The sequence below is a fragment of the Manihot esculenta genome, chromosome 2, assembly GCF_001659605.2.
Source record: "Manihot esculenta cultivar AM560-2 chromosome 2, M.esculenta_v8, whole genome shotgun sequence".
In the NCBI taxonomy this organism is placed as follows: Eukaryota; Viridiplantae; Streptophyta; class Magnoliopsida; order Malpighiales; family Euphorbiaceae; genus Manihot; species Manihot esculenta.
In genome coordinates this window covers 11416377-11545010 of record NC_035162.2, presented here as the reverse complement: position 1 = coordinate 11545010, position 128634 = coordinate 11416377, and the positions used below count along the sequence as shown (strand labels likewise).

Genomic DNA, 128634 nt, shown 5'->3' with positions numbered 1-128634 from the left:
CTTATTTGACCCATGAAAAGTATAGAATTCGAACTTATTTCTTAATTATAAATTAATTATAAGCTTATTTTTGCAAAGTGGGAGGGGTAACATTTGTTATTTTCAATTACAATTAAAGAATTAAAAGTCCTCGGTTTTCCAATCCATCTTCCTTGAATTATGGGCTCACTTATTTCTCCAAAATGATATTTCCTAGCAAACACCCCCAATGATTAGTTGGTCAGCCTTAATCATCTTGATTTGCTTGCTGAAATTATAAAAAATTGACTAAGGAATTGTGGGCATCAAGGTTGAGAGGAAAATGTGGCATAAGTTTGGCAAAAAAGGTTAACTCTCAATTAATGTTTTACAAGAGTGTGTATGCTTTATAAGTTTTTACAGTAGCTGAAATTGAGAGTGATTATGCACAAAAATTTCTAAAAAATTTTATATACAGTAACTTTCTAGAAGAGTTGGAAAGCTTTCAGAAAATTTTGGCAGATTAGAGCAGTCGATCCTCATCTGGACGCTGGACTGGCCAATTCCAGAACCTTCTCATGCACAGAGAACTTGTCCGTCGAATCTTGTTTTGCCTGAAAGCTTTTAGCACGCGCTGGATTCGTCTGGAGCAATATGGGGCCTTCTCACGCAGACTGGCCCATGGTAGGTTGTGCGCTCTCTAATAGCTTCAAGAGATTTCCTATAGTTGTCCTGGGTAGGCCTGCGAGACGGGCCCGTTGAAACCTCATTTATGGCAGGAGCTCTTTTCTGCCCTAGCGCCATTTACCTGTAGGGCTGGGCAGTCTCTCTAACCCGTAGGCCTACCAATATGCTTAGCGGCCTGGTGACTGATCAAGGTGGGAAAGATCGGCCTGTTCTGTAGGGTGAGACTTTTGGTAGGTAACATTCTCCCCCACCCATTCCAGTGGCGTCCTTGTCACTTTGCTATTCTCATAAGTCGCAATTTGCTCCTTAAATTGCCAAAGCTCGTCCAATGGTTTCCAACTTGCTTCACTATCAGGCAATCCCTTCCACTTGATAAGCAACTCCCTTGTTAGTGCTCAATTGATATGCGTACCACTCGATCAGAGATGATAGCTTCTACCTCCTTGTCATACTGGACACGAACACCTCCTGATGCTCTTATGGATATGCTTCAGGCAAGATACTCCTTGTCCTCCAAAAAGGGATTCAACAAACTCACGTGGAAAGACATTGTGAATTTGGTAGTTGGCAAGCAAACCACCTTATATGCTTGCTTGCCAATCCTCTTGAGGATATGGTAGAGCCCTTTATATCTTCTCAATAAGCCCCTGATGGTGGCCCCTTAACATTTCCCAAGCATATATAGCTTGACCAACACCATGTCTCCTTCCTTAAACTCCAATGGTCTCCTTTTCTTGTCTGCCCATTTCTTCATGCGCTTGGCTGCCTTAGTCAAGTAGGTACGGGTTGATTCTTGTTGCTCCTCTTAGCCTTTGGCAAACTTGTAGGCTGCAGTGCTTTTACCTTTATAGCCCGTAGCAATGCTGGTTGGAGTGTTAGGCTGCTACCCCATAAGGACTTTGAAAGGACTCCTCCCTATTGACTCACTTCGTAGCAGATTGTAGGAGAATTGGGCAACATCAAGCAGTTTAGCCCAATCTTGCTAGTTGACACTCATATAATGTCTTAGATACAACTCCAGTAAGGCATTAACCCTTTCCGTCTGGCCATCTATTTGGGGATGCATCAAAGTAGAGAAATTCAACTCAGTCCCCATGAGTTTGAACAATTTAGTCCAGAACCTACCAGTGAAGCATGGATCTCTATCACTCAAGATTGTCTTTGGAAGTCCCTAGTACTTGACTACATGCTTGAGGAACGATTGGGCAGCTTGCTCAGTCATGTAGTCCTCCGGAGTTGGAATGAATACCCCATATTTTGAAAATTTGTCCACCACAACAAGGATCCCTTCGCACCCCTCCGAAGGTGGCAGCCCCACAATGAAGTCCATGGAGACACTTGCCCATGGCTTATCTGGTATGGGCAATGGCTCTATTAGTATTGGAGGTAGCTGGTTCTCTACCATGTCTTGTTAATAAATAAGGCAAGTATTCACATAAGTCTCCATGTCTTCCCTCATTTTTTGCCAGAATTAATTTTCCATGAGCAAGACAAAAGTGCGTTGAATAACTGGATGTCCAGCCAATTTGCTATCATGACATTCCCTCAGCAACTCTCTTTGAAGTTTGTTATAGAGTGGCACATATAACTTGTGTCCAGTAGTCTACAACAGGTCCCCCTTCAGCCAAAATCTCCTTGACTTATCCTCCTTGACTAGAGCAATGTAGCCTCGTGCTAAGGAGTCCCAATGTAGCCCTTGCTTGATCCTCTTCTGCAGATTACAACCACAAGATTTGCCTTGCCCGACTTATACTCCATGACATAATCAAACTTAGCAAGAAAGTCTTGCCATCGAGCTTGTTTAGGAGAGAACTTCTGCTGTGTCTGAAAGTAGCTAGTGGCCACATTATCAGTCTTGACCACGAACTTGCATCCCAGCAAGTAATGACGCCAAGTGCGAAGGCAATGCACAATGGCAGTCATCTCTTCCTCTTGCATCATATACCTCTTCTTGGTGTCATTAAGTTTCCTACTCTCAAAAGCAATAGGCCGACCCTCTTGCATAAGAAATCCACTGATGGCAAAATCTAAGGCATTAATATAAACTTTGAAAGGATTCCCACAATCAGGTAAGAACAGTAATGTCTGCTCCACAATTGCCTCCTTCAACCTTTCAAAGGCTTGCTGACACTTGCTAGACTAATCCCAACCTTTCCCTTTTTTCAACAAATCAGTGAGAGGGGCTGCAATTGAAGAATATCTCTTGATAAATCTCTGATAATAATTGCACAGCCCAAGGAAAGATATTAATTTTATGACTTTGGTGGGTGGTTCCCAATCTTGAATAGCCTGCACCTTGGAAGGATCCATGCATAGCTTATCATCACCCCTAGGAAAGTCACTTCCTCTTAGGCAAATGAGCACTTCTCCCTTTTAACACAAAGCTGGTTCTCCCTTAAAGTTTGAAACACTTGCCTCAAGAGTTCCAAGTGCTCCTCCAAGAACTATAGGTAACAATATCATCAAGGTACACTACTAAAAAATTGTAAAGGAATTGAGCAAGTACCTTGTTCATTAAGGTGTAGAATTTTGCCAGTGCGTTGGTGAGACCGAAAGGCACAACCAAGAACTTGTATGCCTCATAGCGAGTGACACGAGCTGTCTTGCCTCTGTCTCCTTCGGCTATGCGAACTTGATAGTACCCTGACCTCAAATCCAGCTTCAAAAATATCCTTGCTTTACCCAACTGATCAAACAAGTCATCTATAAGAGGAATAGGGTACTTGTTCTTGATTGTAATCTTGTTCAAAGCTCTATAGTCAATGCATAGTCGAAGTGACCCATCATGCTTCTTCTAAAATAGTACCGGAGCTCCATGTGGTGATTTGGAGGGCCTTATATAACCAGCATCTAGCAACTCTTTCAGTTGCCTCCTTAATTCTTCCAGCTCATGAGGTGACATGCAGTGGGGAGCAAAAGCTGGTGGCTTTGCCCTTAGTTTCAGCTCAATTGCATGGTCAACCTCCCTTCTTAGTGGGACCTTTTTAGGCAATTCTGCGGGCATGACATCCTTGAACTCTTGAAGCACCTTTTCAACAAGCTTGGGAACACAAGCTCCCCCACAATCTGCCCATCATCCTCCTTGAGGGAAGCCACAAACGTGGGCTCTTTCCTTTTGACGTCCTTGGACAATTGTAAGGTAGAAATAATATTCTTGTCCCCACTCTCCCTATTAATTGGGACAACACATGGTTGGCCATTTTGCATGATGCACATGGTATTTGCATAGGGGTCTAATAGTGCTTGCACCTCAGTAAAGAAATCTATTCCTAGATAGAACTTCTTATCGTTTAGAGGAGCAATAGTTGTGTCAATCGTACCTTGACATTGCCATAGCGAATCTGAGTTCCTCTTGCAATTCCACTGATCAGAAGGCTCTTGGCATTGACACCCTTGACAAAGCCAGCGTCTTGGCCATATAGACCATGTCAGGGCCAATGTCCACCAGGGCCTCCATTGGCTTACCGCAACTTTGGCTTCCACAAGCATTATGCCATGTTGTTGTCGTTTCACCTTGGCTTGGATGGCATTGAGCAGCTGCAAGGACGCCACTCTCCTTTCCTCTTGTGGTGCCTCATCTTAACCAGCAAGGCTGCCAACTTGCCACGCTTTGAGCACTCAAAAGCCCTATGAGGGCCGCTGCAAATGAAGCAAGCAATCTTGGCCCGAGGAGAATCCCCTTCCTTCTCATTTTGCCCTTGTCCTTCTGTTGCTTACTGTCACCTCCTTTGTTGTCCTTGAAGGACTTCGGCTTGTCCCCTCCATGCTTATTGCGATTAAATTTCTTCCCTTTGTCCTTGTTAGAGTCCTTCCTTTTGAACTATATCAAGGATTCAGCGGCTGTCATGGCAATGGAAAGGTCTTGCACCCCTCTTTGTTGAAGCTCCATTTTGGCCCAAGGGAAGAGACCATTAAGGAAGCAAAAGAGAGCATCCTTTTCCCCCATATCAGGTATCTCCAACATTATTTCAGAAAACTCCTTAACATACTCACGAATGTTACCTTCTTTATATTGGAGGCGTTGAAGCTTGGTGTGTGCCTCGCTCTCAGCATTTTTTGGATAAAACTGCTTCTTCAGCTTCTTGGTGAAGTCCTCCCACGTGTTGATGGTGCAAGTTCCTCTCTTGATGTCTTCACTCCTCCTCCACTAGACAATGGCAATGTCGCTCAAGTAGAGTGGGGCACTCTGAATCTTGGCAGCATCCTCCATGATGCCCACTGCTTCAAATTACCTCTCCACGTTCCACATAAAGTTGTCAATCTCCCTTGCATTCCTTACCCCACCATAGGCCTTCGGGTTGGGAGCATCGATTCTAGCAGTTGGAGTGCTTGTGCCAACCCCGCTGGCTAACGCTGCCTTGCACAAGGCTAACTCGATCTTCAGCCTATCCACCTTCTCATGGTAGGCAACCAATTCTACCTCAATGGCCTGGTCCCTCCTGGCCAAGGTATCAATTATTGTGTTCAAAGCTCCTTGCATCTCCTCCCTCAGCTCCTCATCCCCCTTGGACTCGAGCTCAATAATGTGGAGTTCCATGTCGTCGCTTTTATCCCTCTGCTCCGACAGGAAGGCTTTTATCCTTGCCAGCCTCTCTTTCAATGCAACAAGGATGTCTCGGGACTTTTTCCTTCGTCCCCCCCTCCTTCTGGGGTTGTGATCCGATGGTTGTCTCCATCCCACTGCTGCCAAACATGCTAACACATAGAACTAAACCTCAACGTATGTGAAGGAGATTGAAACAATGAGGCTCTGATACCACTTGTCATGGGCTCACTTATTTTCCCAAGTGTTTTTCTCTTGCAGCACTAGCAAACTCCCACAATGAGTAAGCTAGTCAGCCTTATCCCCCTTGATTGGCTAATTGAGATTGCAAGATATTGGCTAAGGAAACGTGGGTGTGAAGGTAGAGAGGAAAATGTGGCAATAGTTTGGTAAAGAAAGTTTACTAACTCTCAAAGTGTAACGACCCGAAAACCGGACCGCTACCGGCGCTAGGATCCAGATCGGCTTAAGGCCGCCAGGACCCGTAGCAAGCCTGACATAAACCTGAGCACCTGTCAAATCCCATACATGATCAGCAACATACATAAAAATTTGAACTTTTCTTTTTTTTTTTCCAAGCTCAACCTGTGCATGCACATAAACATATACATAACATAAACATAAACCCCACACTGGAGCTCTCATCAAATGCTCCAATGGGACATTTCATCATACACGAGCTTGGTGGAACAAAAACATTTTAAACATAGATTATGCTTACAAGAGGGATTATCATGCAAACTCGGTCAAGCACAACTTCTAAACCTCAATCTCATAATCAATATTTACATAACATAACTGTAATACCCGGCTAGACTCCGGTATCGGAATCCCTACCGTCCGGTGGGACCTCGGATGTCGGAAACCTCTAGAAGGGTAAAACCATGATTTTATGAAATGTTTTCATGTATTTTATGTTTTTAAGTAAGAAATCAAATGAGTTTTTACATGAAAAGTCTTTGGAGGAAAACCCAGGTTCGGCCGCCGAAAGTCAAGTTCGGCCGCCGAACATGCATGCGTTTTGGAGGCACGTTAGGCCCCCGAAAGCATGAGTGAGGGAAGTCAAGGTTCGGCCGCCGAACATTTGCATGGATGCGGAGGCACATTCGGCCCCCGAACGTGGTCTGGCCAGCCACTATAAAAGGGTCCCTTAGCCGAAAATGGGCGAGCTTTTTCTCCCCATTTCGGCCAAGGTGAGCATTCCGCCATCCTTCCCCAATCTTGAGTTTTTCCTTCCTTTTTCCCTGATCTTTACAAGTTTATAACTTTGTTTTTGAAGATCTTGGAGCTTAGAACGAGTTTTGGAGCTTGGAGACCAAAAGTTGGAACTTCTCCCATCTCCAAGTTTAGATCTCCTCAACCCTCGATCTTCAAGAGGTAAGAGCCGATCTTAAGCTCAATGTATGATTTAAACAAGTTTTATGAAGTTTTAAGGGGTAGAATGCATGTTAGGGTATATGTTAAACCTATGGGTTTTTGATGACTTTTTGAACAATGTAGCTTGATTGTGTGTGATTGAAGTGTTGTAGATGGGGTATATGCATGTTTGAGGCCCCTAGGAACTTGTATGCATGCTTTGGTTGAACAATATGCATGTTTGGAAGGTTTGGAGGCGAAATGTGCTAAGGGAGCCAAGTTTCTGCCCTTTGGCAGAAACCAGGTTCGGCAGCCGAAGGTACTTTCGGCCGCCGAACATGGCTGGGGAGGCAGGCCTTTCGGCTGCCGAAGTTGCCCCCGAAAAGAGACTTTCGTCTCTGTCTGGCACTTTCGGCCGCCGAAGGTGCCGCCGAACCTACCTGAGTTTCGTCTCTGTCCAGGACTTTCGGCCGCCGAAGGTGCCGCCGAAAGTGCCCTGTTCAGCCATTTCTTGCATGTTTTCATGTGATGTTTTCAGGATGTTTTAGGGGTTTTTTGGGGAGTATTTTAGAGTCATGTTCATGTATGTTTGGTGCCTCATTTGAGTCCACCTGTGTAGGTTCGGACCCGAGGAACCGAGACCCCCGGTTGTGAGATAGTCGTTCAGAGTTCGTTGTTAAAGCTTCAATTACCATGTGAGTGGAACAACCCCTTAAGCTTTAAAGTAAATGAATAAATGAATGAATCATAAAGCATTGCCCATGCATCATTATGCCATGCAATATTAGGTTGTTTGCATTAGAATTCACGAATATGTTGCATTGCATACTTTGTTGTTGATGTGGATGAATGTTGAATGATCCATTAGCCCTTGTATGTCATGATAGCCTATGTGAGTCCAGGTGTGCCTGCTACGGCTCTACGCCCCTGGCACTATGACAGATTATGGAAGTCCGGGTGTGCCTGCTACGGCTCTACGCCCCCAGCATGTATAAGTAAGAACGATAGGGGCTAAATGGTGACAAATTCATCCTTGTTGTGAAATGTTTGTGTTATGGCGCATACATGAAAGCATGAATAAGAAAAAAAGAAAGAAAAAGTTAAATGATAATAATAATAATAAAATGAATAATAATATACCTAAAAATGGAGGAATTAAAACAAATGTTTTTAGTTTCTGCTCACTGGGCTCTAGTAGCTCACCCCACTTCCTTTATCCCCAGAGTTGCAGGTACAGGATAGATCAAGAAGTCGGCTAGAGTGAAGTCAAGTCATGTATGTTGTAATAGATAGTAGTGGACATGAACATGATGTAATGAGTATTTATGACCATGTAATGTAACGAATGATTTGATGATGTATTGAGGATTATAGTAGTGCTTGACCTAGAGGTGTGTGAATCCCCATTATGTACAGAGTGTTTAATGAGTAATGATGTTAATGACCATGATTATCCAAGTTGATATGTATGATGATGATACCCCATTGGAGTATTTGATGAGGACTCCAGTGTGAGGTTTATGTATGATTTTGTGCATGCACAGGTTTTGCTTGGATAAGAGAAAAGAAAATTTTTACAGATCATGTATATGTTGTTATGTATGGGATTCCACAGGTTTACAGGAGGTATGTAGGCTTGCTACGGGTCCCGGCGGCCTTAAGCCGATCTGGATCCTAGCGCCGGTAACGGGTCGGATTTCCGGGTCGTTACAGAGTGGTATCAGAGCCCTAGGTTCATATGGTCGGACCTAGAGTGTCGGGCTCATAGATGTTCTAGAAGGTCAAGCACACTAGGAAAATCATGTCCACTAGGATGGGAGGTAGAGTCCTGTCTATATGATGATATGATATGCCATGATGATATGCATGTGCATAAATGCTATGATGTGATGCTATGTATGTGATGAGGGTTCATGTGTTTCCACATGAACCATATGATGCTAATGATTGCTTGTGCTGTTTTTCAGAAGATAGAATGAGAGGAACTCGTCGATCTGCACGATTGACTGGAGTGCCACCTCAGGACGAGGGCGCTGATGCCCGTCCTTCAGCATTGCCTAGGGCAATGTCCAGTAGGTCCAACAGAGATAGAGTAGCTAGAGACCCTAGAAGGTCTTTGGATCTGGGTAGAAGCAGATCAGTAAGGGGAACAGTGCAGGGAGGAATGTCTGAGGATATGGAAGTAGATCAGAGGAGGGATGGCAGTCTTGGTGTAAGCATACCGGAAGAGGGCATGGGAGAATCAGAAGGAGGCACTTAGGCCTCGAGTTATGTCCAGCCACATCACTACCCACCCTATTCACACCATCCAGGGTATTCGATGGGAGGTACATCGGATTACCCCAGTTTTAGCCCTTATCCTCCACATATGCCATACCCACCTTACTACCCACCATACTCTCAGTACCCCATGTACCCGCCTCCACCTCCCTATACCAGTACAGCAAACCCTACCCCAGGGGATGTTGTACCTCCACCACCACCAGTATCTACTGTCCCGGAAACACAAGTACCCAAACCTACCTCATCTAGAGGGAGCAAGGTCAAGATGACCGATTACATGAAGCTGGGTGCTCCCCAGTTTGAAACCGGTGATGATCCGTTCGTGTATTTGGAGCGGGTCAAGGCAATTACAGATGAGATAGGGGCCGATGACAGTAGAGCCATTCAGATGGCCGGGTTCACGCTTAAGTGCAAGAAGGCACGGGAGTGGTTCAAGAATTATGTGAACCCGAGAGTGGACAGCATGAATTGGGACGAGTTTTCAAACGAGTTTGCAGGATGGGCTTTCCCTGATAGTTCAAGGGAATTGAAGATGATAGAATTCGAGCAGTTGAGGCAAACTAATGACATGAGTGTAGACGAGTACACAGACAGGTTCCTGGAGTTGTTGCCATATGCTGGGCTGAATTTGGACACAGATCAAAAGAAGTCAAGGAGATATATTATGAGGCTGCACTCCAGGTATTCCTCTTTGGTACAGTCAGCAGAGAGAGAGAGTTTCCATGCCATAGTGGATATGGCTAGGAGAATGGAGGCTAGTGCTATCGTTGAGGGGAAGGTAAAACAGTCAGTGGCACAGTCTTCTGGTTCCAAGACCCCAGGTGGGGAAAGGGTAGACTCCTCTTCTCTAAGTGCAGCAGTTGCAGGCAGTAAGAAGTGGGACAGAGGCCACAGAAAATCTAAGAAGAATAAGTTCTGGAACAAGATCAAGTCAGGTCTGGGTTTAGGCAGTGGCTCAAGCTCTGGCGCAGAGGTTACAGCATGTATGAGATGTGGGAGACCACACAAGGGAGTATGTCTGGCAGGGACAAACACATGTTTCAGATGCGGACAGGCGGGTCATTTGGCTCGAGACTGTCCTAGAGGAGCCTTTACAGCACCGTCTCAGCAGACAACCTCCGGCAGTGTGGTGCAGCCAGTAGCTCCAGCCGCAACACAGGCCAGTGGCAGAGGCAGAGAGAGAGGGTCAGCCTCTTCATCAGCAGGATACAGAGGTGAAGGTCCATCAGCTCCGGCACGGATCTTCACTATGACTCAGCAGGAGGCCAACACATCCAACACCGTGGTGGCAGGTAATCTCATCATTGGTTGTTCTGATGTGTATGCCTTAATGGACCCGGGTGCATCTCATTCTTTTATTGCTCCGAGACTCGTGGAGAGGGTAGGATTGATGGTCTCTGGGTTAGAGTGTCCCCTATGGGTCAGTGGACCCAAGTGTGACCCGTCAGTGGCAGAGGCAGTCTGCCAATGTAGTCCAGTTTTCATAGAGGGAAGATGCCTTTCCGCCGACCTCGTGGTTCTAGATTTGACAGATTTTGACGTCATTCTAGGGATGGATTGGTTATCGACCCATGGTGCTACCTTGGACTGTAGAGACAAGGTAGTCAGATTCAGAGATCAGGATGGGTCAGAGGTCGTCTTCAGAGGAGACAAGAGGGGTACACCTAGAGGTCTGATCTCAGCTCTTCAGGCTCGTAGGTTGCTTAGGAGGGGATGTCAGGGGTTTCTAGCTCATGTGAGGGAGTTAGATAGTCATGTCAGAGAGCCCGCCTCAGTGCCTGTGGTGAGTGAGTTCTTAGATATTTTCCCAGAATAGCTGCCAGGGTTACCACCTACTAGGGAGATAGAGTTCGAGATTGAGTTAATGCCTGGTACCAGACCGATCTCTATCCCTCCCTACAGGATGGCACCAGCTGAATTGAAGGAACTGAAGGAACAGTTGCAAGAGCTGGTAGATAAGGGTTTCATCCGACCGAGTACTTCACCTTGGGGTGCTCCGGTTTTGTTTGTGAGGAAGAAGGATGGATCCCTTAGACTTTGTATCGACTACAGGCAGTTGAACAAGGTCACTACCAAGAACAAGTACCCTTTGCCGAGGATCGACGATCTATTCGACCAGCTAGCAGGAGCAGGTTGTTTCTCCAAAATAGATCTGAGATCAGGGTACCATCAGTTGAGGATAAGGAATGAAGATGTACCGAAAACAGCTTTCAGGACCAGGTATGGGCACTATGAGTTCCTTGTGATGCCGTTTGGGCTGACCAACGCCCCTGCAGCATTCATGGACCTCATGAACAGAGTATTCAGTCAGTATCTGGATCACTTCGTTATTGTCTTCATAGATGATATCCTAGTGTATTCCAGGAATGCAGAAGAGCATGCCCATCACCTGAGGACAGTTTTGCAGACCTTGAGAGAGCATGGCTTGTATGCCAAGTTCTCCAAGTGTGAGTTTTGGCTTAGGAGCATTTCATTCTTGGGGCACATTGTGTCAGAACAGGGTATTGAAGTAGACCCCAAAAAGGTAGAGGCTGTAGCTAACTGGCCTAGACCCACCACAGTGACCGAGATCAAGAGTTTTCTGGGTTTAGCAGGTTACTACAGGAGGTTCGTTCAGGACTTCTCAAAGATTGCTGCTCCTATGACCAAATTGACAAAGAAGAATCAGAAGTTCATATGGACCGATCAGTGTGAGGAAAGCTTTGAGGAGCTTAAGAGGAGGTTGACTTCAGCACCGGTGTTAGCTCTGCCAAAAAGTGATGATGACTTCTCAGTATATTGTGATGCGTCCCGTGTGGGACTGGGTTGTGTGCTAATGCAAAATGAGAGGGTGATCGCTTATGCTTCTAGGCAGCTGAAGAAGCATGAGCTGAATTACCCCACACATGACCTAGAGATGGCAGCAGTGATCTTTGCACTCAAGATGTGGAGGCATTACCTTTATGGGGTAAAGTGTGAGATCTTCACAGATCATAAGAGCCTGCAGTACATCCTGAGTCAGAGAGAACTGAACATGAGGCAGAGGAGATGGGTAGAGCTGTTGAGTGACTATGATTGCAAGATTCAGTACCATCCGGGTAAGGCGAATGTTGTGGCAGACGCCCTAAGCCGGAAATCACTCGGCAGTCTATCCCACATTTCAGCAGAGAGGAGGCCGGTGGTGAAGGAGTTCCACAGACTTATGAGTGAGGGATTACAGTTGGAGTTGTCTGGCACAGGTGCCTTAGTGGCTCAGATGAGAGTGACACCCGTGTTTCTGGAGCAGGTAGCTCAGAAACAGCATGAGGACCCAGAGTTGGTCAGGATAGCCAGAACGGTTCAGTCAGGCCAGAGTAATGAGTTCAAGTTTGATGATAAGGGGATCCTCCGCTACGGGAACAGATTATGTGTGCCAGATGACATTAGTCTGAAGGGAGATATTATGGGGGAAGCCCATAATACCAGGTATAGTGTTCACCCTGGAGCCACCAAGATGTATCAGGATCTGAAGAGAGTGTATTGGTGGCCAGCTATGAAGAAGGACGTGGCACTGTTCGTGTCAGCCTGCGATGTGTGTCAGAGGGTGAAACTAGAGCATCAGAAGCCGGCTGGAATGTTAAATCCACTACCGATTCCAGAGTGGAAATGGGAGAATATAGCTATGGACTTCGTAGTGGGGTTACCGGCGACGTCCAACAGATTGGACTCCATATGGGTGATTGTGGACAGACTCACCAAATCTGCTCACTTCATCCCTGTCAGGAGTGGTTACTCTGTGGACAAGTTGGCACAGGTGTACGTAGATGAAATTGTCAGACTGCATGGGGTCTCGGTATCTATAGTGTCAGATAGAGGGCCCCAGTTCACCTCCAGGTTTTGGCGGAGTCTGCAGAACGCTATGGGTACCAGATTAGACTTCAGTACTGCCTTCCACCCACAGACAGACGGACAGTCAGAAAGGACCATCCAGACAATAGAGGATATGCTCAGAATGTGTGTGCTAGATTTTGGCGGTTCTTGGAGGCAGCATCTACCTTTGGTGGAGTTTGCCTACAATAACAGCTATCATGCTAGCATAGGGATGGCTCCATATGAAGCTTTGTATGGGAGGAAGTGCAGATCACCTATCTGCTGGGAGGAGGTAGGAGAGAGGACTCTTGCGGGTCCGGAGTTAGTAGAGCTTACCAGCAGGGTGGTACCCATAATCAGAGAGAGGATCAAGACTGCTGCTAGTCGGCAGAAGAGTTATGCAGATATCCGCAGAAGACAGCTAGAGTTTCAGGAGGGGGATTTGGTTCTGCTCAAGGTGTCTCCTATGAAAGGAGTGGTTCGGTTCGGGAAGAAGGGTAAGTTAGCTCCACGGTACATCGGTCCTTTCGAGGTGCTTCAGAGGGTCGGTAATGTGTCGTACAAGCTAGACTTGCCTGCTTCGATGGAGAGAATCCATCCGGTTTTCCATGTTTCTCTGTTACGGAAGTACGTGTCAGATCCGAGCAAGGTTCTTAGTGAGCCTGATGTAGAGATCCAAGAGGATCTCACCTATGTAGAGCAGCCAGTGCGGATTCTTGACACCCAGATCAGAAAGCTGAGGAACAAGGAAATCCCGATGGTAAAGGTCCTTTGGAACCACCACAACTTAGAGGAATGCACCTGGGAGACCCGGGAGTCCATGCTCCAGCAATACCCCCATCTGTTTTGAGGTGAGTGTTAGTTGTTCTATATGTTGTATGTTATGATTGATGCCATGCTTTGTATGTTAGTTGAGGAACATTCGGGGATGAATGTTCTTAAGGGGGGGAGAATGTAATACCCGGCTAGACTCCGGTATCGGAATCCCTACCGTCCGGTGGGACCTCGGATGTCGGAAACCTCTAGAAGGGTAAAACCATGATTTTATGAAATGTTTTCATGTATTTTATGTTTTTAAGTAAGAAATCAAATGAGTTTTTACATGAAAAGTCTTTGGAGGAAAACCCAGGTTCGGCCGCCGAAAGTCAAGTTCGGCCGCCGAACATGCATGCGTTTTGGAGGCACGTTAGGCCCCCGAAAGCATGAGTGAGGGAAGTCAAGGTTCGGCCGCCGAACATTTGCATGGATGCGGAGGCACATTCGGCCCCCGAACGTGGTCTGGCCAGCCACTATAAAAGGGTCCCTTAGCCGAAAATGGGCGAGCTTTTTCTCCCCATTTCGGCCAAGGTGAGCATTCCGCCATCCTTCCCCAATCTTGAGTTTTTCCTTCCTTTTTCCCTGATCTTTACAAGTTTATAACTTTGTTTTTGAAGATCTTGGAGCTTAGAACGAGTTTTGGAGCTTGGAGACCAAAAGTTGGAACTTCTCCCATCTCCAAGTTTAGATCTCCTCAACCCTCGATCTTCAAGAGGTAAGAGCCGATCTTAAGCTCAATGTATGATTTAAACAAGTTTTATGAAGTTTTAAGGGGTAGAATGCATGTTAGGGTATATGTTAAACCTATGGGTTTTTGATGACTTTTTGAACAATGTAGCTTGATTGTGTGTGATTGAAGTGTTGTAGATGGGGTATATGCATGTTTGAGGCCCCTAGGAACTTGTATGCATGCTTTGGTTGAACAATATGCATGTTTGGAAGGTTTGGAGGCGAAATGTGCTAAGGGAGCCAAGTTTCTGCCCTTTGGCAGAAACCAGGTTCGGCAGCCGAAGGTACTTTCGGCCGCCGAACATGGCTGGGGAGGCAGGCCTTTCGGCTGCCGAAGTTGCCCCCGAAAAGAGACTTTCGTCTCTGTCTGGCACTTTCGGCCGCCGAAGGTGCCGCCGAACCTACCTGAGTTTCGTCTCTGTCCAGGACTTTCGGCCGCCGAAGGTGCCGCCGAAAGTGCCCTGTTCAGCCATTTCTTGCATGTTTTCATGTGATGTTTTCAGGATGTTTTAGGGGTTTTTTGGGGAGTATTTTAGAGTCATGTTCATGTATGTTTGGTGCCTCATTTGAGTCCACCTGTGTAGGTTCGGACCCGAGGAACCGAGACCCCCGGTTGTTAGATAGTCGTTCAGAGTTCGTTGTTAAAGCTTCAGTTACCATGTGAGTGGAACAACCCCTTAAGCTTTAAAGTAAATGAATAAATGAATGAATCATAAAGCATTGCCCATGCATCATTATGCCATGCAATATTAGGTTGTTTGCATTAGAATTCACGAATATGTTGCATTGCATACTTTGTTGTTGATGTGGATGAATGTTGAATGATCCATTAGCCCTTGTATGTCATGATAGCCTATGTGAGTCCAGGTGTGCCTGCTACGGCTCTACGCCCCTGGCACTATGACAGATTATGGAAGTCCGGGTGTGCCTGCTACGGCTCTACGCCCCCGGCATGTATAAGTAAGAACGATAGGGGCTAAATGGTGACAAATTCATCCTTGTTGTGAAATGTTTGTGTTATGGCGCATACATGAAAGCATGAATAAGAAAAAAAGAAAGAAAAAGTTAAATGATAATAATAATAATAAAATGAATAATAATATACCTAAAAATGGAGGAATTAAAACAAATGTTTTTAGTTTCTGCTCACTGGGCTCTAGTAGCTCACCCCACTTCCTTTATCCCCAGAGTTGCAGGTACAGGATAGATCAAGAAGTCGGCTAGAGTGAAGTCAAGTCATGTATGTTGTAATAGATAGTAGTGGACATGAACATGATGTAATGAGTATTTATGACCATGTAATGTAACGAATGATTTGATGATGTATTGAGGATTATAGTAGTGCTTGACCTAGAGGTGTGTGAATCCCCATTATGTACAGAGTGTTTAATGAGTAATGATGTTAATGACCATGATTATCCAAGTTGATATGTATGATGATGATACCCCATTGGAGTATTTGATGAGGACTCCAGTGTGAGGTTTATGTATGATTTTGTGCATGCACAGGTTTTGCTTGGATAAGAGAAAAGAAAATTTTTACAGATCATGTATATGTTGTTATGTATGGGATTCCACAGGTTTACAGGAGGTATGTAGGCTTGCTACGGGTCCCGGCGGCCTTAAGCCGATCTGGATCCTAGCGCCGGTAACGGGTCGGATTTCCGGGTCGTTACAATAACTATTCATAACTTTACATCATTATACAATTTGTCATGTCCACATTCTAACTATTACAACTCAAGACTTCATTCACCTTGACTTCTCTGTCTAGCCTGTACCTGCAACCCTGGGGGATTAGGGAAAAGGGGTGAGCTACTAGAGCCCAGTGAGCAGAATAATAAAACATTTAAATCATATGCTATAATGGAATGCAACACATCACAGACAAATCACATCATGGATGGTATTGTCACCAAGAGTCCTCTACATTCCAAAGTGCCAGGACGTAGAATGGGTCAACCAGTCTTTCTCTTAACATAGCATAACATAACATTCCAATGTGCCAGGGACGTAGAATGGGTACAACCTGGACTTCCGTACCATACCGTATCATATCACATCCCATCATATCGAGGACTAAGGATCATCCAATAACCATCCACATCATCATCAAATTATGCAATGCAACATATTTGTGAATTCTAATGCAAATAACCTAGAATATCACATATCATTCGTGATGCATGAACATGCTCAAATTTATATTGATTTGCTTTAAAACATAAGTGTTTATTCTACTCACCTCAACTAGCTCTGACAATGACTGAAGCAGCTGACTCACTGCTGGGGTCCTCGGTTCCTCGGGTCCGAACCTACACAGGTGGACTCAAATGAGGGACTAAACAACTAGAACATAACTCTAAAAACATCCCCCAAAAACCCTCTAAAACACCTCAAAACATCCATGCAAAAACATGCAAAGGAAGGCTGAACAGGGCACTTTTGGCGGCAGGTTCGGCGGCTGAAAGTCCCTCCAGAGCCGAAAGCCAGACAGGTTCGGTGGCACCTTCGGCGGCCGAAAGTGCCCTCCAGAGACGAAAGTCTCTTTTCGGGGGCAGGCTTCGGCAGCCGAAAGGCTGGCCTCCCAAGCAGGTTCGGCGGCCGAAAGTCCTTCGGCTGCCGAACCTGGTTTCTGCCAAAGGGCAAAAACTTGGCTCCTCATGCACCTTTGCCTTCCAAAACCAACCAAACATGCATTTTTCCTAATCTACAACATACATACTCAAGCATACTAGTTCCTAGGGGCTTCAAACTATCTTAAACCCCATCTACAACACATCAAACATCCACATTGTCCAAAAACATAACATAAACCCATAAACCTAACCATAAGCTAAACATGCATTCTACCCCATAGATCTACTTAAAACTTACTTAAAACATGCCATAAGCTCAAGATCGACCCTTACCTCTTGAAGATCGAGAGGAGAACGACCCTAGCTCGGAAAATGGGAGAGAGAGAGTTCCTTGAACCTCCAAGCTCCAAAACTTGCTCAAATACTCAAAATCTTTAAAACAAGGGTAAAACTAATGAAAATCGAGAAAGATTTGAAGGAAGGAACTCAAAACCGGCGAGGGATGGCGGAGAGCTCACCTTGGCCGAAAATGGGGAGAAAAGTTCGCCCGTTTTCGGCTAAGGGACCCCTTATAGGTGGCTGGCCAGGCCACGTTTGGGAGCCGAAAGTGCCTCCGCATGCATGCCATGTTCGGCGGCCGAACATAAGGTTCGGCGGCCGAACCTGGTTTCCCTCACTTATGCTTTCGGGGGCCTAAGGCACACCCGAAACGCATGCATGTTCGGCGGCCGAACTTGAGGTTCGGCGGCCGAACTTGAGGTTCGGCGGCCGAACCTGAGTTTTCCTCCAAGGTTGTTTTCATGCAAAAACTCATTTTCTTTCATGCTTAAAACATAAAACACATTAAAACATTTTATGAAAACATAGTTTTACCCTTCTAGAGGTCTCCGACACCCGAGATTCCACCGGACGGTAGGAATTCCGATACCGGAGTCTAGCCGGGTATTACACAAAGAATGCTTTATAAGAGTATGGGTGCTTTACAAATTTTTACAGTAGTTGAAAATGAGGGTGACTATCCCTATTTATAGGCGTAAGAGTTTCTAGAAAATTCTATGTACAATAACTGACTACAAGAGTTAGGAAGCTTCCAGAAAATTCTGGCAGATTACGGCAGTCAAACCTCACTTGAGCGCTGGACTGGCCAATTCCAAAACCTTCTCGTGCGCAGAGAACTTGCTCGTCGAATCTTGTTTTGCCTGGAAGCTTCTAGTGTGCGTTGGGTTCGTTTGGGGCAATTTGAGGCCTTATTGTACAAATTGGCCCATGATAGATTGCACGCTTTGGCAAATTTAAGAGATTTCCCGTAGTTGTCCTCCATGGGCTTGCGAGACGGGCCGTTGGAACCTTATTTGTGGCAAGAGTTCTTTCTTACCCTAGCGATATCTATCTACTGGGTTGAGCAATCTGTCTGGTCCGTAGGCCTACCAACATGCTTAGCAGCCTTATGGGTGATCAAGGTGCAAAAAATTAGCCGATTCTGCAGGGAGAGACCTTCAATAGGCGACACTTGGAAGTTGATTTTATGCAAAGGGTCAAAGAAGAAAGGCCTCGTGAATTATACTCACCAGCAATCAATAGATTCTATTTGTGAAATTGGCAGGTTGAGTGTTGTGATGAACAATGATCAGATTTCGGTATTCAGGTGCCATGAAATGGAAGGACATGAGACTCCAAAACAAGTTCCTTCAGTATCGCTTTTATATGATAAATGGCCAAAACAAAAAAGTTTATTCTCGAACTTCAGGCCTAGATACTATCGGCCATAAGAAAAATGTTAAAATCACATCCACCTTAGTGTCACCAATAATGTCCAATTCTCTTAATCTAACAAATTAAATAGCTCAGCAGATCTGAAGCTCGTCTTTGGTGGAAAATCAGTAATACTATTTGTATTTTTATATAATCCTTGTCTTAGCAAATATAATAAACAATTTAGTTGTTGAAGTGCCTAGTGCATGAATCAAGTCCCAACACGTACATCAATACCTCTAATATCCTAACAATATCATCCCAGGAAAGATTCGCAAGTGACGATATTCACAACGCTGCACTAAAAATTTTTATATTATAAACTAGCTTGCACTGTAAGTATGAGAGGATTTACAGAAGGGGATTGATACGCCATGTGGCTAAACAAGAATCACAAAGGAAATCACCCATGACAAGAAATCTGATGCTCATATAATCATTGAAACAAAACCTTAATAAAGTATGATTTTTTTTTTTATTCACTTTGCTCATAAATGGCACACGAAATCGTCACTTGTATCTATATCTTCATAATCGACATCAGCATCCAAGTCATCAAGATCCATGCTCCCTCCAAGAAAGTCGTCTACAGTCTTTGGCAGCTCAACAGGTTTTCTTGCCTCTTGTATTATAGACAGAACTTCTTCAATGCTTTGAGATGGGTTATTCACATCATTGCTTTGCCAGCTGCCTCGTTCCATCAGCTCTAAGGGCAAGTTCTTTAAGAACCATGGATGATTCTTAATTTCTGGAATGGTTATTCTCTGATAACAGAACAAGCATGGACATAGTAAAACAATCCACAGGAAGACAAACAAGGGACAAAACAGAAGAAAATTTGATTAAAGAAAAGAATTTATTAATTGTTCCTAAGGATTGTGTAGCAACATTTAGGCACGCCCTCTATCTTCCGGAAAACATAACAATTGTATTATCTTAATTTCTTTTTCTCTTCAATTTTAGTGGAAGCTGCTGATGCCTACGTACATTTCCTTCCATACCAAAGATCAAGTTACCTTTTCAGGATTTGCCACAAATAGTTGAGACAATAGGTGCCTGCACTCCCTAGAAACTCGAACATAATCTGGAATTGTGTAGTGGACGCTCAGTATTCTCTGCAATGAGGAAAAGTTATTCAACATGACTACCATAATAATAGTAGTTTAATAAGAACTCCTCAATTAAGTTATGCAGACCTTAAACAATTGCAACTAAATCTAAATTTAATCTGCTCATTGTTTTGCAATACCACTCACCCCAATTGTTTTTCTAAAGTTTTTGGGATCATCAGGATCTTCAAAGGGATATGCCCCAACTAGCATCACATACAGGGTAACGCCGCAGGACCAGACATCTGCAATCTATAATTGTCGAGGTTTAGCATGGTATAGATAGCTCTCAAGCACCCAAAAAGAAAGTGTATAATTGAAGGGAAAGAACGACGAGGATATTACCTTCCCATCATATTCCTTTTTCGACAGAATCTCAGGTGCAATGTAAGCTGGAGTTCCTACTGTAGATTTTGGTTGAGAATGAAACACAGATGACTACAAAATAACTCAAGATAATTAGTAACCAAGACTATATCAAACTTTAATATCAGAAGACCATCATTACCATTAGTAAAAGGCTTACTTTTGAATACCCAAAGTCGCATATCTTGACCCGTGGTGCTGCACTACCATCTAGGAGAGTATTTTCAAGCTTCAGATCTCTATGACAAATTTGCTGCAGCACAGAAATTCCTCGCATCAGGTTCTATTAAAGGTTACACAAGGAAGCGGCAGAATAGAAAGGTCAAGAAATTTGATGAGTGTACCATTGAATGACAGTAACTAACTCCTGATATCAATTGCTGAAAGAAAAACCTTGCCTGATTCAAATGCAAAACATCAATTGAACTTTCATGCTGACAAATTAAAATCAAATTGCATAAAGTAAAAAAGGCTGGGCATATACCCAATTGCTAGAAATTTTTTATTTATCATCAAATACGCAGAATTATGAGAGAGTTTTTCTGCTACACATCACCTCATCTTCACTAAATCTGCCAGCATTACATATCCTCTCAAAGAGTTCTCCTCCTGCAGCATACTCCATAACTATAGCTAGATGAGTAGGTGTTAACAGGACCTGCAATGCATCACAAATTATAGACTGTCCCGTTTCGTTAAAATTATCAACCCCCCAAATCCGTCTCTATTGAGCAAAACAGAGCCCTTGGCCAGTGCAGCAATAACAATCACAAGACAATAAAGGAGAATTAACACTTATAATTTAACCTCTTTGAATCTAACTATATTGGGATGCTTCAATGATCTGTGATTGATGATTTCCCTTTTCACGTGTTCATCAATCTGCAACCACAAAGGAACCAATGGAAGGCATTTAATCCCACAAAACCGGGTCCCAACACAAAAACACCCACCATGACAAAAGATGATTACCCAGATACTGTAGGAAAAGAAACAAAAGTAAACTAATTGAATTTCAATTTTTGCTCCACAAAAAAATGTGGATGAAACAGACCTTTAAGCCCCTCTCAATAAACTTAACAGCAAATAGCTCTTTAGTCCATCTATCTCTAACCAGCTTGGCGACCCCAAAATTCCCAAACCCAATATCTTTCACAATCTCATAACGCTCCATAATTGCAAGAAGAAAGTAGCAATATAGCGCAACAGCTAAAAGACCAGAATTTATGTCCAATCTCCAAATTCACTCTCTGTCTACAAACTTCTCTATTCTTGTTCCGAAAGACTTTCAAAAATAGAGCACAAAAGATTAGGTGACACTAACACGAGCTTCAAAGTTACAGAAAACACGCAGAGAGGAAAGCCTCTGCGTTTGACTGCAGTTACTTGAGACAGAGAGAGATAGAGGTGAGGCGTGTGAGAAATGACGAAGATTGGATTAGGTAAATGAATATAAAGACAAGACGAGGGAAGTGAAACTTCGGGGGCTGAAAATTTTCCACAGGCGGTGCGTAGTCTGTTTGGGAAGTGCATAAATTCCTTAACGGGATGAGGAAAGGAAAGATTTGGCGTAAGTCATAATCCAGAATTCGACATCACCGAAAGGACTATGAGGCACAGGGCTATACGCCCACGTGCTCTGTTAAAGTGGCCTGTCGCAATAATGGGGTCTTTGATCTTCGAGCTTCTCATATTACGTGGGGTTAAAATAAACTTTTTTTTTTTTGAAAAATTATTTTTTTACCATGCAATAGTAAAGTATTTTTAAAGTGCAGAGCGTATAATTACAAATGATCTATAAAAAACACAAAGTCCAATTTAAACATAAACACAGTCCAACTAAATTAATCAAACCAAACAAACTAACAATAAATCAATTTAAAAATTAAAATTAAAATCTAAAATTAAAATAACTGAATACACAAAGTCAAACAAGCAAAACTAGAAATCAACATTACCATTGCATTGTTGCATCACCAGCCCGCACAACCAAGAACGAACAGAAGCTAAAGAAGCCTAAATGGATATCAATCAGCATGAAACTACCATAACAACAAACGATAAAAAGCAAAGGAAACCAAATAACAAAAAGGTAGAGCAATAAAAGAGTATAAAACTTTTCTTTCATGAGCAACAATTGATACACCATAAAAAATAGAGCAATAAAATTCAACTCTCAGCATTTTGAGAAGTCTCGATGAAGATAGAGCAGAAGGCATAATCTGAGACCGAATCAATTCAGCGAATAGGGTATCTTGAGTGTTACCGAAATGGCCAATTGGAGCTATTTTGAGGAAAAGAAATCACTTGTAAAAGAAATCAACTCAAATATAGATGATAAGCAAACAACAAAAGCAAAGAAAAAAAAATTAAAAGAAGATAACTATATACAGCTTCACAAATAAGCACAGCCACCAAAACAACTACAACAAAAATTATCTACACTCTAACGCCGCAATAGAGCAGGAAAACCCTGTCGGATTGGAGGAAGAAAGCCTCTCTATCTAGTGGGGTGGGGGAGATAGACAGGCGACAATGACAAAGGGTCTAAAACCTTAAACCTCTATTTACAAGGAGGATTTTTAACTTAATTGAAGGTTTTCAAGATTTAAAAATTTTAAACTTGTATTTGTGAGAGAATTAGGGTTTTTAAAGTAAAGAACATCCAAAAGCCTTTAATTGAAGGTTTTCTCAAATACCTTAAAAACATTCATTTCTTTCCGAACAACAAAAAAGTATTAAGATTTAAACACCATGAAAAATCTTACCTTGTAAAACTATATTTTAGAATACATTCCTATATCTCTTCCCAATAAAGTGTAAAAGAAAAAGAAAATTTCTCACCTTCCAAAGAAGAGAGATGAAAAGTGTTAGAGAATGGAGTTGAAGAGTTTCCCTTGGCTGGTTTAGGATTTCAAGATTTTAAAATTTTCAACGTTGTGCTTTTAGCAAAATAATGTTGGAGGCTTTGCTATAATCCATCCCAATTATGGATAAAGGTTTCAAAAAGGTTATATTTTTTAATATCTTCTTTCTGGTTTGTTGCCTGGTAGAAGAGTTCTTCAAATTGGTACTCAAATAAATATAGAAGATGGTTAGAGTACTTCAATTTGGTCGGATCTATGAGTATATGGGTTAGGTAACTTCATATTACTTAGTCTTATATCTCGGTCAATGGGCATTGATAGGGCGGTAGATTTAATTGATCACAGGGATCATTATGAAGTGGTTATTCACTCATCAATAGGCTATAACTATTCTCTTTATTCTGTTAACCCCTATTGGTATGCATGACTCTCTTATTTTGCACTATGCATGTAATAATCAATACAATATATAATCCGGTTATAAGTAGCTCATGTGTAGCTCATATGCTCAACAACTGATATATGTGCCCTCCTCTACCTCTAATATACACCCGGATATGTGGAAGTGTATATGGTCTCTTCAAGTCCCTCCAAAATTGCAAATTTTCCTCTGGTGAGTTTTTCACGATGTGCTACCAGTCTCTGTTACTTTGGCTTGATGAGGCGTTTTGCAAGTTTCCAGATGCTTTATTTGTCAGTCTTCGTAAGAAACTTTGGAACACATGTTTGTGTAGTTTAGTTCATTGATCCTTATGGCTATAAACCTGACCCTGTGGACTTTGGAAAACTTTACCAAAAAGGGTTCAGATTGATATGAATGGCCATTTTGTTATGGACACTTACTACACTTATCTTATGGCATATCTAGAAAGAAAAAAATAAAGGCATTTGAGTTTGTACAGTCCGATTCTATTGCTACATTACATTGTATTTCTATTAATTTGAGACTATTTCAGTAGAGTGGTATTTTTGTAGATTCTCTCTCTCAGTCATATAGGTCTTATTTAGTTGTTACTTGGTGTCTTCCCCTATTGGATGCATCAAGTTTAACAGTGATGTGACATGAGTAGATTAGTTTTTTCTTGTTGCAATTGTTATTATAGCTAGAGATAGTACGAGCAGGATTGTATATGGTACTATTATGCGAGTATGATGTTTCTCTATTGTAGGGGTGACACCTGCTATTAGTGGCTATTAAAATGGTATATCTTGTGGGTTTTCAATGTATTACTTGTGAAACTAATTCTGTTATCGTGTATAATACTCTTTTCAATTTGTTGCCTACCATACCATGGGAAATTAAGGTTTCGATTATAGCTTTTTTTGATATTTGCTTTCGCATTTCAAATATTTTCTCTCAATAAATTTCTTATCAAATAAATACCGATACAAATATAAAAGTTAAATTTTATTTGAATAATTTATTATTATCGGATTTACAACAATATCAATTCACAGATTTACATTTTCATTTTTGTTATAATAACTTTACTGTAAATTAGCAGTTATGTAATTGATTTGCAATTTCTTGTTATAATAACTTTACTGCAATTAATAGCTATGTAATACAAATATTAATTTATAAAAAAAAATTATCTAAATCTTTAGCATTTGCTTGAAATTATTTAAAAAAAAGAAAAAGAAAAAACTGTGAATTAAAATATTGTTATTTTTCTCCTTTATTATATTTAAATTGAAAATAATTAAAAAAAATAAATTTGAAACAATAATAATATATAGCACTATTTAAATTGAAAATAATTAAAAAAATATATTTAAATCATAGATAATGGTTTGATATAAATAATAAATAGTGGTATTGGCACGTGCATTTTACTGATGTTTGAAGGTTCTTATTATTTTTTCTTAAAAAAACATTTTTTTTAATTTTACACGCTTTTGTTTACTTTTTTATACATATAAAAATATAACGGTCGACAAGCACTTATTTTATTTGATTTAATTTAATAATTAGTTTAAACATATTTATTGACGTCAGCATCGCACGTTTTATTCAACTACTATGATCAGAACAATGGAACGAGTCCAACCCCAGACAATAAAAGAAAATAGAAGTGATAGGAAAACCAAAATCTTCACCCACCGAAAAATAATAATTATAATTATATGAAAAGGAGTGGAGCCCATTAGATATTGCCATACGAAAATTGGTGGTCGCAGCCCAAAGTACGGGCCGATGCTGCCAAATTTGCCGCTTCCCTTACGGCAACGGCAAAAGCAGCGCACCGCTTCTACCCTTGCTGCCTATTCACCACAGCTTCTTCATTTTTCTAGTCGCTGGATAATATTACACCATCATTCTTTTTCTTTTTATTAATGAATTATTGAGTTTTTAATAAATTTATTAATTCATTTTTATTTTAAATAAAAACTCAATAAAAATTGTAATTTTTTAAATTTAACTATTAATTTTTATGTTAAAAATATTAAATATTTATACACTTCATTTATTATAATTTCAATTATACATATTATTTAATTTTATAATTTTAAATATTTATATTATTTTATCTTTTCAAGTTATAATTTTATTTATTTAAACAGAATAGCTAAAAGAGTTCGTAGATACTATACTTTAATATTTTTAAAATAGACACTAGTGAATTTACTGCATGACTTGACAATAACGTTTCTTTTTTATTCCGCTCTCATCAACAGCCATAGTCTTCTTTTTTTCTTTTTAGTTCAATTTTTTTAAAAAAATCAGTTTTGGATTTCTAATCGTTCATGCTTAACATTTGGAATCTAAAATATCAACATCTTTAATTTTTGAAAGGTGAAATGGATCCGAATTTAACCCAACTAATCAAACTAGAAATCTTTCATCAGTTTTTGACATAAAACAAGCAAAAATGTCAGACAAGATGTACAATACATATATACTAGCTATAGATGCTCTGAGTTTTTTATTCTCAAGGAAAGATCAAGTCTGGCCCAAGATACGATGCTCCTACTACAGCAAAGTCACCCGGAAGATCTCTCTCTTCTAGCACGCAATAACCTGGTTCATATAGAAGACGTTGGACGCCAACATATATAAGCAACAATCTCGCAAGTTACTACATGTAAACATAGTATTATAAATTTGTAATGCAATAGAACAATGAGCATTAGAATAACTTGAGTAGATTGGGGATTACCGGGAAGACCATGGATGGGGAATTCCGAGAAATAAGTGGAGGATCTCCCATGGTCTTCAGAGTAAGGAGGGGACAACACATCCAAGATAGCACACGGCGTCAACGCTGTGAAAGAATGAATGTTTCCTCCACTTTTTGGAAATAAGATGGATGGTTCACAGGGTGCACTTTGAATTCCATTTACGACGCTTCTTGCTAGTCCAACTGCATCCACAATATTTCTGCCATTACACCCACAGCATACATAACATGATCATCAAAGAAAACTAATACTAGATTTATTAGTTTGATCGCTTCAAATGAATATTTTGCCAAAATTACTTGTCCGGCTGCTGGAGTTTTCCACCTTCACCCAGTCATAGGCCTTGACATGCACAGATCCATACAGGACCTTGCTAAGTACTGTCATTCTGGGATGATCATGCAGGGGAAAATTTGCTCCAGCCGGAAAGCAGAATATCCCTATCTGTACAAGAATACCAAATTATTAAATGCACCTATAAAAGCTCAAGTTGATATACATCAATGAACAGATCGTAGACCTATAAATGAACTGATTAATTTAAATTCTACTCACAGAGAAATTGTCACATTCATGGATGTGAATGTAAGTGATTTCAGCTACTCCTTGCCCACAAATCAATTCCTTGATCCCTTCTGGGCTTGAAGATGGAGATCCAGGCAAGCTGAATTCATCAATACCCACATCAACAGCTTCAAATGTATCTGTAATTCAATATCATACTTTAACAGTGATCTATACAATAGTAAACGAAGCAGTATCATAAACAACCAGAAATAGTATATTATAATATACCTAAGAGATTTTTGAGAGACTGAAGTTGTAGAAAATTTGGTAACCCTTTTTGTGCAAATACATGGTTACAGGCATCGTACAATCTTTGCACTTTGGTGCCTTCCCTGTTCAGGTTCATTTTTGGCTGTAAAATAGAATCTGTCGTCTTTTTACAGTGAATCCCACTATAAATAAGATGATTACGAATATAGATAGAAAGGAGACGCAATTTTGATAAGTGGGTAATGGAAGTCACTTCAACTGAACCTGGGGGCTCATTCTTGACTTTTTTAATCTTACAGTGGGCTTGTTTGTTGTTATTAGATTTCTTGGAGGTGTAGATCACGGGAAACCTTGAAAGCAATTTAATAAGTTTGTATACACAACATTTTGCCCTGTGGTTTTTTAGCATAGAAAATATGAAAATTATTTTTAAATACGTATAATTTAATAGTAGAATATTAAAAGTAATGAAATAATATTTTTTTAATAAGTAATATTTTAAATTATTGTTTAACTTTTTAATTTTTAATTACAAATGAACTTTTATATAATTTAAAAGTAATGAAATAAAATATATTTTGTATATTATTTTAATTATTTTTTTAAAATATGCTACTTTTAAACTTTGCACAAATTAAAAATTAAAATAATTTATACATATTAAATTTAATTTTTTTCATAAATATGACTAATTTTAATTTTATAAAAATTAAAAAATTATTACACCTGAAATAATTGTAAAAAATAAAATAATATATATAGAGTAGATGTAAAAATATAGTTAATTTTTAATTTTTTAAAAATTAAAAAATAAAATAATTGAATTAAAATATTATATTTATAATAATAATAGAGATTTAAAAAATTTTAATTAATATTATATTCAAACTAAATATAAAAAGAAAATAAAGTTAGAATTTAAAATTTATAATTAAATTTTAAATGATTATTTATTAATTAATTAAATTTAGTAAAAAAATATAAATGAAATGAAATATATAAATCAATTCAACATAATCATTTAATTAAGTTTATTAATTTGAATTGAATTAAATTGGCTGGATGATTGAATCATCAACATTCCTAATTAAAATGAATCTGTTTCTATTTTTTTAATAGATTAAGCAAGGAAGAGGTATAATTCGAAAATTTTTTCAATTTAAAACTATATATATAACTAGATTTTAATGTAAAAACACATTATAAAACAAGTATTTCAATTTCTAATTGTTTTGTTTTTTTAATTTCCAAGTAATAAATGCATTCACTTTGGCTGTTATCTTGTCTGGTATGGAAGCAACTGATTGAGAAAAGATAAAAAAAAATCATGATTATGCTTGTGTGGTGATTTTGTGTGTAGATTAAAAACGACAGCAACTGTCTCCTGTTTTAAACAGGAAAGAGGCAATTTTATCCACAGATAATGCTTCGCCTTTTTAACTTTAAAATAATTCACCGACTACATCTCATACTATTTGTCACGGGCTTAATGATTCCAACCCCGAAAATCACTTAAGCCGTGCGACACTCAGCTCAGTCCGTCGAGCTAAGTCAGCCTAACCTCACAAACACGCAGCGGAAAGTAATTGAAGGGTTGTGAAGAGCTAAACCAGCTCTTGTGGGATGAAGGAAGCTAGACAAGCTAAATAAGCTAGAAGGGAAGAGAATTGGGGAAAATGGCTTTTATATTACACTTGGAAAAATTTACAAGGCAAGAATACAAGAAAGCTCACAAATGTACCACAAAGTGTGTACAAAGTGTCCCAAAGGCTATTTTGGTGTTGGAGGCTCCCACTCTTTCTCTCTTGAGTTTACATGTTGCCAATGGGGGTATTTATAGGCAAATGAGGGTGCTCAACCGACCTTAACTCGTGGTTGGTGTTTTTCCACGTGTCTGCCCCTGTTTGGGCGGTTTGGGAGCAATCTGGGACGTTCTGGAATTTTCTGGCAGATTCTGGCAATGAACCTCATTTTGGCGTGCCACGGGCCTGTGCGCTCCGCGCGCCCCGCGCCCCGCGCCCGCCTGCGCCTCTCTGCCCGCGCCTGGTAGCTTCCAGCAGCGCCTGGAGAATCCTCGAAGCTTCTGGAATTCTCGTGCGTCTTCCAGCCCGCGTGAACCTCGTTTCCCCGCGCGACCAACCAGCATCGTCCCCCTGCGCGCTCGGCCCGCCAGCCTCGCGCGGCCTGCCAGCGTGCCCGCTGAACCTCATCTGCGCCTGGACATCTCCGGATGCCCCTGGAACCTTCTCGAATGTTCCACCCCATTGAACCTCCTACCAACTGGCGATGCCCCCTGGCTTCCAGCACCTTCCCCCGTGCTGGGCTGGCCCAATTGCACCCCGTCGGGCCTGCCACTTGCCAGACTGCCTCCATAGCCTTCGCCAGCCCGTCTGGCCTGCTGGGCTCCACGCCTGGCCCAGTCCCCCAGCGAACCTCGCTTGCTAGCCCTCCTGGCCCGCAAGTCTGCCTGTTTTCCCCAACAGTGCCAGTCACCTCTGGCACCCACGGGCCCGTTCAACCTGTCTGCTGGCCAATCTGCCCCAGTTGGCATTTTTCCCCTGCAACCAGCAGCACAAGCCCGTTGAACCTCATTTGGACTGCCACACAGGCCCAAATGCAGAATTGGCTCTAACAACCCGTAAAGCCAATTTTCCTTCCAATTTTGGGGGTCCTTGGTCCTATCACCTTTGGACCGTGACATTCTCCCCCACTCATACCCGCGACGCCCTCGTCGCGTTTTCTTCGCTTGCCCAACACCACTTGAGCAAACTTCGGACCTCTTCGCATCTCCCTTGTGCGAAGTTGTGGAGGACCCCTCTGTATGTCCACCTACATACGAAGTGTTGCCTTCAGCCTTCTCCTCTAGTGCACTAGTAGCATTCCCCTTGTCCTTGTGGCTAGGTGACTTTGCCATCCCCTCGGCTTTGCACCTACTTTTGCTCCCCTTTGAGCGTCGTCGCCTACGCCTCCTTTGCTTCGGCGAAACCACTTCCCTCGGACTTTCAGCTACTTTGGACCCCTCGTCCATGGCACCATCCACCTTTTCCCTTGGTGGTAGCTCCCTCGGCAACTTCATACCCTTTTGGTCTCCACATTCCCCTTGGTCCTTCTTCAAACACGAAGATGAAGATGATGATGAAGATGATGATGATGAGGTACCCGCCTCCTCATCTTGCTCCTCCAAAGTTTCCACCCGTCCAAGTGTTCCACACACTTGTAAAGAACCCAAGTTTTCCATCCTTGGCTCCAATGGAGTCTCCTTGTTGCTTTGCTTCCTAGCAACAAGCTCACTCCTCCTTGGGCATTCACCATTTCGATGAGGACCTTTGCAACAATAACACCTTCGCAAAGATCTACTCTCCTTAGGGACTTCCTCCTTGCCTAGTAGAGGAATGGATGAAGTGGACTCACAATCCTTTTCTTCCCTCAAACTTTCCACCTCACCTTTCATCCTACTCAACTCCTCTACTAATTTCCCAAGTTCTCCCCTCAACAATACATTCTCTTCCTTAAGTGCGGCAATTTCACTAAGGAGGGAGGATGTCGAAGACTCACCTTCTTTGACCACCTTGTCGATGGCTTCATTTAGCGCCCCTTGCATCTCCTCGCGAACCTCGTCCATGCTAGACTCAAGTTCCTCAAGGTGGGACTCTATCTCCTCGAAGCGTAGATCATCATCGACAAGTCGCAATTGCACCCTTGCGAGCTCGACCTCAAAGTCCCCTAGCTCCGCTCTCCCTTGGCTAGGTTTCTTTGGCTCCAACTTCCTCCTTAGGTCGCCATGCTCCTTCCCTTTTGGAGCACCCAAGCCAACCATCCCAACTTCCTTTGTTGGGCTTGACATTTTTGGCAAAATTTGCTTCCTTCGATGAAAACCTCCTTTCTTCCAAAAAGGGTGGGGGAACCAAGTACTCCTCTTTACTTGGTTGCGGGTAAAATTCTGCTGCTTTTGGCTTCTCACAGAAAAACCTCACTGCACTACCCCTGTAGGCAGTTTTGAACCTCACTGGTTACTCCAGCACACAGATTTTCCTCCCCTGAAAATCTGCCACCAATGCCCAGAAATCACCCTCACAATTCTGGACAGGCTAACCTCGCTGGACTGTTCTTCTGCAGCCAAAAATCACCCTTGCCGAAACTGCTCAGCAACTTGCCCAGAAACTGGCAGAACAACCTCACTTCCTGCCAAACCAGCGCCCCAATAATTCTGGCAAACTCTTGCCCAGAATCAGCTGGAAATAACCTCACAAAGGCAAGCTGACCCTTACTGAAGCAGGAATACCAACCTCTGGTATCTCGGCAACAATTGCAGCAGTAATAAACCTCACTGTATGTTACCGCTGGCCAACCAGAACCAGGCGAAATTTGCCTCCAATGTGTAACGACCCCAAAAAAGGACCGTCACCGGCGCTAGGATTCAGGTCGGCTTAAGGCCGCCAGAACCCGTAGCAAGCCTGCTATACTCTCTGTGTACCTGTAAACCTCATACATGATCATACATTTTATGTGAAAATAAAACTCTTTTCTGAACCAAGGCTCAACCTGTGCATGCACTATCTCTGTACTCTGTACTCATGTACTCTGTACTCTGTATCCCTGACTAGAGCTTGCTCTAGATGGGTTAACTCATACCTGTTAAGCCTGGTTTTCACATACAGGAAAACATATATACATATACAGATCATGTACAACACAAACATCACTAGGTCAAGCTACAACTATTATATCTCGTTAATATTACATGTCCACTCTAAGCTATTACAGATCTCTTTACTTTTTTCTGTACTCTGCTGGACTGTCCCATCCTGTACACTGTACACTGAATACTGAACCTGCAAAACTGGGGTTAAGGGAGTGGGATGAGCTCTATAGCCCAGTGAGTAGAACAGTAAAACATCTCAGTAAAATATGATCTCATGGAATGCACCATATCACAGACAAGCCACATCAAGAGTAAACCTGTCACCACATAGTCCCAGTAACTCTGTGCCAGGGCGTAGAATCGAGCACCTGGTCTTCCTGTCATATATGTATATGTGTATATAACACCTGTGAACTTACCATTGCCAGGGCGTAGTCAAAGGCTCCTGGACTTTACTATATACCTGCCAGGGCGTAGTCAAAGGCTCCTGGTCTTTGCTATACGTGCCAGGGCGTAGTCAAAGGCTCCTGGTCTTCCTGTCTGTGACTATTGGATCATTCAGCATTTACTCACATCATCAAATATAATGCAATGCAACATATTCGTGAATACTAATGTAACAACCTATGGCATAAACATGATGCATGAGATATGCTAAAAGCAGTTTGTGGTTCAATTAAAAGTTATAAGTTTAATTCCACTCACCTCTGGCTAACTGAACTGACTGACTTTGCAGGTTCTGAATCTCTGGAGCAGTACTCACTGCTGCTCTCTCTGGTTCCTCTGGTCTGTACCTATACAGATGGACTCAAATGAGGGACCAAACAAGCTTATGACCAACTCTAATAAACTCCCCAAGAATCCCCTTACACTCACTCTACTAGCCATGTATCACATGTAAAAGAAAGCTGGACAGAACACTTTCGGCGGCAGGTTCGGCGGCCGAATGTCCTCTCCAGAGACGAAACTTAAGCATCTTCGGCGGCCGAATCTCTATGTTCGGCGGCCGAACCCTTTCGGGGGCAAGTTTCGGAGGCCACAAGGTACTCCAGAGACGAAAGTCTCTAACCTTCGGCGGCACCTTCGGCGGCCGAATCCCCCAAACAGAGCCGAACATGCACAACTCGCGGGGGCAAGCTATGGCAGCCTAAGCCACCATGCAAGAGGTTCGGCGGCCGAATGAACTTTCGGCTGCCGAACCTGAGTTCATCCAGAACTCAGTTTCAATGGCAAACCATCTCCCTCTTTCCTTCAACTTCTCAAACCATGCAAACTTCACCTCCTCAACATACATATACTCATGTATATGATCACAGGGGTCCAAAACTAGCTAATAACCCCAAATAACAAAACAAACATACATATAAACATGTAACCATGCATAATTCTTTAAAACTACCATTAATACCCTAAGCATGCATCTCCTTCCTTTATCCCCATAAACTCAGAAACATATACACATGTTCAAGTGCATCACTTACCTCCTGTAGCAAGAAGCTAAACACTCTGAACAAGGGAAAACGGATCACCACTTCTCACACTCTCAAACTCTCTCAAACTCACTTTTTGTTTCAAACCCTTCAAAACTTGGTGAATGAGCAAACTCCTGCATGAGCTGCTCAAAACACTTGCAAATGAGTCATAGAAGACGTGGCTAATTCATGGCAAGAATCTGAGGCCAACATCTGTCAAAAGCCATGACTCAGCTTGGCTGGCCAACTCATCGTCGGCTGCCCAATGACATGCAAGACCATGCAACATTCGGGGGCCGAACTTCCCTTCGGAAGCCAAACACTTTCGGCGGCCGAACTTACTTTCGGCGGCCGAACTTGGCTCAACTGCCTGAGGTCATTTCAACTCAAAACTCACTTCCCTTAACCTTAAAACATTTAAACACATCATAACCCTTAATAACACACAACTCCTACCCTTAGATAGAATCCCAACACCCCGGATTCCGCCAGATAATAGGAATTCCGGTGCCGGATTCTAGCCGGGTATTACATTCTCCCCTCCTTAAGAACATTCGTCCTCGGATGTTCCTAAAACACAAAACAAAACACAAGGAGGAAACTCACCTTAAAACAAATATGGATATTGCTGGAGCATAGACTCCCGCGTCTCCCATGTGCACTCTTCTAGGTTATGGTGGTTCCATAGAACTGTCACCATCGGAATTTCCTTGTTCCTTAGCTGTCTGATCTGCGTGTCCAGAATCCGCACTGGCTGCTCTATATAGGTGAGATCTGTGTGAATCTCCACCTCAGGCTCACTCAGAACCTGATTCGGATCTGACACAAACTGTCGTAGCATAGAAACATGAAATACCGGGTGAATCCTCTCCATAGAAACAGGTAAATCCAGCTTATACGACACATTTCCGATCCTCTGCAACACCTCAAAGGGTCCAATGTACCGTGGAGCTAATTTACCCTTCTTCCCAAAACGAACCACTCCTTTCATTGGAGACACTTTCAGCAATACCCAATTACCCTCTTGAAATTCTAACTGCTTCCTGCGAATGTCTGCATAACTTTTCTGTCTACTCTGAGCTGTTCTGATTCTCTCTCTGATCATGGGCACCATTCTACTGGTAATGTCTACTAACTCTGGCCCTGCAAGAGCTTTCTCTCCTACCTCTTCCCAGCAAACAGGGGATCTGCACTTCCTCCCATACAAAGCTTCATAAGGAGCCATCCCAATGCTAGCATGATGACTGTTATTGTAGGCAAACTCCACCAAAGGTAGATGCTGCCTCCAAGAACCGCCAAAGTCTAACACACATAGGCGAAGCATATCCTCTATGGTCTGGATGGTCCTTTCTGACTGTCCATCAGTCTGTGGGTGGAAAGCAGTACTAAAATCCAACCTCGTGCCCATCGCACTTTGCAGACTCCGCCAAAAACGGGAGGTAAACTGAGGTCCTCTGTCTGAAACTATAGACACTGGAACTCCATGTAATTTCACTATCTCATCCAGATAGACCTGTGCTAACTTATCCACAGAATAGTTACTCCGTACTGGAAGAAAATGAGCAGATTTCGTGAGTCTGTCCACAATCACCCATATCGAGTCTATCTTGGACGCTACTGGTAAACCCACTACAAAATCCATGGCTATGTTCTCCCATTTCCACTCTGGAATCGGTAATGGGTTCAGCATTCCGGCTGGTTTCTGATGTTCTAATTTCACCCTCTGACAAACCTCACAGGCTGTCACGAACTGCGCCACTTCTTTCTTCATGGCTGGCCACCAATAGATCCTTTTCAGATCCTGATACATCTTGGTAGCTCCTGGGTGAACACTATACCTCGCATTATGAGCTTCCCTCATAATGTCTTCCTTCACACTGCCCCTATCTGGTACACAAAGTCGACTTCCATAGCGAAGGATCCCTTTACTATCAAATTTGAACTCTGCATTGTTGCCTGACTGAACAGTCCTGGCAATTTTCATCAACTCAGGGTCCTCATGCTGTCTCTGAGCTATCTGCTCCAGAAACACAGGTGTCACTCTCATCTGTGCTATCAACGCACCTGTACCAGACAACTCTAACTGTAATCCCTCGTCAAAGAGCTTATAAAGTTCCATTACAACCGGTCTCCGCTCTGCTGCTATATGGGATAAACTGCCTAGTGACTTCCGGCTTAGGGCGTCTGCGACAACATTCGCCTTACCCGGATGATACTGGATCTTACAATCATAATCACTGAGCAATTCAACCCATCTTCGCTGCCTCAAATTCAGCTCTCTTTGACTTATGATGTACTGTAAACTCTTGTGATCAGTGAAGATCTCGCATTTAACCCCATAGAGGTAATGCCGCCATATCTTAAGTGCAAAGATAACTGCTGCCATTTCTAGGTCATGGGTAGGGTAATTCAACTCGTGCTTCTTCAACTGTCTAGAAGCATAAGCTATTACTCTATCATTCTGCATCAATACACAACCCAATCCCACTCGAGATGCATCACAGAATACTGTGAAGTCCTCATTACTCACAGGCAGAGCTAACACTGGTGCTGTGGTCAATCTCCTCTTGAGCTCCTCAAAGCTCTCTTCACACTGGTCTGACCAGATAAACTTCTGGTTCTTCTGAGTCAATTTGGTCATAGGAGCTGCTATCTTTGAGAAGTTCTGAACGAACCTCCTGTAGTAACCTGCCAGTCCCAGAAAGCTTTTAATCTCAGTTACTGTCGTAGGTCTGGGCCAGTTAGCTACAGCCTCTATCTTCTTGGGATCTACCTCAATACCCTCTGCTGATACTACATGTCCCAAGAAGGAAATGCTCCCCAACCAAAACTCACACTTCGAGAACTTGGCATACAAACCATGCTCTCTCAGTGTCTGCAAAACAATCCTCAGATGCTGGGCATGCTCCTCTGCATCTCTGGAATACACTAAGATATCATCGATAAACACAATGACAAAGTGATCCAGAAACTCACTAAATACTCTGTTCATGAGATCCATGAATGCTGCAGGGGCGTTAGTCAACCCGAACGGCATCACTAAGAACTCATAATGCCCATATCTGGTCCGAAAAGCTGTCTTAGGCACATCTGCCTCTCTGACTCTCAACTGATGATACCCAGATCTCAGATCTATTTTCGAGAAACAACCTGCTCCAGCTAGCTGGTCAAATAGATCATCAATCCGAGGTAAAGGATACCTATTCTTGATAGTGACCTTGTTCAACTGTCTGTAGTCGATACAAAGTCTGAGGGATCCATCCTTCTTTCTGACAAAGAGCACTGGAGCACCCCAAGGTGAGGTACTAGGGCGGATGAAACCCTTATCTACCAAGTCCTGCAACTGTTCTTTCAACTCTGTTAACTCAGCTGGCGCCATCCTGTAGGGAGGTATAGAGATAGGTCTGGTACCTGGCAATAATTCAATGTCAAACCCTATCTCCCTATCAGGTGGTAGTCCTAGTAAATCGTCTGGGAACACATCGAGAAACTCTCGGACTACTGGTACTGTGGCTGGTTCCCTAACCTGACTATCTAGCTCTCTCACATGAGCTAGAAACCCCTGACAACCCCTCCTAAGCAAACGACGAGCCTGAAGGGCTGAAATCATACCTCTGGGTGTACCTCTCCTGTCTCCTCTGAAGACATACTCTGACCCATCCTGGTCTCTGAGACTCACTAGCTTTTCTCGACAGTCCAACGTAGCACTATATGCAGATAGCCAATCCATCCCTAGAATGACATCAAAATCTGTCAAGTCTAGAACCACAAGGTCAGCTGGAAGGCATCTACCCTCTATAAACACTGGACTGAAACGACAGACTGACACTGCCACTGATGGGTCACATCTAGGTCCACTGACCCAGAGAGGATACTCTAACTCAGATCTGATCAAACCCAACCGCTCTATGGCTCTCGAAGCAATAAAGGAATGAGAAGCACCGGGGTCCATCAAAGCATACACATCTGAACACCCAATGATGAGATTACCTGACACCACTGTGTTCGACGTGTTAGCCTCCTCCTGTGTCACTGTGAAAATCCGTGCTGGGGCTACCGGATTTCCACCTCGGGAACCTGCTGCTGAAGTAGAGGCTACCCCTCTCCCTCTACCTCTGCCACTACTCTGAGGCATGACTGAAGCTACTGGCCGTACAACTGGCTGTACCACACTGCCTGAACTCATCTGCTGGGATGGTGCAAAAGTCATCTGCGGACAATCCCGAGCAATATGCCCTTCCTGTCCACATCGAAAACAAACTGTAGATCCCAACCGACAAACTCCGCCATGTGGTTTTCCGCATCGTCTGCAGACTGGAGCTGTGCCAGAGCTTGAGCCACTACCTATTCCCAGACCTGACTTGACTTTACTCCAGAACCCTTTCCTTGTTCCTCTCGCTCTCTCCCATCTTTTATTGCCTGTAGAACCTGAACTGGGGGCTTTAGAACCCGAAGCTTGTGCCCTTGACTGTTTCTGAATATTGGCACTAGCTTCCATCTTCCTGGCTGCATCTATAATAGAGTGAAAACTCTCCTTCTCAGCTGGAAGGATCAAAGAAGAATACCTGGGATGAAGTCTCATGGTATATCTCCTTGCTTTCTTCTGATCAGTATCATAGGCTTGACCCACGTACTGAAGCAGATCCAGGAACTTATCTGTAAATTCATCAACACTCATCTCATCTGTCTGTCGCAACTGTTCAAATTCAATTACTTTCATCTCCCTCGAACTATCAGGAAAAGCCCACCCTGCAAACTCATTGGCGAACTCTCCCCATGACATACTGTCCATTCTAGGCTCCACATAATTCTTAAACCATTCTCTGGCTTTCTTGCATTTTATTGTGAAACCTGCCATCTCAATGGCTCTCCTATCATCTGCTCCCAATTCACTGGTGATCATCCTAACTGCTCTGAGGTAATCAAATGGATCATCTCCCGTATTGTATTTCGGAGCATCCAATTTCAAGTACTCCGTCATTTGAACTTTACCTCTAGATGAGCTAGGTTCATGCCTGTCAACAACAGGGACTACTGGTTCTGGTGGTGGTACTGGTTCATTTGGCTCTAGGTGTGCTGCACTTGGGCGGGTAGGGGAAGATGGATACATAGGATATGGTGGATAGCAGTGAGGATATGGCATATATGGCATGTATGTAGGATATGGGTCAAAACGAGAGTATTCCGACATACCCTCCATCGGATACTCTGGCTCCTGAAACAAGGATGGATAACCATAATCTGAGGCCTGAACGCCTCCCTCGGAATCGCCCATACCTTCATCCATAGACGGATCAGTCTCCATAGCCTCCCTCCTTTCCTCTGATCTTCCTCCCCTAACTGTTCCTCTTCTGCTCTCGTCTACAGACCTTCTAGGGTCTATTGACATACCTTCCCTGCTAGATCTCTGAGACCTTGCCCTTGGCAATGCAGGAGGACGAGCAGCTGGTCTTTCACTCTCTGGTGGGACTCCAGTCAATCGAGCTGATCGACGAGTTCCTCGCATCTTTACTCTGGAAACACAACATATAACATACCACTTAGCACATAAACATCACATATCACTCATACACATGCAATACTCATGGCATATCATAGCAGATAGGACTCAAAACCCTATCCTAGTGGACATGATTTCCCTATTGTGCTTGACCACTTCTAACCTGTCTGAGCCCAACACTGTCTCTATAGGTCCGATCATGTGAACCTAGGGCTCTGATACCAATCTGTAACGACCCCAAAAAAGGACCGTCACCGGCGCTAGGATTCAGGTCGGCTTAAGGCCGCCAGAACCCGTAGCAAGCCTGCTATACTCTCTGTGTACCTGTAAACCTCATACATGATCATACATTTTATGTGAAAATAAAACTCTTTTCTGAACCAAGGCTCAACCTGTGCATGCACTATCTCTGTACTCTGTACTCATGTACTCTGTACTCTGTATCCCTGACTAGAGCTTGCTCTAGATGGGTTAACTCATACCTGTTAAGCCTGGTTTTCACATACAGGAAAACATATATACATATACAGATCATGTACAACACAAACATCACTAGGTCAAGCTACAACTATTATATCTCGTTAATATTACATGTCCACTCTAAGCTATTACAGATCTCTTTACTTTTTTCTGTACTCTGCTGGACTGTCCCATCCTGTACACTGTACACTGAATACTGAACCTGCAAAACTGGGGTTAAGGGAGTGGGATGAGCTCTATAGCCCAGTGAGTAGAACAGTAAAACATCTCAGTAAAATATGATCTCATGGAATGCACCATATCACAGACAAGCCACATCAAGAGTAAACCTGTCACCACATAGTCCCAGTAACTCTGTGCCAGGGCGTAGAATCGAGCACCTGGTCTTCCTGTCATATATGTATATGTGTATATAACACCTGTGAACTTACCATTGCCAGGGCGTAGTCAAAGGCTCCTGGACTTTACTATATACCTGCCAGGGCGTAGTCAAAGGCTCCTGGTCTTTGCTATACGTGCCAGGGCGTAGTCAAAGGCTCCTGGTCTTCCTGTCTGTGACTATTGGATCATTCAGCATTTACTCACATCATCAAATATAATGCAATGCAACATATTCGTGAATACTAATGTAACAACCTATGGCATAAACATGATGCATGAGATATGCTAAAAGCAGTTTGTGGTTCAATTAAAAGTTATAAGTTTAATTCCACTCACCTCTGGCTAACTGAACTGACTGACTTTGCAGGTTCTGAATCTCTGGAGCAGTACTCACTGCTGCTCTCTCTGGTTCCTCTGGTCTGTACCTATACAGATGGACTCAAATGAGGGACCAAACAAGCTTATGACCAACTCTAATAAACTCCCCAAGAATCCCCTTACACTCACTCTACTAGCCATGTATCACATGTAAAAGAAAGCTGGACAGAACACTTTCGGCGGCAGGTTCGGCGGCCGAATGTCCTCTCCAGAGACGAAACTTAAGCATCTTCGGCGGCCGAATCTCTATGTTCGGCGGCCGAACCCTTTCGGGGGCAAGTTTCGGAGGCCACAAGGTACTCCAGAGACGAAAGTCTCTAACCTTCGGCGGCACCTTCGGCGGCCGAATCCCCCAAATAGAGCCGAACATGCACAACTCGCGGGGGCAAGCTATGGCAGCCTAAGCCACCATGCAAGAGGTTCGGCGGCCGAATGAACTTTCGGCTGCCGAACCTGAGTTCATCCAGAACTCAGTTTCAATGGCAAACCATCTCCCTCTTTCCTTCAACTTCTCAAACCATGCAAACTTCACCTCCTCAACATACATATACTCATGTATATGATCACAGGGGTCCAAAACTAGCTAATAACCCCAAATAACAAAACAAACATACATATAAACATGTAACCATGCATAATTCTTTAAAACTACCATTAATACCCTAAGCATGCATCTCCTTCCTTTATCCCCATAAACTCAGAAACATATACACATGTTCAAGTGCATCACTTACCTCCTGTAGCAAGAAGCTAAACACTCTGAACAAGGGAAAACGGATCACCACTTCTCACACTCTCAAACTCTCTCAAACTCACTTTTTGTTTCAAACCCTTCAAAACTTGGTGAATGAGCAAACTCCTGCATGAGCTGCTCAAAACACTTGCAAATGAGTCATAGAAGACGTGGCTAATTCATGGCAAGAATCTGAGGCCAACATCTGTCAAAAGCCATGACTCAGCTTGGCTGGCCAACTCATCGTCGGCTGCCCAATGACATGCAAGACCATGCAACATTCGGGGGCCGAACTTCCCTTCGGAAGCCAAACACTTTCGGCGGCCGAACTTACTTTCGGCGGCCGAACTTGGCTCAACTGCCTGAGGTCATTTCAACTCAAAACTCACTTCCTTTAACCTTAAAACATTTAAACACATCATAACCCTTAATAACACACAACTCCTACCCTTAGATAGAATCCCAACACCCCGGATTCCGCCAGATAATAGGAATTCCGGTGCCGGATTCTAGCCGGGTATTACACAATGGCTCTGATACCACTTGTCACGGGCTTAATGATTCCAACCCCGAAAATCACTTAAGCCGTGCGGCACTCAGCTCAGTCCGTCGAGCTAAGTCAGCCTAACCTCACAAACACTCAGCGGAAAGTAATTGAAGGGTTGTGAAGAGCTAAACCAGCTCTTGTGGGATGAAGGAAGCTAGACAAGCTAAATAAGCTAGAAGGGAAGAGAATTGGGGAAAATGGCTTTTATATTACACTTGGGAAAATTTACAAGGCAAGAATACAAGAAAGCTCACAAATGTACCACAAAGTGTCCCAAAGGCTATTTTGGTGTTGGAGGCTCCCACTCTTTCTCTCTTGAGTTTACATGTTGCCTGTAACGACCCGGAAACCGGACCGCCACCGGCGCTAGGATCCAGATCGGCTTAAGGCCGCCGGGACCCGTAGCAAGCCAAACATACATACTATTACCTGGTCAAATCCCATACATGATTGAAACTTAACCATAAAAACATGTAAACTGAACATCTGTTGAACCCAAATCTGACCTGTGCATGTATCCTGACATGAAACATACATCATAAAATCATAAAACCTCCACTGGAGTCCTCATCATATACTCCAATGGGGTAACATTACATGCCTCAAGTTTGGTTCTCAACTCAACATATAACATAAACATAACCATGCATTAACAGGGACTAACCAGTCTATAGGGCCAAGCACAACTAATCCATAGACATAACTTTACTTAACATTACATTATCTTACATGAATTTATAATACATGTCCACTCTAACATACTAAACATCAACATAATCTAAGCTATTACAACATGCATATCTTAACCTTGACTTTACCCTGCAGCCTCTGGACTCTGACTTAAACCTGCAACACTGGGGTTAGGGGAAAGGGGTGAGCTAAAAAGCCCAGTGAGTAGAAACATAGAAAACAGTTCATTAATTACATGCTTTCATGAAATGCATCATAACACAGAGAAATCACATAATCTTGTCCGCCTCGGGGCTTATGCAATATTTATTCCCCACGGACCCTGGTTTCTGAGAGTCTGTCTTTTTGCATGCATCTTTCCTCTCAGAGGATGGACATGACATCAAAAATCCCTCTGTCGGTGCCCGGCTCCCCCATAGGAGCTCACAAAGGCCTGTAACATACATGACATGGTGTCTGGTCCACAGAGAGCTCACATGGACTTTCCTACATGTACTTGTCCGGCTCTCAAAGGACTAAGACAAGACTCGTGACAGATATGGGCTATTGAAGTCGCCTCGGTCCACCCTTCCTCAGCATCAACATGAAATAATGCAATGCGTCATATTCGTGAAACTAGTGCAATCAACCTACTACATATAATCATGATGCATGAACATGCTTTAGGCATTAGATTTTGTGCATAAAAGATTAGGTTTAGTTCTACTCACCTCCTGGCAGACGCCGACTGACTCTGCACCTGCTAGTACTAATGGCCTCCTCGGTCTCTCGGGTCCGATCCTACACAGGTGGACTCGAATGAGGTGCCAAACATACTCTAACAACTCATAAACATACCCCTCTAAACATCACTTAAACATGCATGGAAAACACCCAAGAAGCGGCTGGACAGGGCACTTTCGGCGGCACCTTCGGCGGCCGAAAGTCCCCTCCAGAGACGAAACTCGGGTAGGTTCGGCAGCAGGTTCGGCGGCCGAAACCCTAGGACAGAAACGAAAGTCCCTCCTTCGGGGGCACATTCGGCAGCCTAAAGACTGCCTCCCATGCAGGTTCGGCGGCCGAAACTCCTTTCGGCGGCCGAACCTGGTCCCCTCTGGACGACAGGTCCGATTCTGCCAAGCCAAAAACCAAACTCAAATATACCCAAATCCTCACATACTCTCTCCCAATCATGCATACTCACTCCCACAAGCATAAAGGAGCATAAACTAACATAAACTCCTCAACACAAACATCACATAACATACATTGGGTATAAAACCCACATAAACCTAAACATGCATATCTACCCATACTCAACCATCAAAAACTTCATAAAACTTCATGAAAACACTAGGGAAACAAGGATCTACACTTACCTCTTGAAGATCGAGGGTGGTGTGACCCCTAACTCGGAGGTATGGAGAATCCAAGCTCCAAAAGCTCCAAGCTCCCAAAACTCCTTGATCCAAGCTTAAAACTCTTCAAAACCAAGAATGAAACTCATAAAAACCATAGAAGATTGGAAGAAAACGTGAAATTGACCAAGGGAGGACATGAACACACCTGAGCTCGAGAATGGGGAGAAAACTCATCCATTTCCGATCTGAGGGCCCTTTATAGGTGGCCTGGTCGAAGACCTTCGGCAGCCTAACGTGCCCCCTAAACTCATGCATGTTCGGCGGCCGAACTTGACTTTCGGCGGCCGAACCTTGGCTCGTTTAAACAAGACTTTCGGAGGCCAAAGGCGCTCCCGAAGCCTTCCCATGTTCGGCGGCCGAACTTCACTTTCGGCGGCCGAACCTGGCAATTGCCTCCTTGGTCTTTTCTCTTCAAAACTCAATTCTTTTTCAATTAAAACCATTGAAATCATTATAAAAACATTTAGAAAATACATTTTACCCTTCTAGAGAGATCCAACACCCTAGATTCCGCCGGAGGGCAGGAATTCCGATGCCGGATTCTAGCCGGGTATTACATTGCCAATGGGGGTATTTATAGGCAAATGAGGGTGCTCAACCGACCTTAACTCGTGGTTGGTGTTTTTCCACGTGTCTGCCCCTGTTTGGGCGGTTTGGGAGCAATCTGGGATGTTCTGGAATTTTCTGGCAGATTCTGGCAATGAACCTCATTTTGGCGTGCCACGGGCCCGTGCGCTCCGCGCGCCCCGCGCCCGCCTGCGCCTCTCTGCCCGCGCCTGGCAGCTTCCAGCAGCGCCTGGAGAATCCTCGAAGCTTCTGGAATTCTCATGCGTCTTCCAGCCCGCGTGAACCTTGTTTCCCCGCGCGGCCAACCAGCATCGTCCCCCTGCGCGCGCGGCCTACCAGCGCGCCCCTTCTGCGCGCTCGGCCCGCCAGCCTCGCGCGGCCTGCCAGCGTGCCCGCTGAACCTCATCTGCGCCTGGACATCTCCGGATGCCCCTGAAACCTTCTCGAATGTTCCAGCCCCATTGAACCTCCTACCAACTGGCGATGCCCCCTGGCTTCCAGCACCTTCCCCCGTGCTGGGCTGGCCCAATTGCACCCCGTCGGGCCTGCCACTCGCTAGACTGCCTCCATTGCCTTCGCCAGCCCGTCTGGCCTGCTGGGCTCCACGCCTGGCCCAGTCCCCCAGCGAACCTCGCTTGTTAGCCCTCCTGGCCCGCAAGTCTGCCTGTTTTCCCCAACAGTGCCAGTCACCTCTGGCACCCACGGGCCCGTTCAACCTGTCTGCTGGCCAATCTGCCCCAGTTGGCATTTTTCCCCTGCAACCAGCAGCACAAGCCCGTTGAACCTCATTTGGGCTGCCACAGAGGCCCAAATGCAGAATTGGCTCTAACAACCCGTAAAGCCAATTTTCCTTCCAATTTTGGGGGTCCTTGGTCCTATCACCTTTGGACCGTGACATATTTCACGGGTTTTCACGGAACTGCTTGTCCAACACTGCATATCACCATTAGTCCCACTTCACAACCAAATTAAGATTGAGGAAAAATAATTATCCTAAAAAACAAAAGGGAAATTTATGAAAACCGTACGAAATCAGTTATTATTATTATTATTATTTTTGTATTGTGCAATTTGATCCCCTTGCATGGGTGGCCAAATTCGTAAAGCTTGACAAATATGGTTTCAGGCACTGTCACGTTTCAAGTGGGAACTGAAACGTGAAATGAAACCACATTCTAGAATTGGAGAACTTGACTTTGTGACCAAGCTGATTTCAGAGCCGCACTAACCGTTTATATTTACACACACGATCCGTCTATTTGGCAATGAAAAATAGGTCTCTTTGAATGTGTTAATTAATTATTGAGTTCTCTGATTATAACAGACTATAAGTTACTGAAATCTATAAGTCTTCAATAAATTTACGACAAATAATAGAATGCACAGTTTTTACGAATATTCGGCAATTTGATCACGTCGATTTTTGGGGAAAAAAAAGAGTTGCTTAACAGCGTCCAAGGCTCCAAGCTATGCGTTGCCAGTTGCCAGTTGCCAGTTGCCAGTTGCCAAGCTCAATTTTGCACCACGCTTAACATTCAGCTATTCAGTATTAAAATTTCAAGTTGAACAAGTCTGAATATTAACAAAAAGAATTTTCAATCAAACTTCATACCCAACTTGAAACTCTCACATTTTACTTATTAGTTTATTGCCAACTTCTTAATTTATTTATTTATATTTACAATATAGATATTAATCTAATATTAAATATGCAACTATTTAAAAATAAATAAATGTTGACTAATAATAATAATAATAACTTTTTTCCAATACTACCTTAAATTTAAAAACATAAAAATTCATATAGATTGTATATGCATAAATTCTCATGTATTTTTGACATCAGGACTTCTGTGACTATTTTCACCTTTGAGTGCATGAATAGTGGGGTTTATTTCATACATCTATCACTAATTTCCCTTAATTTCAATATCTTTTATAATTTTAATTTAAATATCATTTAAATTCATGTAACATACTATCATCAATTTACTAATTAACTCATTACAAATTTTACTTATTATTCTTAATTAGATTGGTGTACCATAAATTTTCAGTAAATTTTTTTTTTTGAAATAGGTAAATTTATATAAATAGACATTAAAAAATAAAAATAATAATTAAATTTATCAATTAAATTATAAAAAAATAATTAGTAAATTAACTTATCAACGTTTACCAAACTTTGAATATACCGACCGACCATTTAAAAATGAAATTCTATTGCTACCTTTTTATTTTTTTTTTCAGTGAGAATAAAATAAATGGAAATTTAAATTAAGTTTTAAAACCAAATTATTATAATTTATAATCTATTAAAACATCATATAAAGATTTCCAAAAAAAAGTTAAATTGAAAAATTTTTATTCTGTAAATAGTTGAGGATGATTTTTATATATTTGTATTGTACAAGTTTAGAGATTGGAAATGAAATTTAGATATAAATTAATTTTTAAAATTAATAATAATAGTTTATAAAAACTTTAATAATATTTTATTGACTTCAAAAAAAAATATTTTATTAAAATTTAAAAATATTTAGTCATATCACAATTACCTAAATAGTTTCGAGACGGATGGTGAAATTCAAATGAAATAAGTGCCAACCTTTTCGCTCAATCAATCCATTTCCCGTGTTTGCCACCTTGCCTTTTACCTGCCAGCCAAACAGCCATCCCCCCTGCCCCAACCGAATCTCTACCTTTTTCTAATCCAACGGTCCACGTTCCATCTTTCCAAAATCCCTCCATCTTCCTCCACGCAATCATAGCGTCCCCCTTCCCTCCACTATCCCCCCAAAATTAGCCCTACACTCTCTCAAAAATAACTCACTCCCTTCCCCTTCTCTCTCTCATTTTCAGAAACTAGATCTACAACTCCCTCTTTTTCTTTGCATCTTTCTTTCCTTCTTCGTCTTTCAACAATGGCGGTTGCACCTTCTCGAGAGGAGAGCATCTACCTGGCCAAGCTCGCTGAGCAGGCCGAGCGCTATGAGGAGATGGTTGAGTTCATGGAGAAGGTTTCCGCCTCCGTCGACAACGAGGAGCTTACTGTCGAGGAGCGGAACCTCCTCTCTGTTGCTTACAAGAATGTCATAGGAGCTCGACGCGCCTCCTGGCGTATTATTTCCTCCATCGAGCAGAAGGAGGAGAGCCGCGGCAATGAAGACCACGTTTCCATGATACGGGACTATAGGACCAAAATTGAGTCTGAGCTCTCCTCGATCTGCGACGGGATCTTGAAATTGCTCGACACGAGGTTGATTCCTTCTGCTTCTCCCGGGGATTCCAAGGTGTTTTACTTGAAGATGAAGGGAGATTACCATAGGTATCTCGCCGAGTTCAAGACTGGAGCTGACAGGAAAGAGGCTGCTGAAAGTACCCTCACTGCTTACAAATCTGCTCAGGTTTGTTCCTGGCGTCTCAATATGCTTAGCTCTGTGATTTCGTCATTCATATTTGTTAGTTTCCTAAACTCTGCGGATTCCTTTGTGTAAACACTTTGAGATCATCTTTTGGAAAAAATTTTCGGATTAGATTTCCATAATGGTTCCGGGGGGGGGGGGGGAGGAGCTAGAAAATTTCTCGGGACATGATATATAAATATTTATATACGTGTACTGCGTATAAGCGCTACTACACATAACACACTCATGTATGCATATAGGGTACAAAAATATCTAATATATAAAAATAAGGGAAATTAACTGACAAAACTCACTAATTTTTTTTCTTATTTTAAAAAATGTATTACCATCTCTTAAATATTTACTTTTAGTTATTTTTAAAAAATTTAAAATATAAAAGAGTGACGGAGTAATAAATTTTTTAAATTTAAACGATTAATTAATAAATTTTTTAAAATTATAAATACTAAATAATAAAATATTCAGCTAAAGTTACTGGTTATAAGACTTTTTAAAAAATTCAATACATCTAATTGATTAAACTAAACAGTAGTTTTTTTTAAAAAATAATACAACTTCAAAAAAAATATAAAATGTCAAACCATAAAAATTTATCAATTCAAAAAATTCTGAATCTCTAAAAATGTAAACATTATAAAATTATAGGTTCAATTATTAATTCATTATAACTTCATGATATAATTTTTTATTATTTAAAAAAAAACATATAAACTCTAAATAGCTCGATTATATAGTATAGTAGCATGAGACTAAAAAATAATAATAATTGAATTTAAATTGACATAAAATTAAAAATAAGTAAAAGAATAAAACAAATATATCTTATAAAACTAAATATATATTTAAGTTGATCAATCAATAATTTGTATGAGAGTTAACAAGGTCATTAATTTTATGTACTTGTAAATATATAATAAAATATTCTTTAATTTTCATGAAATAAAGGATCAAAAGCAAAATGGTAAGGAAATAAAAATAAAAAAGAATACATTTAACTTTAGATGATATGATAAGAAATATCAATTACTAAAATTCTAGTTCATACATTTAATTTGCAAATTAACTATAACGACCGAATAATGTTGATGTTTAAATTTAAATTATAATAAATAACTTATCAAAAGACCAATAGAAAGTTTGATGACGCCAATTCATGAAATAAAAATTTACTATATCTATTTTTTATTTTTTTTATAAATATTTAGAAATGCTAATAAACATTTTGTATCTTCTAAAATATTTTGAAAATATTTAGGGGGGCCAAAACTTGTACCAAGATAATGCAGCATAAATTATTAAAATTATTTATGGCAGGGCCATCCCTAGTCCTCCCCCCTTCAGCTACTGAACGGGTTGCATTCGGCTTGTATATTTTGTTTGCGTGCATTTGGTTTTTCCAGTTTTGTTAAGATTTGGAGAATACCAATGGTTGAGTCTCGCATTAAACTTCATGTTAAGTTTTATTGTTTTCTGTTTTCGGACTTCAATTTTGATCACTCAAATATCTATCACAGGTGCAATGTTGGTCTATCCTGGTTTTTGACTCTGTGCTTGAATGGGCTAATATTAGAATATCTTATCATGTATGTTCCATTTAATGCATGTTTTTTAATCTCAGGATATTGCAACTACGGAACTGGCTCCAACTCACCCAATACGTTTAGGGCTGGCTTTGAACTTTTCGGTGTTTTACTATGAAATTCTTAATTCTCCTGATCGTGCATGCAATCTTGCTAAACAGGTTTGTGAGTTGGATCGTGATCTTCAATATTTATCTTGCGTTTATGCTTGTCACCTAAGCAATGGTGAATATGTGTTTGCGCCTTGTTTGATTGAAGCTATAATCGTTACACCGTTTTGTTTAGTACTGAACTTCAAGTGTAAAGAAAAGCCGAGTCTTTGTCAGAATCCTAGGGCTTCATGCTTTTCTCATTTCCGCATTGAAAATACTCGGTCAATAATTAGTATTTTTGGCTTCTTAGATGGCAACGTTGGCCTTGGAAAATAATCCATTTTCAGTTACAAAATTCATATTACTTGAACAATTAACGTGTTGTGTGGCTTTTCGAGACTCATCTTGTCACAAAAATATAAGTTTACTTTATTTTCGTGAAGTTTAAAAGATACAGTTAATATATAATTGAAAGATATATAACATTTCCCTAATATATCCTCCACACATATTGTTACGGTTACTATTAAACAACTGCTGTTAAGTATTAGGTTATTCTTTTAACTAATGAATTTCATTTTTTCAATGTATATTCAATAGGGTATGTTAGTAACATAACAAATAAACTAACATGTCAAAAAAGAAAAGGGATCTAGTTTGCAATGAACGGGAAAAAAATAAGTTGATTTTTGCGGGGGCGTAGGAACAATAATTTTATGCTAATTATGCGGATTTACAGTGCTTTTCCCACCCTTTTTTAAATGCATCAGGCTTTTGATGAGGCAATTGCCGAGTTAGATACCCTGGGTGAGGAGTCATACAAGGATAGCACTTTAATCATGCAACTTCTCCGTGACAATCTCACTTTGTGGACCTCGGACATGCAGGTAATGGGTTTAGTTTTTGTTCTATTCTATGTTTTAACAAATTATTTCCATATAATTATTTTCTAACATCTCTTCTTTTCTTTTTTTATCTAAACAATAAATAGGATGAGGGGGCTGATGAGATTAAAGAAGCTCCTAAACCCTCTGAAGAACAGAAATGAGAATGCTTCACTGCACAATTTTAGGATTGAACTTCTCCGCTGTTCGTTTTTTATTAGGATAAAATGATTGTTGCTAATTTGCTTGCTAGAGTGAGATCTTAGGTATTCTTATGTGGGTTGTGTAGTGTGGGCACGCCAAGCTTCCTTTTTACCCCTATTTTTCTTTGGCTGTTTTTTAGTTTATTCTGTGTTTTTGTGCTCCTTATTTTTCTCGATGCCACTGCTAAGCCTTATATGTATTTTTGACTTTCAAGTCCTGCTTAGGGTAAAGATTGATTGAATGCCTAGATTCCCCAGGGAAAAAGTAATCGGTACACCTACATAAGCCTTGTATTGCACTATCATCATTATTTTCTGTTGATCCATGTGTTTTCTTTCAAATCTTTGCTTTGACTGTTTGTGCTAGGAGTGGAAACAGAAGAAATGTGTTTTTTTCCCTCCTCCTTTAGGTAGGATATCGCTTCTTAATTAGATTTGTGTTGAGTGTCTTATTATCTAATTCGTTCCTTATGAGGACTGACCCTTATTTGTGAAGTTATACGGGAATTAAAAGTGTATTTTGATAACATGAATCGAGTATTTCGATCTTTCTGGAAGAGGAAGTCTACTTTATTGAGTAAATTGAGTTCAGGATCAATACATTTAGTAATACGAGCATGGATAAAATGCTAATTAGAGGTAAAAAAAAAAAAAAAGAAATAAACAAAAGCAGGTCTAAGGCCCATAACGGCACAGAATTTTAGCAAAAGGAACCAAGCCCACTATGCCTCTGGAGCAGCAAGATAAGCTGTGGAGCATCAGAACTCCAGAAAACCATGTCCGCTGCAAGCTTCATTAGCCTACCAGCAAAGATTACAGCTACTTGGGAGCAAATATCCATGAGTCTCAAAATAAACATTTTCAATTTCAATCCCTTGCCTTACAGTATCAAGGGGAAGCAAGCAAAAGATTTGGAGATGGAGGAGGAAAACATCACTCAATGGAGCCAAAGATTCGCTAAAGACCTATGGAAGAGCAGGTAGTAGACATGGACATGGTCCAATTTGAATTGTGAACCGAACTGGTCAATTGGTTCTGGTTCATCAATCGGATCAGAACCTTCTAGGAGGAAGACCGCATATGGGACCCATTCTTTAAACCAAGTTTTGATCTGGTTCCGGTTAAATTTAAATTGAAATTCAAGTTCCGATCTGATTCCGGTTAAATTTAAATCGAAATTGAATCATCCAACTAGGGGAGGCCCTGTGATAAAGTTTCCACGTGGTGCCCATGGTTAGATATGGGGAGAGAGGGCCAGGCTCTGTGGGCTGTAGCTCGCGGCCTAGGTTGCTGTAGGTGGCAAACGGTTCAATTTTTTATCAATTTTTTATAGTTATTTTTTAAAATATTTTTTTTCCTATAAATATCTAAATTTTACCTCACTCAAAATTCTCTATTTAATTCTTAAAGCTCTCAATATTTTCCCCAATTTAAAATCATTTCAATTCTCTCAAATTATTTTAAGTTTTCTCAAATTATTCTATTTTCTCAAAAACTCTAATACTTCAATTTGATATTTTTTTTAATATGAAGTTTGAAAATTAATTAATAAGAATAGATAACAGTAAAGAAAAAATAACTAATTTTATCGATTAAGATATGTTCGATCTCTGTTTCAGACACTCTCCATAAATTGTTTGATAGTCACTTTTCTTTTACATATTTAATAAATACTGTAATGACAACTAAACTCTAAACATGCTAAAAAGATTGAGTCTAAGTTCAATTAGAACTCAAGGCGTGGCTCTATACTTTATGTAAACTTGAGCTTTATCTAGGCAAGTCGGAAAAACTCTCCGGGAGGATTCTAGGTCTAAATATCTATTAATTCACATGGAACAACAAATCATGTAACACACAGGATTGTATAGGAATGGCGCCGAATAGAATTAAATGGACTAAAGAAAAAGACGCAATATCTCCGAATGTATGGCCAACGTGAACATGATATGAATATACAAACGTAAGACGACGATTATACACTAGAAAAAATAAAAAAAGAAAGGAAAATAACGTAAGACGACGATTATACACTAGAAAAAATAAAAAAAGAAAGGAAAATAGGAAGGAAATCAAGGGAATAAACAAACCAAACTTACAACAGTATACTTTGAGTCTACAAACGCAAGACGACGATTATACGCCAGAAAGAATAAAAAAAGAAAGGGAAATAAGAAGGAAATCAAGGGAATAAACAAACCAAATTTACAATAGTATACTTTGAGTCTGACCCATTATTAAATTTCAGACATCACACTAGATTGCAATATATAAATATAAATGATAATGAATGATGAAGCACCAACACCAACAATAACAGTGGATCCAACAACGGAGTCAACTCAATTAAATAGTAGTTAAAGTCTAATAATTTTACGATTTACATTACCAAAATGTTCACTCAAAATAAAATTAAAATAAAATGTAATTATTGCAATCACCTTTTAAATTTCAAAGCAGAAATGGATATAAAATTTTTTAAGATATTTTCAAAATAAACATTTAGTGAAGCAAGTGGGATACAAGACATCCAAATAGAAATTTATTACTTTTATTTTTTGGAATAGATTTTCATCATTTACTTGTGATACAAATAATTGAAATATTTATAAAAAATGTGAAGTTTTACAAGTTTTTAACGATGCTATTGAAATTTTTTTTCATATTTATTCACCAACAATATATATCTTTTTAATTGAATTTGTTAATATTATGTCAACATTAATTAATATTTAGTTGATATTAAAAAATGATGAAATAAACTATTGTATTAAAATAATGAAAATAAAATGACTTAATTATTTTGGAGAAATTTCTAAATTTATCTTGGTGTTGCATTTTTGGATTTTAGAATTCAAATAGATGGAATTTGTAATTTATTAGTAAATTATTATAATGCTATTGATTTTAAATTCGAAACATCCAAAGTAGCAAATCAGATAAAACAAAATATTTTGGATTTCATACATATGATAGCAAAAACATCAATTGTACTCAGAGGATCTAATAATCTAACAATTTATTGGGGTATAGAGAGATTCATTATATTTAATGCAAAAACAAAAAAATAAAAGATTCAGTAGACTTACTGAAATTAATTTATATTTATGTACTAATTTTAAATTTAGTGACAATAGTGAGTTAAATTTTTGCATACTTAAAGTGGATAAATTAAAATTTTCAATTTTATCAAAAGTTGCAAAAGAATTATTAAAAGTTCTAGTATTACCAATAGAACAAAATGTTTAGTTTGGTTGGTTTGATACGAGATGAAAGGCATTCAAATCTTAGTGTTTCAGCATTTAAAGCACAATATTATTTAAATAATTGAATTAGAACCGATATTATGATTAATAATTTGAAAATAAACACTGAAAATGATTTCATGAGTCAAGGTATCGGCCCATTAAAAGGCAGAAATATATAATAAAAATCAAATATAATTATAATAATTTACCTTAATACTAAGAATACATAGACAATTTAATTATCACGTAAGTTCAAGCTCATTCTCCCTCTCTTTTATAAACTTGTAAATATTATTTTCATTTAAATGCAATGTTATTTTATTTATTTATTAAATTATATATGACATATATCACTTAATCAATAAAATTTAATATTTTTAGTTATTATTTAATTTTACCTAAATTTTAATATAAAATTATTAACTGAATTAAACGGTTTAAAATTTGAACTTAATCGGAACCGGAACCAGCCTACGGCAATGTCTAGCATGTAGGTCCATAATACAATGTAGTTTTCATGTAGCTACGTAACAGTTCGACTAGGGTTAATGCATTGGAAAAGTGCCAACATAGCCAACACTTCGTCGTGGCTGCGAGAAGGAAGCCTAAGCAAAATCTTCGGTATTTGATATTAGCACCTTGAGTGTGTTAGTTGGCCAAGGGAACAGTGCAGCTAAGGACTCCAAGATTGCTTAGTAATAACGCAAGACAGAATCTCTTTCGTAGCCAAACACCAATTCTACTCCCTCTAAGCACAATTGGACGATGAGAAATAGAGCCTAAGAATGCAGATCTCAGCAAAACACCCTCTCCAACAGAGCATAGAATCTACAGTGAAAACACAAAAAAATGTTACACCTAATCTGAACGGAAGGGCAAATCCCACATTCTAGGCCGGGAAGGACGCTCCTCCACTTGGAAGGATAAGGGAAACTACACTTAGGCAACAAAGAGAAGGGACTGAAATAAAAACCTAGAGAAAAGGGGGTTAATTAGCAGGCATTTTACAAGTTTGAATTTCTTTTGACAGTAGAGAGCTAAGCTTCTGCCATTGTTTGGTTGAACTTCTCAGGATGACATGTAAATCTCGAGATAATTACCAACATTGATTGCTGAAATGAGACTTCTGAAAATTTCTGTTGTCTGGATAGTGAGTTTTGCTTGGAGCCGCTTACCGTATGCATTAATGTAACTTTGCGTGATTTAGTTGGGAAAATTGTAGAATACAGCAGTGATTTAATTAGAGAATAATATTGGCCAATGCGCTTGCCAAAGAAGCATGAAAGAGTTGTAAACTAACAGCTTCTGATGTGACACTAAAATTCCTTCACCGTATTGTTTTGCTTTCCATCGATTAGATGTGTTTTTCAAATATAATGGTTATGGTTCCTCCTGTAGTTTACTCGAAACGAAAATCCTGGTATATTTCTCTGATCGCAGCCTTCTAAATTATTGAAAATAATAATAATAATAATAATAACCCTAACCATTTTTCTACTTCATTCTATTTTCTTTTACAGACTTGGTCTAGGAAAACACAAATATTGGCTTGGGTAAATATAATTTCAGACATTTTTAATAACAGAAAAATTTCAACTTTCATCCTTCTCTCTTGCCCATCAAAACATGAAGGTTGCTCCTCCACTACCGTTAGAGAGGAGAAAATGTTGTTGCCTCCACCTGTTAACAAGCCACCTTGGCCCACCGCTGATCACCCCGACCCCCAAAAGAAAATTTGAGGGAGAAAAACAGTGGGTAAGAGAAGGGGAGAAAGAGACTGTATTATGGAGGACCAGTGTAGCGTACAGCAGTATTCAGGTTAATGAAATAGCAAAGGGTAATATGAACAATGGGCAAAAATGTCAAGGGAAACAAATCAAGTATAAAAAATCAACTGAATAATTAGCATTCAACAATAACGTTGTGAAATGTGGGTTTGAAGAAAACAAATGAATCAAATGCTTAATTTAATTTAATATATATGTATATATATATATATGCATGCTGTGTGTCTAAGACTTCTAAAGTGTTGGTGACTCATATCATGAGCATCCAACCAAAGAACCAAAAACTATATTTGGGAGTTGAACGCAAATGGAAGATTCTTGTCATAGGGCAAAGATACTTCAATAACCAACCACAATGTACTATTGAAATGTCACCTCAAACCATATTTAGCAAAGCTTCTCAAAAAGGTGCAGTCCAGATTGCAACAATATTTAAAAGGGCAACGGAAGTGCGCATCTGCCATCTACATATCTCAGAAAGAATTTGCCAAAAGCATCATTTCCTGCAATTTTTGATTCGATATAGAAATTCCAGTAGTCAATCAATTTAACAGATCCAACCACTCCATTCAATGACGCTTCCAATAAACTCAGAAGAAATTACAGGTAATAAAAAAAATTCACTCCTATTATTTTGAAAAACAACTTCATCAAAGGCATGCTTCCAACTCTTGAATAAGCTTATACGTCGCCTTATGCTCAGAAGACCATTAAACTTTCATCTCAAAAGATCATATGAATTATGGCAGAACACCATCAATGAAAAATAGACATACTCAAATTAAGTGCTGCAAAGACTTCGCAACATCATAAACCCATTTGGACTGTAAATAATAACAAAGTTGGAAGTTATGCAAATTACTTTACTTAACAAAGCAATTGCCAGCAATCACCCAACAAAAAGTCCTCAAAGAATACGTGATTGGGATGAATTACCACAAAAACACAAATAGAAATGAGCTAGAGACTACAAAGACATTCTAAAATGTGAAAATTAATCACAGCATCACGGTCCAACAACAATTTTCAATAACCTCTAACCATCTTCCCCAATTATCAAATAAAAGCACACTGGGAAAGGGGGAAAACAAATACAGAGTTTGCCTGTTTCACCTGTTTTGACTTCAATTTACAGAAAAAACAACCTACGTTCTAAAGAACCAGTGTCAGATGCTTGTGCAATCTATCCGCTGGCAATCCAATTATCCCCTGTTCCCCGACTATGTACAGAAGAAATGGACTAATCCCTAGAGGTTCTAACCCTAAACGACGACATTTTGTAAAACAGAAAACACTTACCTGAAGAAGAAACTCTTAAAGAGCTCTCCATCTTGGGCTAGACAACGGCAATGTCGGAGATAGAGGAAACGAAGACGGTGAGAGCAACAGTCCCGATCGCGGCGAGTTCAAGCACCCAAATGGCAGCGGTGACGTTGGCAACTGGAACTGCGGCTGTGACACTAACATACCTGATGTCGGTGATGGAAGAATCCCCTGTTGCAGCGGTGCAAATTGCTGTTGACTCTGGTGCAGCTGCAGCTGCTGTGTAGGTGGATTATTCCAGCGAGGAGAAACCAGCGGCGCTAGCGGCGAGAACCCCGAAAACTGATTATTAGAATCGACAGAAGAGATCGAGTTCTGAAGGTAGCGCATGTAAGCAGAAACCGGCGACTCCGCCGCAGCGTGGACCGCCGGAAACGGCGGTAACGGTGAGAGAGGAGCTGACGGCCGTTGGATGAAACTGGTAGTCGCTGTGGCGATAGGCATGGAAGGGTTTACGGAGGCATCGCGAGGCGGTTGATGAGGAGGAGGGAAGGCGCTGCTTACCAACGGAGGCGGGCGGTTGCTAACATGAACGAGGGGAGGAGGACGGATACGCTGTAAGCGAGAGCTTGGAGGCTTAGGTGGTTGAATAGGAGGAGGAGTAGAGAACCTGTCGTGGGCAGGAGATCCGGTGAGTTTCTGGACAACGTCCCTGAAATCATTCTTGTTGATATTATAGACAGGTGGCTGATGCTGCTGCGCCTGCAGATTGTGCTGCTGTGAGACCTGCGATTGCTGTTGCGTTTGTGATTGAGAAGCATTAATATTAGTATTATCAAAGGTGGGATGATCAAAAGGAGGAGGTGGCGGCTTCTTGGTGATGATGGGTTTAGAGATCTTATGAGAAAGCTTATTGAGGTTTCTCAGGTACTGATCTCTGGAGCCACTAGTGCTTGTGGTGGTGATGATAGAATCACCTGAGGATTGACAGCTTTTATCCATTATAGAAACAAAAAAAACCCTCTCTCTCTCTCTCTCTCTACAGATCTAATATAATGATAAAACAGCAGACATGTCTGTGTGAGTGGGGATACATCTTCTCCTTCGTCTTCTCCTCCTCGTTGCTGTTGCTTGTGGGTCAGAGACAAAATAAACACAATTATTTTTTAGATTAAAGCTGCGGTCTGAAAGCTCTGCTGATGGTTACTTGATAATTTCTAGCAGAGGGGGGATGGAAAGAAGGAAGGTGTCTGTATCTGTTTGGTTGATTTTATTTTATTTTATTTTATTTTTTGAGTCGGGGCTAAAAAGAAGAAAAGGACATGACCCGTAAAAGAAGGCACTCAGCTCTCTCTAATCTTTATCTGTGTAATTATCCCTTGCTTATCTCCCCATCTCTAAAATGTTTTTGTCACTGTCCGAGTTTAAGTGCTGGTGTGTTTTGCGTCAGTTTATTTTCTTCATTTTTTTTTTTTCTGGTCAAATAACCGGTTAATGTTTACACTTCAGCAGGGACTATATTCGTTATGGTGAAATATTATCATTGTCATTGTTATTCTTAATGTCTTTTTTTTTCAAAAAAAACTTCTCTTTCTATCTTTTTTTTTTAAGTATCCAGTCCAATGGTGTAGATCACATCTTAATTATAGTCAGACTTTTGACTCATCCTATGGCTGAAAACTGTCCTTTTCCTCATGAACTTGGTAAACACGTTGTGTGGGCTGTAGAGAACTTCTTGCTTGAATTAGACTAATATATCATGTTCAATCAATAATTAATAATTTATTAAAATAATATTAAATTCTACTATAAAATATTTTTAATATGAAATCTACATATTTTTTAATTTTTAATTAATTAATTAATTAATTATATAAAATAATTTATAGAGGCAAATGCAAATAAAAAATTGTCTCTTGTACTTAATTCATTTCCCTAATTTTAATTTTCAGCCTTGAGAATGTAGTTGGCAAGGCAGTAACAAGTACATTTTTATTCAAATTTTCTGTGATGGTCAAACTTCCGTTACACTTGACTGTGAAAAGTAACCTCAAAATAATCAAAATTTGTGAAGCCAAAGCTGCCTCCTCACTTAGGTGGTGCTTATTTTCGCCTCTTTAGACTTTATAGCGTCAAGGCTGCAAAAGGGCCTGCATATTTCCTCCAATATGTTCCAACCCTTTCTCACCCTTTCATCAGTTTTATCTCATAAAAAAAAAAAATAAGTATTTTCCGCTGTTTATATCATTCAATAATTATATAAATATTTAATAAATAAAAGTATAAATTCATATTTCAATTTCAATTTCAATTTCAATCCATAATAATTTAAAAAATTAATTAAATTATATTGAATTAATTTTTTATTTTCAATACATCATGAAAATTAAAAAATAGCTTAGATGTGTTGGTAAATTATAGAACAAACTTGAATTGTTATATCTTCACTTTACGACTCATCTTTAAAATATGGGAAATAAGTTTCACATAATTATTAATAAAAGTGAGTCGGCTTTAAAATTAAGGTTGTACATAAATATGGGTCCTTGTTCGAATTTGAAAAATCTTATAAAAAAAATTAATTTTATAAGAGGCGAACGAGAATCAAATATATTTAATTATTTGGTTTTAATTTTAAATTTTTTTATTAATAATTATATTAAAATCATACCGTACCAAAAAAATTAATTATATATATAAATAACGTTAGTGATATTATGATTTTATTATAAAGTTTTAATAATATATTTATATCTTATATAGTTATAATATAGTTTTATAAATTATATATTTTTAAAAGAATTAAAATCTAAATGTTATAATATTAGATAATATAATCATGAAAACGTAAGTATAAATAAAATAATTATTTATGAATTACTTAAAATTTAATAAAAATTCAGTTTATTATGTGTGTATATATATATATATATATTTTTTTATTTCATATTTTTAATTATTTTTATAAATTACATTATTTATATAGTTCATATATGACTCTCTATACTATTGAATGATTAACGACAATATTATAAAATAATTATATATCTGGATTTGTTATTAAAGATTTTTAATAATACAGTTTAAATAATTTAATTAATTGATTAATTTATTCTATTCAAATAGATTTTATATACTCCCATATCTCATCATTTTCCTATTCATTTTTCTATTATTTATTTTTTATATTATGATTAATATATAAATTAACTATTATAATCTCATTTAATTTTTTTTATTTTCAATACAACCTCTCAAATATTTCTAAATATTTAATAAAATTTAATGTATTAAAAATAAATATAATTAAAAAGTTAATAAAAAAAAATAGTCTTTCTGAATATATATAAAAAATAAAATAAAATAATTATGAGATAGAGTAAATATATATGTATTTATTATTTCAAACCTAAATATATTAATTACTTTATAATTTTTCATTATATAAATATTTTAATATATGTTTACATATTAATTACACATATATTTTTAATTGAAATTATATAATTAATTACTAATAATATTTTTACTAAGAATTATGTATAATATATATTAATATTATTATTATTGTTTAAATGTTAATTTATTATTTTAATTATTATTATTATCTTGTAGTTATTTAATATTTTAAAATTTAAGCATAAGAATATTATAATTTTATTTAAAAAATTTAGATTTAAAATTGAAATTAAAACTAAAATCAAAGTTAAAAATCAAAATAAGATACATAATTGTACCAAAATTGTATATATTTGAAATTATATTAAAATTGTTTATATCAAAGACATATACTAAAATATATTTTTAAGTATGATTTTTAAAAATAAAGAATCAAAAGTTTGATTTTGATTTTTAGTAAAAAGTGTAGCAAAACTGAAATCGAATAACTCTATTTAAAATATAAGAAGTATGTTCTATATAATTAATAATAAAAAATAGCGGTTAGCTGTGTTTTAAATTTTTTTTGTCTAAAATAATAATATATATATATATACTGTACTCGGAGTTAATCATATATATATATTGTAGGCATACCAAACTTTAGATGAAAGTTGGTAATATCCAACACTATCCTTAGAAACAAGGGTGTAATAATTTATATAGTTTGATACGCAAGTGCATTACAGGAATTGAGATAACGAAATTAATGGCAGGTCCTATGATTTGAAAGATTGACAATGCTCTCAACTGGCGTGTTCATCTCGATAGGCCAGTTTTCTCTCGTTAAAGCAATTACCTGATTGGAATGTAGTGCAAATTCTAACAGCCTTAGCCAAACCTTTAGACTTTCATAGCTGATCATGTACAAATCGTTAGTTTATCATCCAAGAAAGCAACATCAAGTTCTGTTCGTCTGTTTGATGCCAAACCATGAAAACTCACGAAAAAAAAAAAGACCCAATTTTGAATATTCTTCGAATATCGATTGGTGCATTGTCTTGATTTCTTTTGTTTATCTTTGACTGCTTGTGGTTGGCGTGGATGTGAAGGGGAAAGTTAGATAATTGCTTTCCGAAAGGTGGGAAGCTAAGCTAATCTCTTCATGGGTCATTCATTTCTTGGATTAAGAGGGCTTTTCAATGGGCCTCAGAACTCTTTTTCTGGGAATATGTATCCCAAAGAAAATTGATACGTTGAGATACCCAAATGTGGCAGCTTCCATAAACTAATAATGAAAAAAAAAACCAATATAATCTTACGAAAAGTCCAAGAACAGCCCCAGATAGAAAATTTTACAAGCGCATATAAGAAAGCAAGATGCTGACTTTAATTCACGATAAAAAAAAAAAGTCTGTTGTTGGAACTGTTATTAATAAAATTATATATATATTTTAAATATCTTAATCCATTAGATTATTAAATTAATAAAACTGCTTTTTTCAATAGAGTAACATTTACATACATAAACATTCGAGTGGTTTCTACTAGAATTTTGCAGGCCCATTAAGATAAAATAATTTCTAGACCAGGCCCAGTTTTCTAGCCTTCTCAACATTCCAGAAACGCAGCGCCGAGACCAGCAGCTTCTCATTTCTTAAAAATTACACCGACATGTAGCTCTCATCAGAAACGTGGCTTCAGTGCGTGAACTCTTCGTGTTTCCGCTTTCTAGCAGTTTACTTACACAGTAACACAGTAAATATTCTTTGTCTTAACCTAGACTCGAACGCTGCCCTTTTCCTCTCCTCTCTTTCTTTCCGTTGGATTGGAGGCCGCGCTTCTGGAACCAGTTCGTCAGCTACCACATCATTCCCTTTCCTGCAATGGCGGAAGCTGCATCAACCGAAACTCCATCACTATCTGAGGTAATTTTTCTACCTTATATTCTCCAATAATTGGAAAATGTCACCGTTTCTCTTAATCGAATGATTTAACAGCTTAGATAGATCTGTGCAGCTTCGCTATTTTCTTTGTTTTTCTTCTGATTGGATTGTTTCGTTTCTTCGGTGTTTAGTTCAATGAGATCGTTGTGATGGTTGCAGAAAATTATTGGCGAATAAGGATTAAATCGACCTAATGATATATTGAACCCCCCCCCCCCCCCTCTTTTCTTTTTGTGGTTAGGTAAAAGTTATGAGAAACTGATGTCTTATAATAGCATTTCGGTGTGGTTTATTATGAGTTAAATTCCTCTATGATATTTGCCAGATTAATTTTGTCAAACCATTATTGTATAGAATGTAATTTCCATTGTCCTTTAAGATAAAAAGGAGAAAGGAATTATCGAGTGAGGAAGGTCTTAACCTAGGCTTGCAATACTTGCCTTTCAGTTTACTGAATTCTGAAGCTTAGATTGGAAGCTCAATTGCTGACCGAGCAAAAGTGGAAATTTCTAGACCCGATTTTGTGTAATAGTTAAATAAGAATATTGAGAATTGAAGTGGTACTTATGTTATGTAAATTATGATACAGCATCCGCTGAACTATGTTAGTATGTTCTAGTTGCTTAATCAAACTACTAAAAACAAAGATACAAATACTGTTTAACCAAATAATGACTTAGCCTTTAATATTCTGTGAGGCCCTTTCACCTTGATCTTGGTCGTACAAATCACAAATAAGTTTTAATACCTGATAGCCTGCTGAAATTCTGGTTAAATTTGTATTTCAACTGTGAAAATAACCCTTTTCCATTTCTTATTTACAATGGCTGGTCCCTTTGGACTTTTATGAGCGTTTCGACCTTCTGACCTTCTGGCCTTATTATCATATATGAATTGCTGATAGGACTTTTTATCTGATACTTTGAATACTTTGAAATGCAGCAATATTTACTGAAGAAGAAAGACGAGAATTCTGATGTAGGTTCAAAACCCCTGGAAGCAAAAGAAGAGGTGAAACCTGAAACTGCCATTTCTGAAGAGAAAGCGGAGGAAGCACCAATAGCTGCTTCTGAAGAAAAAGTGGAAGATACTACTGCTGCTGTTGCTGAAGAGAGCACTGAAATTAATCCAGCTGCCGAAAACAATAGTGACGATGCTTCTGCTGTGGAGACAGAAAGCAGTGAGACCGTTGAACAGCAAAACTCAGATGAACAAGAAGCTGCTGATGAGGCACCACAGATAAAGGTATGACCATTTAGTGAGATTCAAATGGCCTCTAGTTACACTGTATATCTGTCACTTCCATGTGATTCACTTGTGTTGGGGTCTTGGCATCCAGCTGGAGACAGCCCCAGCTGATTTCCGTTTCCCAACTACAAATCAGACAAGGCACTGTTTTACCAGATACATTGAATATCATCGGTATGTTAAATTTCTTTAATACTTTCTCTCTCTCTCTCTCTCTCTCTCTCTCTCTCTCTCTCTCTTCTCTCTCTCTCACACACACACACACACACATATGTTTTTTATATCCAACCTCGTATAAGTGCTTTTTTCTCTGAGATGTGATACTGATTCTTATGATCTTCTCCAGGTGCATAGCTGCCAAGGGGGAAGGTGCTCCAGAATGTGATAAATTTGCTAAATATTATCGTTCTCTTTGCCCCAGTGAGTGGGTATGTATTTTTAAGATTTTGATATCCTAGTAAATATGATATTTTTTGTTCTCAAGTAAGACATGAAGAAGTTCTTCGCCGTCATCATCAGCTTCTTCTTTTTGTCTTCTTTAATTTCGAAAGCTGTATCAGTGTTTTTACTTGCATGGTAATATATGCTAAGAGCTATTTGTTTCCTTTTCGATTATGGTTGGCTTACTGCTTGCCAACCAAGAAAAATAAATTGTTTTTGGTTGAAGCATGGCTTGGTGGTGGCGATGTCAGATCCAAATAGTAAAATTAGGATGTAATTAGCTCCTTCAGAGTAGGAAAATGAGAATGCTTATTAGTCTGAGGTTACATTCCCTGTTTGTTAGTTCGTGTGGTTTATAGGATTTGCTTTTCAAATGGTTGCCTGCAGTGAGTTTAATATTGCCGATGTGGGAGACCGGGGAAAAAGTTATTCTGCTTAACAACTTCTATCTGTATCTGAAAATATAGAAAGAATAGATGCCTTAGGACTAATGGTTTCTGACTGCTGATGATAATTGCAATGTTGTAGTTGGTGGATGTTTGAAATGGTAGGAAGACCAGATGAATAATCTACAATTGTTTGGCAAAAGAACTTTTTAAATGACAAGAAGTGGAATAGAAGAGGATAAAGAAAATTTTGGTGGCTCTTCTCAACTCTGCATGTGTCTTTATAGTCTTTGTTAACTCACTTATGTGACACTGCAATCTTTTGCATCTTATAGCTGCATCATCCCTCTTGTAGCAACTAGCAAGTTGATTATATGCAGCTTACTTGATCCTGGTCCCTGGTATAGAAGAGTTACTTATTCAAGCATTTTTTAACCAAAAAAAAAAAAGTTGCATCTCCAGCTACATAAGATAAAGACCTTCATAATTTTGTTAGCAGTCTCTGCATAAAATTCTCCATGCTAGTACTGAAAGTATCGGCTTTTCTTTGTGTTTATTATGTGTGAGAAAGGAAGGAGGTGTGGTGGGGTTAATTTTGTTGATATGTCTGACCAGATATTAGGTTAATTGTGCTTTAAAATGAAGGCACTGTCCCCTTTTATAGTTGTCCCATTGTATGGAACTGCAGGTCTCTTTTTTAAGCTTGAAGAATAATTGCATATTACTCTAATGTTAGTACATACTCGCATATTGATTTTTTGAGGATGTTTAGTCGGTTTTAGATGTCCCTAAAACTTCCATCTGTATCTGCTACAGCTTATATTAATTTTGTAATATTGAGCTGTGCATCATCGTTATACTGTGTTTTCCTGGCTTAGTGGTGATAACCTACTGGAGCTAAACTTTTTGGTTGGTTTGTGTTGAGCAGATAGAGAGATGGAACGAGCAAAGGGAGAATGGAACCTTTCCAGGCCCCCTGTAGATGGTTCTTGTTTGAAGAATCTTGTACTTTTTGTTTTCTCCTATATCCATGTTTCTACTACCGGATGAATTTCTTCTATGAGAAGTATATTCTTAGGGAATGCCCTATTTGATCAGGGAGTTAATAAGAAATTTTGGCTTGTCCATTAGAACTGCAGCTGGAGTCTGACTACAGAAAATGTTGCTGCAACGTGATCTTTTGGATGAAGCTTCATTCTCCCCTTAACTGTCATGTAGTGATTGTAGTTCATGGTTTGAACCAAACCAAACTGTTAAAAGAGTTACTTTCTACATAATAAAAGATATATTGCATCTTGATTACCCCAAGCTAAAAGGAGGGGGAGAAAGTGTTTGTTGAATGTCCAATTCCAGGATCTATGGGAGAGGACTTGCAACCGAGTTTTAGGTGTCGGCACAAGGTGAGTGTCTGCATCTGGATTGTGTTACCATTTATTAATTTAGAATGTGTTGATGCTATTTTGCTATTGTTAACATGCTGTCTGTGATCTTGGATTATGAATGAGTCTGAATTAGGCTTTCAGATGTGTTTATTTGATAAAAGCTGGATTCACAATTATCAGCCGTGCTCCACCCACATATTTAGCTGTATTCGGGTCGGGCCTGAAAGGGTTTGTTCCAACTTCCAAGGTTTCTTTTCCCTTGCACCTTCTTCCTAGGTGATGGACTAGAGGTATGAGGGAGCCTATCGCTAGGTTGGCAAGAATAGATGGTGAGTTTCCAACAAATTGTCTGTTCAGGGTAGGGCTGTGCAAACGGTTGGAAAAATTGAATTTCAGTTCAAATTAAATATCCAAGTTGACCAAATTATACATAGAATTAAACTGAACCTAAAATCAAGTCGATCAGTATCGATCTCCAAACAGGCATCCAAAGTAAACCAGAATCCTTTATTTTTTTTGAATCAAGAAGAAGATATCTTATTCAGCGTATAGTTGAACTTCACCCGATTCAAAACTTAGAATTGTAATCAACCAAAACCACAATCATGCAAAGCAAAGAGAAATTGTACAAGTTGCGGAATCTGTACGATGACGTTGGGATGTGTAAGGCCCAAATATATTTTTTCATATGAAAAATTTTCTCTTCTCCAAATTCTGACCACCTGAACTGAAACAATAGCAAAAGCAGAGGCAAAACAGCACACACACAACGTGGGCGTGTAGAGATGGCTATAATTCATGCTTCTCATCTTCTTCACGCTTCATTTTCGTAAAGCCATAGTCCAAAACTCTAACCCTAAATTCCCTATCCCTTCGATATAGCAATATGAACTATCTAACGCCTTCCACAAACAGAGTAGATAATAGAAGTGGTGAGTCAATTTTCCTGTGTTTTCTTCCTGGTTTCCTTCATTATCTTGGAGGCCAAAAGACGGATTTTTCTTTCTTTTCTTTTGTGGAAATTTAGTGGTGAAGCCGCAGTGGAAGGTTGCGATTGATTTCAAGTGGATAAGGGACAAGGAGGATGTGGTTGCTTTGAACATAAAGGACAGGAACTCCGATGCTAATTTGGAACTCCAAACATACACTTTTTAACTCTTCTTCCTTTCCATTTGCAATTTGAAACTTTCATGCTCTTTTTTTTTTTTCACCAGCTATGATATACATTTTCAACGACTAATTCTTCCGTCCCTCATTTTACCTTATGCTGCCCAGATTTTCGCACTCTTGAGCAATGAGATCCAGGGCAGCCTCACACCAAGTTTATGCGGAGGTGAGTTTTTGGCAAATATAAACTTATGCCCTTTCGGGATTAACCTATTGATCATAAAACTAAGATAGTTGAACAATTGAAATTTTTAAAAATTATAATAATCAAAAACAAATTTGTAGTTTACACCCATGACAACCTGTCAAAAAATCGCTATAATCGGTCCACTTGTTGCCGATTGGGAGAGACTGGGCAATCTGCTATGCGTTTGTCTAATTTATCAGGTTTTTACAACTATAATTCTCTTTCCCTTGGAATCAAATCCAGCAACTGAGGATATGCCTCACCATTCTTATAACAACCCTTTAGCAGCGAAATTTCACTTCTTCTTATGACTTTTACCACTGATAAGAATCAATAATACCACAAAAAAAAAAAAAAATCTCATTGGAATATGAAAAGCAAGCAGAACTTAACGGATACTGTGCACCAGCAAATATCAACACACAAAAGAACATGTAGACCTGCATCATTAACATAAGCACCAACAAGCCACGGTTCTTCCCTTTCACTAAAGCCTCGACAATTCTCTTTCCATTATCCCACTTGCTGAATGGGTCGACCGAGGTCCAAACCAATCAAATTACAAAAGAAATTCAGGACTTAATCCACGGGAATGTCAAAGTTGAAATCGGCAGGTGGATAACGACAAACTTAATACCACAACTTCGAAACCTGGCATCCACAAATACCAAACTCATAACCTCAGCGACCAAATGGATGAAGTGTAGTGCTTAAGCTTGACCTTCAAAAACGACGCTAGTTGCTTATTGTGGTTTGCGAGTCTAAACTATCAAGTTGCCTACGTTGATTGGCCTGCGACTATTTAATTGCTGCCATAAGTATTCAAGATTGGAGGTCCATTTAAAGATCTTCAAAGAGTGCAAATGATCGATCATGCAAAACTGAAGGCACGATGAACGACTATGTTTTATGCATACACAAGCGTCTGCAGAGTATAGAAGACGACAAAGCTAGAAAAGTATCGTCTCCTCCAACGTGCATAGGCCCCTTCTTCAAATTGGTCTCACCATTTGAAGGGGAGAAACAGGAGACAGAAATCGAAGAAGGTAGAAAAAGGAATTTGCATGTTAAAACAATTGAGGCAAAGTTTATGAGAAACCACGTTTATTGGGAAGTCCGAAGGAGCAATTGCCGCAACGATAGCCAAAAGACCAGCTACTTATAATTACGTACAAAGGTGGGGAGCTTTTGTAGATGACATGATTATCAAGGGAGAGATTTGAAGTAATTATTTCATTTTATTGCATTGAATGACTACGAATAGAATAAATACGTTAAAAATTGGAAGAAAAAAAAGATAGAGAGAGAAGAAGAAACGTCATTAGCAGCAACACTAAGGATCATAAACCTAGTGAGTGCCAATAAGAATCTCTTTTGCCAGTATGTCCAAGCACTTGCTAATAGAAGGGAAACACCTGCTTTCAGTTATTCCTCCCATCTTCCTGGCAGCCAACTCTGATATCATCTTCATCAACATCTCCATTTCATCACTCTTATCTAAACTCAAGATGTACAGAATCCGCATCCCTTATCTTGTAATGGCACAACCAGTTTGCATTGCAGAGCTTCTGCAGACACCCACTTGTGAAATCGTCAGTGTCCTGCCATCACAGGAGATTTTTTTTTTTCCCAAGGGAGTTTTTATTCTGCATACTGACTACTTGATCACAAGAGAAGTGTTCAGATTTGGTGATTGCCTCTGACACAAACAATCTGGCAAGGGATTTACATAAAAGGCTTCTTCAGAACGAAACCTATCCATGCCCTTTGTTCCCGAGATGGGACCTTTTCTCCTTCTTGGGGATCCTTGCCTGTGCAGCCAATATAGAAAAAGACGGAGTCAAATTTAGGATATTTGCAAGTCATCAAATTACTGCTTTTTCTTTTGAATTAAAGAAATAAAATGGAAATTCGATGCTTAAAAATTTTAGTGCAACAACTTTTTCTATCTAATATAACCTGAATAAATATGATAGTGGTACTTATTGAGCTAAGGAAGCTCTATCTAAGATAACCGTGAGGGTCTAGGAATTCAACAATTCAGTACTGAAGGTTAATTAAATAAATAAACAAACAAGAAGAAGAAAAAGAACAAGTGGTTCATTGAAAGGTAAGCATTGGACCAAGAATCTTGTCCAGCCAAAGGATAACATCCAGTCAACATCTAAAGACCCACATGCACACTGAAAAACAGATTGCCAATTGAATATGTAATAACTTACTTCAGGACCCAAAAAACATAGTTATTAAGTGCGCGATCCAAGCCCAAGGTTCACCAGACTCCAACCTTAACACATTAAGTGCATAGGCGTATGCCTTGTTCCAGGTGCAAGGCTCTAAGAATGAACACCCTTATTTCCACCTTCAGCAGGTACTTCCATTGACCAAAAAAAAAAACCTTAAAATTTGCCAATCTACCAGAATCTAATAAGAAGTTTTTGAACTAGGGATCACTGGTGATAACTGGTGGCTTTTAATAATTTAATCTCTCTTCTCATACATTGTTTTCAATATTCTCGTATTATGTTTGTCATCTTAACTTCTTTGTACTCCTTTATTTATAGTTTATTCGAAATTATCATTCTTAGGTGCTACTAACAATGCTATGTGAATCATTTATTATATATTGTGATATTACTTCTTTATTTTTTTAATAGAAAAAGACATTAGCATAATATTTAAGTCATATATTTATTAATTAGATGTCATATATGTCCAGTGAAAAGAAATATTAACATGTTACTTAGGTTCTCTTTTTCTTGGTTACCTAAATTTGCTTTTTTATTAAATTTTATTTTTTGTCCTTACTTCATTCAGACATGTCTATACCTTGCAACCTAGGCCCCATGACCCCTTCACGCCTTGGTGTTCCTTAAGCCTTTAGTGACTGTGAAAAAGTTTTCCTTTGTTCAAAATCAACACAATCAATTTGATAGATAAAGGAAATAAAGCCAACACTAACTTTTAACATGTGCAATTTTCTAACCGGAACTATTGATGGGCAAACTCTGTGTATTAACCAAAGAGCCAAAAGCTGAATCATGTTATAATTGTAACATGCACACTGGCCCAAAATGACATACCTTCTTTTGTGGATTTCAATTATCTTCCTTGATAAATTTTCACCTTCTTTCAGTTTTCCCCTTTCAATTTTGTCAAACAAAGGAACTAGTTGTTTCCTGATGGACAGACAGACAATGTTAAACAACAATTCAAATTGTTGTAATGCCAGGAAATAAACTCAACATAGAAAGGGAAAAGGAAGGAAGCACTCCTACCTATCCGGAGAAATTGTTTTTCTATGTCCAAAAAAACGACGGTGACCTTCCACTGCCCTTGCCATGTTTCCAGAATATGATGGAACAAACACATCACTTTCAATGGACACAATATAGTCAAGCGCAGCCATTTGAGATGCATGATTAGCAAATGGTTCCAGCTCCTCAACGGATGCCAATTTTTCCTGCAAAAAAAGAGGAGAGGATCTTAAATAACATGCCAGTCATCAAGCATAACCATTTCAGTGGAAAAGCGTATAACTAATAAAGGATAAATATAAGAGATGGCAAAGTATCAAAGAGTGTTATTTGGATGAACTAGAAAGCACACTGCACGGAAAATAATTATTTGAACACAAAAGAACAAGCAAATATATTAGTATTACATTTCTGCATACCTTACTCATTAAAATGGGATAGCGGGATAGAAGATCAGCCATCCGAGAATCACCTCCATATATCTCTCCTGCCGCAATGTATATGGGGGTGTTTGAGGGGTATCCAAGTGCAATTAGAAACATAGCAACCTCCTTTGGAGTTAGAGGGCAATAACCTTTGGATCTTTGCTCCCTAGAATCAATCTCCTTTACTTTCCAGTATGCAGTTTCTTCTCTGCAAGTAAGAGATAAAGTTACATATGCAATAAGCCTGAATACTGAATTCCCTATAACAAAACACAAGGCAAAAATATACCTGATCTTCTTTAACTCATCAGCTTCAGCACTAGATAGACCATGTGTGCATCCACTAAAGGCAAGCATGTCCTTTTCATATCGCAAATGTAATGCAATGTATGGACCATATGACCTCATTCTATCCACCAATATCTAAAACACAAATGTACCTAAAACTTCAATGGCAGTCATTGCACAAGCTTTCCAGAGTCAAATAAGCAAATAAGATTAGTTCTTTACTTTTCCGATTTCTTCAATTCGAGATGAAAATCGGAGGGCTTCATAACAAGCACGGCAACGCAGCTTCTGAATATCTGGAGGGAGATTGTTGTTAGCCAGGCGAGAGTCAGACTTAGCAGCTCGAATAACCTGCCAAAAAACAAGTGATCAATGATTTGTTTCAGTAATACCCTCGCAACCAGAAAGCAAAAGCAAATGAAGCATTTCAGCAAGTATAACCTGATATTCATCCCACAAGCTTGCTATCTCCCCTTGGTAGTAGCCCATACCAGACCAACTCCTAAAATGCTTAACTATTTTGGGAGCACTAGCCATTTCCTTGGGAAGCTTTTTTATGACTTTTACGTCATTGGCTAAAGCATTGATAAAATGGTCTTCGTTAAAAACATCCGAAAAGATGCTGCATATAAAACAAACAAAACAGACTATGGCATCATGAATCCCTGACGTGCATTGATAATGTAAAATTTCCATAAAATAACAATTACCTGGTGTCTTGCCAAAATGACCTTTTATCCAATTCCGGAATAACAAGAGTAGCATTTATTATTCGGGCAACAGCTACCATGTCACAAATCTGCAATTCAACAATGACACAGCTCTAATTCCCAGTCAGAAATAACAAAACATTATACAATTTAGTCTTTTTTAAAAAAAAAAAAATAAAAAAACTGAATACTAATAATTAAATTTCTCATGGCCATTTCGATGTTAGAAGATAACAAGAAAACCAAAGAAAGCAGAGAGAAGCATAAACTTGAATCAGTATCATGATGATTACAACTGAGTGATTCTCATTGTTAATAACAGATGATGCTGTATGAGACTCACTCAAAGATAACAGCACCTTTATCCAACAATTAGTGCATGCACTGAAAGAACATGGCAAAATTATAAGTTTGAATAGAAAAACAATTATCCCATAGAAGAATTAAGACTTAAATCTTTTTTATTTGATAAAACTGTAGCTAGCAAGGATACCAAAAAACATATAATTTCATGTGATCGGGAAAATAATACAGACCCCAGCTCGCATCTGGTTGAGCCCACCATTTGTATGAACAAGAAGGTAACCTTTTGACTCTCCAGAAACTGAAACAAAAGAGAATTGCGAAGTTTCAGTGTACAAAGATTCAGAAGGATGCAATAGAAAATTAAATTTACAACAGAACTTACATGTATAGTTAGAACTACGCTCTATACATGGCCAATAATCACGAGATGGTGGAGGCTTCCATAGCTTGGAATCCCAATTCACCTAGCACCATCCAACTGTCAAGTCTAAAGGAGTGAAAACATGAAAGATGCATGACTGCTCAAACATAAAGCTATATCTATGAGACTTTGTCCACAGGTCTCCATAACCATGTAATAAAATGGCAGTAACAGGTGAAAGGCAATAAGAATGGAAAATTATCCTTTGTCATCGGCATTGTGTTTGTTTTCTTAATTATCAAAAAGTATAATTTTTTACACTTTTACATTAAAACCAATTGAAAGATGAAAAAGTACAAGGATATAAAGACCTTATGAGAAGGAAGAGGTGGTTTGGACAAATGGGGCGGAGTTTGCTCACGGCTCCAGCTTTGTTCTTGCACAGAGCTCAATCTTGAGTATTTATTGACATGAGGCTGCTACAGAAATTGTCCAATGGGAAAAATTAAATTCAAAAAATGAAAAAGAAAAGATACATGTATATAATTGAACTTCCACACACAGGATAAAAGATCAGAAAATTTAACGGAAAATGTGAATAAGACGTAACAGGAAGAAATGAAATGAAATTTAATAAATTACAACATACGTAAAAGCCAATTATTCCTTCTTTCAATTAAAAGAATTTAACAATTTCATGCCTTGAAAATAAAAAGAAATGCATCAATAAACCACTAATCCGCAGAAGAAAAAAAAGATAAAAGATAAAATGCAGGTATAATGAATCAGTCAGCGGAAAGAATAAAATCACAGAAGTTTCTGAAGAAAAATAAAGAAGAAACCCTCATCGAAATTCTTCAGAGAACCCAAAAAAGAAAACAAAAGAAGAGCAAACACTTATGTGTACCTGAGTGGTAGTAGTGGGAAGCTTGTAAGGTTCAGGTAAGTCAGGAACTCTGGAGGAAGGGAATACCTGCACGTGTACAGAGAGCAGCGCCATCATCGTTATTGCGCAAATGGCGCACGTTAGCACCTTCCGCAAAACCACCACTACCCTCCATCTTCGCTTCTGCATTTTTCACTTTTCTCCACTTCTCCAAAAACAACACACTATAGAAGGTCTAAACAATGGCAGGCAGCCATCAAAGAAAGACAGGATCGCTGCAAAAGAAAAGAAGAAAGTTATCTATTCCTTCTCGCTCGGTGTTCTAGAGAGAGAGAGAGAGAGGGAGGGAAACGGTAAAGCAATTTGGTTTCTTGTTTTTGGAATTTCGCTAGCGTGCATCTTTAGCTTGGGTTTGGTTTCTTGATGGCATTTTGTTTAGCTAAACAACGGGATACACTTAATTAGCAAGAGGAGAGGGAAGAGATCGGGATGGAATTAGATTAAGGAATTGTTTGGATCAAACGATTTTATAAAATTTTGTGAAATTTAATTAAATTATAAATAATTTCTACATTTAATTAAAAAAACGAAATTCTATTTTATAAATTAAATTTAGAAACTAATTATGATTTAAATTAATGTCACGGCATCTAATGCAATAAAAAATTTTGGATTAGAATATGCACTATTTTTCACAAACACACGTCTTGTTCTCCTATTTTATTTATTAGGCAATTTTTATCTTGATCTAAAATATAAAATTATAGCCTTAATTATTTTTTACTTGAATTGTTTTATATAAATAAATATATTATTTATATAATCTTTTGATAACAACTGGGCTGACACCCATTTAGATTGAATCGGGACACACAAAAACAGATCAAATCTTAAAATTGAAATATTTGTAAGTGGCCTGTTCAGCAGCTTCGGCTCGGAATCCAGCTTGAATGATAAGTCGGGTCATTTGTAAGTTCGAATCCGATAAAAAGAAAGCCGATGACATGGAGAGAAATGAGCAGGCATTATCCATACGCACGCCGGAAAGAATTAAATGACCGCCTGACGTGAGACAGATGTTTAACACTTTCGTATGTTCGGGTCTGTATAACAGAAACAGTTATAAACAGGTGATAATGTAACTGTGAGACAGACAAAGAGAAAATGATAAAGGAAGAGGGCATCTCCCCGACTCAAGTTTACACACATATTAGAAATTCTATTTTCTAAATTTTAAAATATTACATTTTAAACTCCTAAATTCAAACTTAAAATATATTATTAATTCAAAAAAAAAACTTTAAATATATTATAATTTACTTTGTGTTATAAATATTGGTGGCGTTAATTATTCATTATTTAATCCATAATAGGATAATTGTATTGATAAAATATTCAGATATACGAATGCAAATGGAAAATAATAGATTTAGGCGAATGAGCTGTAATGGAGACAAATGTTATGCCGAGAGAAATTCCCATGAATATTATGAGATAAAAGCAGACGTTGGGGATGGGTAAGGGAAACAACATGTGTAAAGAGAAAGTGGGAGAAAGAGAGGGCAAGCCACGTGAAAAACAGAGATGAGGAATGTCAGGCGTTACGCGTTTGTTATATCCTATCATATTCATATATGCCAATTTCATTAGAAGGAAGGTCCAACTAGCCATATTTTGGATTCTGAAGTTAAATCGCTTCGCTGAAGAAGACAAAGCTGTTTCAGAAACTTGAATGGTAGTGTGGGTTGCTTCATTCTTTTCAACTATTTCCTTGAGTGTGTCGTGATAGACACACACACACACACCGCCTCTTTTGTTTGCTTTGCCCACTTCCAACTCCTTCAATACTTGCTGCCTCTGGAACCCACCACAACTCTCTCATATCACAATACCAATGTCTACTTGTCACTTGCTTTCCTATTTACAAATAATAATAATAATAATACACCAGAAACTTGAAACTCGTATGAAAATAAATTTAATAATTTTTAAATTAATTATTTATATATTTATTATATACACACTTTAATTTATTGACAACATGTTTTCCATTTTTTCCCCTCTCTTCGTTTTTTGGTACAAAATGAGAAAACGTTTTCATTTGAAGAATCAAAATAACAAATAAAAAATGTTGAACTACCTGATTTTGAGTTTCGTACGTGAAATATGTTTATATATATATATTTAAGATATTTTTTAAGTGGCAAAAGGTCCTTCGATGTCTTTTTACTTTATTATTATTATTTTTTGAGAGAGCAAACCATTGTGCTGAAGGAAAGAACAAAAGCAATGTGGATTGCAAGACAATCCAAGACATTTGACAGACAGCCTTCAGCTTGAGGCATCACAGATGAGAAGATTCCATGAATTATAATTACCTATTAAGGCCAACTTGTGCACATCTTGTTAAAAAAATAATTTAATTGCTAAATGTTAAAATATGAAGAGGAATACTTTAAATTTAATAATTAATTAAGCTATAGGACACTAGCTAAGGCTGTATTAGATAATAAATTTTAGTACAGTGTTTAATGTTTTAATTTTAATATCTAAAGGTTTAGAGAATATATCATAAAAAGTTAATGTCTCTAATTTTTAACTTAATAATTAACATTTATTAAAACAGTAATTTTGTCGAACAGGAGTAAGGCATTAATATTTTGATAAGCATGGAGGTACGCAGCCACTTCCATCGCAACAGTTAATAAAAGGAATTATATTTCGCCAAACAAAATAGTGCTACATTCTGTGGAGTGAAGTAGAAAGCTCACCCAATTCCAGACACTCAATAAAAATAAAAGGCAATAATAAGCAACAATTTCCAAAAAGTTGAAATCCGGAAAAGGAAAGAAAGCGGCATGCTGTCCTTCACTTATCCGTAGCCATGGATTTACAAAACAGTAAAATACAGGATGGTTAATTTGGATAATCTCTTTGATGCTGAATCTCAAAGGATCTGGATCCAATGATGTTTGAAGCTAATCTACTAGTTCGGCATGTGTGTCAATGCTCCGGACCAACGTTTCAAATCTTACTCCATAGTAAAGGAACTTATACGATCATATGGTAATTTTAGTATGGATGTTTCATTGGAAAAAGAAAAGTGGTCATCAAGAACCCAGGATTGCAACATGGGTGGTGGGGTAGGTTGATTTTCGTTTTCGCTGAAACTTCAACTTCGTACTCAAATTTTATCAGTATCATGGGCGAGTTTGTACATGATTCTTTTTCTGGGTTTCGAAGGGCTTTTGTCTGAACCGCCAACTGTAATATATGGGACACCAACTACAGTGACTCCAAACCACTATTAACAAAGCAATAGTACTGTACTGCTATCAGCCGAGCTTATCAGCAAAAGAATATACAAATCCTTCAAGAAATGTAAGCCCATATGTGAGAGAAAAAGAATGGGCCAACTCGGTTTTATCTCGCCCTACCTACAATGGGCTGAGCTATCATGCAAAAAAGACTAACCACACTGTGCCTCGAAGCCCATCTATGTCAAAGAGTACACTCGATTAGTAATAAGAAAACTATCATCTCCAAACAATCATTCATCTTATTGTATTACCCACTTTCAACTTCTTTATGTCTCTTCAGGACAAAGCATGAAATGGATGGAACTATATTTAAAATTATTTATCATCATCTACTAAAAAAATTCCCTTATCATACCCATAAATTAGGTGATGTTTTTTACAAGTAATTTGTATACGTGCATTGAACTGCATAATAGCATATCTGAACCCCTTAATTACTATAATAACAAAATAATCAGAAAAATTCAAATAGCTAGGAAGAAATCTTAGTTAATTATATTGGATAATTAAGTTTCATGATCAGAATTATTATGGGATTTATTTTATATATAGATTTTTTTTTTCTTTTTTTCATTTGAAAATTTAAGAAGAGGGCCATCCGTTGCTATGATGACTATATCAAAAGTCTGAATCAATACATTACGTGGAAAGTAGTTTTTGGTATAAAATATTGAAGAGGAAGTTGTTCTTCAAGAAGACTGTATACCATGTGTTCTAATGATGATCTAATAGGAACTTAATTAATTCCGTATATCTTGCTTTTTTTTTAAAAAAAAAAAAAAAAAAGCAATTCCAATTAAATCGTGAGGAAATTGCCGAGTATTTGTTCTCAGGTTTTTCAATTTAATTGTGCCAGCTTAACAGTTTTGAACTTTTTAGCCCATAGGAAGTTGCCCAGAACCTGGAACCGAGCTAACCAGTTGTCACACAAGTAGCCTTTTCAAATTTGACTGGGGACTCCAAAAAAGACATAATCAAGTAAACTCAGTTGAAGATTCAACTTGTGATCTCAAGAACTTTCTGGGATAGATCAGAATCAGAAACCTGTCTACCTAGCTAACCATACCATATTATGGCCCAAAATCTGTGACAGCTTAAATGCCAGCAAGTTTCCCTGCTGTTCACATATGGAATTTTTGTCTTCTCATTGCACAGAGACAAAACTTCAACTGCTTCTGTCAGAATATATAAAAAAAATAAGATGCTGTAATAAATAAAATAATACAGCAGTTGAAATAGAATTGCAGGAACTAGAATTTTTTTTTTCTCAATATACAGGATTAACACATGAATGTATAAAGAAAACCACAAGCTTCATCTTTTTGCTTTATAGTATCCTTTCATCTATCTTTTGCTTTGTTGTAAAACCCTAACAACAAATCTAATCTAATAAAAGCGAGGAAGAAAAAGTTAAAAAAGAAAAAAAGAATCAAGAAACTGCATCAAATTAATTAACCCTAGTGATGTTCATCGTCTTTCTCTCACGGTCCTAGAGCGTACCAAACCTTCCTCTATCCTCTTATTCTTCGGTCGTAGCAACTTGGACAAAAACCCACCTTTCTTCTTGTTATCATCACTGACCTTGTCTTTATTGCATCTGATTCTTGTAACAAAAACCATGGATCTGCTCTTAGTGAGCACATTCTTGCCACTTAACAAGAAAGATAAAGATCCCTTCCCTTCCATGCCATATCGATAACGATGCATTGGAGATGAAGGAGAAGAACAAGAAGAGGAGGAATACGAGGACAATGAAGAAGAAGAAGAAACGGAATCCACTGCTGTAGAAGAAGAGGTAGTACGTGAGCTACATGAAGTTGAAAGCTGAGAGAGCTTTTCACTCAAACAAATGGAGCAAACTCCAGGAGACTGCTTGTGTTTCGGGTGCTTCCTGCACCTGCCATCAGGCCTAGATCGAGACATGGTTTCCTTGGATCTCTTCAAGTATCCCATTTATGTTGTCATTGTATATTAGCAAGTGGTCATTGGGATATAAATAGGAAGAAGCTATATAAGGCCGTGTGTTTCCCATGATAGTTCATGGGAGGTTTCTTTGGGTCTTCGTCGTCTTTAATTTTTCCTTATTTGACGGTTTGTGAAGGAAATTGACGAGTTGGCTGTGAGGAATAAATGCACGGCTGTGATTGGACGTGGGTTTTGTGGGGTCCAGTGAGTCGGTGGCTGTGATGCGTTGCGTGGAGGAAGGTATAGAGTAGGGGAAAAAATAAAATAAAATTGAAACTAATGAATTCTGTGGGGGCGGCGTGGATGCTGTTCTTGGTCTTCATTTCTTACCGTGAACTAAAGAGGAAAATAAATATATTACTTAAAAAAAAAAAAGAAGAAGAAGAAATCAAAGCGGAAATGGCCCCCGTGTTTTTGGAAGGAAAATAGTCACATTATTATTTTATATAATTAAAATGGTAAAAAGCCTTCCCTGCGAAGCGGCTTTTACAAAGAGTGTTTGTCTTACCAATAAATTTCTGCCGCGTCACTCAACTTGGGAATTTTATTTTCCCCTACCCTCTCTCTTGTGCCGTGTCAACGGAAGACAATAGCAAAATGAAGGTTTGCTTATTTATATATACCAGTTTTATCGAGCCATTGTATGTTTTTATATTTGTCATAATAATTATAAAAAATATATATATATATATTATAAATTTAAATTATAATAAAAAAATTAAATATAAATAATGATAAAAATTTTAAAATTTGAATATATAATATTTTAATATTATCCTAATAATCTATATTTAATATCATTTTTCATAAATTTAATAAATTTATTTTTAAAATTCTTTAATATTTTATTATGATTTTTTAATAAATTAACCAATTAAAATAAAAGTGAGTCTTTCTTAATATAATATTAAATTATTGAATATATTTTTATCTCACAATATTAAGATTTTATAATTTAAAATTTCTAAAATATATTGAATTATTTAATTTTTATTAAAAATTAAAATAAAAATAAAATTAGTTATTTGTTTTTATAATAATATTTAAAAATTTTATAAGTCACAGTATATATAAATAAATTGAACACAAAATAGTGATAGAATATATATAATTATTTAATTATGTTAAAATATTATATAAAATACTTTAATATTTAGTTTTTATTATAATTATTATAATATATATGTTATAATATTATAAATGAAATAAAAATTAAATATAAAAAAAGTAAGTTTAATAAATATATTAGTTATGGAAAAAGTGATAAATAAAAGAGATATTTCTAATAAAGGGGAAGTGGCTCACAAATTATAAATATTTTATATATAAGGGTAATATATTTTATTTATTTAAATTAATTTGAAAATGGATATGGCTGGAGCCTGGAGGGAGCAGGAGTTCAACGAAAACAGCTTGAACTCGCTAAACAGAAAATGGCAGAGTGAGAACACAAACCCACATGAGCGTTAGGCTTTAATTTTGCGGAAATCTTTTTTCTTTTTCTACACCGATTTTCAGTAGTGAATGGAGATGCGGCTCTACAGCACAGCTGCTTTGCGACTAACACTTGCATGCCAGAAAAGGCAAAACCAAAGAAATGAAAAAAGAGAATTTAAACATGTTAATGAAATTTGGTCCAAACACCTACTATTTTGTCTACCGATCTTGGACAAGGCTTTTTATTAGTACGCGGAAACCCCTGCTCTGCTCTGCTCCTGTCCCCATATTCTCCATTCCTCTTCTATATTTAAGGCTTTTCTTTTCTGCTTATGGATATGGGCATCAATCTTTCACACTGTTAGTTATTTTTCGCATAAATTAAAAAGATATAATTAATAAATTGTTTATTGCCTTTTATAATATATTATCTTCTACAACTTGATGATATAATAACCCCTTGGAGGATGGAATTAAAGAGAGGCATGGGAAGATTAAAAATAATAATAAAAAAGAATTGAATGAATGTTTTGAAAAAAAGAAAAGGAAAAATGCGCCAGAACGATAACGAGGTACATCCAGCTATGCATGCACACTGCTATGTGTACGGCTCTCACAAACAAGTGATCGCACAGCAAATGAATCTGGCTGTCCCCACCGTCCCTTTTTTTTTTTTACAACCCAATGTTATTCAGTACACTAGGGGTTAGTGAAGTCCCTTTCCTCGTCAACTAAAGTGGTTTCGACTTCATCACATACCACTTCACAATTCATATGTATATATTATCAAATTGATGTAAGCGAATATACTTTTAAAATCGCTTGAAACAAAGGCTTAATCTCAACCTACACAAGCATGTCTACTTCAATGAAATATTTGTCATTGCTCCCTTACTAGTATTGCTTCAAAACGGAGGATGTGTAACTTTACCTTTCTGCCCCTCTCAATATATAAAAGTTGATTATAACTTACTCTTGACCATAAGTAAAAGACTTTTTGAATCACCACAAGAAAAAACCAAAAAACAAAAAGGGAAAAAGGACGTTGTAACCATTAAATTGAATCAAGCCAATCAGGCCAAAGTTTTGATTTCATAAAACGCAGATGGTAAATTCCGTTAAATAAATTTATAATTTCACTCTGTCCTGTTTTATGAACTATTCGCGATCAACATTATTTATCTTCAAAATTCAGCAAATTTGAGCAGACTGTTTTTGAAACATGCCCGCCGCTTCCAAAACAACCAACCCACAAAATAGGGGTTAGAATCCATTTGAATTGAATCAAGCCAAACAGATCAAGCTTTTGATATAACAAAAGACAAATAATTTATTCTTGTACGATTTTACCTTAATTTTTTATAAATAAAAATTCTAACTGCATCATATCTAATCGTACGTGATTAAATTCACCGACAGTGCCAATCAAACCATTTGAACTAGAAATAGGCCACAAAACCCAGTATGACGTCCGATTTGGTTTTCACATCACTGGCTTTGAGAGCTTTTTTTCATATCATGCAGATTTGAAAAAATTATTATCAAAACATGTACGATTCAAAAATATTTTCGAATTTTGTGTGTCAAAAGACTGAGTTCGACAATCATAGTGCCGAACAACCTTGTTCGACAGCATGGGTGCCAAACAAAGGGCAGTTCGGTAGTATGAATGTCGAACTGCGATATTTTCTTACAAACTGGATATGTTCGGCACTCAAAATGCCGAACATATCTGGGCCTCAGGCATGCAGTCATAGTCATGCACTCATGACTGTACGGCATGCAGTCATGCATGCACCATTAAAAGAAAAGTAATATGAAAAATAAAATATTTAAAATTATAAAATAATTAAAAAAATTATAATATAATTGATTTTAAATTATTATATTTTTTAAAAAATAAATATTTATTTATTTTTAAGATATAAGTTTATATAAAAATAAATTTAAATTTCTTTTAATTTAATTGTTTAATTGATGGGGATTTTAATTTTTAAAAACCTTTATTTTTTAATATCATATATACAAATATTAATTTATTAATTTTTTAAAAATTTAAGAATTAATTAATATATTTTTTAAAATTATAAAAATTACACACATCATTATTTCAAATTTCTTCATCAGGTACTAATTTATTTCTTCATCATGGCGTTAATTTATTTCTGTGGCAGGGATGGAAATTTACCTGTTTCTTTTATCCAATTATTTCTTCATCATGGCGTTAATTTATTTATGTGACAGGGATGGAAATTTACCTGTTTTTTTTATCCAGAAGTATCTGATGAAGAAATTTGAAATAATAATGTATGTAATTTTTATAATTTTAGAAAATGTATTAATTAATTCTTAAATTTGTAAAAAATTAATAAATTAATATTTATATATAAGATATTAAAAAATAAAGTTTTTTAAAAATTAAAATCCCCATCAATTAAACAATTAAATTATAAAAAAAATTAAATTTATTTTTATATAAACTTATATCTTAAAAATAAATAAATATTTATTTTTTAAAAAATATAATAATTTAAAATCAATCATATTATAATTTTTTTAATTATTTTATAATTTTAAATATTTTATTTTTTATATTACTTTTTTTAACGGTGCATGCAGTGCAGTCCTGCATGCATGACTGCATGACTCATGTGCAGTCATGGGGTCTGGATATGTTCGGCACTCAAAGTGCCGAACATGTCCAGTTCGACACTCATGCTGTCGAATTGTCCTTTGTTCGGCACCCATAATGTCGAACAAGATTGTTCGGCACTATGACTGTCGAACTTAGTCCTTTGACACACAGAATTCGAAAATAATTTTGAGTTCTGCATGTTTTGATAATAATTTTTTCAAATCTGCATGATATGAAAAAAAGCTCCTGGCTTTGACGGATTGGAGGAAGTATATGTGACATAGATTGAAAAGCTGCTCAGCCAACCATAAAATCACTGAACCTGCTTACAGAAAAGATCACACTGATTCAAATTTAAAAAAAAAATAAAATCACACCATTGCAACGTCCACCAAAAGCCAGCACAGAATCAATGCAAAGTTCAATATCACATGGTTTTCATTCTTATGGGGCTGAATGTGTATTGTAGAATTTGTCCTACTATATAGTTTAACAAATCAGAGTTGAAAAGGCAAGTATAATTTGTTAGTTTTAATAAGGAACGGACACCACTAAACTAAGTTCTCATTTCTTTCAGAGAGTACTTCATAATGCAATTATAGAAAACATCCAACTTAATTCCACATCAACAAAGTGGCAGCTGGACTATGAAACAAGAGATTGAATACTTCTTCTCATTCCATTTATTTTATTTGGCTGCTTCAGAAGCTTCAGTTGTTTTAACTTCTCTTGGACACTGAGAGACATAAGGCTTTAGCTGAAAGCAAAATAAGAAAATTCTGATTAGCAGAATGATAGAAGCTTACCAAAGAATTTGGTAGACCATGAAAAGAATGAAGAAATCATGGAAATGAGGAATAATTTTTTTAATTAAGTAATTTGAACATGAACTATGAATATTAACTATGTCCTCTCTTAGTTCTCATGATAACTTCATTATATAGCAGATATCCACAACACAATATTCTAGGAGGGGAGAGAGATGCTTGTGATGATAAATTTCTCCACTGAGATGATACACCACAGGAATTTAAAAAGAAGCATTACAAGCTAAACAACCAAATGGACAAAACATATATCATTCCATCATCCAAAACCAATAGTTCAGATGCACTCCAAGAAAAAACATATTCCCAAACAATGGCTCTCTAGGGTTTGGATGTGGGCTGGGTTTTGTTTGTATTGACCCTAAAGGCTTTTGTTGTGCATGCATTTATGTAGGCCTTGGGCCTTAACTTTTTAATCAATGTCAATTATCTACCGGCCAAAAAAAAACAGAGCTTCTGATACCCAGAGTAGTAGTAGCACAGCTTCCTCAATCAACAGCTTGCAAAAAATTATTGCTTAACCACTCCAGAACTTTAAAAAGAGACCAACAAACTTCAAAAACGAACCAATAAATTCCCTCGAACATATTAACAATGCCATTTGGATGTTGGATCCAAGTGCTATACATCAGTAACCTAGAAACAGAAAAGAGAGAAAGGTACAGGAAGAGTACCTTAAAGTCGGTCAAATCAGGGACTACATAGTTGGGCAATTTCTCAGGCACAATAACGTATCCACCTGCAACAATCAGTCTGATCAGAAAGTAGAAACAGAATACAGCTGATGAAATTGACCATGAAAAGCAGCATGCTGTCCTTCTGTTCGCTACTAAAAACCAATTTGAACTCCGAGGAGTTAGAAACAAACCTAAGTTTAGGTGTCATAAACTTCTATGGAACTTAAGGTTAGAAGTCCACTTGCTAATTCAAGAACCTTCTCTTAGTTTAACATTCAATCAAGCACCTGGTAAGCATAAAAATAACAGGGCTCTTTCTATGAAAAAAAATTATTAACAAAGATATTAGGCGAGCTTAATCTGACAATGCCCATTTCATACCATTAAAAGATCTCACCACGAGTAACAAGAATTCTCAATCAAATATAAGCGGAGATCATCAATTTATTATATAAAGACTTTGAAAAAAATGGGACCTTTGCGAGTGTGAAAACCGGTGGGCTTGCAGTTCTTCCCCTTGTAGTAATCGCGAGGAGCGCGTTTTGACGAGAGAATGTCCAATGACGATGTTCGCTTCCTCCGCATTGCTCTTCCTATCCCCATTATCAGTCCCAACGGCATTTTCGAGCAAAATAAGCTAATCTGTGGTGTTAAAAAAGTGAATAACAAAATCGTTGCAATGTTTAGCCATTTGTATCTGATAACAAAGAGATATAGAAAGATTTGACACGTTAAGATAGAAAGAAACTCACTGGATTGCAGGCTTTGGCGAATCAGCGAAGCAGAGTGAAACTCAGAGGGGTTTCTCCGCTTTGCAGGATAGTGAAAAGAGAAATGTGCCCACACTAGTTTGGGCCACAAGCCCAAGCCCAAGACCTTCATGTGAGCTGCCTTAATTGTTTATGGGCTTATTCCTCTGAGTTTCCGAAACGAAAAAATTTCTTAAATCTAAACCAATAAAAGCAAGTGGATACCTCTTTTATATATATAAGACTTATTTCTTCAATAGAATAATACTTTGTTTTTTTTTAAACCATGTAAAAGGATTGCATGGCAAATACAAGAGGCTATAGTAAAAATTCAAAGGCTTAAACCATACAAATCAACCCAAAATAAAACAAATCAATCCAACTACTCAATAGAAAACACAAACAAATCGAACCAAACAACCAAATAACTACTCCATACTGAACCAACACCGAGTCAATAAAGCAAACACCAAACAAAAGTTAAAACTCTCCTCCACCAAACAACAACCAATACAGAGCAAAGCAAAGCTCAATGATGATCAAAGAAGCATAAAGACAACTAAAAGAAAGACATGCAATAAGCACAAAGGAAAGAAGTTTTTGAGATTATTAGTAGTGACTAATAAATATGGGAGATACTATGAAACTACGTTAAACAACAACCAAAAGGAGCAGTAGCCATCCAACATATCAATGTGATATGAAAGTGGCAACATCACTTCAACAAAATCCATTCAAAAAATTGAAGTCGAATACCCTTAAATCAAATTCAACAAGCATATCTCCTCGGATGAGCTATAAAAATCTGAAAATACAACAATAAAATAAAAAGCCAAAAATAAGAAATCGTACAAAAATCCTCAATGAAAGAGAAAAGGAGATGGGGTGGTAAAATAGTTCACGAAATAAAATTCTTTATTTTTTTTTTCTCAATTTTTGCCCTTCTCTCTTCTTTCTTCTCTCTTCTCTCTTCTCTCTTCACTTTTTTTTTTAAGTTGTAGAAGAATACTTTGTTTCAATACTTAAATAAAACTTGAGGAATTAAGATTCTAATTTCTTAAAATGACAAAACAAAACAAAAGAAATAAAAAAAGAAAAAATTGTATAATTTCACACTAAATGAGTTTTGGCAAATAAATAAATGAGATATACAAATAAATTTTATCAAAGTCCAAGAGTTGTTCAAAATCTCTTGGTCTAAATTCTATAATCAAATGCAGCCTAAATAATGTTGAGTTTAAGCTATGTCTACATGTCTTTTAATAATCTTAGAAAATATTTAACAACATATTTTTATACATGTTGAGCGTATTTAAAAAAAACATTAGTAATTTTTTTTAATTAAAGAAAAAGTTAAATTATTTTTAAGAAAACGTCTCCTTATTTTGAAAAAACAAAATCATTTTCTTTATTTTAAAAATATTATTAACATTATTACATAAATTTATTAATATATATATATTTTTAATATTACAGTCAAACAATAATAAATAAGTTATTTTCTTAATATTTTTTTCACAGAACTTACTAGTTATTTTCTATAAATATAATAGATATAAATATATTGGTAGATTAAAAATTGTGAGCATATTTGTATGATTTAAGGGTTAAAATCACTAAAAATAGTCAAAATATATGTAAAATTATAATAAATTAAAATCAAGCTCAAATTTTTAAATAGTGAAATTAAATTAAAAAAATATTGATGAAGGTTTACAAAGTGTTATCTAAACTTAGTTCGAGAGGAGAGTGTTCCTCTCCTTTTATCCTTTTCTTTTGTCTGTCAGTGACGTGTAACGGTCTTACCGCTATTGGGCTACCTATTCCTGCCATTCTGATACGGTCATACGAGAATATCAGATATTCTGCTTCATGCGTAACGACCACTTAATTCTCCTCTGGCGCGCATGCGGAGGGTTCCACCAGATGGGTGGACTGGCCATCTTCCTTCTTCTGGGCTGGACTGGAAGATGAGATTAAGGTTGAACTTAGAGGAGGTCTGATTATTGGGCCGGAATAGGCAGGGCCGGCCTGATTGAAAAATTTAAATGGGGTCCGGTCTTAAGACTGAGCGGGCTGGACCTGACTCACGAGGAAAGCCTTTAGGTCATGGACTGTTATCGTGGGTCTGGCCTTAGACCGGGTTAGTGAAATTCAGCGGTCATCAAATAACAAGTTTTTACTATTTTATGATTTTATAATTTAAAGAAGTGAAGGTTGAGTGATAAAATAAAAATTGAAGTATTTAATTGTTATATGCCACCAGAATTGGGGTACTGAATTTTGATCTGAGTGTTTTTGGATATGGACAATCCATTCAGATAAGAACACTTGCATTATATCTTGTTATAAAACTACTCATTTACGTCATAAGGCTTAAACAAAGACGTACTAATCAATCCCAATCCTGAAGGGAGAAATGAAAGCACCCACGCAGGGGAAACTGGAAAGGGACGTGCGGCTTGTGGCTTTTTATCCACAAAACACTGTTGAGTCTGGTTTCGTTTGCCATAATTTTAAAAATAATGTTTAGTAGTGGAGAGAATAAATTATTATTTATAAAATTTGATTAATTATTATCTAAATATTTATTTAGCAGTAATAAAATTTGATGACCGTTGAGTCTCTACCTACTGGGAGCGATGTCAGATTTAAAGAGAATAATTCTGATTCAAAACTTATGAAATTTTTATTTGTTTGATTGGTTTTAGCATTTTAAGTCTCGACTCCAATAGACAGGATCGCAAGTTAAAGACCAATGAAAAATGATTCAATCCAGTGATGTAATATGAAAGAAAATGGTTGATCCAGTCACTTTACAATTCTGTTTATATCTTTATACTTACAAACGAAATGATAAAAACAGATGACACGAATAATAAAAATGAATAACAATCTAACGAAACAAGGACGAAGCTAATAAATAAAATAAAAAAGAATAAAAAGAAAGATTTTTTAAGATTACAACCTTATTATCTGGATATGAAAGCATCAAAATTATTAACCACTGTTACCACAGCTAATATTGTTGAATATAGCCTTTGTGAGTGGTGGTTGTGGGTGGTGTGACGGGTGCGTTAATCAAAGACTGCACCCCGACTTTGGCTAATAGGAGTGGGTGGGTTTCTGCTTTCTTCTTTCTACTTTCTAGGGATTGCCACACAACGTCATGGCAATCTAGCTAGCTAGATTCCATAGATCATTAACAGTCAAACATGGGTGACACAATGGTCCCTTTTCCTGACATGAAAACGACTTTGAGGAGCTAAATAGTCACAGCAGCTTTTTTCTGTCTTTTCCCACTTCGAAAACTACAGAAAACTGGAAAATGACTTCTTTCCTTTCTTCTTCCACACGTTGAAGCCTGCTAAATTGCTTCATTCAAGCAACATAAGCGGTTTTATTACTTTAATATTCTTGAAACACTATATTCGAATTCGTGTAATTGTTTTAAGCTTCAAGGAAAAAAAAAACTTGAGCTTTTCAACTGGTTGCCATTCTTGAATTACAGCATCAGTATGCTGTCAAGGATATGGTTGGTTTGGTTGGGGGGATGAAGGTGTCTACAATTTAGAGCAGAGCTTTGTCCTTTACAGAATCTAGACTCTTAGGCTGTGGTACCACTAAAAAAATAGCTCTTGGCAAAGTCTTGCGTCTTGCTATTGATTATTGTTAGCTACAGGTCAGGATCTACCATTTACCAACCACGTGGGTTGACAGATGATCATCAGAACACAAACACGTAAGGGAAATCAAACAAGAGGGAAGAAAAAAGATCAGAAGTTCACACAATTTAATTCAAATTTAAGTTTCCAGCTTAAACATCTCACCGATGTTCATGAAAATTCATCATCTAGGCTGGTTCACAAAGAACCCAACTTTGTGCTGCTATTGATATTCTAATTTTCCAGTTTTCATGTTACATGAATTATGTTAGGAGTGGTATGGATATGAATGAATAAATGCAGCCTTATTTTGTAATTTGCCTCTTTCTCTATCTATATGTGAAAACAAATTGGCCAGTTTCCCATGATTAAAAAAGTACAGGCATGAGAAAGAGAAAAATGGAAGAACACTCCCCTGGGTGGGGCATCATTCTTTGGCCACATCAAAGTGGAGGCTTATTTTTAGTCAATAGTCATGCAATAGCAACTTACAAAGTAAACTACTAGCTTCTTTATAATCCAATAGCAGCTAAGATCGCTGCTTAATATGGTATTGGTTCTTGACAGAAAGTTACTTAAATTGGTTACTGCTCATTATGATCTCTACACCAGTGGCAAATTGTGTTAACTTCACTGCTCCAGCCTTTTTTTGCAGTAAGGAAGCAAGAATGAAGTCCCAATCTACCATTTCTCCAAATACCAGTTTATTATATTTTTCATGTCCTAAACTAGAATTTACAGCTCAGGAAAGTGCCAGTGCAGGGTGGGAGCTTGATCAACTGAAAAGAAATTGCAGGATTCCTCTGTATTGAACAAATTTTGCTCTTCCAGTTTGACAACATGGGGTTGATATACTTGAAACCCATTGCCCAAAATGGTTCTTGATTCTGATAACTGAATCCAATTCATTAATGGGTGTGAAGATAAACCACTGATTTGGTCCTTGATGGTTGGGTTGGAATTTTCATTGTCACTGATTTCATGGCTCTGACTCTGCACTGAAATATTGTTCTCTGACACTGAAACAGGGCACTCTTCCTCTTTGACAGAGTTACTGCTGTCTGCATTTTCTTCCCTGAGCTTTGCTTTCAATTCCTTTAACTGAAATTCAAGCACCAAAACAGAAAAATATTAGGACCCAAAATCTTTAAATCAAATTATTTAGTGATCAAAACGACAATTCATTGGTTTTCAACCTGTAGAACTAGAGATTCGTTCTGTCTTTCAAGATTATCGTAGTTAAGCTTTAAATCTTCATAATTGGCTTTGAGGGCGACATATTCTTTCTCCAACTGTTTAGTCTTCCAACGGGCACGGCGGTTTTGGAACCAAATAGCTACTTGTCGTGGTTGGAGGCCTAACTCTTCTGCCAATCTCTGCTTTCTCTCTGGCTCAAGCTTGTTTTCCACCTCAAAAGTCTTCTCCAAGGCCTTGACTTGATCCAGGGTCAATCTTCTTTTCTTTTCAGCAGTATGTGTAGCATCTTCAGTGTAGTCTTCTTCCTCGAGGTTATCTAACATTGCCTGAAACTCTTTAGTGTATCCCTGGGTTTGGTTTTGAGTCTTCTCCTCTGGAATAACAGGATCATTGAAATAAAAGACGTTTATGAGGTTAATTATCATATGACCTCGCTTGAAAATAAAGATGTTTACCTTTGGAAGAAGAAGTAGAGACTAAAGCAGCTAATGAATCTGAGGAACTGAATCGCTTCATGGTTGAAACTTGAAATCAAGAAAGGACTTCAGCAAATATATATTGCACAAGGCTGGTTTAGTGTGGCAAATATTGAGCAGAATAGGAAAATGACTCGCCAAAGAAGTTAAAGCTTCTGGGTTTTTGCTCAATCTCTGAAGCCCACAAAAAGAAAAACAGAGAATCAAGTACACAGTAATCTGAAGTAAATTCTAGTAATCATAAGACTTTAATCTGAAGTAAATTCTAGTAATCATAAGACTTCCTCAAGCTAATCATTGTGTGATCATGCAAATCATTCTAGAGAGAGAAGAGAGAGTGAAGTCTCAGAGACAGTGAAGCAGCTTCACCAGGCAGGTAGCCACAGTTATATAATGTCATGCACTTGTAACTGTTCTGAGGCGAGGAGTTGATTGACGCAAAATCAATATTTTAATAATATTAAATGATTCTTATTTAGAATTTTTTAGTGATATCACGTCCTTCATAATCATTACACAGTCTAAGCCTCTTATTTATTTATTTTTTTTAACAAAAGGTAACTAAACCACATTTTTTTCTGAGAAGAATTGAAACATAAATTCAGTGAAGTAAAGTTGGAGACATACTTCAGAAAATGATATGTAATAAATTGAAATCTTTGGATTTATATACAGGTTAGTCTTTTAATCAAAGTGTTAGCACATCGGTCATCAGCACTTGAATGAACAAGCTAACAAGAACAAACAGGCCCACAAGCTTCAGCCTTCAGCAATGGATGTTAACCAGTCAAGCAAAGAGATTAAGCAACTCTTGCCTTTAATATACACTTAAGTTCATTCAACTGACAGTTCTAGCATCATTTTCTTTTCTTGTTAAACTGTCAATTGAATGAACTTAAAGTATCATTATTTAAGATTAGATCGTGCTGTTTAATTTGCATTCAGACGTGCTAGTTTTGGGTTGAAGTTAAAAAAATGAGGGTGTTCTGCTCAATTAAGTTGTGTCAAATGGGTCTGTGGTAGTAATTTTGAGGCTAAGAGAAGAGAAATCAAGTAGCACACAGCTGGCTTCCAATTCAAGCAATGAGAGGTCAACAATTGCAGCTTAATCAGGCAGTTGGTACTGGCTATCCCGGAAGAAAACCAAGACCACTCGAAAGATTGCAACTTGGGAAATTCCAGCAAGTGTTTCGAGGGCAAATTGCAATGTATAATCAGTCTGTTATGTGTATGTCTATCATTACTTCTTTTTCAAATTATAAAATGACTCTGAATTATACTGAAAAATCTTTACACGGATTTGAATATATACTCAATTAATGAAATAATATACTAATTAAAATCAAGATAGACCTCACGTTAAAATCTAAATTAATGATTTTTTATTGACTGATGTATATATATACGGAATATTTATAAAAAAATTTCTTTATGAATTAAATGCACCGAACGAATTCTCTAGATTTAGAAAGTAGGCCCATGTATTTTATGAAAGAGGGAGTACAAACTCAAGAGGTACTCAATAATTAATTCTTTTGAATTTTTAAATAAAAAAAAATTTTTTTTATCAAACAAGTGGAGCCTAAATGTTGAAATCTGCATGATGATTTTTTTCTCCTGTTTTAAGTAAAACGAGTGAGATTGTTGATAGGTTTCATGGGTTAATTATCCGATTATGAGGATTACAAATGGCAGAGGAAGACTTGCATACTCGAATGAGCTCTAATTTCCCTTAATGATGGTCAAAAAAGGTTAAGTTTATGAGGGGAGGGGAATTTCCACCGGAGCACCGACCTCTTGCTCCTTAGCAAGTAACAGGTAGTTCAGGATTCGACACCTGTGATGTACGCAATATATCGCCAGTCAAATCCACATGCTTCATATGAAGAAGGCCAGCCAACCAAGTCAAACTTTACTTTGAGGCTCTGGCCCCAATTTTCACGCTTCCTAATTCCCAAACTATACACAATCGTTTGTAAATTTTAGTTAAATTCAAGACAAGGCCATTATATGGAGATATTTTTTATGCTAGATTTTATTTTATTTTATTTTTAAAATAAGAATTAAAAAAGTGAAAAGTTTAACAAAATAAATTATATGCATTGTATTTTATTGAAGGAAAGCCAAAGTCCCTCTTTTTTTTAAAGGGACGAGACAAGACTTCTTGCAATAGTATTGAAGACATTTTTAAAAAACTCAAATCCATAAGAAAAGGCAGATGAGTGTCATTAAAGAGATTATTATTTTTAATTTGTTAGGAGAAAGAAAAGTAAAAGAAGTGTTTTAGTATAAATTTAATTTAGTATCAAACATAATATACTGCACTTATAGTTTTTTGTTTTTTTTTTAATCATCTTAAAATCTACAGTGGAAATAAAAGTTCTTATGGTGTATGGCATGGTTGCGTGGAAAGATGTAGATTTGGACATCTATCAATGGATTGGCAATTTTGGTACATGCTTCATTATAATATTTTGAAGAGCCGTCCAAAATATAGGTTGGAAAGTCGTAAAAAAGAATATTTTGTTGGATTTTGACGTCCACTTCAATCTAATCATATGAAGTAATTGAGGGTGAGCTTTGGAAGATAGGCTGGAATTCAGTGTCTCAAAAGGTTGAGCATCACATCGCTTAATTGTCCTGTTCTTGGACTTTCTTGGCCTACGCAGTCATATTCATTACTCTCGACTTTTTAATTTCCGCTTAATCATGCGGCTCTCTGGAACAGCTCCAGAAGTTAGGCATGTATGCATCTCAAATGCAAGTTCATCAAACAAATCTGTAACAAGCGATAAATATCTGTGAGAATACATTTTCAAAATACAATCTTAATTAGAATGAAACGAGCGAGAGTAAAAAAATGAAAGTCATTGGAATGTGCGTCAAAAAATCAATTATAAATGTTTAGACCTCCAAAGGTGGTAAAGTTTGTATCCGGGTAACAGTATACGAGATGAAATTATGCTGCCTTCTGATGTCTCCTATAAATTATATTTCTTCAATTGTGAGTCCTTTTTTGAGTCAAAATTTGTAGAAGCCTGTTTCTTGGCTGGCATCCTCTTTTTTCTAATTATAATCTTGGGGAGAAGTGAATGGAGCACAGCAGGATGAGATGTCAATTCCAGCAACCTCCATGGCATTGCAGACCCATTCAGGGATATCACCTTTGGGAAACTACAAGGCAATAACAAAATCTACAGTCAGGGTTTATGCACCACTACCACAGCATCATTGGTATCTTAAATCATTATTCTTTTCATGGTAACTTGCCCCAGACAAGCCACCACTTCTACTAACGCTGCTAAAGCCTATGTGGCAGCTTCAACAATTATGTGTAAGAAAAACTGATAAACCAAGTTACGGAAAGGTAGATATACTTGGTGAGAAAGCAGTTCATAAACTTGACTACACTTGGGTCATTCCATATTTGAATTTTGCGGAGTACATGAGAAATAGTGTCAAAGGCTCAAAACAACAAAATCAGCGAGTAGTTCAAAAACCACAGAAAATTATGAAAATATCATAGTTGTTTAGTTTAGCAATCAACTTTATCTAAATTAGTTTGATGGAGCCAGAAAGAGAAAACCATCAATTTTTCTGTACACCAATTTACAAATGATGGATTTAGAAAGAAAAACTATCAATTTTTCCACACAGCTAACAAATTTACAAGTGATGGATCTCCCTTTCCTTTCTAGTAGTTCATGGAACACACACACACCACACACACAATCACAAAAATAGTATTAAGTGCAAGAAGTACCATTTTCTGGAGGAAGTCACAGACAAACCTGCAATAAAGGAGTAATATTATAAGACGAGACAATCACAGAATTCAGAACTCAAACACATGGCACAATGACAACCATGAAATTTGAGGACGTAAGGACATAAACTTGATAGCTGTGGAAAACAAAAAGTAGGACAAGACACACGTACTCTGGAAATCTTCCCTCAATAATTGATGAGTGTAGATCTCTGCTAAGCTGCAAGTTTTCAAAAGTACTTTACTCTTGGTTATAAATAGAGTAAAATTCGGAAAGAACTATTATCTATTGTTTGTACCTTCATCATGTAATACAAATTGTGATATGACAGCAACTGTGATCCCATGGCATCTTTTGTAACAAGGCAATGGATGTATGCCCTTGTATAGTTCTTGCAGACCTGCATCGAGAAAACAGTTAATGCAAAGACACCGTAATAGCAATTTGTAAATTAATAGCTTAAGGAGACAACTCTGTTATTATCATACCATGCAACCACATGCAGGATCAATGGGGCGTGTATCATCAACCATTGCATTGTGTTTTAGCTTCAGCACTCCCTGCAGTATCCGATTTTCAATGAGCACATATATTGTATGAAAAATACAAAATCTGTTTGCATGAGCACTCGGTTGCAAAATGGAAAAAGAAAACCTTATAACAAATCCAATCATGATAAACATGAAAAAAAGTTAGTAATATGCAAGTGTTGATTAAGAAGCTGGAAGACATAAGGTTCCAAATTCCAAAACATTTAGAAAGCAAAAGTGAATTTATGTTAGCGAATTGAAAAACTGGTTCTTCAGAACTTGCAATCACCATACATGAGATTATAGATAGAAAGTAAGAAGGTACATAAGAATTTCAACCAATGACTATGGAAACCAAAGGGCATATACATTTAGTAATATTCAAATTAGCATTTATCGTAAAATGCAGAAAAGCAAATGTAGATGTATTCTTTAATCTGTTGAAACGTGTCTTTTTTGGCATTGAGGTTAAAACTCTTTTTCTTTTTTGGTTCCTTAACAAGCATCCTTTTAGATGCTAAAAACAGTTCAAAACCATTCTTCAGTTACTTGGAGCTTTTAGGACAAAGAAAGTCAAATCAACAAACATATGATAGTACCCTTCTCACCCACAATTACTACAGCTGAACTAAAGAAACCAGGCTACTAGTATAAACATCCAACAAGGACATGAAGTTCAGTACAATATACAGAAAATATAAATGATGGTTATAGGGAAAGTTCATCATTTATGTACTTTATAATAAGACCAAATAGGCAAGTTGAATTGAATAGCATCAAAACCAACACCACTTTGAGCATTTTGTATAAAAGTTGTCCAACTGTCAAAACATTCACATAGTATAGAAAATGTTAGTAGGCATCACAAACATGATAATACATGCATACAGGATATTGTGGTTTTTTTGTATGCATATAAGGTATGATGTAAGTCAGTAGTATGCCCCAGCAACTTAAAGCATTAAAATGTAATCTCTACAATGAACCAATCCAGTTTCACATATTTTAAAGAATTTGAAAAATAATCACCTCGGGTACAAGAGCTGTGCCAAAACGAGCAGTACGGGTAGGATACACACAGTCATACATGTCAGCACCTAAAGCACTGCAAACAACAATATCCAGAGGATAACCAACACCCTGAAATATAGTTGATTATTGTCAAAGTATTAGAAAGGAGAAGCGGTGGGTAATTTAATTATCCTACTAGTTTGAAGAATGCAGTTCAGAATGATATAATTCATGCTTACCATAACATATCGTGGTTTATCTTCAGGCAATGCAGCTGTACACTGAGCAACAACACGCCAAAATGAATCTTTATCTTCACCACCAGCAAGACCACCAATTGCATAGCTGCCACCAAAGGAAACTAAGTTAAGATGCCTGCTTGATCACTAATATACAATACTAGAAACAAATATAATTTTTCAGAAGTAAAATTGCTTGAATAGACACAAGGAAAAAAAATTATCTGGAATTGGCAACAACACACTCCGTGAGCATGAAATATTGGGAGACTGGAGGCAAGGTTCAAACAATAAACTCATTTTGGAAACTGGCAACTAAACATTTATAGCAGACAGCAAAAATTTGCTTAAAAAGGGCAGGCATGCATGTAAAGCCTTTTTTTTGTGGATGAATAATTTGAAGCATGACGGTAATCCTTAATTACGTTACCACAAAAGAGTGAATGAACATACCCAGGTAAATTCCGATCTACCAAGCCTCTGACGCATATATCCCTGATTATGATATAAAAATTCTAAGTCATAACAGCAACAAACAGATGAAAGGAATTAAATTCACAACACTCAACATGATGCTAAAAGATTACATGTTAAACTGAGTTCACCTTAAAACAGGATCCAAACCACCTTGAACAATACCAAATAAATTTTGTTCATTTGGTCTTTTGTGTGCTGCCAAAAGAACAGTGCAAAGGAAAAAAGAAATCCATCAAAACTATCAACAGTGAGACAAAAAGAAGAATGGACTAGATAAGAAAACTTGAAGCAACTAGGGAAAGTTAAATAAACTAATAAATATGCATCACTTAGAAGCCAATAGGCTTTAACTCAAAAGCTAAAAAGGTAGGATGGGGTTGATTAGGTCTTAGGTTCAACAATCTGGTACGACTTAACAAACTGAATAACCAATATATTCAACTTCAAAAAGGCTGCTTTTGATGTTGATCCACCATTTAGAGACTCTATGTCTGCTTAATTGGGAAGAAACTAGATAATAATTACTGAAGATATTCTGGATCTTTTGTTTTCTTATCAGTCAGATTTATTTTTGAAATGCTTCAGTAATTACAATTTCAGACAATTTGATTTATTTACTTGTGTTTTCGGTTTCTGTTTCCTTGGTCTTGTATCTGCTTTCAACTAGCCAAAAGAACTCAAAATGCTATGTAAAGTTATTCTAGTTTGATAAACCTAATCCACTTACAGGCTACAAAATTATATCATGATATTTTGGGTTTCAGTTGTAAATTATATCAATGCTTTTGTGTAAAATAGGATTGGCATTTGGCATTAGGAAAAATTACCTGCTATACATCTGTCTATCCATCGAAGTGTACGGTACATGGCCTCCTCAATCCTTGGACCTGTGATGGTAGTTTTCACTACATCATCAAGCGCCATAATAATATCTGCACCAATTCTATTCTGCGAAACTCATTACAAAAATGTGAAAGTGATTGGGATTTTGTATACAAGAAAAAGGATTTTAAAAATGGGAGCTTGAAGAATTCCAGACACTTCATTATAAAATTCTCAATATCCAGATGCACATGTGAAGTTAAAGAGGACAAAATACTCAGATACTGTATGATCCAATGCAACATGAAGCAAAAGATAGAATTGTATGTCAGTTGAATTTTTGGGGAAAGGGTGAGTAAATAGAACTTACTTGGATTTGAATTGACTCCTCAGGTGTTAGAAGCATTGGCTTTCCATCAACTGGTGACTGAGCTAAGAAAAGGAAGCCTTAGCTATATAGGAACAGTAAACTGATGCATAGTCCATTTCTTGGTTACGAAAGAGCTAAATCAAGCAAAATCATGATAGGGACTTTTAGAGAAGTAGCAAAGCAAAAAATGACATATATCACATGTGGAGAAGTACATAAGTGCATAAATACAATAGAGACAAACAACAACACTTAAACAGCACTCCTAAATAAAGAAATCATCACTCAATGTCCTTATTGATCAAAAGAAAGGGTTACATTTAGTTACAGAATAACAGAATAACAGTCCAAAAGGACAAGAAACATTAATATCGAAGGATCAACTCTTTTTAACCTCATACAGTCATGATCAAAATAAGCACCGATATACTGCATTTCTAATTTTGACTTTCTCAAATAAAGCATAGTAAAAATAGAAGCTGGCTGTTTAATTTCTCAAACAAAATTGTCAGTATCAAGTATCATCAAGCAACCATTATAGCTCAATACAACACTAAACCTCCTTATTTATTGATAACAAGGATCTTTAGAATAGCATACAGGATCATGATCCTGTACCAACTCAGAGAATCATTTAAATATATTTGCATCATCCTTCAATTCAGAAAGCAACTTTGATGTTGATGATAAGAAATACCTGAAATGTCACGCCCTTTTCTGTGATATCAGCTAAATGCAACAATGATACCTGAAATATTAAAATAACAAAATAAAATATAAAGGGTGAAAGGGAGGCCAAAGTGTGAGCTTTAAACTGTAAATACAATTTGTTGAAAAAAAAAACTACAATAGTAATAAAATGAGCATGAAGTGAAGTACTTTGACAAGAAATCAGTTATAGATTGACATGCTGGATTCTAAGCGAATACAGTGATACTACATATGAGGAGTGAACTGACAACCCACACAAATTAATAAAAAACTAAAATTGCAAAACTGTTATGATGTATTAGATGTAGTAGACAACCATCTGGAAGCCACCAGAATCTGTAAGCAGTGCTCTAGGCCAGTTCATAAATTTATGGAGACCACCTAACTCATCAATCAGCTCGGATGTAGGACGAAGTGCCAAATGATATGTATTCCCAAGGATTATTTGACAACCAATCTCCTCAAGCTGGTTAGTTGTCAAACCTTTAATTGTCCCTGTAACCAAGAATTCCAACAACGCTCTTATAAACGTTCCCAGATTAAAATGCATAAAGAATAGAAAATGTGCAATAACATGCACACTAAATTATATCTGAACTCTAACCTTGGGTGCCCACAGGCATAAACAAAGGAGTCTGGCACACGAAATGAGGGAGTGTCAGTTGAGCTGCACGAGCACGATTAAACCTCCCTAGAACCTAGAGAGAAGAGAGGATACAAAACCATGTGTGAGCAACCATCCACATCAATCATATGTCTGTTAAAATCACCCAATAGTTAACGAAACTATTTCTTCTCATTCTATTGCTTGGTAGCTGGAATTCATGCTTATCAACATAAATGCCAGAAACTTTTCACATTGTTTGTTCAATGATGCTGAGTCTGTGAAACTGATGTAAACTAAAAATTAAAACACACACACACAAACAAGTAATACCTCAAAACGAAGTGCCATCAACACAATTCTGCTTTATATTCCTCTACAATTCCACTTGCAATCTCCTATTAAATCATTGAAAAAACAAACATGATTAAGCACTCTGAAAATTGATTGACCATTAAAACGAAATGGCAGATTGACGTGACCTACTGTGGGAAGAAGCAGTTTTGAAGGAAGTACCAGAAGCTTACAGAGGGAAGATGGAGGAAGGGACGCTCTGAACGATGATAGAGAAGCAATGTCCTAGTATTATGCTACGGAAGGCAAAACCCAGTTTTCCCGCGGCGGCTGTGCCGGCACGCGGTCGTTATTTTGCTTCCTCTTTACCTAATGTTGGACCAAAGTCAGTAGCCGAGGGAGGGACAAGGGCTACGCTTGGGCCTTGGATTCGTCAAATATACGAGCATGAAAATGGTTTTTTTATTTAGATAATTTATTTTTTATTATTTGATTTTAATTTAAAAATAAAATATGTTAATATATATAAATATTTTAATAAAATTTTCGTGTGTATTTGATAAAATATTCGATTTGTTTATATTATATTCTATATTGGGACTTGATCATATAAAATAATTTTTTTTTGTCTTAATTCTTCCTAATTAGGAGAAAATATGTTGTCTAAATTTTATGAGCATTCCAATATTAAAAATTATAGAATTTTTTTATTATTTTCAATAAAATAAATAGAGGATTAATGTTTAATTGATTAATTAAATTTTTATTTTTACATATAATTTATAATATATTTATTATAATTTATATTAAACATATTATAGTTAATTGCTATTAAATAAACTGAAATGTTAATAATTTAAATTTTATATTTATCGATTAAAATTCAATTTATAATTCAATTTAAGTTAAATTTAATAATTTCGGCAAAAGAGAAAATTCCCATAGCACCATTTTATTTGAATTTAATTATAATTGCTCATCTTAAATTTGTTCTCTTGTATGAACAACTTTGTCTTCTCTTCCATTTAGTTTTCTCCTTCGTACTTTTAAAATTTAAAAATTACTTTATCGTGAAAGTTAAAATAAATAATTATTTTATAATTCTCATTTTAATTTTTATTGTTATACCTAATTATATATTTCCTCTATTTTATATTTTTGTTTACTTTATTTTTTTAATATATTAATAAAGATAATATTTTTATTAACATTTTAATTATATATAAAATTAAATAAAATTTAACACTAATCTTAAAATGAATAAAAAATGTTGTTGCAGCAGTTTTTTTCTGTTTACTGCTACCTTGGTTTCTGAAATTGGTAATTTTCTTAATAGTTGAATTGAAATTGGCATTTCCGTTTACTAGTTGTTTGATACATCTGCAGCAGAAGAATTAGTGAATCGTTCTATTGAAAGCAGTGTACTATTTCAAATTCACCTCGTAATAACACGATTGGCTTAAAGGAAATTGAAGGCTTCGAAGGATGTCTATGAAAGGTTTCTGTTAACGGTTTCGACTAATGTCAATCTAAGCTTTTTTATCTTAAAACTTTTGCAAATGAATTTGATTAATGGGTTACGAATGCTTCTAAATCAGCCATGAGAATGACAATGATATTCTCCCTCGAAGGAACGATAACGACGACGGAAGGTGAATCGCTCCTCGTCTTTCCTTCTTTTCAACTGACACTATTAAAAAACAGATGCATGCATGTAAATTCATGCAAAAAAATTCTAGTAATTTTTTTAGAATAAATAATAATAATAATATTACTATTAATAAACATAACGTGTAATAGTATGTAAAATTGAGATTTTAAAATGATAAAAATATCATGTACTTTAACTAGCATCAAATTATTCTGCATGTTTAATCGCTTTATTAAATTATTATATTTTTTTAAAGTAAAACTAAAAATGGACGAAAGATTTTTTTTTTTAAATTGTCATACATATATTTTTAATTTTAAATTTATTTTAATAAATAATATTATGATAAAATTTTGATGAACGAAAATAGTTTAATGGAGAAAGGGAATTATCATTTGCCGATTTGATCATCTTAACTTTCACTTGGCTCTTCACTATGGCATGATTGTCCAAAAATTTTGCGTGTTTCTCCTCTTCCTAATAAACTTTCTCTTCAGCGCAATGGGGAGGGAATTCGGTTAGGCCAACGGTGTTGCCGAGCATAGATAAGCGGAACAAGGAAAAGTTGGAGCTTTTCTGATAAATGTTTATCGTCCCGGTCTCCTACGAAACTATAACAAATCTCCTTAGCCATCATCGGAGTCCAAACAATCCTTCGCCCTTGGTTTTTCTGGAATATGCGATGGATACCCGATCGGAAAATGATGATTCGAAGCTCTGAAGGATTCGGCCAAAGGAAGAGGAATTCTAGCCTGTGACAGACAGCAAGGTGATCACTGAGTGAAGGCATACGTGTGGCAACCTTCAGCGGCAGCCAACTAGCGGAGAAGGCGACAACGGTTTTGACGGTTTGATCGCTATAGTTTATTTTGGATCTGTCGTTTTGATGCTATTAGAGTTTATTTTGGATCTGTAAGCTCCTTTTGCATTTTATCATGTTATCCTTCTTATACATTGGGGTTAAATGCAAATATTGGATAAGAAACTTCAACTAGAATCATGCATTTCCTAGTTTTCTTGTTCAGGGAACATATCACGTGAATTGCACCATGCAGCGGATTCCAGTGACAGTTGAGGAACAGCTTATTTTAAAATCAATTAAGGAGGAATGCCCATGGGAGAATCTCCCCAAAAGGCTTCAATCAACTATTACTTCTAGAGAGGAATGGCACAGAAGGTTAGATTGCCTTCTCCTATGCAATATTTTAAGCTTGCGTATGGGTTTCAGATGGACATTGTTCTACAAGCTGCTCTCAGTTTGGTCTATCATACTTTTAGTTATCATGGCTATTTGGGGTTATATTCTCAAACTCCATATACTTCGTCTTTTTTCCTTTTAAATTTGCGTTTGATATTTTTGTTTTCCTTTATATATTTTGCATACTTGGTGATCCTATGCAGGATAGTTGAACTTTGCATAAAGAAAAGACAACAATGGAAAACCTGTTTTGCTCGCAAAGTGTGCAAAGAAAGTGATTATTATGACGAGATGATGCGTTACTTGCGAAAGAATCTGGCGGTGCGTTTTGTGCAAAGTACTGAAAATGCATATAAATATGTCCTACTTTGATTTGGATTGTTTTCATGCTGCTAATAATCTGACATAACATTTTTGTTTATAGAAGGCTTTGTCATGTAATTGCTAAAGTTATGGATATAGCTTCCTGAAATAAAACTACATGAGAACCAATTATACAAGCATAGAGGGCAGTGTTGCTTGCTTTATATAATTACGTATGCATTTTTTACTTATTGGTTTCATTACTTGCAGCTGTTCCCCTATCACCTTGCAGAGTATGTGTGCCGTGTGATGAGGGTATCACCTTTTAGATATTACTGTGATATGATATTCGATGTCATGAAAAGTGGTAATGTGCTTTTTCTTTTTTCCACAAACCTCAATGGGATGCCAAATTGCTCATCCGTTATATTGTTAATTCCTGCTAGATTGTATTTAATGAGCTTTAACTTATCAGACCTTCCATTCATTTTCTCATGTATTTCATATTGTTTGCAGAGCAACCATACGACAGCATCCCAAATTTTAGTGCTGCTGATGCCTTGCGGCTTACAGGAATTGGGAGAAATGAATTTATTGATATCATGAATAAGTGCAGATCTAAGGTACTGGATCAGGTGGCATGTATTCCTGTTGGAATATGACTCTTCTGCTGAATGATTTTTAGGAAATAAGTTAATATTTGAAGATAAGATAAATTTTAGATATTAAGTGAAGATTCAGCTTATTTATGATTTTGTGTAGATATGATTTGTTATATATAGTTGTTAAAAATTTATATTCGGTTAAGATTTCCTATTATGTTTTTTTCCTAATAAGCCCATACTTCAATAAATAAAATATAAGTCATGTTAAGTCTCTTATGTCTGTTCTACTCTCAAAAGCCAACAATTCTTACAGATCCATGTTGATGTATTTGTGTATGAGAATGATTCTGTAAATCTTGAAATGTCTCTAATTGAACTTGTACTCTAAATCCCCGATACATTGAAACGAATTGCAGATTATGCGACATTTTTTAGATGTGGCCAGCGGCACTTGAGTATTAGAAGCAAAAGCCAATAACCAGCATATTGTGTTTGTACGTTGGTGGGATGGGGAGGAAGCAAACTTCTTCCTGAAGGCTCTCTCTTTTTTCACATGCTTTTTTTTAAAAAAAAAAAAATCATGAGTTATAACAATAAGTGTTACTTTGACAGTTTGCTTCGAAGTTCAAACCCATTTCACATGCAGCAGGAATTTACATCTATTCAAATTTGAAATTCATTGTATTCTATTAGTTCTTATGAAGTAAAAACTTTGTCAGATTTAGTAATGTTTCTATGGTTTAGTCATTGGAACAAAAACTTCATACCATAGGTCATTATCTTGTGTTGAAAACTTTTCTGGTTAAGCTATTCCCTTTTGCATCTATTTTGCTGTATAAAATTTTCCTCGCATCATAAATCCACCTTTATAAAGATCCAGATTGAACTCATTTTTTTAAATATCTGCAAGCTACTTTGATTACTCATTATTATCTTACTCAATCAGAAAATTATGTGGAAGCTGAACAAATCAATTGCAAAAGAACTTTTACCTGCACAACCTGTAGACTTTGCAATTGAACCATGGTGGGGAGTCTGTCTTGTCAACTTTACCTTGGAAGAATTTAAGGTAAGCTTTCCATTTCTTGTATTCAATCTAAAATGTGCTATCCTTGAATGTATGTGCACTTCTGGCACCATTATTGCACACAGCAAGACAAATACAACCTTTGTAACTGATCATAATCCTCTCTCTACCCTCCTCTACATTTCTTACATTTCTAGAAACTCTCAGAAGAAGAGATGGCAACAATAGATAAAGTTTGTAAGGAGGAAGTTAATGCATATATCTTATTTGATCCTGAGGTTGTAAAAGGTCTGTATCGACGAGGATTAATATACTTTGATGTCCCTGTCTACTCTGATGACCGTTTCAAAGGTAACGTCCTTTCCAATCATTGTAAAACCAGGAATTCTTGGTTTATCCTCATTTACCTATTGATAAAACGCCATTATACTATTAAGTCTGTATTTGAATATCATTTATTTGTCTAGCATTGACTTCTTTCATATGTCCCGGTTATTTATTTATTGCAAGTCTTTGCATATGAAACACCTGAATCTCTTTTTATTCTGATTAGTCTTTGATTGGTGCTTGAGGTGTAGTTGTTTTACTTGCCTCCTCTCTTGTTTTCTGTTACGAAAGAAAATAAAATTTGTTTTAGTTCTTTTATCACCATCCACACTACAAAAAAAGGAAAGAAAAAGAAAAAGAAAAAGAAAAAGAAAAAGAAAAAAACTTAATAATTTATTTCTTGATGCAAGGGGTAATTGATTATATAAAATAAAATCTCCTAAACATTAAGGTAACATTATATAAGTGGATGCATTTTTCGTGGCTGTACTTTGATCACATGAAGATCCATAACTTATCATACAAAAACCCATATTGGAACTGATATAATATAATTTGACCTATAAAACTAGAGTCTTAGGCCGTGATGCATTACACAAAGACTCCACATTGTAAAGCTCCAAGTTGCCAAAATTTAAATTGCATGAAGTTCAACCAAATCTCTTTTTTTTTATTCTTGTGTCAAGACCAGCGGTCAAGTTTATAATTATCGTAAATAATGATTAAGGTATAGTAATAGAGGACAATGTAGCAACCATGGATGTGTGATTATCAAGTCTGTTAAGGAGAATAATCATATCTGTCTGGGGCTTTTGAGATGATGCTAGCAGACCATTTAAGCGGTGGAGGAGCACTGTCAGGGGCCGGTGATAGAGAAGACTCAGAAAGAATACCAATTTCAAGGGGCGTCAGGTAGGGAGGATGAACCACAGGTTGTTAGTGTTGCTCATCCTCACTACTTCGTCTTGTATAAAAAAATATCAGGTTGAAACCGTATGATTAGAGTGGAAGTGTTTAGTGGAGAACTAATGAATGTTTCTCAAAGGCTGGAAGAAGAGAATAATAAGATTCATTGAAAGTGATAATAGAAGAAGGGTAAAAATTTTGGTGATCAGGAACAAAATTATGAAAAATATGAATCTATTGGGTGGTTGGATCAAAACATATAAAACTCTTTTGATATGCACACATAGATAAGGAAATCATATTTTAGTGATTGTGGAGAAAGTTTGGTGCGAAAAAAGGAAAACAAAATACAGTCAAAAGGATGCAAATGATTATAAATAGGTGGATTTTGATGAAGTAGAAAACATGGTGTTTGATTATTGAGCGTGGGTGAAGGGAGACGATTTATGAGGTGGACGGCAATGGATAAAGTTTCAATCCAAAATTTTGGTGGAACAAATGATTTAATGAGTAAGATCACACCATTTCAAGTAGGTAGCAATTTTGGCCCTCAGCAACATCATTTTACTGGGGAGTATACGGACAACTCATTTGAGAGGGAATACCCTTAGTTTGAAGGAAAGCTTGAAAATTTTGAGACGTGTATTCCTCACAAGAATCTTTGATTATTGAGTGTGGGTAAAGGGAGATGATTTATGAAGTGGACGGCAATGGATAAAGTTTCAATCCAAAATTTTGGTGGAACAAATGATTTAATAAGTAAGATCACACCATTTGAAGTAGGTAGTAATTTTGGCGTTCAGCAACACCATTTTGTTGGGGAGTATACAGACAACTCATTTGAGAGGGAATACCCTTAGTTTGAAGGAAAGCTTGAAAATTTTGAGACATGTATTCCTCACGAGAATCTGATCGTATAACTTTGATAGTTTTGGAATATTGAGTTTCTACCAAGGCTAAAAATTTTTGAAAAGTATCAAAAATTTCAGATTTGTAGTGCAAATAATAAATCCAAGTGAAACGGCTGTGATCATCGATGAAGGTTATAAAATATCTGTATTGGACATGAGAAATAACAGGTAAAATTTTCCAAATATCACTGTGGATTAAATCAAAATAATGAGATGTATGAGAAGGAAAAGGTAGAGTCTTGCTTTTACCCATTTTGCAACTAGAACAATCAAAATTGATATCTTTAGATGTAATTTTATTTCTCAACACACTAGATTTTAACAAAGATGAAAGAGTCCTATCGTTTGGGTGACCTAACTTCATATGCCATAACCTATACTCATTTTGGACAGAAGTGACAGTGATATTAAGAGCAATAAAATCATTTTTCATAGATGGAAAGGAAGAAATATCACCGATAGCGACAATAGAAATATGATTCCCACTAGCAGTCTCAATTTTCAAGTTTCCATCAAAAATTGTTTAACACTATAAAGATTATCAAATAATGGAGTAATGTGATTTGAAGCAACTGAGTCAAGAAGCCAAATTTTAGAAAAGTGTTTGCTTTTACCAGTAATACCGAGTGTACAAAGAGCTAAAAAAACTATTTGTTGAGCAGTCTCTAAGTTAGTGTTGGTGCTGTTTGTTGAGGAGCAATAATGGATGTTGATTCAGCCACATCATTAGTTATTGAGGTGTGAAAAGCACGAGACTGATTTTGTGGATACTTTCTACATTCAAAAATGATATAACCCCTAATTTTGCAATAGTTGCAAAATTTTGAAAATATTGACTTGCGACTGTAGTATTAAAGGTTAACCATATTTGTTGGTTTGCCTTGTGCAGCATATACAATGTTGAGAACATTAGAGGAATTTCCTTATTGTCCTACGATTTTTTACATCACGTGACATTGCTCTTCCTTAAGAAGTTCATTCAAACATTAATTCAAGGATAGAGAAGGAGTCCTTATCAACAAATTTGATATGACAACCTCAAATTCAAATTCAGGTCTAAGTCTCATAAAAAATTAATCTTTTTGAGTGGTTTGATGAAGAGTTATAAGATCATATAATATACTCGGCCCATACTAAAACAAAATCTGTATAAAACTCTTGTAATGATAAATTTTCTTGTGTGTAATTCGAATCTCGTATTTAAGTTGAAACCGCTTGGCTGAACTATTCTGATCATACACTTTCTTGACATAATTCCTCATTGCTTTAGTTGTTTTATAAGGTCTTAGATTAACAAGAATGGAAGGATTTATTGTTTGGAGCAGCCAACTTTTCGCACGAGCATTCTTTATTTTCCTCTCAACAGCTTTGATCTGATCCGTAGGCTTATTGTCCGTGCCATCCACAATTCCCCGTAATTTTTTCCCCCAATATAAATTTGGAACTGAAATTCCCAGACAAAATAATTCTTCCCTGCAAATTTTATACAAGCGATCTCATTTTTCCATGAGTAGAAAGTCCAAAAAAATATCAAAATCTCTCACGATTGATGAATCAAGAATTCAAACAGAAAGAAAAACAATAATAGCAAAACAAGATAGCTAACATAGCTATGATACCATAACAAAACAAGAATACTTTACAGTAAACTTGTGTGTCCTTTGGCTTTTATTCTATCTCTCTATATATATAGTACAATATAATATCCTTAATTACAGCAGATCATTCTCCCTAAATTAGACAGCAAATCAGCTTCCTAATTACAGCAGATCGTATTAAATAAAAATCATATATTTACAATAATCATAAACTTGAGGGCTGGTCTTGACAGCGCAGTGCTACATTCTTGTAGTTCCCTGAATTTAACCCTGTAATGTGGTCTTGTAGTATGTATGATTATATTGTGCATAAATTAGCCAAGTGAAATTTTATTTGAAAGCCTGAACATGTTTTGGAACTTGTTGCTTCCTTTAATTTTTTCAAAATACACAAAATAATGTAGTCTCCGGATAAGGGTTGTTGATAATGAATTCTGGAAGTTCAATTTTCTCAATCCACTTGTCCTCTTTGATTTCAATCTAACAGTAATATTTGTGGCTCAGTTTCCAGGCTTGAAGGGTTTGTTTCAAATAGGGACCAGTCTTATGAGGATCCTATCGAGGAGTAAGGCAGCTACCATGATTTTTTTGTTTTTTTGGTTATTTGGTTGCTATTTCCTAGCTATGAAACTAAGATCCTTATGAGAATAATTCCATTTTTCAGGTTGCTCTATGCAGTTTTTGTCGTTTCAAATGAGAATGCTACCGTTGCTGAACTGGCAACAACTTTGCAGGCTGATCTTTCTCAGTTGCAGGCTGCTGCATCCTTTGCTTGTCGACTGGGATGGGCAGTGAAATTGCTTGATCCAGCATCCATTCTTCAAGATATAAATATATCTGGCTCTCCTAAAACCACTCTCAGTGATGAGGAAGACACTGCTCGTGCTAGTGTAAGCTCACAAAATGTGTTTAATGATGGTGATGCTGCTCAGCAAGGAGATATTTCAGGAATTGAAAACTATGGGATGCTTTCCAATCATGCTCGTGTTGCTTTTATTGTTGATGCTAATATAACTTCCTATTTAATGATGGGTTCTGTTTCACCAGGTCTCTTTTATTTATTTATTTATCCATTTCACTCTCTTTTTCCTTGTGAATTTAATTGTTTTTTTTTTTAAAGAAAAAAAGTTAACGCACTAGTTGTGTAAAGAGGAATTGGAGTCCTGTAGGTGATCTTGCACTACACTAATTCTACAACTGTATGATTACAGATAAAAAAGAAGTTTGGTTGTGAAAGCCAGTTTCTATGTGATTAATTATTAATATGTTGCTTTCAAGTGGTGTTGGGCTATTAAATTTTTATTACAAAGCTGAGTTAGAGCTCAAGACCTTCATGATTGGGATGTCTTGTTTTCATCGGTGCATATACTGTCATGTACTTAAAGTGCTTTGCATAAAAAAGATCAGTAAAGAACGTATGGGGTTCTCTTAAACAGTTTGCTGTGGCATGCGTTTTAAAGTTAGGGCTTTGGTGTTGACCAGTCTCATCCTTGAACTTATAGAAAGCCTAACAAATTGACATGATTACAGTTGAAACTAGTTATCTATATTTGTGTATACCATTTCTTTCAATTGCTTTGGTGAGAAGCAGGTAGTTGGGGCATTTTCTTCTCTGTGTTTCCCATAATACTGGAAAGAAACTCATCAAGTTGGTCATTCATGTAGTCCAATTGTCATCTTGGCTAGACACAACAACGTCTACCATATTATGGTGCAAGCAATTTTTGAGCAGATTCACTATTAGATATGCAATTGGTTGTCTACATCATCTGCAACAAGCCTATGTTTTTCCCCTTCTCTTCTTATTTTAATTGATTCATTACTGTTGCTTTTATGTTGGGCAGGCTTGAAATCTCATGCTGTAACATTATATGAGGCAGGGAAGTTAGGTCACGCTAGCATTGCTGATCTTTGCAAGGACCTGAGTACACTAGAGGGAACAAAATTTGAGGGAGAATTGCAGGATTTTGCAAATCATGCCTTTAGTCTCCGTTGTGTCTTGGAATGTCTACTATCAGGTGGAATTGCTACTGATGCAAAAGTGGAGGTAGGTGGCAATAAGATGGATAAATTGGCTTCAAGCAATGAAGAGGCTACTTCTTTGGTGGCTGACGTCCCATCGACTAACGAATCAGGGAACTTTGGTGCCAATGAAGCTGAAGCAGACGTGGATCATTCCATGGATGCAGGAATATCTCAGGACGATTGTTGTCTGGCTGAATGTGTTACGGGAAGTACTGGTGATAAAACACCTACTCTCTTATCTGAGAACGGTAATTCCATAAGCATGGCCTCTAAGTCAGGCCTAAATGTCCAGAATGATGAAAAACTCATTCCCGTTGAAGGATATGATATTGGAAGAGGAACTTCAAGGAGGAAAAGGAAATATCGTGTGGATATTCTCCGCTGTGAAAGCTTGGCTGCTTTATCACCAGCAACTTTAGATAGGGTATTTCTTCGTGATTATGATATCGTCGTGTCTATAATCCCACTTCCTCCTTCTTCAGTTCTTCCTGGACCGAAAGGGCCCATCCATTTTGGTCCTCCTTGTCATTCGTCTTTGACACCATGGATGAAATTGGTCCTATATTCAACTGTGCGTAGTGGACCTTTGACAGTTGTTTTGATGAAAGGACAATGTTTACGTTTGCTTCCTGCACCATTGGCTGGTTGTGAAAAAGCCCTTGTATGGTCCTGGGATGGTTCTGCAATTGGGGGATTAGGAGGCAAATCTGAAGGAAATTTGGTTAAGGGAGGTGTAATTCTACATTGTTTAAATTCACTTCTTAAATATTCCGCTGTCCTCGTTCAGCCTCTCAGTAGATATGACCTTGATGAATCTGGAAGAGTCATTACTATGGATGCACCATTGCCCCTCAATAACTCTGATGGTTCAATTGCTCGCATAGAGAATGAATTAGTTCTATCTGAAGATGAGAGAGTGAAATTGAACTCCCTGTTAACCCAGTTGACAAAGAAGATGGGATTGTCGACAATTGGTTATATTCGATTGTTGAAGCTTTTCAATATAAAAGAGTCAGACCACTTTGCACCTGATGATCAGAGTTATGAATGGGTACCACTAAGTGTGGAATTTGGGATGCCACTTTTTAGTCCAAAATTATGTAATAATATATGTAAAAGAGTTGTATCGTCTGACTTGCTTCAGTCAGATTCTTTTACTGGACATCATGATGCAATGCAAGGCCTGCGGAAGAAGTTGCGTGAAGTCTGTGCAGAGTATCAAGCAACAGGTCCTGCTGCCAAACTTCTTTACCAGAAAGAGCAGTCAAAGGACTCATCTCCGCATCTTATCAACTATGCCAGTGGAAGATGGAATCCCCTTACGGAACCATCTTCCCCCATTACTGGAGCCACGAGTGAGCATCAGAGATTAAAACTTGCTAATCGGTATCGTTGTAGTACAGAAGTTCTGAGTTTTGATGGTAGCATACTAAGGTCTGTCTACTTCATTGTTACAATTTTCCTATAGTAACTGATTCCTTGAATGAACTGTGATTGCCCTCTACTTTGGCATTTACTCAAATACTTGTTGTTTACAAATAAATTCAGTGGATATTATTTTTCATATCATGAATTTATCTATGGCATTTATCCACAATTATAACATGAATTCTGGACATCATAATAAATGATGACATAAATAATAAATGATATGCTTCAACTTTCAAAATTTGACCCTTATCCCTGTTTGGAATCTAAGAACTTTTGCAGGAATTCGATGCCATTGATTTGTTTTTTGTCAATTTTCATATTTGGAATAAAAAAAAATCTACTTCGTTTTCCTGTTATATTGGTTGAAATTAAGAATCGTGAAAAGAAATTTTCAATGTGGTGCAGGTCGTATGCTCTAAGTCCTGTGTGTGAGGTTGCCACAAGGCCTATTGAAGAAACCCCACTGGTGAATACAACAAAAGCCGATTTTGCTGAAATTGATAGTAAAGAAGTGATTCTTCCAGGTGTCAATCTTATTTTTGATGGTTCTGAACTGCACCCCTTTGATATAGGTGCTTGCCTGCAGGCTCGGCAACCAATTTCCTTGATTGCAGAGGCTGCAGCAGCTTCAGCTTCTGGTGCAATTAAATAGAGCTCTTTCTGCAATAATTCTGCTTGAGTTGGATAGATAGAAGACTCTGTCTGCATACAAAAAATGAAAGTTGTGAAACACTAGATCACTCATACCAGCTTTATTATGACTGTTTGGTTCACCTGTTGGTTCTTTGAGATTGCTTATTATGCACAGGTAAGCTTGTGTCTGAGGTAAATATGGCAAGATTTTTTCCCCCTTGTTTAAATAATTCAGTAATACATTGATAATTGATTACTGATTCATAGAAAGTGCCTTGAGTTGTTTTTGTGGATAAGAGTGCTTGCTACAAGTAAGAAAGAGTTTGCCTCTCGCTTATATTCCTTTTCTGAAATGTCCAGTTATCACAATTTAGATGATACTCATATCTTCACTTATTTGGCTTATACACTATACCCTAAATTTCTGCAAACAAAGCTTATTAAAGCTTAGAAGTTTTAATATAGATTTGAAAATAACATTACAGGGGGTTCAGCTTTCTTTAATTCTTTCTTAATTCTTTCTCTGGGCACTGTGATGATTTAACGTCAAGCTCTTTCTACATTTATTAAATTATTGCTATTAGAATGTTGTCTTTGGAGGTGAGGTCTTATGGGTGGGATATCAAGTCTTTTTAGCATCAGTTTTCTTGGCCCTAAGACAAGTTCTGTTCAATTTGGTAATTTTAATGTGGATTTTTTGTCCAACTTTTTAGAGGTAATGATAAATGCTACATGTGACTGGAAGTGATAGTCCTTAAGACATCAGCTGATGTTATCATAAAGACAAATTCTTTGATGAAACTGGCAACTGGAAAAAAAAAATTGCAGTCAGTAAAAAACAGGTCAAACCTTAAGAGCTATGTCTAGATGAACTTGAATTGTTGATTCAGTGTCATCTCGTGAATTCTATGTGCAGCTTCAAAAGGTTTTGTTTGTTGTAAGTTGTAACCTTAAGGGCTCTGCTGAAGATAACTGAAATCTGAACTGTTCTATCCTCACCAAATCACAATTTCTTTGTTTATTATTATTATTCAAAATTTCTTTCAGATTTGCTTTCATCTCTATACTCTCTGATTGACCTGCTTTTTCAATCTGTATTCTGTATGCCTTCATATTTTGTTCCTCTTATTTTTTTCCTCTTAGAGTACCCGTGAAATTACTGGTTGTAACATGTTTTCTCCACCCCTCTCCTCCCACTCATACCCACTCGGAGTATTTTGTGGAATTGATTTGTGCATGTTGTTTTTTCTAGCTTTGCAAAAACTGGATAAACAAGGTTGAGTCCTGACGATGTTTTATGGTTTAAATGCAGGTGGTAGCATTTAAGGCTTTGGCTGAAGCTCTAATGCTAGGATGCAAAGCAAGACATCAAAAAGAGAAGGATGATGGTTCTTGTGAATGTATCTTCCATTCCATGCCTGAAAGGTGGCAGGAAGAGTCTATTTTGCAGCGCAATACGGAGGAAACTGCAAGATATTCAATTTCTTGGAAGGTCTAATTATGAAGCAAAACTTCATATAAATTTTGGTTTTATGATTTCTAGTAGCATACATATAGAAGGGGGGAATTTTGGGTCTGAAACAGTGAAAAAATGATAAAATGAACGTGTATTCTTTGCTGAAATTTTGTTATAGTCAGATGATAAATCAAATTTGTTTCTTCCATTATGTTTGAAGAGCTGGTGAGAGGAGATGGCAAGCCGGGGATAACTGGGCCCTTTTGTTCTTAAAAGAAGTTCTTGGCTTTTTAAGTTGCACTAAAAAAAGTACACAATCTTGTGGCTTGTGGAAGAGCTAATAGTAACAAGATCTATCAATAGCCCACCAGAAGATCAGCAATGGCTGGGGTTCTGGTATTCTGGCCGGACTTGGATATCTTTGTCGTGTGTCCGCGAATATCTTCTGTTTAGCCGTGGCAGTGCAGCTGTACGACTCATGAAGCATTGAAATTTAGAAGTAGAAGTAACCCACACCACACCCAAATTGTTACTGCCGACAATCAGTATGACCATGGATGCGTCTCCTCCTCACACAAGCAAGCAATCTATGCATATCCGATGTACGTACCCTCGTTAAAACAAACCATTTACCCCGCATTGACCACGTGTTTTTAATCGCAAAACATATCACTTCTAAGGAAATGCCAATGATTTTAGCTTATTATGTTAACGTTGTTTGAGCCTAGACTGGGGGATTTAGGTGGCACATGTGCCTTGAGTTCACTATTTAGCTGGAACCCATCATTTAGAACATAACAAATGATATTATTAATATTATTATAAATGATAAGATAATTTCTCTTATAGAAAAAATTCAGCATAACCCATATTAAGCTGGATGGCATGTGATGATAGAAAACAAATGTTGGTGGGAATCTCACAATATATATAATTAGTGGTGGATAAGGGGATTTAATTTTCAAATCTAAGAAAAGTGCAAGCGAGAATAAAGGGTTGCAACCCATGAAAATGGGAATGTTTAATTAAATTAGGAAGAATACACCAATTATAGAAGGAATGCACCATCAGAATTAATTCAATATTAGCAAACTGAAAATAGTTAGGGCATTTGCCACAAACATCTCAGCTTTTTATTTGCAGGACCACCAGGTGTCTTTTAGTTAGCATCTCTGTAATGACATGATTAAGAGAACTTGGGCATCTTATCCTACATCAATATATATATCACGTTGAAGCTTTGCTTGTTAAGGACCCCACTATGAGGTCTCCATGTTCAGCATGAACAAGAATAAGAAGAAGAAGCAGAACCCACTCACGTTTAAGTGGCCTCCAGTTCAATTCGCATCTCCTCCCCCTTTTCTTTCCGTAAACAACTGTACACCGTGTTAAAAAAGAAAAAGAAAACATAATGTGCAAGCAGTTGTGCCATGGACAGCTCATTTGGATTGGCAAAAGACTTGGAAGTCATTTCCTTTAGCGGTTAACAATTTGACTATGAAAAATAAGTATTGAAAATATGTTTGCTGGTAAGTTGGGATCTGGGAATTAATCCCTAATCAACTCCAAGATTAGTGCCTGAGTTGAGAATTGAGATTTTTGTGCAATCTAACGCTCCAACGCAGCATAACCAAGCTCTGCTTGTGCAGTGCATGTAATAAAATTAGTTTCTTTTTTTTTCTCTGACTCTGGCTTTGAATTGCTCATACGATATTCCTCTTATTTAATATTTTCTTCATCTATTTTTGTCTTTCACTTTTTAACAGTTATTTTGGCTAAAATTATATGTCGATATTACAAGATTAAAAATTTTTTTTTCAATTTTATTTTATTTCTAGTAATTATTTTTATATTTTTTTAAAAACCGATATCATCATTATTTTTTTAATTGTTTCACTTTGTAATGGTATATTAATGGAGAGAATTATTAAAATTTCAGTAATTACATAAAATGGAATGAAATTTGCTATAAATTACTCTTTTAATTATTATGCAATAGTTTATAATAATAAATAAAAGTGGATAAAAGAAGTAATTATTAAATTAATTCTAATATGAATTCGATAAATACACAAGTTTTTAAATACAATGCAAAACTTTCTGCTAATTTCAAGCAACAACATAATCTATATGATTAATTTGTTTGTTTTACAACCGATTTCCTAAGAAATCGCTAATATTAAGTGCAAATAATTGAATCAACAACGTCCTTATCATAACGGTAACTGGAATTTTTGTTTATGAATTATGATTAATTATTCAAATTTCATAGATCAATATATTACAGAGTTTTTCTTTCCTTTCTTTTAAAAAAAAAAAAAAAAAAAAAAAAAACGCCTGGGAGCTAAATAAGGAATTTCCATTGCAGTACGAAGCAGCTTGGAATCGACGCGTTTTGGTCCTTTTGGAAGAATAAATAGAGAGCATTATATAAATTAATAAAAGTGACTATTTAATTTTTTTTATTTTAAAAATACATATAATTTTTTTTTATTTTTTTGAGGAATATAATTTTTTATTTTTAAATTATTAACTATTTATTAAATAATTATGTTTTTTAATTATAAAAATTAAATAATTATGTTTAATTATTGATAAGGATAAGAATATTTCAATTATTTTACATACTACTAACACTTTAATGAATAAGAAGACTAAATAGATGGTATTTTTTATTAAATTACAGAAATTAAATAGTTGATTTTATAATTAGAATAATTATATCCACTAATTTAGGTTATTAATTGGAGCCACGTGTAGCTCCTTCTAGTCATTGTCTTATTCAAACCAGTTGAAATTACAGTTTGCCCCACAAATGAGGAGGATTAAATTGTAAATTTACGGTTGCGGAAGTAACTCATTGATAAGTGGAAAGAGTAAGGAAATTTAACAAGCCGACTTTAACCTCCCCCTCTCTATATAAATATACCCACCCTTCTCTCTCATCAATCCCCATTCTTGCTCTCTCTGTTGTCTCTCTTTCTCTCTCTCTCTTTCTCTCTTTCTTTGTTTTTGGCTTTACTCTCTCTCTCTGGAAGCTAGCGATTTTTGATCTACAATGGCCGCGAAGAGCTTCGTCACTTTGATCCTTTTCGCTCTCTTTGCCTGTTCCGCTCTCGCTCAGGCCCCCGGTGCCGCTCCAACCTCTTCACCGAGGAAGTCACCTTCTGCTGCACCGGCTCCCAAGACTGCAACTCCAACGCCTGCTCCCACTCAAGCTCCGACTCAAACGCCACCTACCTCGGCTCCTGCTCCTGCCGCTACTGTCCCAGCCGCAGCTGCAGTCCCAACCTCGGCACCTACCAGCTCTCCTCCTGCTCCTTCAGCTCCCACCCCCACCTCAGGTCCATCAGTGGCTCTGCCTCCGAATGCATTGACTCCTGCTGAGAACGCCCCCAGCGGAGCTGGTTTGAACAGAAACGGTGCTGTTTTGGCCGTTGTAGGAGCGGCATGTGTGTGGTCTTTGTTGTTGTAGATCTGATCTCATGCTTTGAATTGCTGATTTAGGAGTTTTCATTTCGTAGGATTCGAGTTTTTTTTTTATAATTTATTTGTGCCTATGGCTATGGACGACGGTGATGGCCACGTTCTTTACTTTTGACGGTTGAGATTTTATTTTCTCTTGTTTATTGTTATTATTCTGATTATTATGGATTATTACTATTATTTTTTTCCTAGTGCTATGGCTATGTAATTAATGTATTTGTATAAAAAAGCTGGAATAATGATCTGATAGTTTGGATGTGTCAAATCGAGAAGTGGATCCGTGGGAGGAGTGACATGTGATGTGAGCGAGAGAAGCGAAATGGAGGAGGGCGACGAGACGAGTGTTGGATTTTTTGTCGTTTCGCGAGGGATTTTTGGTAATAGGACGAAGACCAGCTGGAAGCTCCCTGATTGGTCGTTTCTACTTTTGCCTTTTTCTTCTTTTAATCTTTGTTTCTGTTCTACGACAAGTAGCAGTTTAATTTTCTTGATCCGCTGTAATTAGATTAAAAAAGGGGAAGAAGGATTGGGTAATGAGCTTTTCACGTGGCCACAGCTGTAGTCTTAGCTCTTTACAGACGCTCATGTGCTTTCACGGATCCGGTTGATTTTGGTAAAATATAATTGAATTTTTACTTTTTGTTCGGTTTTTTTTTTTTTAGTATTTTAATTTCAATTTCATCCTCAAATTTTAAATTCAATTATATTTTGATTAACTTTTGTTTTATTCTTAATTTAAAAAGAAGTATACGTTCATTTAAGTTAATTCATTTTATAAAAAAAGAATTTCAAATCAATTCAGTAATTGACTCGTAGCAAGGGGAAGACTTCAATTCTCGTGTCTCATTTGCAATACCAGGAGCATGGGGTAGTCTTGTAGATGAAGTCAAATATGAGAGCCGGACTCGAGGCAGTGCTGGATTTACCGAGAAAGCAGGATGGCGCTCACAGTTAAGAGAATGGCCATCTCAGTATGTTTCCTCTAGCGGCCAGCCAAACAGCCATCGTCAAGGGAGGTTGAGATCAAGATGGAAACCAGTAGGGTAGTGCCTTTCAAGATTTGAACCCTAAACTAAAGAAAAGCTACAGAAGAAAATGAATGGACTAAAAAATTTTTAAAGAGGAGAGGAGAGGAGGTCAACGGCCAAGTGGCCGGACCTTTCTTAGAAAGAAACTATCATTGGCTTTAGAGAGAAGATCAAAGATCTGTTTTGATATAATTGAGTCTAATTCAAATTGGAATTTGAGTTATAATCTACTAATTTAGGATGCAGTATATTATTTTAATTGTATTATCTTAATATAGAAATAAATCTTAATTAATAAAGCATCAATTATTCTACATTAAGATAATACAATAAAAATAATAAAATAATTATAATTGAACCATATTTTATTTATTATATTCCAGTGTGTTAATATAAAAATGAAAGAGATAATGCTTAAGCATGATTATTACTTTTTTTGGTAACTTAATTAGTAGTCAATTGGGTGCTTATACATAATTAATTCTGAATTTGTTAGTATGACTAATTTACTTCAATATGAGTTCTTACAATAATAAAATCTCATTAAAATTTTATTTTCATTTGATTTTTTAATTTTTTAATTTTTATCAAAAATAAAATATTATATTTACAAAAATAAATAAATACATACAACTATTTACATCAACTCTACAAATTCAATTTGGACACAGCATTACTTGCTTTGAGACAAGACACGTGCGAATGAAAATAGATTCGTCTCTGGTGAGGGAGTACATGATTTGAATGTTTCTGAATTTCTATTACACTTTTGTTCCTTTTCTTTTAATTAAAAAAAAACTTTTATTCGAAAAAGAAAAAGAAAAGAAAATAAAGAGAATGCATATATATATATATATATATATATATATATTTTTTTTTTTTTTGGCCGAAGAAACGCATATATATTGAATGTATACAAAAGGTAAGTCGAGCTATTATTTAATTTTGTAATACGAGTCAATTTAATATAAACTTAGCTTGTAATAAAAAATTTTTATTTAAAAATATTTTTGTGAACATATTTTTTATATAAAAAATAATTTATATATAATTTTGTAATATAATTTAAAAATAAATAATATTTATATATTTAAATAAATAATATAATAATATTCTCAAATGTGTAAACTAATTTTCATTTTTCAAAAAAAGTGTAACTTAATTTCTTATTAAATATTAATTAATTTTTATAAGTGTTTTTAACCTTAAAAAATATTTTTTTTTAAAATACAATCTTAATTTATATAAAATGAATTAAATTGTTTATACATAAATGTTTAATTTAAACAATTATTTATATTTTTTATAAAGAAAAATTTAATTAATAATAGCGTATTGACCTTTTTTTCATGGAAATTTGTGAAATGGGTTCGAGAATAAGGAGTGTTCTAGAAACAAAAAAGACATGTGGGTCATTGTAAGGCCATTACCTTACCTAAAGGCGGCCTTTTTTCCAAGTGGATTTCTGATACCTGTGTCAAGCAGGGGCGTGCATGCACCTCCGCCTGACAAGCAAAATTTTTTTCAGCCCATTCGATATGATGACCTCGAAATGAATTTATTAATTATTTTATTATTATTTTTTAATTTTTAATTTTTTTATTAAAAATAAAACTATAATGTTTCCAGAAATTTATCGAACTTGCATTGAATATAATTTTTAAAAATTTTATATGCTACTATTGATGGATTCGAGATTTGGGCACAAAATTTAGATATTTAGATAAATTATTTGATTTAATGAGAAAATTAATCAACAGTAAATCAGTTCAAAAGAAAATAAGTAAATTAATGATGCTAATCTTTTCTGTGATCTCTTAAATTGGTGGAGTGGTTTAAGGAAAGAAAGTGATTATATAAGAATCATGATCTAAATACCTAGGAGAAAAGACATTAATTATAAAAAGCCATAATAATCCCAAATACAAATTAAGAGAAAAGACAAGAGCACTGCCTCTATCCTGGCTAGGGTGTGGCCACCCTTGCCCAATTTTACAATGACAAAACCATCACACAGAATGCAACCCAAGTAGCCACTATGCCCATAAATGGAGAGAGAGTTGGTGAAGCTGAGTCAGGAGTATTATTAGAGGAAGGTTGATGGGTGGTGGTTGTGGTAGTCCCAGCTGGTGAGGTACTAGCAGGAGTGGTGCCTGAACCTGAAGCAGCTGCCTTCACAGGGATTGCAATCTTCATGCCACTCCCACAATGCCCAACCACTCCACATATGTAGTGCTTAGTCCCTGCAGTCTTCAGTTCTATGGTGGTGGCTCCACTGCTGTCTGAATTAATTGCATTCCCCACTGTGCATGTTTTGTAGTCGCTAGCACTCACTTCATCCACTGTGTGCCCTCCTCCATAGTTAAATACTGTATCACATTTAATCAAAACACAATTGAATTGAACAGTAAAAGAATGTTTCAGGAGTTGGAATTCCAGACACTTTTATAAGGAAAACCCAATGCATAGTTTAAGGAAAAAGAAAAAGACTAACCAAGGCTGTCACCAATTTTGAAGGTCTTTCCACTGGTCCAGGTGCTATAATCAACCCCCATTGTCCAGCCACTAGAGTCTCCTACAGTGTAAACTGTTGCCAAATTTGGTACCACCATATTGATCAGGACCAGAATTGCACAAACAACTGCTGACCCAAAACTTCCCATTGTAAGAGGAAAAGCAACACAGTAGAAGAGAAGAGAAGACAGTAGTAGAAGATTGAATTTTGGGATTGTTGCTTTGTTGCTTTGGAATGGTTGTCGGAGGAGATCCTTATATAGTTGTATATATGGGGCAGGTGGAGTGAATAATTTTAGGTCCACTTGATTGCACGAATCCTCAGAGATTATGAAAGCGACCAGTTCCATCAGGATGACTTGAGCCATACTCCATACCTAATGCAAAATGCGAAATGAGACTAACTTTTCATGGGTTTCTTTTAGTTGCTTCACTTGAATATGCATGGTTGTTAGGAGAGAGTCTATTTCAGTGGTTTGATAAGAAGGGTTAACAGCCAATTCATCAAAAGCTATGTAATATTCTTCAAAATTAAATTTCTATACCTTAGAATTCATGAGTTGTGAAAGAGAAGGAAGAAAAAAAAAAAAAACCTATGGTCTTTTCCTTTTTCTCCCATATTAATTTAATTCTAATAATTTTCTGTTGAAGATGATTAACAGCAGCAGATCTTAATTAACCATAATTACTATAAAGAGAAGGAAAGAAAGAAATGCGAAAGAAGACATTAGACACTTAAGGCCTACTCAATTTAGCATACAAGTTTAAGAAAAGGTGAGATGTAAGAACATTAATAGAAAGTTGATATCCTTTCAAAAGCTGGAATGCTTAATGGACCAGCTAAAAGGTTGCTAATCTTTCTGCCTCTTTAATCATCATGACTAATTATGAAGTGCTTAGCTAGTAGGGCTTGTTCAACTACAATTCCAACACCTCTCCACATGGATTAGAGTCGACTGTCCCAGACACAGAGGCTAGCTAGAAACTCGTTTTCATATTCTTTTGTTAATAAAGTAATAATAATTAAACTGATTTCTCCTAATAGGATTGGACAAAGATATTTTTATGACTTTGAATTGATCACTAATTAAGATTTGTTTGGCTAATGTTAATTTAGACGCCAAAAAAAAGGGGAAATGAATCTATGCTTTTCGTAAGCAAAGTGTTTTTTATTTAAAGGGTACAATCAAGTCAGTTTTTTTAAATCTCCACCAGAAAAGTAATATTAGGTCTTGCAATTATGCTACACTAATTTGATTGCTGAAGAATGTGAATTCATTGCCTTCTTGCTTGGAGTCCTTAAAGACTGCCTGACGTGAAGAACTAACTCTCTGAGAATTTATTAAGGGATAGATATTTATGGGAAGGCCAATTAGAGCAAGCAGTCGCAGACAATTTGTGAGACAACGAGAAAATGAAGGTCTGCAGTCTGATGATACTTCAACTGAGTTCAACTCTGGAGATGAGCAAGCAGATAAAAATCATGACAATTGAAATGGGAATTCTCAATTTCTCAATTCTGCTCATCACCTTAACTCTTACAAGGAGGAGACAGAAAAAGAAATTTTATAGCCCATATTATTCTTTGTTGCTTCCTGACCTTAGCTTCCCAGGAAATGCAGAAAGGGCAGCATCATGTCAACCTCCAAATTCTGAGGAACGATAGACAGCTGGGAGAAAGCACTGCAGGATGGGTTAGGCGCGCAAGAAACTGGACATGCGGACTGGACTGCCAGGCGCAGGCACTGGCCATCCATGAGGCTGGATATGAGAAGTCCACTTAAGGGCTGCTGGGCCGTTCTCTGTGGTAGGCCTACGAATCTAGCAAGACTGCTAGGCTGGGGAAGATTCCAGAATTGGGGGAAAGTTGACCAGCAGAACATCCAGCTTCTCAAAAACATAGCTGGCGGGGAATTTCTCCAAAAAGTCTTAATTAATGAGGTCTTAATCTATAAATAGAGAGTCTCACGAATTTGTAAATAACAAATAGAATATTAGAGATTGATTGCATTAAGAAAGCTCTTGTAATCTGTACAGCCATTTGATTGATTAGGCTTCCTTGTGTTAGTTCAGGGGAGAACAACCTCACAAATGCCGCATGTTGACAAGCTAAAAAGTCTTGTTGCGTGACAATCAGCTTCCTTTTTAGTTTTGAAGGCAAAGAATACATAAATCTACATCATCATATTATGAAGCCCAACCAACAGTGTTTCCTTTTTTTTTTTGCTTTTTTAATCTTTAACTGTGCTGAAGAATGAGTATAAAATAAAGAGAATCAATGAAGAGAGAGAGAGAAAAAAAAAAAGGAGAAATTAAATTTCTTTCTATTGTTTGGATACTTTATTGCAATAGAGAAGAAACAAATAATGAAATGAATCAGTAAAGAACCAGGTATGCTTTCTCCAATGGAGATCACATGAGAGAATTCAGATGAGACGAGGAGCAGATAGATATAGTTGAGAAGATAATAGAGAAGACTGGATATGAAATGAATAGAGAATATATAGAAAGAGGAGACTTCTGTATTGATTATTCTTAATGATCAATACAGAGTTATTTCTCTTGTACAGAACTAATTCTGTTATATTCAATCTCTTCCCCACCAAAACTAACAACTTGCCTCACTGTAATTGTCCTCCTATAATACGCAACAAAATCTTGCAGCACTGGACATAGAACAGATTCAAAGAAACATGCCCTCTTAGTTTAAGAACTCAGTTTCCATCAGTGATCAAGCTTAAAAAAAAATTTCTCAAACTTTCTTACATGTATAACTTAATTGGCACTTGCACTAGATCAAGAAAACAGGAAAAGAGAGCCCTGAATCTATTATGAATTGTTTAGTCGAGTTTTACGACATAATGATATGTATATAACTTAAAGCTATCTTTCCATCAGAGGTGATTGGAAGAAACTACACAAGTACGGGAGAACTGCTATCACTTCTTATGCCGCCTACATTCAGGGTGATAAGTGCTGTCTCACTGAATCTGTATCTTTCAAGTCAATCTTCATCTTGACTGGGCTACTTCCTCTTTGGACTTGATTTTCACTTGTTTCCTATGACTATATTGTTTGCTGACAAGTGCATCAAATCTCCCAAAAATTCACAAAACAAAAGGGCCATGTCCCAATAAAATATCATGTCATTTTAATTCTCTTATTAATTTTAACCAAATAAATATTATAGAGTTTAAAATTAATTTATCTACTAAAAACCGTTTAAAAATTAAATTGAATTTAATTTATTTAAAAATTAAATTAAATTTATTTTTTTAAACGAGAAATTTATTTAAAATTAAATTAAATTCAGTTTTTTTAAAATGAGAATTAATAATTGAAATAATAGAATATGTGATATTTCAGATTTACTCAGAATGTAAATACACTTACTGCTAAACCTGTGCGTAAAAATCAATCCAGTTAAACTTTTATCTAATAAAATTTCAAATAACTCGGTAAATAATTTGGTTGATTACATCCTTGTTTAGAGGGCGGGGGGAAGGGTATTAACACATGGCAAAATCCTAGTGTAGATGGAATCAAGGGAAATGCGGTTCTAGCGTGGCGCGGGATGAAATGCTCTTGCTCTTAGTGGGCTTTCACCCCATTCCGGGCCCGTCCCACTAGAGTCCAGATTGCACGGGTTGATTTGCATTGTTATTCAAGAAATCAGAAGTGGAGGAAAATTATTTTGTTTTTAACAAGGTCTTTAGGCGTTACTGTTATTTATTATTATTATATTTCTAAATTTTATTTTTATCAATAAAATAATTATCAATATATTTTGTTAATTACGTTAATATGAGTTAAAATATTTTTATATATACTCGACAAAATGTGAATAGAGGGAATAATGAGATGGATAAAAATATTCTTGATTTCTTATATTATTTACAATTAAATTTTTATTATTTAAAAAATAATACATTTTAGACAATATTATAATAGAAAATTATCAGTAAACTATTAGTTAAATTTAATTTAATTAATATAAAATTATTACAGTAAATTACATATTTATATATCTTTCAAAAAAAAAATTTTATGGTAATTTTCGACAAAAATTATAAAAAGAAGAGAATATTAAATAATTTTTTTTCTCGAAAAAGGGGGGTTTTGTTCGTTTACCACACATTAATACGAAACATGGAAAAAAAGTGATATAATGGACATTTGCTGATGCCTACATAGGTTGCCATGGCAGTGTGCGTCTCCCACAGATCGAACCGCCCCAATGTGACCTTTTTGATAAATAAAAGTAGAGAGCAGGTAGAATATATATGATCACCTAATAGCTAATGTTAATAAATTAGGACGGCTGTATTAGTAATATTATCCACAGCAAGCCTCCTTTATAATAAATTCCAAATGCTACCTGTTGGAATATAGCTTGAGCCCATATGAATGTCAACAAACCAAATCAAACTAAAATTATCTGGTTGTTTTGCTAATGAAAACCAATTCATCATATAAGCTATGAATTTCAATAAATCGGGTATGTAGAGTTATTATTGTTTGAACTCTACAAAAATGTGTCATTCAAGAATCAGGTCATGAATTGGAATGTCGAGTTTCTAACTAGTGAAAAAGACAAAGAGCTGAATATACTGGAAGCATGTCAAGATAATTAGGTGCATTAGCACTTTCTGAAAATTAGGCTTATACCCACCATTACTTCATTGACAACCCTTAAATTTTACAAATATAAGATAAGACATAACAGATGCAACGTCAATTTGATTTACTTCACAGGCTATACTACCCTAGCTGTGCCTTGCAGGAAAAGGAAAAAAAAAAATCACAGTACAAACGCTGTTAATTGCAAAGATATGTTGTAGCAATCTGAAAATGACTTGCTACCAAAAACAGCAACAGGTAGCTCCAAAACTAAAACTACTATCTTCACCTACCTGAAGCTGCAAAATTTGTATACATGGGGAGCTTGGTTTACGTCGATAATTTTTTGTTCATTTGCCATAATCGTGTATATAATTATGTCCCATTTTAAAATATCACAATGATAAGATGGCCATATTACAAGTAGACCCAAAAAAAAAATGAATACAGTATGAAGAAGATAGGCTATTTTTTCAGACGAAAGGATGCGTAGAACTTCTAGATTTGGAGCCTAACGTACCGAACACATCAGCCTTCGCTCTTTTCTGCAACTTGAAAGGGACAGATTGCTTAATCTTCTGATTTCTTCTCTTCCAATTGAAACAAAAATAGGAACTCTTCACTAACCCCGTAGGCCATAGCATCTGCTACTCTTTGTTCGCTTGCCTCAATTTCTTGCACTCTTCAGAGTATCTTTAATGGCAAAGATGCACAGGAAACTCTTCCCGGCTTTGAGTGCAATAAACCAGACCGGAGACTGTCCGGACTTCTGCGACCCAGCCTGCCCCTATAATTGCTATCCTTATGCAGATTATTATTATCTGTCTCCACCACCACCACCACCTCCACCTCCTTCTCTGTTACCAGCAGAGCATCGGTTATCACCTTATGTGATCGTTACAGTTTCTTTGCTGGCCAGTTTCTTCCTTGTTGTTAGCTATTATGTTATCATAGCTAAGTCCTGTCCTAGTTGGTGCTGTTCAAGGAACAATAGACAGCCACGAGATGAAGCAGATGATGCGGATGAAGAGTTTCTTGATGAGAACCAGGTTGATCATCCGATTTGGTTTATTACAACAGCAGGTTTGCAACAGTCGATAATCAATTCGATCACGGTTTGTAGGTACAAGAGAGGCGAAGGGCTTATTGAAGGTACCGAATGTTCAGTTTGCTTGAGTGAGTTTCAACAAGATGAGACTCTTAGGCTATTGCCTAAGTGCAACCATGCCTTCCACATTTCTTGTATTGATACTTGGTTAAGATCTCACACAAATTGTCCTTTGTGTCGTGCACATATTGTCAATGACCCTGTGAACACATCCCTTGTTTCGGCAAATCAGAATCCTGGTACTCAGAACGCAGTAATCAGAACCCAGATGGACAATTCTGAAGTTGATGGTGAATCAGGCAATCCTCAGGATCTCGAGAGAAATGAACAGCGTGAAAACAGGGCTGGAGCAGAGGAGGGAGGCGAAATAGTCCTTGTTGGAAACGAAAGAATAATGAAGGATGATGCAAATTCTACTGAAACTGATGATATTGAGAAAATTAATGAATCTGGTGATGATTTTGAGGTTGCAAAAAGTGAAATACAGCCAATAAGAAGATCTGTTTCACTGGACTCTTTGAAAGCTGCAACTATGTATCTTAATCTGACCAATACAAGTGCAGTTGAATTGGAAGGAAGTTTGATTAATCAGAAAGAAAACAGTGAACAGCCTAATCCAAGTATTGTTTCGAAGCAAGATGCATTCAAGCAATTGCGCAGTTCTTGCATCACACAACATCTGCACAAAAGTCCTGTTTCTATGAAAAGATCATTTTCTTGCGGTGGGAGGTTCTTCTCATCGAGACAAAACAGAAACCTGAATTCAATTCTTCCCTTATAAAGACAAAATACACTTTTTGCTATTATGTTTCGTACGAGATATCTACAAATTGGAGACTTCTCGTTCCTTCTCATGTCCCAATAATGAAGCAAGGGCTTAAACACACAAGTCGTGGGATGTTGAAGCATTGAGGAAGACGAGAACAAGAAGTAAAGTTAGAAGAGATCTGATTCAGATGAATAAAGAAATAAGTTTGAAGCTGTGGAGCAGAACCAGAAATTTCTGTACCACAAGATCGCGAGTTAGCTGATGCCTTGAAGGAGAAGGTATCGCTTTAAACAACCCATTATGCCTTTGATATTTTGTTGTATGAAAATTTGTAGCTGCAGAGATGAAACCATTGATTTGGCCTATGATAAAGAGTGTCCTTGTGTTGATTAGTAGGCGTTAATTCAAGTTGTTAAAGAATAATCCTTGCATATAGAAATTGTCAATGTTTAAAAGAATTTATAGCAGAAACCATGGATGATTTAAATGGCAGGTGTTTTTCTATAGAAAAATTGGCAACATCATTCAAAATAATTAAAAGAAAAGAAATGTAGTGAATCCATTAGAGAGATATCTTCATCCATAACCATTGGTTTGTGATAAAGGGCTTGTTGAAAATGAAGAGTCAAAAGTCTTATCATTATAATTTGATGGAGATATTGACCAAAGAATGCATTTTTTTCAGTTCATTTTTATTGTTTTTTTTATTTTTTATTTAAAAAAAAAAAATTGGATTGTTTTGCTTGTAATGGGCTTAGACTTTCTTTGCCCATTAATGAACTTCCTAAAAAAAAAGTCCTGCTAAAGCTACAACCATATTTTGATTACATTCCTCAATCTCAAGGATTTTCTTCCTTTATTCATTGGTGGGAGAAAATGAATAATTTTTCCTAGGAAAATCAGAAAAACGGAAGACTCAGAACAATCAACAATGCTACCCTGTTTTTAATCAGGAAGTTTTTAAGTCCTTTGGTAATTAATTTTGTAAGGGCAACGAAAGCCTGTAATGGGTACTTAAACCATCCATTTAAGTGTGGAATGGAAGAGAATTCCTGGTGCATGAACACAATTAGTTCCGAGGCTGGGCTGTATTATATTTTTTGGATCTGAAACTCGTGAAGCCCATCTTCAATTCAGGCTTATAATGCTTAAGTCGAATACCTATGGCCTTCTGCATCTTAATACCAGTTAATTGTATAATATTATACTATGACCCACTAAACAAGACGATACTTTAGATTAGACAATGAAAGTATAGAGAAAACATATTGTGAAGAGAAGTATCATTGAATCAGACTGGATTTTTTTTTTTTTTTTGTTTCATGTGTGTAGCTGTACTTCCCACAAAATCGGGATTAATTAGTATCATCACCACCAAATATATCTTAATCTGTTGTTTAATTAGGCGATTGCAATCTGTAATTGGATTTGGATTTTGAGGCTTCCTCTCACATGTCTGATTCTTGGTCAACTATAACTTATCTCTTCTGTTCTTAACAATAAGATATTGCAACTACCAACCCATGAATCAAATTGACTAATCTCAACAAAATCTAACAACAAAACCTTTTTACAATCAGAAAATTATCAATTTGGACAAACTGTCGGTTGTTTGTCGAGTGTTCTATTAAACAATTACTTATGAACTCAATAAACAAATTAATTTTGATGATTATTTTTTTGAATTCTGCTCTGTCTATTGTTATTTTTTTTCTGTTTATATTAAGTGGAACAGCAAGGCCCAGAAAATATTTGAGAAAATGACAAGTTTAGTGCAGTTACATACCCAGAATCATGGCCATATATGGCATAAGATCTTTGGAAGCTTGAACTTCCTTTTTCTTTTTGTTTTTTCTTAGTTATAATATTCAGAAATAAATTCAAAGTTTACCAAAAGATTTTCTTTGGATATGAACTCGTGAATTAGGGCAATATAATCAATGGTCTAATTTTTTGATAACAATCAAGAACAATGGAAGCTAGTACATATCATTCCATATATTTGAATTTAAGATTTTTCTTTTGTCCAATTACAACTTGCAGGGCTAGAAAGCAAGTATTGTTTTTCTCAACCACAATGATTTTACTAGAATATTCGCAATCATTTCATTTGCGAAACTTCTTCGATCCAACGCCAACTCTAACTTAACTCTCTAAAATGGACAAACCATTGCTTCCATGAAGCTGCCATTAATTGTCGTCTTCCAAAAACAAAGCTCTACTCTTTCCTTTAATCACTTCAAAATAAATACAGGCTATTAATTCAATCTAATTCCAATATTGCACTGTGCATGGCCCCTCAAAACAAACACCGCCAACTTTGTCGTAAATGTTTATTCATGTTTAAAGTTAATGGCATCGATGCATAGCTTCCTCTTTTTTCCCTAAAGTAAGAACAAAAATAATCTAAGGGATCTTTAACGTACGGATATGGATTCAATATAAAAGATATTCAATCCATGCATATATTGAAATGCATGTGTTATGTCAAGTTTTCTCTCTGAGAAAGTTCGTCAACCTCATCACTCATTGATTTGAAGACGAATGCTGAGTTGCTATGCATTGCTAGCTAATAGTCAGACTATTTTCAGTGCCTGCTGTTTCGCCACAGTAATAGTATTATAGATTCCTGCTCATGGACCCAGATGAATAGAACTACGTAACGAGCACCATCATTAATTTAGATTCCATCCCAGAAACATATATATATTTTTTATTTATATTAAAGTTCTTATAGTATTCAAAAATTAAGATTTTTTTTTACATGAATTATCATGTGGGAATGTGAT

General features: G+C 37.0%; 14 protein-coding genes across 22 annotated transcripts; 5 read left to right on the top strand and 9 right to left on the bottom strand.

Moving 5' to 3' along the window:
* Positions 1-18828: 18828 nt before the first annotated feature.
* On the bottom strand, positions 18829-21638 carry LOC110608481 (serine/threonine-protein kinase SAPK2). Of its 2 annotated transcripts, XM_021747721.2 has the most exons (9): positions 21061-21635; positions 20814-20888; positions 20563-20664; positions 20351-20404; positions 20167-20259; positions 19986-20078; positions 19788-19892; positions 19548-19646; positions 18829-19295 (listed from the first exon to the last, which is right to left on the bottom strand). In XM_021747721.2, exons 1-9 carry the CDS (start codon positions 21178-21180, stop codon positions 19020-19022), a joined length of 1017 nt encoding a protein of 338 aa, XP_021603413.1. In that variant the 5' UTR covers positions 21181-21635; the 3' UTR covers positions 18829-19019. The 2 variants fall into 2 exon arrangements, with proteins under 2 accessions (XP_021603413.1, XP_043808726.1); XM_043952791.1 differs by lacking the exon at positions 19788-19892 and having other exon boundaries at positions 21061-21638.
* Positions 21639-25667: 4029 nt separating this feature from the next.
* Positions 25668-27136, bottom strand: LOC110602861 (plant cysteine oxidase 1). Its single transcript, XM_021740446.2, has 5 exons — positions 26852-27136; positions 26612-26760; positions 26356-26500; positions 26035-26238; positions 25668-25895 (listed from the first exon to the last, which is right to left on the bottom strand). The coding sequence occupies exons 1-5, from the start codon at positions 26967-26969 to the stop codon at positions 25807-25809; spliced, it is 705 nt and encodes a 234-aa protein (XP_021596138.1). The 5' UTR covers positions 26970-27136; the 3' UTR covers positions 25668-25806.
* Positions 27137-46375: 19239 nt separating this feature from the next.
* Positions 46376-50152, top strand: LOC110609771 (14-3-3-like protein C). Its single transcript, XM_021749565.2, has 4 exons — positions 46376-47030; positions 48670-48792; positions 49494-49610; positions 49715-50152. Exons 1-4 carry the CDS (start codon positions 46548-46550, stop codon positions 49769-49771), a joined length of 780 nt encoding a protein of 259 aa, XP_021605257.1. The 5' UTR covers positions 46376-46547; the 3' UTR covers positions 49772-50152.
* Positions 50153-54918: 4766 nt separating this feature from the next.
* LOC110609651 (VQ motif-containing protein 9) lies at positions 54919-57412 on the bottom strand. Its single transcript, XM_021749399.2, has 2 exons — positions 56145-57412; positions 54919-55348 (listed from the first exon to the last, which is right to left on the bottom strand). The coding sequence occupies exon 1, from the start codon at positions 57108-57110 to the stop codon at positions 56160-56162; it is 951 nt and encodes a 316-aa protein (XP_021605091.1). The 5' UTR covers positions 57111-57412; the 3' UTR covers positions 54919-55348; positions 56145-56159.
* A 3747-nt stretch (positions 57413-61159) lies between these two features.
* Positions 61160-64809, top strand: LOC110609269 (cytochrome c oxidase subunit 6b-1). The gene is made up of 5 exons (XM_021748730.2): positions 61160-61414; positions 62375-62677; positions 62772-62854; positions 63027-63108; positions 64436-64809. The coding sequence occupies exons 1-5, from the start codon at positions 61373-61375 to the stop codon at positions 64487-64489; spliced, it is 564 nt and encodes a 187-aa protein (XP_021604422.1). The 5' UTR covers positions 61160-61372; the 3' UTR covers positions 64490-64809.
* A 2652-nt stretch (positions 64810-67461) lies between these two features.
* Positions 67462-72964, bottom strand: LOC110609267 (O-fucosyltransferase 7). Of its 4 annotated transcripts, none has more exons than XM_021748728.2 (12): positions 72498-72964; positions 71962-72069; positions 71612-71693; positions 71460-71527; positions 70924-71012; positions 70655-70835; positions 70436-70564; positions 70215-70348; positions 69920-70133; positions 69522-69706; positions 69327-69422; positions 67462-68054 (listed from the first exon to the last, which is right to left on the bottom strand). In XM_021748728.2, exons 1-12 carry the CDS (start codon positions 72663-72665, stop codon positions 67901-67903), a joined length of 1608 nt encoding a protein of 535 aa, XP_021604420.1. In that variant the 5' UTR covers positions 72666-72964; the 3' UTR covers positions 67462-67900. The 4 variants fall into 4 exon arrangements, with proteins under 4 accessions (XP_021604420.1, XP_021604421.1, XP_043810166.1 ...); XM_021748729.2 differs by having other exon boundaries at positions 71962-72066; XM_043954231.1 differs by lacking the exons at positions 71460-71527; positions 71612-71693.
* Positions 72965-75180: 2216 nt separating this feature from the next.
* Positions 75181-77823, bottom strand: LOC110609270 (chromodomain-helicase-DNA-binding protein 9). The gene has a single exon (XM_043953573.1). The coding sequence runs from the start codon at positions 77747-77749 to the stop codon at positions 77264-77266; it is 486 nt and encodes a 161-aa protein (XP_043809508.1). The 5' UTR covers positions 77750-77823; the 3' UTR covers positions 75181-77263.
* A 4421-nt stretch (positions 77824-82244) lies between these two features.
* LOC110608595 (39S ribosomal protein L41-A, mitochondrial) lies at positions 82245-84211 on the bottom strand. Its single transcript, XM_021747863.2, has 4 exons — positions 84090-84211; positions 83814-83979; positions 83335-83399; positions 82245-82590 (listed from the first exon to the last, which is right to left on the bottom strand). The coding sequence occupies exons 2-4, from the start codon at positions 83956-83958 to the stop codon at positions 82522-82524; spliced, it is 279 nt and encodes a 92-aa protein (XP_021603555.1). The 5' UTR covers positions 83959-83979; positions 84090-84211; the 3' UTR covers positions 82245-82521.
* A 4028-nt stretch (positions 84212-88239) lies between these two features.
* Positions 88240-89791, bottom strand: LOC110609229 (homeobox-leucine zipper protein ATHB-6). The gene is made up of 3 exons (XM_021748669.2): positions 89404-89791; positions 88948-89321; positions 88240-88852 (listed from the first exon to the last, which is right to left on the bottom strand). Exons 1-3 carry the CDS (start codon positions 89462-89464, stop codon positions 88487-88489), a joined length of 801 nt encoding a protein of 266 aa, XP_021604361.1. The 5' UTR covers positions 89465-89791; the 3' UTR covers positions 88240-88486.
* Positions 89792-91825: 2034 nt separating this feature from the next.
* Positions 91826-98671, bottom strand: LOC110609228 (queuine tRNA-ribosyltransferase catalytic subunit 1). 5 transcript variants are annotated; one of them, XR_002487001.2, is made up of 17 exons: positions 98472-98671; positions 98289-98353; positions 97956-98049; positions 97668-97846; positions 97338-97388; positions 96641-96697; positions 96276-96396; positions 95577-95643; positions 95425-95466; positions 94972-95077; positions 94751-94861; positions 93680-93751; positions 93490-93591; positions 93364-93410; positions 93188-93215; positions 92335-92598; positions 91826-92203 (listed from the first exon to the last, which is right to left on the bottom strand). XR_002487001.2 is itself a non-coding variant. In XM_021748666.2 (16 exons), the coding sequence occupies exons 2-16, from the start codon at positions 98304-98306 to the stop codon at positions 92491-92493; spliced, it is 1203 nt and encodes a 400-aa protein (XP_021604358.1). In that variant the 5' UTR covers positions 98307-98353; positions 98442-98671; the 3' UTR covers positions 92280-92490. The 5 variants fall into 5 exon arrangements, 4 of the variants coding, with proteins under 4 accessions (XP_021604358.1, XP_021604360.1, XP_043810163.1 ...); XM_021748666.2 differs by lacking the exon at positions 91826-92203 and having other exon boundaries at positions 92280-92598; positions 98442-98671; XM_021748668.2 differs by lacking the exon at positions 91826-92203 and having other exon boundaries at positions 92280-92598; positions 98289-98350; positions 98442-98671.
* A 1618-nt stretch (positions 98672-100289) lies between these two features.
* Positions 100290-112552, top strand: LOC110608628 (protein FAM91A1). The gene is made up of 12 exons (XM_021747896.2): positions 100290-100812; positions 100926-101077; positions 101302-101419; positions 101672-101768; positions 101918-102024; positions 102953-103075; positions 103231-103384; positions 107280-107340; positions 107440-107822; positions 108620-110234; positions 110637-111039; positions 112177-112552. The coding sequence occupies exons 2-11, from the start codon at positions 100950-100952 to the stop codon at positions 110881-110883; spliced, it is 3033 nt and encodes a 1010-aa protein (XP_021603588.1). The 5' UTR covers positions 100290-100812; positions 100926-100949; the 3' UTR covers positions 110884-111039; positions 112177-112552.
* Positions 112553-115265: 2713 nt separating this feature from the next.
* Positions 115266-115997, top strand: LOC110606723 (classical arabinogalactan protein 10). The gene has a single exon (XM_021745681.2). The coding sequence runs from the start codon at positions 115379-115381 to the stop codon at positions 115793-115795; it is 417 nt and encodes a 138-aa protein (XP_021601373.1). The 5' UTR covers positions 115266-115378; the 3' UTR covers positions 115796-115997.
* A 2670-nt stretch (positions 115998-118667) lies between these two features.
* Positions 118668-119731, bottom strand: LOC110609936 (blue copper protein). Its single transcript, XM_021749778.2, has 2 exons — positions 119329-119731; positions 118668-119203 (listed from the first exon to the last, which is right to left on the bottom strand). Exons 1-2 carry the CDS (start codon positions 119714-119716, stop codon positions 118827-118829), a joined length of 765 nt encoding a protein of 254 aa, XP_021605470.2. The 5' UTR covers positions 119717-119731; the 3' UTR covers positions 118668-118826.
* A 4685-nt stretch (positions 119732-124416) lies between these two features.
* On the top strand, positions 124417-126327 carry LOC110608615 (RING-H2 finger protein ATL54). Its single transcript, XM_021747884.2, has one exon. It carries the CDS (start codon positions 124667-124669, stop codon positions 125855-125857), a length of 1191 nt encoding a protein of 396 aa, XP_021603576.1. The 5' UTR covers positions 124417-124666; the 3' UTR covers positions 125858-126327.
* Positions 126328-128634: the final 2307 nt, after the last annotated feature.

What these genes read in the sequence shown, in the direction of transcription:
- LOC110608481 (XM_021747721.2), bottom strand. Translation starts at nt 21,180, where the DNA reads ATGGAGCGTTATGAGATTGTGAAAGATATTGGGTTTGGGAATTTTGGG. An exon ending in GCAGATTTAGTGAAGATGAG is followed by an intron (nt 20,405 to 20,562) that starts GTGATGTGTAGC and finishes CATTTGAATCAG; the next exon opens with GCAAGGTTTTTCTTTCAGCA. An exon ending in TTGTGGCAAATCCTGAAAAG is followed by an intron (nt 19,296 to 19,547) that starts GTAACTTGATCT and finishes TTCTGTTATCAG; the next exon opens with AGAATAACCATTCCAGAAAT.
- LOC110602861 (XM_021740446.2), bottom strand. Translation starts at nt 26,969, where the DNA reads ATGAACCTGAACAGGGAAGGCACCAAAGTGCAAAGATTGTACGATGCC. An exon ending in GTCTCTCAAAAATCTCTTAG is followed by an intron (nt 26,761 to 26,851) that starts GTATATTATAAT and finishes ATTGAATTACAG; the next exon opens with ATACATTTGAAGCTGTTGAT. An exon ending in ATGAATGTGACAATTTCTCT is followed by an intron (nt 26,501 to 26,611) that starts GTGAGTAGAATT and finishes ATTCTTGTACAG; the next exon opens with ATAGGGATATTCTGCTTTCC.
- LOC110609771 (XM_021749565.2), top strand. Translation starts at nt 46,548, where the DNA reads ATGGCGGTTGCACCTTCTCGAGAGGAGAGCATCTACCTGGCCAAGCTC. An exon ending in CTGCTTACAAATCTGCTCAG is followed by an intron (nt 47,031 to 48,669) that starts GTTTGTTCCTGG and finishes TTTTAATCTCAG; the next exon opens with GATATTGCAACTACGGAACT. An exon ending in TGTGGACCTCGGACATGCAG is followed by an intron (nt 49,611 to 49,714) that starts GTAATGGGTTTA and finishes AACAATAAATAG; the next exon opens with GATGAGGGGGCTGATGAGAT.
- LOC110609651 (XM_021749399.2), bottom strand. Translation starts at nt 57,110, where the DNA reads ATGGATAAAAGCTGTCAATCCTCAGGTGATTCTATCATCACCACCACA.
- LOC110609269 (XM_021748730.2), top strand. Translation starts at nt 61,373, where the DNA reads ATGGCGGAAGCTGCATCAACCGAAACTCCATCACTATCTGAG. An exon ending in AGATACATTGAATATCATCG is followed by an intron (nt 62,855 to 63,026) that starts GTATGTTAAATT and finishes GATCTTCTCCAG; the next exon opens with GTGCATAGCTGCCAAGGGGG. An exon ending in CTCTTTGCCCCAGTGAGTGG is followed by an intron (nt 63,109 to 64,435) that starts GTATGTATTTTT and finishes TGTGTTGAGCAG; the next exon opens with ATAGAGAGATGGAACGAGCA.
- LOC110609267 (XM_021748728.2), bottom strand. Translation starts at nt 72,665, where the DNA reads ATGCAGAAGCGAAGATGGAGGGTAGTGGTGGTTTTGCGGAAGGTGCTA. An exon ending in TTCCCACTACTACCACTCAG is followed by an intron (nt 72,070 to 72,497) that starts GTACACATAAGT and finishes CAATTTCTGTAG; the next exon opens with CAGCCTCATGTCAATAAATA. An exon ending in ATCCCATTTTAATGAGTAAG is followed by an intron (nt 69,707 to 69,919) that starts GTATGCAGAAAT and finishes CTTTTTTTGCAG; the next exon opens with GAAAAATTGGCATCCGTTGA.
- LOC110609270 (XM_043953573.1), bottom strand. Translation starts at nt 77,749, where the DNA reads ATGGGATACTTGAAGAGATCCAAGGAAACCATGTCTCGATCTAGGCCT.
- LOC110608595 (XM_021747863.2), bottom strand. Translation starts at nt 83,958, where the DNA reads ATGCCGTTGGGACTGATAATGGGGATAGGAAGAGCAATGCGGAGGAAG. An exon ending in CGGTTTTCACACTCGCAAAG is followed by an intron (nt 83,400 to 83,813) that starts GTCCCATTTTTT and finishes TGATTGTTGCAG; the next exon opens with GTGGATACGTTATTGTGCCT. An exon ending in CTGATTTGACCGACTTTAAG is followed by an intron (nt 82,591 to 83,334) that starts GTACTCTTCCTG and finishes TTTTGCTTTCAG; the next exon opens with CTAAAGCCTTATGTCTCTCA.
- LOC110609229 (XM_021748669.2), bottom strand. Translation starts at nt 89,464, where the DNA reads ATGAAGCGATTCAGTTCCTCAGATTCATTAGCTGCTTTAGTCTCTACT. An exon ending in CTCTACTTCTTCTTCCAAAG is followed by an intron (nt 89,322 to 89,403) that starts GTAAACATCTTT and finishes CTGTTATTCCAG; the next exon opens with AGGAGAAGACTCAAAACCAA. An exon ending in ACGAATCTCTAGTTCTACAG is followed by an intron (nt 88,853 to 88,947) that starts GTTGAAAACCAA and finishes CTTGAATTTCAG; the next exon opens with TTAAAGGAATTGAAAGCAAA.
- LOC110609228 (XM_021748666.2), bottom strand. An exon ending in GATAGACAGATGTATAGCAG is followed by an intron (nt 95,644 to 96,275) that starts GTAATTTTTCCT and finishes TTCTTTTGGCAG; the next exon opens with CACACAAAAGACCAAATGAA. An exon ending in ATAAACCACGATATGTTATG is followed by an intron (nt 94,862 to 94,971) that starts GTAAGCATGAAT and finishes ACTATATTTCAG; the next exon opens with GGTGTTGGTTATCCTCTGGA.
- LOC110608628 (XM_021747896.2), top strand. Translation starts at nt 100,950, where the DNA reads ATGCAGCGGATTCCAGTGACAGTTGAGGAACAGCTTATTTTAAAATCA. An exon ending in AGAGAGGAATGGCACAGAAG is followed by an intron (nt 101,078 to 101,301) that starts GTTAGATTGCCT and finishes GATCCTATGCAG; the next exon opens with GATAGTTGAACTTTGCATAA. An exon ending in TTTGATGGTAGCATACTAAG is followed by an intron (nt 110,235 to 110,636) that starts GTCTGTCTACTT and finishes AATGTGGTGCAG; the next exon opens with GTCGTATGCTCTAAGTCCTG.
- LOC110606723 (XM_021745681.2), top strand. Translation starts at nt 115,379, where the DNA reads ATGGCCGCGAAGAGCTTCGTCACTTTGATCCTTTTCGCTCTCTTTGCC.
- LOC110609936 (XM_021749778.2), bottom strand. Translation starts at nt 119,716, where the DNA reads ATGGCTCAAGTCATCCTGATGGAACTGGTCGCTTTCATAATCTCTGAG. An exon ending in CAAAATTGGTGACAGCCTTG is followed by an intron (nt 119,204 to 119,328) that starts GTTAGTCTTTTT and finishes AATGTGATACAG; the next exon opens with TATTTAACTATGGAGGAGGG.
- LOC110608615 (XM_021747884.2), top strand. Translation starts at nt 124,667, where the DNA reads ATGGCAAAGATGCACAGGAAACTCTTCCCGGCTTTGAGTGCAATAAAC.